Consider the following 144,179-nt stretch of genomic DNA (forward strand, 5'->3'; position numbering starts at 1 on the left):
TATGGAATGTTTATAGGATCAGTGGGTATATGGGTTGTGTATAAAGGGTCAGTGGGTATATGGGACACGTTTGTAGAATCAGTGAGTATATGGGACGTGTATATAGGATTAGTGGGTATATGGGTTATGTTTAAAGGATCAGTGGGTATAATGGTTATGTATATAGGATTAGTGGGTATATGGATTGTGTATAAAGGGTCAGTGGGTACATGGGATGTGTATATAGAATCAGTGTGTATATGGGATGAGCATATAGGATCACTGGGGAATATGGGTTGTATATAAAGGATCAGTGGGTAAATGGGACGTGTATATAGAATCAGTGTGTGTATGGGTTATGTATATAGGATCAGAGGGTATATGGGTTATGTATATAGGATCAGTGGGTATATGGGTTATGTATATGGGACCAGTGGGTATATGGGATGTGCATGTAGGATCAGTGGGTATATAGGTAATATATATAGGATCAGTGGGTATATGGGATATATAGGATCAGTGGGTATATGGGATGTGCTTATAGGATCAATGGATACAGTATATATATATATGATCAGTGGGTATATGGGTTGTGTATATAGGATCAGTGGGTATATGGGATGTGTTTATAGGATCAGTGGGTATATGGGTTGTGCATATGAGATCAGTGGATATATGGGTGTGCATATAGGATCAGTGGATATGGAATGTGCATATAGGATCAGTGGATATATGGGATGTGTATATAGGATCAGTGGATATATGGGATGTGTATATAGGAACAGTGATTATATGGTATGTGTTTATAGGATCAGTGGGTATATGAGTTATATATATAGGATCAGTGGGTATATGGGTTATGCATATAGAAACAGTGGATATATGGGATGTGCATATAGGATCAGTGGATATGGGATGTACATATAGGATCAGTGGATATGGGATGTGCATATAGGATCAGTGGATATGGGATGTGCATATAGGATCAGTGGATATGGGATGTGCATATAGGATCAGTGGATATGTGATCTGCATATAGGATCAGTGGATATGGGATGTACATATAGGATCAGTGGATATATGGGATGTGTATATAGGATCAGTAGGTATATGGTGTGTGGGGTCCTGTACTGTGAGGATATGAGGTGTCATGTGATCCCTATGTACGGGGTCTCCTGATGTGCCCGCTATTACAGATCTCGCCCCCCTCCTCTCGGTTCTCCCCCCGGTTTCCCCTCTTTCAGTACCGCGAGAGTTCGGGCTTCGGAGGCGGAGTGATCCGAGCGCATGACCGACAGCGAGCGGCGGGGCCCGGCAGGTAAGATTCCGGCACACCGGAGCCACCGAGATCCCGGAGCGGGGCCACACCCGATCCCCAATATCACCCACCTGTTATCAAGCGCCCCAAATATACCTCCCCATCAGCCTGCCACCTCACCCATCAGCCTGACACCTCACCCCTCACCCATCATCCTGACACCTCATACCTCACCCATCAGCCTGACACCTCATACCTCACCCATCATCCTGACACCTCATACCTCACCCATCAGCCTGGCACCTCACCCCTCACCCATCAGCCTGACACCTCATACCTCACCCATCAGCCTGGCACCTCACCCCTCACCCATCAGCCTGGCACCTCATACCTCACCCATCAGCCTGACACCTCACCCCTCACCCATCAGCCTGACACCTCATACCTCACCCATCATCCTGACACCTCATACCTCACCCATCAGCCTGGCACCTCATACCTCACCCATCAGCCTGACACCTCACCCCTCACCCATCAGCCTGACACCTCATACCTCACCCATCAGCCTGACACCTCATACCTCACCCATCATCCTGACACCTCATACCTCACCCATCAGCCTGACACCTCATACCTCACCCATCATCCTGACACCTCATACCTCACCCATCAGCCTGACACCTCATACCTCACCCATCAGCCTGACACCTCATACCTCACCCATCAGCCTGACACCTCACCCCTCACCCATCAGCCTGACACCTCATACCTCACCCATCAGCCTGACACCTCACCCCTCACCCATCAGCCTGGCACCTCATACCTCACCCATCAGCCTGACACCTCACCCCTCACCCATCAGCCTGGCACCTCACCCCTCACCCATCAGCCTGACACCTCATACCTCACCCATCAGCCTGGCACCTCACCCATCAGCCTGACACCTCACCCATCAGCCTGACACCTCATACCTCACCCATCAGCCTGACACCTCACCCCTCACCCATCAGCCTGGCACCTCATACCTCACCCATCAGCCTGACACCTCACCCCTCACCCATCAGCCTGGCACCTCATACCTCACCCATCAGCCTGACACCTCACCCCTCACCCATCAGCCTGGCACCTCACCCCTCACCCATCAGCCTGACACCTCATACCTCACCCATCAGCCTGACACCTCACCCCTCACCCATCAGCCTGGCACCTCACCCCTCACCCATCAGCCTGACACCTCATACCTCACCCATCAGCCTGGCACCTCACCCATCAGCCTGACACCTCACCCATCAGCCTGGCACCTCACCCCTCACCCATCAGCCTGGCACCTCATACCTCACCCATCAGCCTGACACCTCACCCCTCACCCATCAGCCTGGCACCTCACCCCTCACCCATCAGCCTGACACCTCATACCTCACCCATCAGCCTGGCACCTCACCCATCAGCCTGACACCTCACCCATCAGCCTGGCACCTCATACCTCACCCATCAGCCTGACACCTCACCCCTCACCCATCAGCCTGACACCTCATACCTCACCCATCAGCCTGACACCTCATACCTCACCCATCATCCTGACACCTCATACCTCACCCATCAGCCTGACACCTCATACCTCACCCATCATCCTGACACCTCATACCTCACCCATCAGCCTGGCACCTCATACCTCACCCATCAGCCTGGCACCTCATACCTCACCCATCAGCCTGACACCTCATACCTCACCCATCAGCCTGGCACCTCATACCTCACCCATCAGCCTGACACCTCACCCCTCACCCATCAGCCTGACACCTCATACCTCACCCATCAGCCTGGCACCTCATACCTCACCCATCAGCCTGACACCTCACCCCTCACCCATCAGCCTGGCACCTCATACCTCACCCATCAGCCTGACACCTCACCCCTCACCCATCAGCCTGACACCTCATACCTCACCCATCAGCCTGACACCTCACCCCTCACCCATCAGCCTGGCACCTCATACCTCACCCATCAGCCTGACACCTCACCCCTCACCCATCAGCCTGGCACCTCACCCCTCACCCATCAGCCTGACACCTCATACCTCACCCATCAGCCTGGCACCTCACCCATCAGCCTGACACCTCACCCATCAGCCTGACACCTCATACCTCACCCATCAGCCTGACACCTCACCCCTCACCCATCAGCCTGGCACCTCATACCTCACCCATCAGCCTGACACCTCACCCCTCACCCATCAGCCTGGCACCTCATACCTCACCCATCAGCCTGACACCTCACCCCTCACCCATCAGCCTGGCACCTCACCCCTCACCCATCAGCCTGACACCTCATACCTCACCCATCAGCCTGACACCTCACCCCTCACCCATCAGCCTGGCACCTCACCCCTCACCCATCAGCCTGACACCTCATACCTCACCCATCAGCCTGGCACCTCACCCATCAGCCTGACACCTCACCCATCAGCCTGGCACCTCACCCCTCACCCATCAGCCTGGCACCTCATACCTCACCCATCAGCCTGACACCTCACCCCTCACCCATCAGCCTGGCACCTCACCCCTCACCCATCAGCCTGACACCTCATACCTCACCCATCAGCCTGGCACCTCACCCATCAGCCTGACACCTCACCCATCAGCCTGGCACCTCATACCTCACCCATCAGCCTTGCACCTCATACCTCACCCATCAGCCTGACACCTCACCCATCAGCCTGACACCTCATACCTCACCCATCAGCCCGGCACCTCACCCCTCACCCATCAGCCTGGCACCTCATACCTCACCCATCAGCCCGGCACCTCATACCTCACCCATCAGCCCGGCACCTCATACCTCACCCATTAGCCCGGCACCTCACCCATCAGCCTGACACCTCACCCCTCACCCATCAGCCTGACACCTCATACCTCACCCATCAGCCTGGCACCTCATACCTCACCCATCAGCCTCATACCTCACCCATCAGCCTGACACCTCACCCCTCACCCATCAGCCTGACACCTCATACCTCACCCATCAGCCCGGCACCTCACCCCTCACCCATCAGCCTGGCACCTCATACCTCACCCATCAGGCTGACACCTCACCCCTCACCCATCAGCCTGGCACCTCACCCCTCACCCATCAGCCTGACACCTCATACCTCACCCATCAGCCTGGCACCTCACCCATCAGCCTGACACCTCACCCATCAGCCTGGCACCTCATACCTCACCCATCAGCCTTGCACCTCATACCTCACCCATTAGCCTGGCACCTCATACCTCACCCATCAGCCTGACACCTCACCCATCAGCCTGACACCTCATACCTCACCCATCAGCCCGGCACCTCACCCCTCACCCATCAGCCTGGCACCTCATACCTCACCCATCAGCCCGGCACCTCACCCCTCACCCATCAGCCTGGCACCTCATACCTCACCCATCAGCCTGGCACCTCATACCTCACCCATCAGCCCGGCACCTCATACCTCACCCATTAGCCCGGCACCTCACCCATCAGCCTGATACCTCACCCCTCACCCATCAGCCTGACACCTCATACCTCACCCATCAGCCTGGCACCTCATACCTCACCCATCAGCCTCATACCTCACCCATCAGCCTGACACCTCACCCCTCACCCATCAGCCTGACACCTCATACCTCACCCATCAGCCCGGCACCTCACCCCTCACCCATCAGCCTGGCACCTCATACCTCACCCATCAGCCTGGCACCTCATACCTCACCCATCAGCCCGGCACCTCATACCTCACCCATTAGCCCGGCACCTCACCCATCAGCCTGACACCTCACCCCTCACCCATCAGCCTGACACCTCATACCTCACCCATCAGCCTGGCACCTCATACCTCACCCATCAGCCTGACACCTCATACCTCACCCATCAGCCTGGCACCTCATACCTCACCCATCAGCCGGGCACCTCATACCTCACCCATCAGCCTGGCACCTCATACCTCACCCATCAGCCTGACACCTCATACCTCACCCATCACCCTGACACCTCATATCTCACCTGACATCTCATACCTCACCCATCACCATGACACCTCACCCATCAGCTTGACACCTCATACCTCACCCATCAGCCTGACACCTCACCCCTCACCCATCAGCCGGGCACCTCATACCTCACCCATCACCCTGGCACCTCATACCTCACCCATCAGCCTGACACCTCATACCTCACCCATCACCCTGGCACCTCATACCTCACCCATCACCCTGACACCTCATACCTCACCCATCAGCCTGGCACCTCATACCTCACCCATCAGCCTGGCACCTCATACCTCACCCATCAGCCCGGCACCTCATACCTCACCCATCAGCCTGACACCTCACCCCTCACCCATCAGCCTGACACCTCATACCTCACCCATCAGCCTGGCACCTCATACCTCACCCATCAGCCTCATACCTCACCCATCAGCCTGACACCTCACCCCTCACCCATCAGCCTGACACCTCATACCTCACCCATCAGCCCGGCACCTCACCCCTCACCCATCAGCCTGGCACCTCATACCTCACCCATCAGCCTGGCACCTCATACCTCACCCATCAGCCCGGCACCTCATACCTCACCCATTAGCCCGGCACCTCACCCATCAGCCTGACACCTCACCCCTAACCCATCAGCCTGACACCTCATACCTCACCCATCAGCCTGGCACCTCATACCTCACCCATCAGCCTGACACCTCATACCTCACCCATCAGCCTGGCACCTCATACCTCACCCATCAGCCGGGCACCTCATACCTCACCCATCAGCCTGGCACCTCATACCTCACCCATCAGCCTGACACCTCATACCTCACCCATCACCCTGACACCTCATATCTCACCTGACATCTCATACCTCACCCATCACCATGACACCTCACCCATCAGCCTGACACCTCATACCTCACCCATCAGCCTGACACCTCACCCCTCACCCATCAGCCGGGCACCTCATACCTCACCCATCACCCTGGCACCTCATACCTCACCCATCAGCCTGACACCTCATACCTCACCCATCACCCTGGCACCTCATACCTCACCCATCAGCCTGACACCTCATACCTCACCCATCAGCCTGGCACCTCATACCTCACCCATCAGCCGGGCACCTCATACCTCACCCATCAGCCTGGCACCTCATACCTCACCCATCAGCCTGGCACCTCACCCATCAGCCTGGCACCTCATACCTCACCCATCAGCCTGACACCTCATACCTCACCCATCACCCTGACACCTCATATCTCACCCATCACCCTGACACCTCATACCTCACCCATCACCCTGACACCTCACCTATCAGCCTGACACCTCATACCTCACCCATCAGCCTGACACCTCACCCCTCACCCATCAGCCGGGCACCTCATACCTCACCCATCACCCTGGCACCTCATACCTCACCCATCAGCCTGACACCTCATACCTCACCCATCACCCTGGCACCTCATACCTCACCCATCAGCCGGGCACCTCATACCTCACCCATCACCCTGGCACCTCATACCTCACCCATCAGCCTGACACCTCATAACTCACCCATCACCCTGGCACCTCATACCTCACCCATCACCCTGACACCTCATACCTCACCCATCAGCCTGGCACCTCATACCTCACCCATCAGCCGGGCACCTCATACCTCACCCATCACCCTGACACCTCATACCTCACCCATTACCCTGACACCTCATACCTCACCCATCAGCTGGGCACCTCATACCTCACCCATCAGCCTGACACCTCATACCTCACCCATCAGCCTGACACCTCATACCTCACCCATCAGCCTGACACCTCATACCTCACCCATCAGCCTGACACCTCATACCTCCCCCATCAGCCTGGCACCTCATACCTCACCCATCACCCTGACACCTCATACCTCACCCATCAGCCTGGCACCTCATACCTCACCCATCAGCCTGACACCTCATACCTCACCCATCAGCCTGGCACCTCATACCTCACCCATCAGCCCGGCACCTCATACCTCACCCATTAGCCCGGCACCTCACCCATCAGCCTGACACCTCACCCCTCTCCCATCAGCCTGACACCTCATACCTCACCCATCAGCCTGGCACCTCATACCTCACCCATCAGCCGGGCACCTCATACCTCACCCATCAGCCTGGCACCTCATACCTCACCCATCAGCCTGGCACCTCACCCATCAGCCTGGCACCTCATACCTCACCCATCAGCCTGACACCTCATACCTCACCCATCACCCTGACACCTCATATCTCACCCATCACCCTGACACCTCATACCTCACCCATCACCCTGACACCTCACCTATCAGCCTGACACCTCATACCTCACCCATCAGCCTGACACCTCACCCCTCACCCATCAGCCGGGCACCTCATACCTCACCCATCACCCTGGCACCTCATACCTCACCCATCAGCCTGACACCTCATACCTCACCCATCACCCTGGCACCTCATACCTCACCCATCAGCCGGGCACCTCATACCTCACCCATCACCCTGGCACCTCATACATCAGCCTGACACCTCATAACTCACCCATCACCCTGGCACCTCATACCTCACCCATCACCCTGACACCTCATACCTCACCCATCAGCCTGGCACCTCATACCTCACCCATCAGCCGGGCACCTCATACCTCACCCATCACCCTGACACCTCATACCTCACCCATTACCCTGACACCTCATACCTCACCCATCAGCTGGGCACCTCATACCTCACCCATCAGCCTGACACCTCATACCTCACCCATCAGCCTGACACCTCATACCTCACCCATCAGCCTGACACCTCATACCTCACCCATCAGCCTGACACCTCATACCTCCCCCATCAGCCTGGCACCTCATACCTCACCCATCACCCTGACACCTCATACCTCACCCATCAGCCTGGCACTTCATACCTCACCCATCAGCCTGACACCTCATACCTCACCCATCAGCCTGGCACCTAATACCTCACCCATCAGCCTGACACCTCATACCTCACCCATCAGCCTGACACCTCATACCTCACCCATCAGCCTGACACCTCATACCTCACCCATCAGCCTGACACCTCATACCTCCCCCATCAGCCTGGCACCTCATACCTCACCCATCAGCCTGACACCTCATACCTCACCCATCACCCTGACACCTCATACCTCACCCATCAGCCTGACACCTCATACCTCACCCATCAGCCTGACACCTCATACCTCACCCATCAGCCTGGCACCTCATACCTCACCCATCAGCCTGACACCTCATACCTCACCCATCAGCCTGACACCTCACCCATCACCCTGGCACCCCATACCTCACCCATGAGCCTGACACCTCATACCTCACCCATCAGCCTGACACCTCATACCTCACCCATCAGCCTTACACCTCATATCTCACCCATCAGCTGGGCGCCTCATACCTCACCCATCAGCCGGGCACCTCATACCTCACTCATCAGCTGGGTGCCTCATACCTCACCCATCAGTGTGGCTCCTCATACCTCCTGCATACCTCTATCTTGTACCTCATAGCTCACCGTACTAAACGCCATGCCTCCCTGTTCCTGCTTGGTGTCTCATAGCTTACTCTTCACCTGTCCCTTCACTATGCCTCCATACATTACTTGCCCCGCTGCCTCTCACACCACTGCTGTCTTCACACCTTATACCTCACTTTAGTGAGTACTTTGTAGCCCTGTAGAAGCGATGCCTCTCACCTCACCCTTGCTCGCTGTACCTCAGATCTAAATGTATTACTTTATGCCTCGCACCGCACCACTGCCTGCTGTACCTCACACTTCTTTAGATCTACATATTTTACTTTATGCCTCGCACCGCACCACTGTCCGCTGTACCTCACACTTCTTTAGATCTACATATATTACTTTATACCTCACACCGCACCACTGCCCGCTGTACCTCACACTTCTTTAGATCTACATATATTACTTTATACCTCGCACCGCACCACTGCCCGCTGTACCTCACACTTCTTTAGATCTACATATATTACGTTATGCCTTGCACCGCACCACTGCCCGCTGTACCTCACCCTTCTTTAGATCTACATGTATTACTTAATGCCTTGCACCGCACCACTGCCCGCTGTACCTCACCCTTCTTTAGATCTACATGTATTACTTTATGCCTCGCACCGCACCACCGCCCGCTGTACCTCACCCTTCTTTAGATCTACATGTATTACTTTATGCCTTGCACCGCACCACTGCCTGCTGTACCTCACCCTTCTTTAGATCTACATGTATTACTTTATGCCTCGCACCGCACCACTGCCTGCTGTACCTCACCCTTCTTTAGATCTACATATATTACGTTATGCCTCGCACCGCACCACTGCCTGCTGTACCTCACACTTCTTTAGATCTACATATATTACTTTATGCCTCGCACCGCACCACTGTCCGCTGTACCTCACACTTCTTTAGATCTACATGTATTACTTTATGCCTCGCACCGCACCACTGTCCGCTGTACCTCACACTTCTTTAGATCTACATGTATTACTTTATGCCTCGCACCGCACCACTGCCCGCTGTACCTCACACTTCTTTAGATCTACATATATTACTTTATACCTCGCACCGCACCACTGCCCGCTGTACCTCACACTTCTTTAGATCTACATGTATTACTTTATGCCTCGCACCGCACCACTGCCCGCTGTACCTCACACTTCTTTAGATCTACATGTATTACTTTATGCCTCGCACCGCACCACTGTCCGCTGTACCTCACACTTCTTTAGATCTACATGTATTACTTTATGCCTCGCACCGCACCACTGTCCGCTGTACCTCACACTTCTTTAGATCTACATGTATTACTTTATGCCTCGCACCGCACCACTGCCTGCTGTACCTCACACTTCTTTAGATCTACATGTATTACTTTATGCCTCGCAACTTTCCAGAATTGTGACATTTTTCGCTGCTCCTCCTCTGCCCTGCTCTGCCTTGGCTGCCATTGTGATGCCCCATCCTCTGCCCTATTTGACTGCGCCTTTTGTTTAACCTGTTCACAGCCATGGCTGACTCTCTCTCCACCGGATCCAGGAGGCAGTTTCCCAGGATCAGTAAATCCAGAGCTTCCACTCAGCTGCAGTTCTTGGCCTCAGACTCGGGTAAGTGTCCGCTCCTCCTGCTCTGCTTGGCCGCTCATGTAACTGCTACCACGGTCATATTAGCTTTGGCTGTGTCGCCTCCTACTGACATTTTGCAGTGACACTGTACAGGGCCCCGAGTAACAGTATTTGGTGGTCCCCAGTATACATGATGCTCTAGTTACACTGACAGCTGCTACACCCTGGTATATACATTTCCACTGCCAGTGAGGTATTCCCGATGATGCAGGTGGTGCAGACTTCGGTGACACATTTATTACTATTCATGATTGATTCTCCTATAGTCTTGGCGCTGTGGGCACAACACAGATCCCTCCGGTACATCTTCAAAGGGCCGTGACGTGAATGCCCAGGGCACAGCTCTGCCCAGGCTGTCTTGGATGCCGTCATGCTTTGATATTGCACCCAGGAGACCCCTTTTTCATTTCCATCGGCTGCTCAGAAATAAACCCAGCGTTGCTATAGTGCAGATTTACAGACTATTGCAGTCACTATGTCTATTAGCCATAAACCCAAGTATTTGCCAAAAGGCTACGATATTTGGGCTGCAGTCACGTCTGTCACAACCCTGACAATGGGCATTGGTAGCTTGTCTTTGCAAGAAGGAAACAAAGTAGGTGGAGCGTTCTTAATCCCATTTTAATATGAGGTTCCCCTTTAAGATCTGCAGAGATATAGGTGTCGGTGCCCTTTAAGAGTTATTTTTGATGTGTTTGTAGCGCGCTAGGTGTGATCGCTCTCCCGCAGTAGGTGATAATTCCCGCGGAGGAAGAGGGATGGTTTCCAAGCTGAGATGTATAATCAGCCAGGGAATAATGGGGGAGATGCTGGGAGTGCAGCGGCGGTGTGGTACGTCGAGTTCTGTAGGGAGTATTTGTTCGGTATTTTTTTTTCCGCAATGAAATCCTTTTTTAGGGCTGATTATTTGCAGATTTCTTCATCGTTCCTATGGGAGACCCAGACCATGGGTGTATAGCTTCTGCCTCCGGAGGACACACAAAGTACTACACTAAAAAGTGTAGCTCCTCCCTCCGAGCATATACACTCCCTGGATAACCAAATATAGCCAGTTCAATGCTTTGTGTTCAGGAGGCACACATCCACACATGCATTCTCATCTGATTTTTGATTTTAAAGAGTTTGAAGAAAAGCGGATCCAAGCCTGGACCCCCGGCATGTCCCTTCTCACCCCACTGTGTCGGCGGTGTTGTTAAGGTTGATTTCAGGGCTGGAGCCTTACATGCCGCGCTCCTTCACCATCCCTCGGGCTCTGGCTTGAAGTGGGAGCCAGCACGGTTCTCACTGCCTTGCAGGAGACCGGTCTCCATCCGCAGCCCTTTCAGGATCCTGCCAGATGGAGCACTCATCCCTCAGGGACCTGGCCCTGCGTCTCACAAGCTAAGTAGTTGAGACGTTATTGTCGGGGGGTCCCTTGCACTTTATTGTTGGAGAGAGTGTGTTATTTACCTTTTGTGACATTTCCGGCCGGTTCTCTGGTTTTCACCTGAGAACCCCGCCGAGGGTGCCTGCGCGCCGGCCGCATTGTAAAATTTAGACCCCGGCTTCGCCTGAGGCCTAGTTTCGTTTTCACTGCCCCTGCATGTCAGTCATGCAGAGGGACAGTGCGGCTCCGCCCACCGGCCGTTCGGCACAGGGGAGGACACTCCTCTCTGAGGAGATGTTTCCCTCCCCTGTATATCTCCTTGGCCCTCCGGATCCCGCTCTTTGACTAGGCCCCGCCCCCTCTCCTCGCTCCGACGCCATTTTATCAGCGTTCTCACACCGATCGGCGCTGGCTGCAGCATCTCTGCTAATCTGTCTGGGGGTCCGAGCTGTGGGATCCGGAGGGCACACAAACGGTCTGGTAAGCCACAACCTCCGGTTGTGGACCTTCTTATACACTCTTTGGGGGTCATTCTGGCTCAGAGCCCCCACCTCAGCAGCATGTCTCACACTAGGAGCAAGGCTGCAAGGCTGTACTCAATATGCACTGCATGTAAGCTCGTACTGCCTGAACCGAGCACATATCCACATTGTGATGCCTGCTCTAACATGGTGGTGCCTCAGCCTGGAGTCTCCCCAGTGGTCCCTCCGGCTGCTCCGGCCCCGGTGTCTGAACCCCCGGCTTGGGTAGAATCCTTCTCTAAGTCTATCTCCCAGTCCTTTGCCGACTCCATGGGAGAGTTGTCCCGGACTCTGCTGAGCATGCATCAGCCCCCTTCTCAGGGCGCCTCTGCTGCTACGGCTCGCTCTGCAGAGCTCACAGAGGATTCTTCATCTGCTCCCAGACCCCGTCCTCCTAAAAGGAGACGCAGCGTCCCCTCTCCTTCCTCGTCCCGCGGCTGTGATTCACGAGCTGACTCGCAGGACGAGGAGGATATCTTTTCTAGGGGCTCGGACGCTACCTCCATGTGCCCCATTGATCTGACCGAGGGTGACGCAGATGTTAGTGATTTGATTGCGTCCACTAATTCTGTACTGGACCTCAATCCGCCAGTATCAGAGGAGCAACCCTCTCTGGCAGAAAAGCACCAGTTTACCTTGCCTAAGAGAACAAGGAGTGTGTTCTTTAACCACTCCAGTTTTCAGGCCACTGTGACCAAGCCCAGGGCCTGTCCTGACAAACGCTTCCCAAAGCGTGGTTCTGATGACTGTTTTCCTTTTCCACCAGAGGTGGTCAAGGAGTGGGCTCACTCACCTAAGGTAGACCCTCCGGTGTCTAGACTCTCAGCCCGGACAGTTGGCTGATGGCACCTCACTTAAGGATCCCACTGACCGCCAGGTTGACCTTCTGGCCAAATCTGTATATGAGGCGGCAGGGGCCTCGTTCTCCCCATCTTTTGCAGCAGTGTGGGCTCTCAAGGCCATCTCTGCTTCTCTGGAGGAGATGCATTCCCTCACTAGGGACTCTATGCCTGAAATGGTTGCCTTAACTTCCCAGGCTTCAGCCTTTTCATCCTACGCCATGTCTGCCATGCTGGAGGCTTCTCAGCGCACTGCGGTGGCTTCGGCTAATTCCCTCGCTATCCGCAGGATCTTGTGGCTTCGAGAGTGGAAGGCAGACGCTTCTTCAAAGAAGTACCTGGCTGGGCTCCCATTTGTTGGGTCCAGGCTGTTCGGTGAACAACTGGATGAGATTATTAAGGAAGCTACTGGCGGGAAGAGTACTTCCTTGCCACAGACTAAAACCAGGAAACCTGTCCAGGGCAGGAACCAGTCGAGGTTTCGTTCCTTTCGTTCCTCTAACTGGTCGTCCTCTAAGCCCTCGGCCTCGTCCACTAACTCAGCCAAGGACCAGAAGCCTAACTGGCGCACGAAGCCGCGTCCTCAGAAGTCCGCAGGAGCTGCTGCCACCAAGGCAGCCTCCTCTTGACTATCTGGCCGAGCCAGCAACGTCCTTGGTCGGTGGCAGGCTCTCCCACTTTGGCGACGTGTGGTTTCAACACGTCTCCGATCAGTGGGTGCGGGATATCATCTCCCACGGCTACAGGATAGAATTCTCTTCCATCCCGCCAAACAGATTTTTTCTGTCAACTCCCCCCTGCTCCAAGGCCGCCGCCTTCTCTCAGGCTGTGGCATCCTTGCAGGCCAACGGAGTAATTGTACCGGTTCCCGCCCGGGAACGGTTCAGAGGTTTCTACTCAAATCTCTTCCTAGTCCCCAAAAAGGACGGTTCCTTCCGGCCCATCCTGGATCTCAAGCTTCTCAACAAGCATGTTCAGGTGCGGCATTTTCGCATGGAGTCTCTGCGATCAGTCATTGCCTCAATGACCCAAGGAGATTTCCTGGCATCCATCGACATCAGAGATGCCTATCTGCATGTGCCAATTGCAGTCTCACACCAGTGTTGGCTACGTTTTGCAATCGGAGAGGAACATTTCCAATTCATGGCTCTCCCCTTCGGGTTAGCCACGGCCCCTCGAGTATTCACCAAGGTCATGGCAGCAGTGGTTGCGGTTCTGCACCTCCAGGGGTTGGCAGTGATTCCTTACCTGGACGACCTTCTAGTCAAGGCTTCATCCAGTGCAGACTGTCAGCGGAGTGTCTCGCTCACTCTCGCCACTCTTGTTCAATTCGGGTGGCTTGTCAATCTGCCCAAGTCCACTCTGACTCCGACCCAGAAACTCACGTACCTAGGGATGCAATTCGAGACTCTGCCGGCACTTGTCAAGCTGCCCTTAGTCAAACAGCAGTCCCTCCATCTGGCGGTGCGCTCTCTGCTGAGGCCCCGCCGTCATTCCATCAGGCACCTAATGCAGGTGCTGGGTCAGATGGTGGCGTCAATGGAAGCAGTTCCCTTTGCCCAGTTCCATCTGCGTCCTCTGCAGCTGGACATTCTCCGCTGTTGGGACAAGCGGACTTCTTCCTTGCACAGGTTGGTGGCTCTGTCGCCACAGACCAGGAGCTCTCTTCAGTGGTGGCTTCGGCCTCTCTCTCTGTCTCAGGGACGCTCCTTCCTGGCCCCGTCCTGGGTGATCCTCACCACGGATGCCAGTCTATCCGGCTGGGGAGCAGTATATCTCCACCACCGAGCACAGGGCACTTGAACTCCGTCCGAATCAGCCCTCTCGATCAATGTGCTGGAAATCAGAGCTGTGCTCCTAGCTCTCGTAGCCTTTCACCACCTGTTGGCGGGCAAGCACATTCGAGTCCAGTCAGACAACGCGACAGCGGTTGCCTACATCAATCACCAGGGCGGGACTCGCAGCCGCCTGGCAATGTTGGAGGTTCAACGCATCCTTCAGTGGATGGAGGACTCCAAGTCCACCATATCCGCAGTCCACATCCCAGGCGTAGAAAACTGGGAGGCAGATTATCTCAGCCGTCAAACCGTGGACAGCGGCGAGTGGGCTCTGCATCCGGCAGTGTTTCGGTCAATCTGCCGCAAGTGGGGCACTCCGGAAGTGGATCTAATGGCATCCCGGCACAACAACAAGGTCCCGGTTTACGTGGCTCGCTCCCACGATCCTCAGGCCTTTGCAGCGGACGCACTGGTTCAAGATTGGTCCCAGTTTCGTCTGTCTTACGTGTTTTCCCCTCTAGCTCTCTTGCCCAGAGTCCTGCGCAAGATCAGAATGGAGGGCCGTCGGGTCATCCTCATTGCTCCAGACTGTCCCAGGCGAGCTTGGTACCCAGACCTGCTCCATCTGTCCGTAGAGGTGCCGTGGCATCTCCCGGACCGCCCAGACCTTCTCTCACAAGGTTCGTTTTTCCGCCAGAATTCTGCGGCTCTCAGATTGACGGCGTGGCTCTTGAGTCCTGAATCTTGACGACTTCTGGCATTCCTCCTGAAGTCATCTCCACTATGACTCGGGCTCGGAAGTCTTCCTCGGCCAAAATTTATCACAGGACTTGGAGAATTTTCCTATCCTGGTGTCGTTCTTCCGGCCATGCCCCTTGGCCTTTTTCCTTGCCGACCATCCTGTCCTTTCTACAGTCCGGTCTGCAGCTAGGACTATCCCTCAATTCCCTCAAGGGACAGGTCTCGGCTCTGTCAGTGTTGTTCCAGCGGCGTATCGCCCGGCTGGCTCAGGTGCGCACCTTTATGCAGGGCGCATCTCACATCATTCCGCCTTACCGGCGGCCTTTGGATCCCTGGGACCTTAATCTGGTCCTCACGGCCTTGCAGAAACCCCCCTTTGAGCCTCTTAGGGACGTTTCTTTGTTTCGTCTTTCACAGAAAGTCGTCTTTCTAGTGGCCATAACTTCCCTCAGGAGAGTCTCTGATTTAGCTGTGCTCTCTTCGGAGTCACCTTTTTTGGTTTTTCATCAAGACAAGGTGGTTCTCCGTCCGACTCCGGACTTTCTCCCTAAGGTGGTATCTCCTTTCCACCTTAACCAGGACATTTCATTGCCTTCCTTTTGTCCGGCTCCTGTTCATCGCTTTGAAAAAGCGTTGCATACTTTAGATCTGGTGCGGGCGCTCCGGATCTATGTGTCACGCACCGCTGTTCTTAGGCGGTGCACCTCTCTTTTTGTGCTGACCACAGGTCGGCATAAGGGCCTCTCGGCTTCTAAACCGACCCTGGCTCGTTGGATTAGGTCGACCATTTCTGATGCCTACCAGTGTACTCAAGTGCCTCCCCCGCCGGGGATCAAGGCACACTCGACCAGAGCTGTCGGTGCCTCTTGGGCTTTCAGGCACCAGGCTACGGCTCAGCAGGTCTGTCAGGCTGCCACTTGGTCTAGTCTGCACACCTTTTCGAAGCACTACCAAGTGCATGCTCATGCTTCGGCAGATGCGAGCTTGGGCAGATGCATCCTTCAGGCGGCTGTCGCCCATTTGTGAAGTTAGGTTTCGCCTACTTCTCAGTTTTCTGTTTTTCCCACCCATGGACTGCTTTGAGACGTCCCATGGTCTGGGTTTCCCATATGAAAAAAAAGAGAATTTTGTTTACTTACCGTAAATTCTTTTTCTTATAGTTCCGTAATGGGAGACCCAGCACCCTCCCTGTTGCCTGTTGGCAGTTTCTTGTTCCGCGTGTTATCACCGGCTGTTGTTGGTTTTTGCTCTTTCTCTACTTGTGGGTGGCTATTCTCCTTCAGCTTTTGCACTAAACTGGCTATATTTGGTTATCCAGGGGGTGTATATGCTCAGAGGGAGGAGCTACACTTTTTAGTGTAGTACTTTGTGTGTCCTCCGGAGGCAGAAGCTATATACCCATGGTCTGGGTCTCCCATTACGGAACTATAAGAAAAAGAATTTACGGTAAGTAAACAAAATTCTCTTTTTTTGCTACATTGTGACCAAGGATGGTAACATTTTCCAAATATGAAAAAACCATGAAGGTACACCAGCTCGCCACAAGCACGGAACATCACTCTGAACCGTGAAGACACTGAATGTCCTGTCTGATCGTGAATCTTCTCTCCTTGTGTATTTCCAGGAGGCTATTTCAACCGGAGGACCGTTCAGAAGAGATATGCCAGGCCCGAAAGCCGCGAGCTGCGAGGAATACCGGTAAAAGTGGGATAGCTTCCGCTCTTGTGTCCTTGGGAGAGAAGTAGGGGAGAGGCAGCCATCATCATTGTAAATTCCAGGGAGATACAGAAGCAGCTGGCTCTCCCCTCCGGGTTAGGTTATGCAAGTTTCAAAGGCAAACACAGGACCACCGATCTTACTCTAGAGGGGTTTCAGGCATCTATGCTCTTGCATGGACTTGCTTTCAATTTGAAACACAGGAAGACATTACCTCCTGTCAGCCATATTGTCTCATATTAGACTAATACGTCTGTCACTGCATCTGCAGGTAAAGGCGGACATACACTGTGGATAGCTGTTGGCTACATTTGCCCATGCACGTACATGCATGCCCAGTCCTGCTAAGCGTGCGTAGGAAGAGCAGTGACCACTATGAGCCACCTCTGTCAGTGGCCTATCTCCCAGGGAAACAATAGGATCGGACGTTGAAATGTTTAAATGCCCAAATTTTGTTTACTCTTCTGACATCACCTGTTGGGGGAGAGACGGGAGGCTCCAAAAGATTATCAGTCTGCCCCACTGAAATTGTATGTTCTGCCAGCTTTACACTTGTATTTATATGGTTTATATGTATTGTTCAGCCTTGGGGAAATTTCCAACAAGCAGCTTTCTGAATCCTATCAGTGTGTACTATGCATACTGTTGAGATTCTACTCCGCTTTCTGGTTTTATTGGCCATCACTTGACCATAAGTATGCAATTTGCCTTATCGGTTAGGTGGGCTTTACACGTTGCGACATCGCTACCGATATATCGTCGGGGTCACGTCGTTAGTGACGCACATCCGGCGTTGGTAGCGACATCGCAATGTGTAAATCCTAGGTGCGACGATGAACGAGCGCAAAAGCGTAAAAAATCACTGATCTGTTTCACGTCGTTCATTTCCATAATGTCGTTACTGCTGCAGGTACGATGTTGTTTGTCGTTCCTGCAGCACCACACATCGCTGTGTATGAAACCGCAGGAACGACAAACATCTCCTTACCTGCGTCCACCAGCAATGCGGAAGGGAGAAGGTGGGCGGGATGTTATGTTTTGCTCATCTCCGCCCCTCCGCTTCTATTGGCCGGCCGCTTAGTGACGTTGCTGTGACGCGGAACGCACCTCCCCCTTGAAGGAGGGATTGTTCGGCAGTCACAGCGACGTCGCCGACCAGGTATGTGCGTGTGAAGCCGCCGTAGTGATAATGTTCGCTACGGCAGCAAGCACCAGATATCGCATGTACGATGGGGGCGGGTGCTATCGCACTTGACATCGCTAGCAATTGCTAGCGATGTCGCAGTGTGTAAAGCCCGCCTTACTGACTAGATTCTCATCCACCTCTCTCAATGACCTGACCACTGGTGATGACCACTCAAACCATCAAGTGAAGCCAAGTCCTAACAGTATGCATATTGCACACTGTAACCCCTTCACGACTGAGGACGTACTAAATCATGAAGGGGTAATCACCGGTGGCTGCTGCGGTGAGCCGGCAGTGATCCCTGCACATGTCTGCTGATTTAAATAGCAGACATGGGCGGATGTCAGGCATGAGTCCACGATCCTCTCGCACCTGTTAACCCCTTAGATCGCGCTGTCAAAATGTGACAGCACGATTTAAATGGCCGCGGCGGGGAAATCGCCTTTCCCTGCTGCCATTTTTAGGCCCCGTGACGCGATCACAGGGAGCCAATAGTTGCCATGTAAGTGACGGGTCATGCGATGACTCCTGTCGCTATCATGATGTAGTTCCTGTTAGACAGGGGTAGCGGCTGTAACAGGAGAGCAGCATTTCTGCTGTGCAGCTCTGATCAACAGAAATAAATGAGCAATCAGACTGCTGATCCTTATAGTCCCCTAGGGGGACTTCTAAAATAAAAAAAGCTTTAAAAAAAAAAAAAGTTCAATTCATCCCCATTCGCCCTATTGAAAATTAAATGGTTAAAAAAATATATATACACATTTGGTATCACCGCGTTCAGAATTGACTGACCTATGAAAATATAAAATCAATTAATTTGATCGGTAAATGGCATAGCGGGAAAAAAATTCCAAACCCCAAAATTACAATTTTGTTTGCTGTCGTATGTTTGCACAAAATGTAATAAAAATCGATCAAAACGTAGCATCTGCGCAAAAATGGTACCATTAAAAATAGCTCGAAACGCAAAAAAATAAGCCGTCACTGAACCGTAGATCCCATATCCAGCTGGTAGTTGGGTAACGTCTCTGATGTTGACATCGTTGGATGTTACTGACTGGTGGAGATTGAGGATTCTCCCTTCATAGAAGTCAGATCTGGTCAAGAAAATGGACAAAATAGTTCTTTCTTTGTCGCTCCATTGGGAGACCCAGACAATTGGGTGTATAGCTTCTGCCTCTGGAGGCCACACAAAGTATTACACTTTTAAAAAAGTGTAACCCCTCCCCTCTGCCTATACACCCTCCCGTGGACCACGGGCTCCTCAGTTTTATGCTTTGTGTGGAAGGAGGCACACATCCACTCATAGAAAAAAAAAGAAAAAAAAAAAAAGATTTCTCATACATAGTATGACGGATGGAAGAAAAGAGGTCCCCTATGGGGTCCCCGGCATGCTCCCTTCTCACCCCACTATGTCGGCGGTGTTGTTAAGGTTGAGGTACCCATTGCGGGTACAAAGGCTGGAGCCACATGCCGTCTCCTTCACCATCCCTTATGCGGCTCTGGGAGAAGTGGGAGCCTCACCGGTCATTCACCTGCTGAGACCGTGCTCCATCCGCAGCCCCTGGTGGTACCTGCTGGACCGGAGCGTTTTCATCCCCAGGGACCGGGCCCTGCACCTTCAAGGTACTCTGTGTCCCCATGGGGGGACGGTACGGGGAGAGAGGTCACCTTTCTCCCCAGTAGCGCCGTCTGTTGTTTTTTCATCGGACTTCCGCGCCGACCGTGCCTGCTTGTCGGGCACGGCCTTAAATTTAGTCCCCTGCTTCATCGCGGCCTAGTCGCGAAAAATCCCGCCCCCGGGCCTGCTTGTCAGGGGTAAGGGCGGGATTACCGACAGAGGGCTGGAGCATCTTTGCATGTCTCCCCTCCCCTCTCATTGACCTCTATGGGGCCTCCAGATTCCCGCCTTTTGCCGGCGACGCCCATGGCTCCACTCCCCCCCTGAGAGCTCCGGCGGCCATGTTTGGCATTCTGCCGGTGTATGCTGCAGCTGCACAGCTCTACAGCTCCGGGGGACCCACGACAGGGAATCTGGAGGACACCAGCGGTTGGTAAGCCACACCGGTCACCCGGTGCTGGTTCCCCTAGGGTGCCGTGATATATATATATATATATATATTATATATATATTCGGAACGGCTGTATAACCCTTTCCCATATACCCTCAGTGGTCGCTCTCCTAAGGGACACTTATTGCTTACAGCATGTCGTCCACAAGGAGCAAAGCCCCTAAGGCACAGGGTTTTTTCGCAGCCTGTACCTCTTGTGGGGCTATGTTGCCTGCGGGATCCACCTACCCTCACTGTGATCAATGCTCGACTCCTGCCACGCTTGCTCAGCCGGAGCCTAGGGCACTTGTGGGCCCCTCGGCTCATGTAGATCCCCCTGCTCCTCCTGAGCAGGCTGCAGGGACAGAGTCACCGTCATTGGCCTCTTTCGCTGAGAAACTCTCTCAGTCACTTTCTCAATCCATTGCACAGTCTATGGACAAATGGTCATCTAAGCTCCTTGAGGCATTGCAGTCCAGACCGGGCTCTTCACAGGCCCCGGCCCCTGTTAGTTTGTCTCCTCCAGGGCCTTCTCGGTCCGCGCCGCAGCGCGATCCCAGGATAGCCCCTAGGTCCCAGGCGGAGGACTCCTGCCCGGATCGCAGTCCCAGACCGGCTAAGCGGCCTCGCTGGGACTCTTTCCCTGCCTCCTCACGCTGCTCTGGATCTCAGCTTGAGGACTCTCAGGATGACGAGGCGGACGTGGGAGCTCAGGGCTCTGACCCTGACTTCGCCCTCAACCTTGATACCCCTGAGGGGGACGCCTTAGTAAATGATCTTATTTCGTCCATCAACCAGGTGTTGGATCTCTCTGCCCCGCCTCCACCTGTAGAGGAGTCGGCTTCTCAGCAGGAGAAACACCAATTTCGATTCCCCAAACGTACGCGCAATACGTTCTTTGATCACTCTAACTTCAGGGACGCTGTCCAGAAGCCCAGAGCGGTCCCGGACAAGCGTTTTGCTAAAAGGCACTCTGACACGCGTTATCCCTTTCCACCTGAAGTCGTTAAGGGCTGGGCACACTCACCCAAGGTGGATCCGCCAGTCTCTAGATTGGCTGCTAGGTCCGTTGTGTCTGTTGCCGATGGCTCATCCCTGAAGGATGCCACTGACAGACAGATAGAGCTCTTGGTGAAGTCTATTTATGAGGCCACGGGCGCATCTTTCGCCCCGGCCTTTGCGGCCGTGTGGGCTCTCCAAGCAATCTCGGCATGTCTGTCTGAGATTAATGCTGTCACGCGGAATTCTGCTCCGCATGTTTCTTCCTTGACCTCTCAGGCATCAGCATTTTCGTCCTACGCCATGAACGTTGTCCTGGACTCCGCTAGCCGTACGGCCGTGGCATCCGCTAACTCCGTGGCTGTCCGCAGGGCCATGTGGCTGCGCGAATGGAAAGCAGACTCTGCTTCCAAAAGGTTCTTAACTGGTGTGCCTTTTTCTGGCGAACGTTTATTTGGCGAACGGCTGGATGAGATTATTAAGGAATCATCGGGAAAGGACTCCTCCTTACCACAGTCCAAACCTAAGAGACCTCAGCAGAGAAAAATCCAATCGAGGTTTCGGTCCTTTCATCCCTCCGCCAAGCCCCAAACCTCTTCGTCCAACCGGCCGGAGAAAGGCCAGAGGAACTCCTATGCGTGGCGGTCCAAGTCACGCCCCCAAAAGGCCGCAGGAGGCACTGCCTCCAAGACGGCCTCCTCATGACTCTCGGCCTCACCTACCCACATCCTCGGTCGGTGGCAGGCTCTCCCGCTTTGGCGACGCCTGGTGGCCACACGTTCAACACCGTTGGGTGAGAGACATTCTGTCTCATGGTTACAGGATAGAGTTCAGCTCTCGTCCTGCAGCTCGTTTCTTCAGAACCTCCCCACCCCCTGCACAGGCCGACGCACTTTTTCAGGCAGTGGACGCTCTGAAGATGGAAGGAGTTGTGATTCCCGTTCCCCTTCAGGAACGTGGTCGCGGATTTTACTCCAACTTGTTCGTGGTGCCAAAAAAGGATGGGTCATTCCGTCCCGTTCTGGACCTCAAGCTGCTCAACAGACATGTGAGAACCAGACGGTTTCGGATGGAATCTCTCCGCTCAGTCATCGCTTCGATGTCACAAGGAGACTTCCTAGCATCGATCGACATCAAGGATGCTTATCTCCATGTGCCGATCGCACCCGAACATCAACGTTTCCTGCGGTTCACCATCGGGGACGAACACCTCCAGTTCGTCTCATTGCCCTTCGGCCTGGCGACAGCCCCACGGGTTTTCACCAAAGTCATGGCATCCGTCGTGGCGGTCCTGCACTCTCAGGGCCACTCGGTGATCCCCTACTTGGACGATCTCCTAGTCAGGGCCCCTTCTCGGGTGGCGTGTCAACGAAGTCTTACCGTCACTCTGGCGACTCTCCAGCAGTTCGGGTGGATCGTCAATTTCCCGAAATCCAAGTTGACGCCGACCCAATCACTGACTTACCTCGGGATGGAGTTTCATACCCAGCAAGCGTTAGTCAAGCTACCGCGCAACAAACAGCTTTCTCTGCAGGCGGGGGTGCAATCACTTCTTCGGAGTCAGTCACACCCCTTAAGGCGCCTTATGCACTTCCTGGGGAAGATGGTGGCAGCTATGGAGGCAGTGCCGTTCGCGCAATTCCATCTACGGCCACTCCAATGGGAAATTCTTCGCAAATGGGACAAGAGTTCGGCTTCCCTCGACAAGAACATCTCTCTCTCCCTTGCAACCAAAACATCACTTCAGTGGTGGCTCCTACCCACATCTCTGTCTCGGGGAAAATCCTTCCTACCCCCAACCTGGGCCGTGGTCACCACGGACGCGAGCCTGTCAGGTTGGGGAGCGGTTTTTCTCCACCACAGGGCTCAAGGAACCTGGACTCCAATAGAATCGTCCCTTCAGATCAATATCCTGGAGATAAGGGCAGTATATCTAGCCCTATTGGCTTTCCATCGGTGGCTGGAGGGCAGGCAGATCCGAATCCAGTCGGACAACGCCACTGCCGTCGCCTACATCAACCACCAAGGCGGCACTCACAGTCGTCAAGCCTTCCAGGAAGTCCGGCGGATTCTGCAGTGGGTGGAAGTCACAGGCTCTACCATCTCCGCAGTTCACATCCCGGGCGTAGAAAACTGGGAAGCAGATTTTCTCAGTCGTCAGGGCATGAACGCGGGGGAATGGTCTCTTCACCCAGACGTGTTTCGAGAGATCTGTCGCCGCTGGGGAACGCCGGACGTCGATCTCATGGCGTCACGACACAACAACAAGGTCCCGGCCTTCATGGCGCGGTCTCAGGATCACAAAGCTCTGGCAGCGGACGCTTTGGTCCAGGATTGGTCTCAGTTTCGACTGCCATATGTGTTTCCCTCTCTGGCAATGCTGCCCAGGGTACTACGCAAGATCCGGTCCGACTGCCGTCGCGCCATTCTCGTCGCTCCAGACTGGCTGAAGCGGTCGTGGTACCCGGATCTGTGGCATCTCACGGTGGGTCAACCGTGGGCACTTCCAGACCACCCAGACTTGCTGTCACAAGGGCCGTTTTTCCATCTGAATTCTGTGGCCCTCAACCTGACTGTGTGGCCATTGAGTCCTGGCTCCTAGCCTCTTCAGGGTTGTCTCAGGATGTCATTGCCACCATGAGACAAGCCAGGAAGCCAACGTCCGCCAAGATCTATTACAGGTCTTGGCAAATCTTCTTATCCTGGTGCTCTGATAATGGTTTTCTTCCATGGCCGTTTGCCTTACCAACATTCCTTTCATTCCTACAATCGGGAATGGACAAGGGGTTGTCCCTCGGCTCTCTCAAGGGCCAAGTATCGGCACTCTCCGTGTTTTTTCAAAAGCGTCTAGCTAGGCTTCCGCAGGTCCGCACGTTCCTGCAGGGGGTTTGCCACATGGTCCCACCTTACAAACGTCCGTTGGAACCTTGGGATCTTAACAGGGTCCTGACGGCTCTTCAAAAGCCGCCTTTTGAGCCGCTGCGGGATGTCTCTCTCTTCCGTCTTTCTCAAAAGGTGGCCTTCCTGGTGGCAGTCACATCACTTCGGAGAGTGTCTGAGCTTGCAGCGCTGTCATGCAAAGCTCCCTTCCTGGTTTTCCACCAGGATAAGGTGGTTCTGCGTCCTGTCCCGGAATTTCTCCCTAAGGTGGTATCCCCTTTTCATCTAAATCAGGATATCTCCTTGCCTTCCTTTTGCCCTAATCCAATTCGCCAGTGTGAAAAGGATTTGCACTCTTTGGATCTTGTGAGAGCACTCCGGTTCTACGTGTCTCGCACGGCGCCCCTGCGCCGTTCAGACGCGCTCTTTGTCCTTGTCGCTGGCCAGCGTAAGGGCTCTCAGGCCTCCAAGTCTACCTTGGCTCGGTGGATCAAGGAACCGATTCTCGAGGCCTACCGTACTTCTGGGCTTCCGCTCCCTTCAGGGTTGAAAGCCCATTCTACCAGAGCCGTAGGTGCATCCTGGGCATTGCGGCACCGGGCGACGGCTCAGCAGGTGTGTCAGGCAGCTACGTGGTCTAGTCTGCACACTTTCACGAAGCACTATCAAGTGCATACCTATGCTTCGGCAGACGCCAGTCTAGGTAGGCGAGTCCTCCAGGCGGCGGTTGCCCACCTGTAAGAGGGGGCAGGTTTCGGCTCTTTTTAATGAGGTACTGTTTTACCCACCCAGGGACTGCTCTTGGACGTCCCAATTGTCTGGGTCTCCCAATGGAGCGACAAAGAAAAAGGGAATTTTGTTTACTTACCGTAAATTCCCTTTCTTCTAGCTCCTATTGGGAGACCCAGCACCCACCCCTGTGCCCTTCGGGCTGGTTGTTCTTGTGTGTACACATGTTGTTGATGTTGATTTGTTCTTTTGGTTCATGGTCTTCAGTTCTCCGAACATCCTTCGGATTGAATTTACCCTAGACCAATTTATAAGTTTTCTCCTTCCTGCTTTTGCACCAAAACTGAGGAGCCCGTGGTCCACGGGAGGGTGTATAGGCAGAGGGGAGGGGTTACACTTTTTTAAAAGTGTAATACTTTGTGTGGTCTCCAGAGGCAGAAGCTATACACCCAATTGTCTGGGTCTCCCAATAGGAGCTAGAAGAAAAGGAATTTACGGTAAGTAAACAAAATTCCCTTTGTCTAGATGGTGAGTTACGCTTTAACCACAGGAACATTCTTGTTCTCCTTTTACAGAGAACTGGGGAGGGCTTGTGCGGCAGCCATATGCCTTACAGCTACACACAGATGTGAGCGTAATGTATGTACAAGGTTTTCTTTTTACCCCTTTATATTTCAGCCCTCCCTAATCAGCGAGTGGAAAGAAATGTTTAAGACATCGTCGCATGTGAGATGTCCAACCTCGGGCTGCTGGGTGGAGTTTCCCAGCATATACGGACTCAAACAACATTATCAACGATGCCAGGGGGTGAGAATAAAGAGGGTCAGTGGTGGGCACGAAGTCTCCAACTGCATGAGAAAGTACACAAAAAGTGAGATGCTAATTTAAGGGGAAATTGACACTATATACATATAAATCAATTCTCCCTAACTATGCCAGCCTGGGGCTGCAATAAGCAGAGTGGAAAATGATGATATTGTAACTCCCTGCACTCACCACTAGGGGGAGCATACTACCTATAAAATAAAACTATCTCCTGCACTCCCCCTAGTGGTGGCTGCAAGCAGTGAGAATTATATCATGCAACTATGTCTACGGGGGTAATTGGAGCTCTGGATCAGAAGAACAGAGCTCTGACCCTTTTGTTTGCACCTCACATCTTGTCCTTTCTCATCTAGGCCCCACTCTTGTCCCGGATGGTGCTTTCCTGTCCACATTGTGAAGCCGTCTTTTCCGCCCGGCCGCAGCTGCAGAAACACCTAATGTGGAACCATTCAGAGAAGGAAGAGAGTGAAGAAAGCAAGCCAAGCCCTCACGTGGTTTCTAATGAGGCAAAAGAGAAGTGCAAGGGGTATCCCAAAAACCTAAATATGGCAAAGCAAGACCTCTCCGCTATTCCTGTACGCTGCAGCCGCCTGATAATAGGTTTGTCTTTTTTATGGTGCCCATCAGAATGATGAAAAAAGGATCCTCGCAGAACAAAGTTTCAAAGTCAGCTTCAAGGCAAACCCCACGGGAGAACGGAGACATCCCCCATGCCAAGGAGAACGACAAATGTCTATCTGATGAGGACCCAGAGAGAATGAGGCACAGTAAGGGGAAGGCTGATGGTTTATCACTCATTGCATAGCCCCAGTTGCTCTGATTTTCTCCCTCCAAAATGATTTTCATTTATTTTACTTGTTTCTGCTCTTTCATGAGTCAGGAAGGAAACAGAGAACTCCAAAGAAGTTCACAGGAGAGCAGCCGTCTATCACCACCACCTTTGGCTTGAAAGGTAATTACAGAGGGAAGTGTAAACCTCTCACGGTATAAAGAAGATGATTACTTTGTGGTTTGGATCCAGCAGGACAGTCATGGATTTCAGGCCCTTTTCCAGTTTTTCCCCATAAATAAGACCTATCCCAAAAGTAAGCCCCCTAGCATGATGTTTCAGGATTTCTGAGGATGCTGGACAAATAAGCCCTACTCCAAAAATAGGACCTAGTTTGGGCCAGCGTTAGTGGGGAGAAAAATGTGGGCAATTGCCCAGAATCTTTCATTCTCCTAGGGGCCCCAAGTATTGTAGTTTCCAAAGTTGAGACTCCTTGCTTGAGGACCTATGATGACATGATGGTGATGTCATCACAGGCTCCTGTAAGGCGGGAGAGTAGAACAGAAGACAGACTGGTAAGTATTGCAGTGTGTGTGTGTGTGTGTGTGTGTGTGTGTGTGTGTGTGTGGTGTGTGTGTGTGTGTGTGTGTGTGTGTGTGTGTGTGTGTATATATATATATGTTATGTCTGTTTGTATGTGCTCTGTGTATATGTGTATCATGACATGATTATATTTGAGACATGTTGATTTTCTTTATCGTTCCTATGGGAGACCCAGACCATGGGTGTTTAGCTTCTACCTCTGGAGGACACACAAAGTACTACACTTAAAAGTGTAGCTCCTCCCCCTGAGCTTATACACCCCCTGGTGAGCAGACCCAGCCAGTTTATCGCTTTGTGTTCAGGAGGCATACATCCACACATGCATTCTCATATAATTTTTTTCCTTTTGGAACGAGATGAAGAGTACGGGTCCACGTCTGGACCCCCGACATGTCCCTTCTCACCCCACTGTGTCGGCGGTGTTGTAAGGTTGATTCCTAGGCTGGAGCCTTACATGCCGTGCTCCTTCACCATCCCTCCTGGGCTCTGGCTTGAAGTGGGAGCCAGCACGGTCTCCATGCTTGGCAGGAGACCGGTCTCCATCCGCAGCCCTTCAGGACCCTGCTGGACCGGAGCACTCATCCCCAGGGACTTGGCCCTGCGTCTCAGAAGCTAAGTACCTGAGACGTTTATATTTAGGGGTCCCTGTACTTTATTGTTGGGGGAGAGTGTGCTTATTGTGTTTTCTGACATTTCCGGCGGGTTCTCTAGCTGTCGCCTGAGAACCGCACCGATGGTGCCTGCGCGTCGGCCGCGCCGCTCAAATTTAGGCCCCGGCTTCGCCGGAGGCCTAGTTTCTGTTTCACTGCCCTCGCATGTCACTCATGCAGAGAGACAGGCTCGGCTCCTCCCGGCGGCCGTTCTGTACAGGGGAGGGACACTCCCCACTGTAGTGTGTCCCCTCCCTTGTAGGTCTCTATGGCCCTCCAGATCCCGCTCCTCAAGCAAATCCCGCCCCCTCTCTTCGCTCCGGCGGCCATTTTTTCAGCGTTCTCTCTGCGATCAGTCATTGCAGCGCTGGTCTGCAGCATCTCTGCTGAGGTGCTGTGCTTGGGGGTCTGGGCTTCGGGATCTGGAGGCACACAACACCGCTCCAGCGGTCTGGTAAGCCACAACCGGTCTCCGGTTGTGGACCCTGTATATACTCTCTGGGGGTTATTCTCTGGCAGAGCCCCCACTCCAGCAGCATGTCTCACACGAGGAGCAAGGCCCCAAAGCTTTATTCTGTATGCGCTGCATGTAAGCTCCTGCTGCCTGAACCGAGCATCTATCCACATTGTGATGCCTGCTCTAACTTGGCGGTGCCACAGCCTGGAGTCTCACCCCCAGTGGTCTCTCAGGCTGCCCCTGCTCCTGTGGCTGAACCCCCGGCTTGGGTAGATTCCTTTTCTAGGTCTATTTCCCAGTTCTTTGCTGAGTCCATGGGACTTCTGTCCAGGACTCTGATTGATGAATATGCATCAGCCCCCTTCACAGGGTGCCTCGGCTGCTAGGGGTCTCTCAGGACTGGAGCTCACAGAGGATTCATCATCAGGGCCCAGACCCCGTCCTCCTGAGAAGAGAGGCAGGGTTCCCTCTCCCTCCTCCTCTCGTGGCTCTGATTCCAGAGCTGACTCGCAGGATGAGGAGGATGCCCTTACAGGGGGCTCGGAGGCTAACTCCATGTACCCCATTGATCTGTCCGAAAGTGACTCAGATCTTAGTGACTTGATTGCTTCTATTAATTCTGTACTGGATCTCAATCCGCCAGTATCAGAGGAGCAACCCTCTCTGGCAGAAAAGCACCAGTTTACCTTGCCTAAGAGAGCAAAGAGTGTGTTCTTTAACCACTCCAGTTTTCAGGCCGCTGTGACCAAACCCAGGGCCTGTCCTGACAAACGCTTCCCAAAGCGTGGTTCTGATGACCGTTTTCCCTTTCCACCTGAGGTGGTCAAGGAGTGGGCTCACTCCCCAAAGGTAGACCCTCCGGTGTCTAGGCTCGCAGCCCGGACCGTTGTTTCGGTGGCTGATGGCACTTCCTTTAAGGATTCCACTGACCGCCAGATTGACCTTCTGGCCAAATCCGTGTATGAAGCGGCGGGGGCCGCGTTTTCTTCGACTTTTGCAGCAGTGTGGGCTCTCAAAGCCATCTCTGCTTCTCTAGAGGGGATGCATTCCCTCACCAGGGAATCAATGCCCGAAATGGATGCCTTAACTTCCCAAGCTTCGGCCTTTTCATCCTATGCCATGTCTGCCATGCTGGAGGCTTCTCACCGCACTGTGGTGGCTTCGGCTAATTCCCTCGCTATCCGCAGAATCTTGTGGCTTCGAGAGTGGAAGGCAGATGCTTCTTCAAAGAAGTACCTTGCTGGGCTCCCTTTTGCTGGGTCCCGGCTGTTCGGAGAACAGCTGGATGAAGTTATTAAGGAAGCAACTGGCGGGAAGAGTACTTCCATGCCACAAACCAAAGCCAGGAAACCTGCCCAGGGTAGGAATCAGTCGAGGTTTCGCTCCTTTCGTTCCTCCAACTGGTCGTCCTCTAAGCCCTCGGCCTCGTCTGCTAACTCAGCCAAGGACCAGAAATCCAACTGGCGCCCAAAAGCGCGTCCACAGAAGACCGCAGGAGCTGCTGCCACTAAGGCAGCTTCCTCGTGACTATCTGCCCGCTCCACCAACGTCCTTAGTCGGTGGCAGGCTCTCCCACTTTGGCGACGCTTGGTGTCAACACGTCTCCGATGAGTGGGTGAGAGATATCATCTCCCACGGCTACAGGATAGAATTCTCTTCCAGTCCGCCAAACAGATTTTTTCTCTCAACTCCTCCCTGCTCCAAGGCCGCCGCCTTCTCACAGGCCGTGGCAGCCTTGCAGGCCAATGGAGTAATTGTACCGGTTCCCGCTCGGGAACGGTTCAGAGGTTTCTACTCAAATCTCTTCCTAGTTCCCAAAAAGGACGGTACCTTCCGGCCCATCCTGGATCTGAAGCTTCTCAACAAGCATGTTCAGGTGCGGCCCTTTCGCATGGAGTCTCTGCGATCAGTCATTGCCTCTATGTCCCAAGGGGATTTCCTGGCATCCATCGACATCAGAGATGCCTATCTGCATGTGCCAATTGCAGTGTCTCACCAGCGTTGGCTACGTTTTGCAGTAGGAGAAGATCATTTCCAATTCGTGGCTCTTCCCTTCGGGTTGGCCACCGCCCCTCGGGTATTCACCAAGGTCATGGCTGCAGTGATTGCAGTTCTGCACCTCCAGGGGTTGGCAGTGATTCCTTACCTGGACGACCTTCTAGTCAAGGCTTCATCCAGCGCAGATTGTCAGCGGAGTGTCTCGCTCACTCTCTCCACTCTAGCTCAATTCGGGTGGCTGGTCAATCTGCCCAAATCCACTCTGACTCTGACCCAGAGTCTCACGTACCTAGGGATGCAGTTCGAGACCTTGACGGCACTTGTGAAGTTGCCCTTAGTCAAACAGCAGTCCCTTCAGCTATTGGTGCGCTCTCTGCTGAGGCCCCGCCGGTATACCCTCAGGCGGTTGATGCAGGTGCTGGGTCAAATGGTGGCGTCCATGGAGGCTGTTCCCTTTGCCCAGTTCCATCTGCGCCCTCTGCAGCTGGATATTCTCCGCTGTTGGGACAAGCAGCCTTTCTCCCTACACAGGTTAGTGGCTCTGTCGCCACAAACCAGGAGCTCTCTTCAGTGGTGGCTTCGGCCTCTCTCCCTGTCCCAGAGACGCTCCTTCCTGACCCCGTCCTGGGTCATTCTCACCACGGATGCCAGTCTATCCGGCTGGGGAGCGGTATATCTCCACCACAGAGTGCAGGGCACTTGGACTCCGTCCGAGTCAGCCCTTCCAATCAATGTGCTGGAGACCAGAGCCGTGCTTCTAGCTCTCCTAGCTTTTCGCCACCTGTTGGCGGGCAGGCACATTCGAGTCCAGTCAGACAACGCGACAGCGGTTGCCTACATCAATCACCAAGGCGGGACACGCAGCCGCCTGGTAATGTTGGAGGTACAACGCATCCTTCAATGGGCGGAGGACTCCAAGTCCACCATATCCGCAGTCCACATCCCAGGCGTGGAAAACTGGGAGGCAGATTATCTCAGCCGTCAAACCGTGGACGGTGGCGAGTGGTCTCTGCACCCGGCAGTGTTTCAGTCAATCTGCCACAAATGGGGCACCCCGGACGTGGACCTAATGGCATCCCGTCACAACAACAAGGTTCCCGTTTACGTGGCTCGCTCCCACGACCCTCAGGCATTCGCCGCGGACGCACTGGTTCAAGACTGGTCCCAGTTTCGTCTGTCCTACGTGTTTCCCCCTCTAGCTCTCTTGCCCAGAGTTCTGCGCAAGATCAGAATGGAGGGCTGTCGAGTCATCCTCATTGCACCGGACTTGCCCAGGCGAGCTTGGTATCCAGACCTGCTCCATCTGTCCGTAGAGATGCCGTGGCATCTCCCGGACCTTCCAGACCTACTCTCACAAGGTTCGTTTTTCCGCCTGAATTCTGCGGCTCTCAAATTGACGGAGTGGCTCTTCAGTCCTGGATCTTGACGGCTTCTGGTATTCCTCCTGAAGTCATCTCCACTATGACTCGGGCCCGTAAGTCTTCCTCCGCTAAGATCTATCACAGGACTTGGAAAATTTTCCTGTCATGGTGTCACTCTACTGACCATCCTCCTTGGCCATTCTCCTTGCCGACCCTTCTGTCCTTTCTACAGTCCGGTCTGCAGCTAGGACTGTCCCTCAACTCTCTCAAGGGACAAGTCTCAGCTCTGTCAGTACTGTTCCAGCGGCGTCTCGCTCAGCTGGCTCAGGTCCGCACCTTCATGCAAGGCGCGTCTCACATCATTCCGCCTTACCGGCGGCCCTTGGATCCCTGGGACCTTAATTTGGTTCTCACGGTTTTGCAGAAACCCCCCTTTGAGCCTCTTAGGGAGGTCTCTTTGCATCGTCTTTCTCAGAAAGTGGTTTTTCTGGTGGCCATAACTTCCCTCAGGAGAGTCTATGATTTGGCCGTGCTCTCTTCGGAGTCACCTTTTTTAGTTTTTCATCAAGACAAGGTGGTTCTCCGTCCGACTCCGGACTTTCTTCCTAAGGTGGTCTCCCCTTTCCACCTTAACCAGGACATTACCCTACCTTCCTTTTGTCCGGCTCCTGTTCATCGCTTTGAAAAAGCGCTGCATACTCTGGATCTGGTGCGGGCGCTCCGGATCTATGTGTCTCGCACCGCTTCTATTAGGCGGTGCACCTCTCTTTTTGTGCTAACCACAGGTTGGCGCAAGGGTTTCTCTGCTTCTAAGCCGACCTTAGCCCATTGGATCAGATCGACCATTTCGGACGCTTACCAGAGTTCTCAGGTGCCTCCCCCGCCGGGGATCAAGGCACATTCGACCAGAGCTGTTGGTGCCTCTTGGGCTTTCAGGCACCAGGCTACGGCTCAACAAGTCTGTCAGGCTGCCACTTGGACTAGCCTGCATACCTTTTCGAAGCACTACCAAGTGCATGCTCATGCTTCGGCAGATGCGAGCTTGGGCAGACGCATCCTTCAGGCGGCTGTCGCCCATTTGGGAAGTTAGGTTTTGGCTACTTCTTACTTTGTTCGGTTTATTTCCCACCCAGGGACTGCTTTGGAACGTCCCATGGTCTGGGTCTCCCATAGGAACGATAAAGAAAATGAGAATTTTGTTTACTTACCGTAAATTCTTTTTCTTGTAGTTACGTAATGGGAGACCCAGCACCCTCCCTGTTGACTGTTGGCACTTTTCTTGTTCCGCGTATTATCACCGGCTGTTGTCGTAGACAGAGTTTCCGGTTGTTCCGGCTATTGCTCTGTTCTACTTGTGGGTGGATGTTCTCCTTCAGCTTTTGCACTAAACTGGCTGGGTCTGCTCACCAGGGGGTGTATAAGCTCAGGGGGAGGAGCTACACTTTTAAGTGTAGTACTTTGTGTGTCCTCCAGAGGTAGAAGCTAAACACCCATGGTCTGGGTCTCCCAATACGGAACTATAAGAAAAAGAATTTACGGTAAGTAAACAAAATTCTCTTTTTTTGGTTCAAGAATAAATGTAGATTGTTGTTCACTGTGTGCAGTAATGGGTCCTGTAGGATATGTAGCACGGCACGCTGTGCGGTCTATACAGTCCTATTTATTCAGTGACTGTATGGCAGTATTGTTTATTATAGCATGCCACATATTAATATCCCATTGTAAGAAATTGGTGAATAATGACCATTTGCGTATTCAGATGTGGTTTGTGTGAGCTCATGACCTGTCTGCTTCTCATCATTATCCCCAGAAGCAATATTCTTCCTCTTTAGTGATCATCTTCTGCCATTTTAGTATCTCTCTCTTATACAGTGCCTTGCGAAAGTATTCGTCCCCTTTGAATTTTAACAATCTTTTCCCACATTTCAGGCTTCAAACATAAAGATAAAAATGTTATTGTTATGGTGAAGAATCAACAACAAGTGGGACACAATTGTGAAGCTGAACACATTTTTTTGCTTATTTTAAACTCTTATAAAAAATAATAAACTGAAAATTGGCGCGTGCAATATTATTTGTCCCCTTTCAGTTAATATTTTGTAGCGCCACCTTTTGCTGCGATTACAGCTGCAGTCGCTTGGGGTATGTGTCTATCAGTTTTTCACATCGAGAGACTGAAATTCTTGCCCATTCTTCCTTTGCAAACAGCTGGAGCTGAGTGAGTTTGGATGGAGAGCGTTTGTGAACAGCAGTTTTCAGCTCTTTCCACAGATTCTCGATTGGATTCAGGTCTGGACTTTGACTTGGCCATTCTAACACCGATACGTTTATTTGTAAACCATTCCATTGTAGATTTTGCTTTATGTTTGGGATCATTGTCTTGTTGAAAGACAAATCTCCGTCCCAGTCTCAGGTCTTTTGCAGACAGACTGTCTTTTTCCAACAGGTTTTCTTCAAGAATGGTCCTGTATTTGGCTCCACTCATCTTCCCATCAATTTTAACCATCTTCCCTGTCCTTGCTGAAGAAAAGCAGACCCAAACCATGATCTGCTACCATCATGTTTGACAGTGGGGATGGTGTGTTCAGGGTGATGTCCTGTGTTGCTTTTACGCCAAACATATCGTTTGGCATTGTGCCCAAATAGTTTGATTTTGGTTTCATCTGATCAGAGCACCTTCTTCCACGTTTGGTGTGTCCCCCAGCTGTGGCAAACTTTAAACATCACTTTTTATGGATATCTTTGAGAAATGGCTTTCTTCTTGCCAATCTTCCATAAAGGCCAGATTTGTGCAGTGTATGACTGATTGTTATCCTATGGACAGACTCTCCCACCTCAGCTGTAGATCTCTGCAGTTCATCCAGAGTGATCATGGGCCTCTTGGCTGCATCTCTGATCAGTCTTCTCCTTGTTTGAGATGAAAGTTTGGACGGTCGGGTCTTGGTAGATTTGCAGTGGTATGATACTCCTTCCATTTCAATATGATCACTTGCACAGTACTTCTTGGGATGTTTGAAGTTTTGGAGATCTTTTTGTAACCAAATCCGGATTTAATCTTCTCCACAACAGTATCATGGACCTGCTTGTTGTGTTCCTTGGTCTTCATGATGCTCTCTGTGCTTTAAACAGAACACTGAAGCTATCACAGAGCAGGTGCATTTATACGGAGACTTCATTACACACAGGTGGCTTATATTTATCATTATCAGTCATTTAGGACAACATTGTATTATTCAGAGATCCTCAATGATCTTCTGGAGTGAGTTTGCTGCACTGAAAGGAAAGGGGATGAATAATATTGCACAAACCCAATTTTCAGTTTATTATTTTTTACAAAAGCTTAAAATAAGTAATAAATTTTGTTCAACTTCACAATTGTGTCCCACTCGTTGTTGATTCTTCACCATAACATTAAAATTTTTATCTTTATGTTTGAAGCCTGAAATGTGGGAGAAGGTTGAAAAATTCCAGGGGGCCAAATACTTTAAGAAGGCATTGTATGCAGGCAGTAGTGCTGTGATTGAAGGAATTCAAACATCTACTTTATCTTTACAGGTTTGGGAAAAACGGAGGACAAATCCAGAGGACGACAAGGACGGATAGTACAGGGTAGAGTAGAGGAACAAAAGAGGAAGATTGAAAGTGCGAATCTGAGACTGGAGCACATCATGAAGCCACATTCAGGTAAGAACCTACATTCCCCAGCTCAATATCTCCAACTCCATTATGATTAATTAGAAAACTGTCGTCGTAAAATGAAGTCACCTTAGAAATTCAATTCCGTTTTGTGTATACAGCTCCTACGCAGACTCATGTGTCGCTATGGTTACAGACTACAAACAATGCTTGTATGTAGTCTGATTCTGCAAGTTTCTGCATTCCTCCCTTTGGTCCTTTCATCTAAATTCTATAGATTGCCCCTCCAATGACTTCTCTCATTTGGTAATTAATAGTGGTTGTCCCTGGTTAGAAAAACATGGCTGCTTTTTTTTTTCTGGCAAATGGCGCCACTTTTGTCTATAAATTGTCTCTGGCATTGCAGTTTGGCGCCATCAAAGTGAATGGGGCTAAACCACAATAGCACACACAACCTGTGCCATGTCTTTATTTGTGTACAATTTTTTTTACCCTCAATCTCAATTCCTTACCTATGCTCGAAGACGTGAACCCTCCTCTAAGAAATCTTAGGGATCTCATTAATTCTCAGGGCACTGCATTGGCACATGCTGCTGATTCCGTTTCCACCAATTGGCACTTTAGAGAAACTGAATTTAAAGGGACCCGTCGGGTAAGAGGTCCGCTTGAGGACTACCTACCTGTAAATCTTGTAGTCAGAGGAAGGCAGGGGCATTCGTCATGACATCTCTGGGTTTTGTGAATACTCCGCCTTGGATGGGTACAGATCGCTTTCACATCTCTCACCTTGTACCAGGCAGTGTGGACGACAAGTGTCAACGTCTCAACAATAAGAAGGGTGAAGTGACCTGCCCCAACTGCTCATCTGTTACACGAAAAACCATGGCAGGGCTTAGAAAACACATGGATGTATGTGAGCAGGTGAGACTGTTAGAAACCAAACCCGATGGCTTTTTTCTATCTTTTTTTTTTAATAATATATATATATATATATATATATATATATATATATATATATTCATATTCAGAAAGTTTGATGGCAAGCAAAACGACCATAATTATTTCTCATACAGAGCTTGGCACTCACCTTTCCTAGACTCCTGAATGGAAAATCTGCCTTATGATGCATGATAAACCTCATGCCTTATAGCTAATTGGATTTGCCGTTGCAGACTAGGAAAGCTGAGTGATTCGGTATAATGGGAGGGAAGCTGAGTCATTGTATTACAGGGCAGTGGCCTCCAACCTGCAATGGCTTCCTCAGTGTACTGACGTGTTGAGACAGTTATGGGGGCAGTTACACATCAGCTGATGAAGCAGCCATAGTCTGACTATATCAGTCTCTTATATTTAGCTTCAAGAAGCATTGAGGTGTCGACAGTGCAGGAAGCAATTTAAGTCCAAAGCTGGCCTCAATTATCACACCATGGCCGAACATATCAATAAGGTGAGATAAACTCTGAACTCTTATTAAATACTGCACAATTACTGTGAATAACTTTAAAGTAACAATTGTATATTTGAACAATATTATACCCCAGAGCTGCACTCACTATTCTGCTGGTGGAGTCACTGTGTATATACATTGCATTACTTACCCTGTACTGATCCTGAGTTACATCCTTTATTATTCTCCAGAGCTGCACTCACTATTCTGCTGGTGGAGTCACTGTGTACATACATTACATTACTTATCCTGTACTGTTCCTGAGTTACATCCTATAGTATCCTCCAGAGCTGCATTCACTATTCTGCTCGTGGAGTCACTGTGTACATACATTACATTATTTATCCTGAGTTACATCCTGTATTTTACTCCAGAGCTGCACTCATGATTCTGCTGGTGGAGTCTCTGTATACATACATTACATTACTTATCCTGTACTGATCCTGAGTTACATCCTGTATTTCTCTGACGTCTCATTGGGGGACACAGGACCATGGGTGTTATGCTGCCTATCCATAGGAGGACACTAAGTAGATGCAAAAAGCATTAGCTCCTCCTCTGCAGTATACACCCCCTGGCCGGGCCAGGCAACCTTAGTTTTAGCTTAGTGTCTGTAGGAGGCACATCCTTTCAAGGTTTTGTTATTTTTTGAGGGCGACGGTTTCCCTTAGAGACCGATCTCCCAATACCATCAACAGGCGGGAACGCGGAGTGTCGCCTCCACGTACCCCCTCCTGCGACGCTGGATCCTGGGCTGCCTTTTACTGGACGACGGGTCCCACAGACACCGATTTTCCAGAGCCCAGGGCAGAGGCACAATTTCTCAGACTTTCTTTGCAGGCTCTGAGTTGATACATTGCACCTGTGTGGCCGGACACAGCAGGCTGACGCTGCTATTCCACTGCCTGGACTGAGGCAGTGTTAAGGTGAGATCCCCCCTGACTGGTTTCCCAGACAAAGGGAGAAAGACGGTGCAGGGAAGGCTCCCAGGACTACTGAATTTACAGTCTTTATTCCCACCATAGCTGGCTGGAGGAGGGGAAAGTCCCTTGCTGATTGCAGGGAATCCTGCAGAGATAATCTAACGGTGGCGGGGGGAGGGCTCCCAGGGCTCATAAACTCAGTGTTTACTCTCTCTAGCTGCGTGCTGGCTGGAGGAGGGCGAGTCCCTTGCTGATTGCAGGGACTCCTGCAGAGATAATCTACTAGTAGCTGTGTGCTGACTGCAGGGAGGGGGAGAAAAACTGTCACAAAAGTTCCCCTCCCGCCGTTTTTTACTGCCGACAGCAGGGGGGGCACACTGACTTCTTCTTGGCGCTCTTTTAGCACTAAGCCCCGCCCCGCCGCGGGCCGCGATAAGCCCCCCCCCCAGGAAAACGCGCGAAGATCTCCACAGAGAGTCCTTCCTGGGGACGCAGGGCCATCGGCTGATTCTAGTGAGGTACACCAAAGCAAATACAATCCTTGCTTCCCACTGCTTCACTTGTAGCTCTGCATATCATTGCTTCCCCTCCTGGCATACTCCTGTTAGGAACATGCAGAACTCTAAGGGTACTAAGAGTGCTAAGGCTCACATAGTCTATTATTCAGCCTGCACTTCCTGCCACGCTGAGCTACCACATAAACACACCTCTTCTCTCTGTGAGTCCTGTGCCCCTGTAGCCCCCCAAGACCTCCCCGCCACCACCGCCGCAACTGTCAGCCCAGAGCCTAGGGCTCCCAGCCCACCGGAATGGGCACAGTTTCTGTCCCAATCCATGGAAAAACTGTCACAGAACCTGGTGCTGGCTTTGCAATGTCGTCCTCCACACCCTTCTGGCCCCCTGGACGGAACGCAGCCTGAGGATACCCCTATGGAGGATTCCTCTGAGGTAATCTGGGCCCATGCTTCTCCGGTTGCAGGGATCAGGAAAAGAGCACACAGCCGGGTGTCTCCAGCACTCTCTCATGGCCCCCATGGCTCTCCCTCAGGAGCACACAGGGCAGGCTCTCCCACACGCTCCACGGCTTCTGAAGAGCTGGAAGAGGGAGAATGCTGTTTGTACCAGCAATCAACCAAACTCTGCATGTGGAGGATCCCCCATCCACTACCACTGATCATGTGGTCTCCTTTAAGAGGGCAAGGAAACCTCAAAAGTTTTTCGCTGATCACCCAGAGTTTCAGGATATCCTCACAAAGCAAAGGGAGAAGCCTGACAGGCGCTTCGGTAACCGTAAACTCATGGAGTCCTGGTACCCTTTTGCCTCACCTGCCCCTAAGGGCTGGGCCGATCCGCCCTCGGTCGACCCCTCGTTCTCTCGCCTTGCCACAAAAACGCTCCTGTCTTTACCCGATGGCCCCTTCGTCAAGGACCCGACAGGCTGACAGGTGGAGCACCTCGCCCGCTCTGCCTTTGAGGCTGCGGGTCCCTCCCTCTCGCCCTCCTTTGCCTCTGTGTGGGTCACAAAGGCGATCTCGGTCTGGGCAGAATCCCTTAACACTTCGCTTGAGGAATCCCAGTTCCCTCATACCGTCACAGAGGTAACAGCTCAAATTGCCGCTGCGGCGGAGTACCTCATGCAGGTCTCCATTGATGCTGCTACCTGCGTAGCTTTTGCCGCCTCAAATACCATAGCCATCCGTAGGGCTCTCTGGCTCCGACAATGGCGACCGGACTCTGCATCCAAGAAGTCTCTCACGGGCCTTCCCTTTTTCTTTTTCGCTCCTAATTGGGAGACCCAGACAGTGGGTGTATAGCTACTGCCCTCTGGAGGCCGCACAAAGAACTACACTTAAAAGTGTAAGGCCCCTCCCCTTCTGGCTATACACCCTCCCGTAGGAGTACAGATTCCTCAGTTTTAGCTTTGTGCGCAAGGAGGTCAGACACGCACGCATAGCTCCATTGTTTTTAGTCAGCAGCAGCTGCTGACTATGTCGGATGGAAGAAAAGAGGGCCCATACAGGGCTCCCAGCATGCTCCCTTCTCACCCCACTGTATGTCGGAGGTGTTTGTAAGGTTGAGGTACCCATTGCGGGTACGGCGGCAGGAGCCCACATGCTGATTCCTTCCCCATCCCTTTTTACAGGGCTCTGGGTGAAGTGGGATTTACTGGTCTCCAGGCACTGAGACCGTGCTCCATCTACAGCCCCTGGAGAAGATGCTGGATGGAGCGGAGTACATCAGGGACATGGCCCTGCTTCCTCAAGGTACTCTGTGTCCCCGTGCATTTGGCGCTCACACCGCAGCATGCTGGGTGTTGTAGTGCGCCGGGGGACATCAGCGCTACGGCGCTTGTGCCATGGCCTCATTCAGCTTCGCTGAAGCAGGCACACTTATAGGAATCGGTCGCGCCGGCCGCTGGGACTGCGGCGCGGCTGGCACTTGTGGTGCGCCGGGGACTTCAGCGCGGCCCGCGCTTTTACGGCGGCCGCGCTGATAACTCGAGTCCCCGGCTTTTGCGGCCTGCTTCCGTTCGTTCCCGCCCCCGGACCTGCCAGTCAGGAGAGGGGCGGGACGCTGGCCACGTCTAGGAATCGGTCACGCCGGCCGCTGGGACTGCGGCGCGGCTGGCACTTTTGGTGCGCCGGGGACTTCAGCGCGGCCCGCGCTTTTACGGCGGCCGCGCTGATAACTCGAGTCCCCGGCTTTTGCGGCCTGCTTCCGTTCGTTCCCGCCCCCAGACCTGCCAGTCAGGAGAGGGGCGGGACGCTGGCCACGTCTAGGAATCGGTCGCACCGGCCGCTGGGACTGCGGCGCGGCTGGCACTTGTGGTGCGCCGGGGACTTCAGCGCGGCCCGCGCTTTTACGGCGGCCGCGCTGATAACTCGAGTCCCCGGCTTTTGCGGCCTGCTTCCGTTCGTTCCCGCCCCCAGACCTGCCAGTCAGGAGAGGGGCGGGACGCTGGTCAGTGCATCAGCGCCGAGGGCTGGAGTCGTTTTTACATACTCCAGCCCTCACAATCGGCACAGAGGGGACACTGTTTCCCGCACTTTTGTTTGGGAACTCCCACGGGCCGCCCCTCTCCACAGACGCCGGCAGCCATTCCTGCTGACACGCTGAGCTGCAGAGGGGAGCCGGGGAGACCCAGACAAGGAATTCTGCAGCCTCTTACCCGCTGTTCAGCGGGCATTAAGCAGCCCTCAGGGCTCACCCCCTCTTGTGCCAGTAGTATTCTTAGTATTTTGTTTCTACAAATACTTTGTATTGCATAGCGCTGGTCGCCCTTTGGCTATAGACTCTCTCACATTGCAGAGAGCCAGCAGCATGTCGTCCGTAAAACGCAAGGGTGCCAAGGCACAGACATTATATGCTTCCTGCACCGCATGTGGGACTTTTCTACCGGCAGGCTCCACGGACCCCCATTGTGTGCAGTGCTCGGCCCCTGCGGCGCTTGCACAGTCGGGACCTCTGCTGGACGTGACCCAGGGTGTACCACCTGTGAATGCTGTCCAGGTGACAGGAACTGAGTTTGCAGCTTTTGCTGACAGAATGTCTCTCACTATGTCACAAATTCTTGACACATTGCGAGCTAGGCCTGTACTTCAGGCCACGGACACTGTGCAATCATTGCCCCCTGGTCCCCCTCAGCTCCAAGCTCCGGGACGGGCATATACACCTCAGGGTGAAGACTCTGACTCGGACGATGGCCCCGGGCAGCCTAAGCGGGCTCGCTATGACGGGCCTTCACATTCATCTCAATGGTCAGGATCCCAGCGAGATGAATCTATGGGTGATGAGGCGGACGTAACTGATCAGGATTCTGATCCTGGGACCGCTCTCAATCTAGATACACCAGATGGTGACGCCGTAGTTAATGATCTTATATTTAACATCAATAAGATGTTAAATATTTCCCCACCAGCTCCTCTTGTGGAGGAGTCAGCTTCGCAGCACGAGAGAATCCATTTCAGATACCCTAAGCGTACTTTAAGCACTTTTCTGGACCACGCTGACTTTAGAGACGCAATCCAGAAACCCCACGCTTATCCTGAAAGGCGTTTTCCTAAACGGCTTAAAGATACACGCTATCCTTTTCCCCCTGAGGTGGTCAAGGGTTGGACCCAGTGTCCAAAAGTGGATCCTCCAATTTCCAGGCTTGCAGCTAGATCCTTGGTTGCAGTTGAAGATGGAGCGGCACTTAAAGATGCCACTGACAGGCAGATGGAGCTCTGGCTGAAATCCATCTATGAAGCGATTGGAGCGTCATTAGCGCCTTCTTTTGCAGCCGTATGGGCACTCCAAGCTATCTCAGCCGGGCTTGCGCGAGTTGACTCCGTCACACGTGCATTTGCCCCGCAGGTAGCACCATTGACCTCGCAAATGGCGGCATTCGCGTCGTACGCGATTAATGCTGTTCTTGACGCTACAAGCCGCACGGCAGTGGCGTCAGCCAACTCCGTTGTTTTGCGTAGGGCCCTGTGGTTGAGACATTGGAAAGCAGATTCTCATTCCAAGAAGTGCTTAACCAATTTGCCTTTTTCTCGTGACCGATTGTTTGGAGAGCGTTTGGATGAAATCATCAAACACTCCAAGGGTAAGGACTCATCCTTACCGCAACACAGACAAAACAGACCCCAACAGAGGAAGGGTCAGTCTGGTTATCGGTCCTTTCGAGGACCGGGCAGGTCCCAATTCGCCTCGTCAAAAAAGACTCAAAAAGACCAGAGACGCTCAGATTCTTGGAGGTCTCAGTCACGCCCAAAAAGGACAGCCGGAGGAACCGTTGCCAGGACGGCGTCCTCCTGACTTGCGGTCTCCGATTCCCACACCCGCGGTCGGTGGGAGGCTTTCCCACTTTGGCGACATCTGGCTGTCACACGTCAAAGACCGTTGGGTGAGGGATATTCTGTCTCACGGGTACAGGATAGAGTTCAGTTCTCGTCCGCCAACTCGTTTCTTCAGAACTTCTCCACCACCAGACCGAGCCGATGCTCTGTTGCAGGCGGTGGCCGCTCTAAAGGCGGAAGGAGTGGTGACCTCCGTCCCTCTTCAGGAACAAGGTCACGGTTTTTACTCCAATCTGTTTGTGGTCCCAAAAAAGGACGGATCGTATCGGCCCGTCCTGGATCTAAAGTTGCTCAACAGACACGTAAAAGTCAGAAGGTTCCGGATGGAATCCCTACGCTCCGTCATAGCCTCAATGTCTCAAGGAGATTTTCTAGCATCAATAGATATCAAAGATGCGTATCTCCACGTGCCGATCGCACCAGAGCATCAGCGTTTCCTACGCTTCGTCATACACGACGAACACCTGCAGTTCGTAGCGTTACCTTTCGGTCTGGCAACAGCCCCCCGGGTCTTCACCAAAGTCATGGCAGCAGTAGTAGCTGTTCTGCACTCGCAGGGTCACTCGGTCATCCCGTATCTAGACGACCTGCTTATAAAGGCACCCTCTCAAGAGGCATGCCAACACAGTCTGAAGGTGGCACTAGACACTCTCCAGAGTTTCGGGTGGATTATCAACTTTCCAAAGTCTCATCTAACCCCGACCCAATCTCTGACTTATCTTGGCATGGAGTTTCATACTCTCTCAGCGATAGTGAAGCTTCCACTGGACAAGCAGTGCTCGCTACGGACTGGAGTGCAATCTCTCCTTCAGAGCCAGTCGCACTCACTGAGGCGCCTCATGCATTTCCTAGGAAAGATGGTAGCAGCAATGGAGGCAGTCCCGTTCGCGCAGTTTCATCTGCGCCCTCTACAATGGGAGAGCCTATTAGGGTGGGGAGCGGTGTATCTCCACCACAGGGCTCAGGGGATGTGGACTCTGAAAGAGTCCACCCTGCAGATCAATGTTCTGGAAATCAGAGCAATCTATCTTGCCCTGCGAGCCTTCCAACAATGGCTGGAAGGCAAGCAGATTCGGATTCAGTCGGACAATTCCACGGCGGTGGCGTACATCAACCACCAAGGGGGAACACGCAGTCGCCAAGCTTTTCAAGAAGTCCAACGGATTTGGACGTGGGTGGAAAGCAGAGCGTCCACCATATCCGCAGTTCACATCCCAGGCGTGGAAAACTGGGAAGCAGACTTTCTCAGTCGCCAGGGCATGGACGCAGGAGAATGGTCCCTTCACCCGGACGTTTTTCAGCAGATCTGTTGCCGCTGGGGGACGCCGGACGTCGATCTGATGGCGTCACGGCACAACAACAAGGTCCCAGTTTTCATGGCACGGTCTCACGATCACCGAGCACTGGCGGCAGACGCCTTGGTTCAGGATTGGTCGCAATTCCGACTCCCCTATGTGTTCCCACCTCTAGCATTGTTACCCAGAGTTCTCCGGAAAATCAGGTCCGACTGCCATCGAGCCATACTCGTCACTCCAGATTGGCCAAGAAGGTCGTGGTACCCGGATCTGTGGCATCTCACGGTAGGCCAACCGTGGACACTACCAGACCGTCCAGATTTGCTGTCTCAAGGGCCGTTTTTCCATCTGAATTCTGCGGCCCTGAACCTGACTGTGTGGCCATTGAGTCCTGGATCCTAGCGGCCTCAGGTTTATCTCATGAGGTTGTTGCCACAATGAGACAGGCTAGAAAACCATCCTCAGCTAAGATCTATCAGAACAAGGTTCTCATTGCTCTCCAGAAGCCGCCTTTCGAGCCTTTGAAAGAGGTTCCCCTTTCTCGGCTTTCACAAAAGGTAGTTTTTCTTGTGGCGGTCACGTCTCTTCGAAGAGTGTCCGAGCTAGCGGCGTTATCTTGCAAATCTCCCTTCCTGGTGTTTCACCAAGACAAGGTAGTACTGCGTCCAATTCCAGAGTTTTCTCCCAAGGTGGTTTCTTCCTTTCATCTCAATCAGGATATCACTTTGCCATCTTTGTGTCCGCATCCAGTTCACCAATTTGAAAAGGGTTTACATCTGTTGGACCTGGTGAGAGCACTCAGGATTTACATTTCTCGCACGGCGTCCCTACGCCGTTCTGATGCGCTCTTTGTCCTAGTCGCTGGTCAGCATAAGGGATCGCAAGCTTCCAAATCCACCCTGGCGCGGTGGATCAAGGAACCAGTTCTTCACACATACCGTTCTGCTGGGCTTCCGATTCCATCTGGACTGAAGGCCCATTCTACCAGAGCCGTGGGTGCGTCCTGGGCATTGCGGCATCAGGCTACGGCTCAGCAAGTGTGCCAGGCGGCTACCTGGTCGAGTCTGCACACGTTTACCAAACACTATCAAGTGCATACCTACGCTTCGGCAGATGCCAGCCTAGGTAGACAGGTCCTTCAGGCGGCGGTGGCCCACCTGTAGGAAGAGGCTGTCTGACAGCCCGTTCATGTGGTATCTTTTTACCCACCCAGGGACTGCTTTTGGACGTCCCACTGTCTGGGTCTCCCAATTAGGAGCGAAAAAGAAGAAGGGAATTTTGTTTACTTACCGTAAATTCCTTTTCTTCTAGCTCCAATTGGGAGACCCAGCACCCGCCCTATTTGTTCTTAGGGTTTCGTTTTTTCGGGTGCACATGTTGTTCATGTTGTTTCTTAAGTTCTCCGATCGTGTTATCGGATTGAATTTGTTTTTGAAACTGTTATTGGCTTTCCTCCTTCTTGCTTTGGTACTAAAACTGAGGAATCTGTACTCCTACGGGAGGGTGTATAGCCAGAAGGGGAGGGGCCTTACACTTTTAAGTGTAGTTCTTTGTGCGGCCTCCAGAGGGCAGTAGCTATACACCCACTGTCTGGGTCTCCCAATTGGAGCTAGAAGAAAAGGAATTTACGGTAAGTAAACAAAATTCCCTTCTTTCCAGACCGATTGTTTGGCAAACGTCTGGACAAGCTCATTTCTGACGCCACGGGAGGAAAAAGTACCTCCCTTCCCCAGCTGAAGCCCAGGACGACCTTCACCAGACGTCCACAGTCCTCGTTCCGTTCCTTTCAGAACTCATTTGGTTGGTCGACATCCCGCTCTTCCCCCGCCACTAGCCGTGGACTACGCAGGGATCGACCTTCTCAGCTCTCCCCGAAACCCACTTCGTCATGACACCGAAACAGTCCAGGACTAGGAAGACTCGTCCACGACGTTTTCCCCCCTCATGACTCCTTTGGCACCCCGGAAGACACATTCATTGTAGTAGGTCGACTGCGGCTCTTTCAACACATCTGGGCTGCCGCCTCAGACGACAAATGGGTGCAAGACCTTGTGTCTTCCGGTTGCCACATAGAATTTCGGACCAGACCCCCGAGTCGGTTCCTTCTCTCAAACTCCCCAAAGACTCGAAAACGACGCGAGGCCTTTTTCTCAGCAATCAACTCGCTCCAAACAGCAGGAGTGATAATACCCGTCCCGGACGACGAGAAGTTCAGGGGTTTTTATTCCAACCTCTTTGTGGTCCCCAAAAAGGATGGGTCAGTTCGACCCATCCTGGACCTCAAACACCTAAACAAACATGTGCACGTACGGAGATTCAGAATGGAGTCCCTAAGGTCCATTATTGCATCCATGGTCGAAGGGGAATTCCTCGCCTCCATAGATATCAAGGATGCGTACCTGCACATACCCATCGCTCCAGATCACCAAAAGTTCCTCCGCTTCGCAGTTCAGGACTCCCATTTTCAATTCGTAGCCCTACCCTTTGGCCTTGCCACCGCACCAAGGGTCTTCACCAAAGTCATGGTGGCCGCCATGAGCGTCCTTCACGCCAGGGGAGTAGTCGTTCTCCCTTACATGGACGACCTCCTCATCAAGGCCCCCTCCTTCCGCGACTGCTCAACCAGTGTACAGATCACCGTGGACACCCTATCCTGCTTAGGGTGGGTAGTGAATCTAGACAAATCATCCCCGATCCTATCATGATCCATCACCTTCCTGGGCATGTCCCTGGACACCCGTCGGGGCTTGATCTATCTCCCCCTGGACAAGGCGATCGCTCTTCAATGAGCGGTACGCTGCCTTCTACGTCCTCCGTCTCGCTCCATTCGATTCAGCATGAAGGTGCTCGGCAGGATGGTGGCGGCTATGGAAGCAGTACCCTTTGCTCAACTGCACCTTCGCCCACTGCAGCTAGCCCTTCTAGCGGCCTGGGACAAGAGCCCCTTCTCCCCGGACAGACATCTTCACCTGACGCCTTCAGTCAGATACGCACTCCGCTTGTGGCTTCGGTCCTCATCCCTATCGAAGGGGAGATCTTTTCTCCCAGTGAACTGGCTGGTCCTGACCACGGACGCCAGCCTCCTAGGCTGGGGAGCAGTGTACCGGCAGCACACTGCTCAAGGACGTTGGATGCTCCAGGAGTCTTCCCTACCCATAAACATCCTGGAAACCTGCGCGATCTTCCTTGCGCTCAGGGCGTTCTGCGCTCTGTTAGCGGGTCATCAGATTCGAGTCCAATCGGACAATGCGACCGCTGTAGCCTACGTCAATCGGCAGGGGGACACCTGCAGCAAGGCAGCTTATCTCGAGGCCCGCAGGATCCTCAGCTGGGCCGAATAGACAGGGTCAGTGATATCAGCGGTACACATACCGGAGTAGAGGACTGGGCAGCAGACTTCTAAGTCGCCAAGGCCTGGCCGCCGGAGAGTGGTCTCTCCACCCAGAAGTGTTCCTACACATCTGCACTCGCTGGGGTACACCAGACGTGGATCTAATGGCCTCAAGGTTGAACGCAAAGGTACCCGCGTTCATAGCCAGGTCACGCGATCCGCAGTCCATCAGCGCGGATGCTCTAGTCTGCTCCTGGCACCACTTCCGCCTGCCTTACATATTTCCACCTCTACCTCTGCTGCCGTGGGTAATCAGGAAAATCAAGGCAGAGGGAGTCCCGGTGATACTGATAGCACCGGACTGGCCCAGGTGCACCTGGTACGCCGAATTTGTACAAATGCTCGTAGACGTACCGTGGCGCCTTCCAGACATCCCAGACTTGCTGACCCAAGGGCCCATTTCCCATCAGAACTCCAGAGCCCTGAAGCTGACAGCATGGCCATTGAGACCTGGGTATTAACAAGAGCAGGATTCTCCCCCGCGGTTATCTCCACCATGATCAGCGCCCGAAAGCCTGCTTCATCCCGCATTTACCACCGTACGTGGAAAATCTTCCTTTCATGGTGCAGGAAAACTAACGTCCAACCTCTTCCTCTGGCCATCCCCAGAATTCTCGATTTTCTGCAGGTTGGCTCTCAATTCCCTTAAAGGGCAGGTCTCAGTGCTCTCAATCTTCTACCAATGCCGCCTGGCTCAAAAACCGCAGGTCAAGACCTTCCTCCAGGGCATTTCCCATCTAGTTCCCCCGTACAAACGGCCGCTGGACCCATGGGACCTCAATCTTTTCTTTGTCGCTCTATTGGGAGACCCAGACAATTGGGTGTATAGGCTATGCCTCCGGAGGCCGCACAAAGTATTACACTCAAAAGTGTTAAGCCCCTCCCCTTCTGCCTATACACCCCCCGTGCTCCCACGGGCTCCTCAGTTTTTTGCTTTGTGCGAAGGAGGTCAGACACGCACGCACAGCTCCACAGATTGGTCAGCAGCAGCTGCTGACCATGTCGGATGGAAGAAAAGTGGGCCCATATAGGGCCCCCAGCATGCTCCCTTCTCACCCCACTCTTGTCGGCGGTGTTGTAAGGTTGAGGTATCCATTGCGGGTACGGAGGCTGGAGCCCACATGTTGTTTTCCTTCCCCATCCCCCTCAGGGCTCTGGTGGAAGTGGGATCCTATCGGTCTCCAGGCACAGGAGACCGTGCTTCATCCACAACTCCTGTGGAGCCTGCTGGATAGGAGCCGGGTATCGTTCAGGGACATGGCCCTGCTACTTGGAGGTACTCTGTGTCCCCGTGGGGACCGCGCACAGCAACACTCCAGCTTTGCTGGGTGTGCTAGTGCACCGGGGACCGCGGCGCTGACCGGGTTAATATGTGCCATTACACACTCAGCGTTGCTGAGTGTGTTTATGTATAGGGACTGCCGCACTGACCGCCGCTGCCAACTGCGGCGCGGCTGGGACTTGTAGTGCGCCGGGGACTTTCACGCCGGCCGCGCTTTTACGACGGCCGCGTTTATTACTAGAGTCCCCGGCTTTTTGCGGCCTAGTTTCCTTTCCTCCCGCCCACAGCCCTGACAGGCAGGGGAAGGGCGGGACGCTGCACAGAACGAGCAGCACTGAGGGCTGGAGCATGCTTTGCATACTCCACTCCCCTCACTGTGCACAGTGCAGGCACCAGTTCCCGCTCTTTCTGGGTCACGCCCACGGCTCTCTCCTCTCCTCAGGACGCATTCCTGTCAGCTCCTCGGACGCTGCAGAGGGGGACAAAATCTGGGAGACCCAGGCAGGGACTCTGGTGGCCTCACAACCGCTTTAAGCGGGTGGTAAGCAGCACCTGTGGTGCTAGCCCCATTGTGCAGTAGTGTAACATTATATGTTTATTTTACACCGTATAGTGCACAGTTGATTTCTGGCTATATACCCTATTGTGTTGCTCAGGGAAGATAATAGCATGGCGCCCACGAAAGGCAGGGGTGCCAAAACACAGGCTTATTATGTTGCCTGCGCCGCATGTACGACCCCGCTACCGGCAGGTTCCACTGACCCTCATTGTAGGCACTGTTCGGCCCCTGTGGCACTTACTCAGCCAGAGCCTCTGCTAGGGGGGCCCAGGGGGAGCCACCTGCTAACACTGTTCAGGTGACAGGGACGGAGTTTGCAAAACTCTCTGAGACTATGGCTAAGATACTGGAAGCCTTGCAGTCCAGACCGGTATCTCAGCACAGGGACTCTGTTGATTATCCCTGGCCCACCTCAGCTGGACCAACAATGTCCTCCCGGGGTATCTCATGGATCCCAAGCTGAGGGTTCTGACACAGACCCCAGCCCCAGACCGACTAAGCGAGCTCGCTTAGATTTTCCCTCGACATCATCATATTGTTCAGGGTCTCAGCGAGGGGAATCGCTGGTTGATGACGCGGAAGTAGCTGATCAGGATTCTGATCCTGAGGCCGCTCTCAATCTTGATACTCCAGACGGGGACGCCATAGTGAACGACCTTATTGCGTCCATCAATCGTATGTTGGATATTTCTCCCTCAGCTCCTCCGGCGGAGGAGTCGGCTTCCCAGCAGGAGAAATTCCGTTTCAGGTTTCCCAAGCGTACATCGAGTATGTTTCTGGACCACTCTGATTTCAGAGAGGCAGTCCAGAATCACCATGCTTGTCCAGATAAGCGTTTTTCGAAGCGCCTTAAGGATACACGTTATCCCTTTCCCCCTGACGTGGTCAAGGGTTGGACTCAGTCCCAAAGTGGATCCTCCAATCTCCAGACTGGCAGCTAGATCCATACTTGCAGTGGAAGATGGGGCTTCACTCAAAGATGCCACTGACAGGCAGATGGAGCTCTGGTTGAAATCCATCTATGAAGCTATCGGCGTTTCTTTTGCCCCAGCATTCGCAGCCGTATGGGCGCTACAAGCTATCTCAGCAGGTCAAGCGCAAATTGACGCAGCCACACGCACGTCCGCGCCACAGGTGGCGTCATAACCACTCAGACGTCGGCATTTGCGTCTTACGCTATTAATGCTATCCTGGACTCTGCGAGCCGTACGGCGGTTGCAGCCGCCAATTCGGTGGTACTCCGCAGGGCCTTGTGGCTACGGGAATGGAAGGCAGATTCTGTTTCCAAAAAGCGCTTAACCAGTTTGCCAATTTCTGGCGAACGATTGTTTGGCGAGCGTTTGGATGAAATCATCAAACAATCCAAGGGAAAGGATACATCCTTACCCCAGCCCAAACCGAATATACCCCAACAGAGGAAGGGGCAGTCGAGGTTTCGGTCCTTTCGGGGCGCGGGCAGGTCCCAATTCTCCTCGTCCAAAAGGCCTCAGAAAGATCAAAGGAACTCTGATGCATGGCGGTCTAAGTCACGTCCTAAACAGACCACCGGAGGTGCCGCTACCAAAGCGGCTTCCTCATGACTTTCGGCATCCTCACTCCGCATCCTCGGTCGGTGGCAGGCTCTCCCGCTTTTGCGACACCTGGCTGCCACGGGTAAAAGACCGTTGGGTGAGAGACATTCTGTCTCACGGTTACAAGATAGAGTTCACCTCTCGTCCCCCGACTCGATTCTTCAGGTCATCCCCGCCTCCCGAACGAGCCGAGGCTCTTCTGCAGGCGCTGGGCATTCTGAAGGCACAAGGAGTGGTGGTCCCTGTTCCTCTTCAGCAACAGGGCCACGGTTTTTACTCCAACTTGTTTGTGGTCCCAAAGAAGGACGGGTCTTTCCGACCTGTCCTGGACCTGAAACTTCTCAACAAACACGTAAAGACCAGGCGGTTCCGGATGGAATCCCTCCGCTCCGTCATCGCCACAATGTCCCAGGGAGATTTCCTTGCATCGATCGATATCAAAGATGCTTATCTCCACGTACCGATTGCTCCAGAGCACCAGCGCTTCTTGCGCTTCGCCATAGGGAACGAACACCTGCAGTTCGTGGCACTGCCGTTCGGCCTGGCAACAGCCCCACGGGTTTTCACCAAGGTTATGGCTACTGTAGTAGCGGTCCTCCACTCTCAGGGTCACTCGGTGATCCCGTACTTGGACGATCTGTTGATCAAGGCACCCTCTCTAGAGGCATGCCAACACAGCCTCGATGCTACCCTGGAGACTCTCCAGAGTTTCGGGTGGATCATCAATTTTCCAAAGTCAAATCTGACACCGGCCCAATCGCTGACATACCTTGGCATGGAGTTTCATACCCTCTCAGCGATAGTGAAGCTTCCGCTGATCAAGCAGCGGTCACTACAGACAGGGGTACAATCTCTCCTTCAAGGTCGGTCACACACCTTGAGGCGCCTCATGCACTTCCTGGGGAAGATGGTGGCAGCAATGGAGGCAGTTCCTTTCGCGCAGTTTCACCTGCGTCCTCTTCAATGGGACATCCTACGCAAATGGGACAGGAAGCCGACGTCCCTCGACAGGAACGTCTCCCTCTCGCAGGCGACCAAAGCTTCCCTTCGGTGGTGGCTTCTTCCCACTTCATTATTGAAAGGGAAATCCTTCCTACCCCCATCCTGGGAGGTGGTCACGACGGACGCGAATCTGTCAGGGTGGGGAGCGGTTTTTCTCCACCACAGGGCTCAGGGTACGTGGACCCAGCAAGAGTCCTCGCTTCAGATCAATGTTCTGGAAATACGGGCAGTGTATCTTGCCCTGAAAGCGTTCCAGCAGTGGCTGGAAGGCAAGCAGATCAGAATTCAGTCAGACAATTCCACAGCGGTGGCATACATCAACCACCAAGGCGGCACACGTAGTCGGCAAGCCTTCCAGGAAGTCCGGCGGATTCTGCTGTGGGGGGAAGCCACGGCCTCCACCATCTCCGCAGTTCACATTCCAGGCGTGGAAAACTGGGAAGCAGATTATCTCAGTCGCCAGGGCATGGACGCAGGGGAATGGTCCCTTCACCCGGACGTGTTTCAGGAGATTTGTTGCCGCTGGGGGGTGCCGGACGTCGACCTCATGGCGTCCCGGCACAACAACAAGGTACCGGCGTTCATGGCACGGTCTCAAGATCCCAGATCTCTGGCGGCAGACGCCTTAGTTCAGGATTGGTCGCAGTTTCAGCTCCCTTATGTGTTTCCTCCGCTGGCACTGTTGCCCAGAGTGTTACGCAAGATCAGGGCCGACTGCCGCCGCGTCATCCTCGTCGCTCCAGACTGGCCGAGGCGGTCGTGGTACCCGGATCTGTGGCATCTCACGGTCGGCCAACCGTGGGCACTACCAGACCGACCAGACTTGCTATCTCAAGGGCCGTTTTTCCATCTGAATTCTGCGGCCCTCAACCTGACTGTGTGGCCATTGAGTCCTGGATCCTAGCGTCCTCAGGGTTATCTCAAGACGTCATTGCCACTATGAGACAAGCTAGGAAACCAACGTCCGCCAAGATCTACCACAGGACGTGGAAAATTTTCCTGTCATGGTGCTCTGCTCAGGGTATTTCTCCCTGGCCTTTTGCCTTGCCCACTTTTCTGTCCTTCCTTCAATCTGGACTGGAAAAGGGTTTGTCGCTCGGCTCCCTTAAGGGACAAGTCTCAGCGCTCTCTGTGTTTTTCCAGAAGCGCCTAGCCAGACTTCCACAGGTACGCACGTTCCTGCAGGGGGTTTGTCACATCGTCCCTCCTTACAAGCGGCCGTTAGAACCCTGGGATCTGAACAGGGTGCTGATGGTTCTTCAGAAACCACCATTCGAGCCAATGAGGAATATTTCTCTCTCACGCCTTTCGCAGAAAGTGGTTTTTCTAGTAGCAGTCACTTCACTTCGCAGAGTGTCTGAGCTAGCTGCACTGTCATGCAAAGCTCCCTTCCTGGTGTTTCACCAGGACAAGGTGGTTCTGCGTCCGGTTCCGGAATTTCTCCCTAAGGTGGTATCCCCCTTTCATCTCAATCAGGATATCTCCTTACCTTCTTTTTATCCTCATCCAGTTCACCAATGTGAAAAGGATTTGCACTTGTTAGATCTGGTGAGAGCACTCAGACTCTACATTTCTCGTACGGCGCCCCTGCGCCGCTCGGATGCACTCTTTGTCCTTGTCGCTGGCCAGCGTAAAGGGTCACAGGCTTCCAAATCAACCCTGGCTCGGTGGATCAAGGAGCCAATTATCGAAGCTTACCGTTCGGCTGGGCTTCCGGTTCCCTCAGGGCTGAAGGCCCATTCTACCAGAGCCGTGGGCGCATCCTGGGCTTTGAGGCACCAGGCTACGGCTCAGCAGGTGTGTCAGGCGGCTACCTGGTCGAGCCTGCACACTTTCACGAAGCACTATCAGGTGCATACCTATGCTTCGGCGGATGCCAGCCTAGGTAGACGAGTCCTTCAGGCGGCGGTTGCCCACCTGTAGGAAGAGGCCGTTTTACGGCTCTCTTACGAGGTATTATTTTACCCACCCAGGGACTGCTTTTGGACGTCCCAATTGTCTGGGTCTCCCAATAGAGCGACAAAGAAGAAGGGAATTTTGTTTACTTACCGTAAATTCCTTTTCTTCTAGCTCTAATTGGGAGACCCAGCACCCGCCCCTGTTTTTTTGTGTACACATGTTGTTCATGTTGAATGGTTTCAGTTCTCCGATATTCCTTCGGATTGAAGTTACTTTAAACCAGTTTATAATTCTTTTTCCTCCTTCTTGCTTTTGCACCAAAACTGAGGAGCCCGTGGGAGCACGGGGGGTGTATAGGCAGAAGGGGAGGGGCTTAACACTTTTGAGTGTAATGCTTTGTGCGGCCTCCGGAGGCATAGCCTATACACCCAATTGTCTGGGTCTCCCAATTAGAGCTAGAAGAAAAGGAATTTACGGTAAGTAAACAAAATTCCCTTCTTTCTGGACGGTCTCCAGAGGTCCCCCTTTGAACCTCTCAAGGAATCCTCACTTGCTCTTCTGTCCTGGAAGGTAACATTCCTGGTGGCAATTACGTCCATCAGACGGGTTTCGGAGCTAGCAGCACTCTCTTGCCGCGAGCCTTTTCTGATTTTTCACCAGGACAAGGTGGTTCTGCGCCCCCTTCCGGTTTTTCTACCCCGTTTCATTTGAACGAGGAGATTATTCTGCCTTCCTTTTGTCCACACCCAGTTCATAGGGTGGAAAGGTCTCTGCATTCGTTAGACCTCGTCAGAGCTCTCAGATAATACATATCTGACAGCCCCCTTTAGGAAAACGGACTCTTTGTTCGTCTTCCTGAGGGGCCTAAGAAGGGACAGGCAGCTTCAAAGGCGACTCTGGCTCGCTGGATTCGCTCTGCGATCCAGGAAGTCTACCGCTTGCAACTCAAGCCCATTCCTAGTGGGCTGCGGGCTCATTTCACGCGAGCAGTTGGCGCTTCGTGGGCCATTCGGCATCAGGCTTCAGTGGAACAGGTGTGTAAGGCTGCGACCTGGTCTAGCCTACATACGTTTTCAAAGCATTACAGAGTCCATACCCAGGTTTCAGCTGAGGCAAATCTGGGTAGGAAAATTCTGCAAACTGCAGTAGAGCACCTCTCTCAGTAGGCGCTCCAGGCTGTCTGGGACTGGTTCCTAGTCCTTGGGTTGTGTTGTCTTCTTTTATTTTTCCCACCCATGGACTGCTCTAGGACGTCCCATGGTCCTGTGTCCCCCAATGAGGCGTCAGAGAAAAACGGATTTTTGTGTACTCACCGTAAAATCGTTTACTCTTAGCCATCATTGGGGGATACAGCACCCACCCTGTTGCCCTGTTGGCCTTGGTTCTCTCAGTACCTTATTTGGTTATGACTCTTTTTTCTCATGTTTCTCCGTTGAGATAAGTTTTTACTATTTTTTTCTCCTACTGCTTGTGTACTGAAACTGAGGTTGCCTGGCCTGGCCAGGGGGTGTTTACTGCAGAGGAGGAGCTAATGCTTTTTGCATCTATTTAGTGTCCTCCTATGGATAGGCAGCATAACACCCATGGTCCTGTGTCCCCCAATGATGGCTAAGAGAAAACGATTTTACGGTGAGTACACAAAAATCCGTTTTTTACTCCAGAGCTGAACTCTCTATTCTGCTGGTGGAGTCACTGTGTACATACATTACATTACTTATCCTGTACGGATCCTGAGTTACATCCTGTATTATACTCCAGAGCTGCACTCACTATTCTGCTGGTGGAGTCACTATGTACATCTATTATATTACTTATCCTGTACTGATCCTGAGTTACACCCTGATCCTGAGTTACACTCCAGAGCTGCATTCACTATTCTGCTGGTGGAGTCTCTCTATACATACATTCCATTACATTACATATCCTGTACTTATACAGAGTTACATCCTGTATTATACTCCAGAGCTGCACTCACTATTCTGCTGGTGCAGTCACTGTGTACATACATTCCTTTTCCTGTACTGATCCTGAGATCCATCCTGTCTTATACTCCAGAACTGCAATCACAATCCTCCCAGTAATTGGAAACAGTCAGCAAGCTTGGTAATAGACACACCCTGGCAGCTTAGTTGTATAAATATTGCAAGTCTAATAATAAAACTAACCAGAGCAAGCTCCATGAAGACACTGAAATAATGGGAAATGTTGGGAGATTTAAGCTAGACAGACCTGGTGGTGTAACGTGTCTTTAGTGGTAAGGCAGGATAACTGTTGTTACATTCTTATAATTTCCGCTTTCCTTAGTCTTCCAGTCCTGATGGTAACCCACTGGAAGATCCCAGGGAGCGGGAACGCCTAAGGAAAATGTTGAAGCAGATGGGAAAATTGCGCTGTCCTAAGCTGGTATGCAGCTAACTATAATATTGTGTGATCCTGTCAGCTGCACAGAAGTAGCAGCATCACTATGTTTGTCCTTCTGTGATCCCAGAATTGTTCAGCCACGTTCTCCAGCTTGATGGGATATCAATACCACACCCAGCGTTGTGGCACACAGCAATGTGACCGGGAGAAGCTGCACTTTTCCTGCCCCCAGTGTAACAAGGCTTACCAGTCCAAAGCTGGGAGGGATTACCATGTGCGCTCTGAGCACTGCGCGGTGAGTGACAGCCCTGAAAATGACTTCCACTTGTGTGTTCTTGTCCACTGTCTGATTACTTGAGATACCCACTTAATACTTGTGACTTTATTAATATTATTACCTTATACACTAGTCCCTTTACTATGGACTCATCATGTAAAGAATGTAGTTGTCTCCACCTGGCAGCTCCCTCTCCCCTCTCACAGCGCACATTCTCATACATTGACTAATCGAGATAGTGACTGCAACTCCATCGCCTCCTGTCTACTTTCCAATATTTTCTATTATTCCAGGCAGTTTATCTGGTGACTAGGGAGTTGCCTGAAAGGCAATGAAAATGGAGAACCACAGTCTGCTACTTTCCTATAAAAAAATAAATTCTTAGTAAGCCAACAAAATGATGACCGCACCATAAAACCTAAAGGTGGTTGTCTTCCTCGACTTCCACATAAACATATTTGCTTGTCTGACCTGCAATTACCTCATCAGTAGATTTTCTGTTTATCTCCTCCGTCAGCAGAAAATTTCTCCTGTGTAAAACCAAGAATAAAAGACAGGGAGGGAGGAGGGATACGCCGCTGCAACTTTTGTACCAATGAAACACCTCGTGGGAACAGAAGGGGGGGAGTCATCTGCTCATTTCATGGCACAACACTCTGTGATGAACCCAATCATGCAGCGAATATTCAAATCTAAAGATGAGGTGTAGACGTGCGACTACATGATGTGACCAAGTACGGGAAAGGGTGTGAATAGTCATTATTTTAGTAACACAAGTTCCAATCACTGACGCTGGCAGAGGGGTGGGTATGGGAAGGGTGAATATTAATTTTGTTCATTAACGGGCGGCCCAGTCACTGAAACCACTGCAAAATATAAGACATCCCCCAAAAATAAACCCTAGACTCCTAAAGCATCTTCTGGAGCCAAAATAATATAAGCCACTGTTTCATTATAAACATGGTAATAAATGGAAGGAAATCGCAGCCCTCCAGCAGAGGTGAGATGACATGTTATGACCAGTGTCTCATATTTTCCATGCACAGTCGCCATAAGACAAAAAGGTTTGCTGCCTACAGCACAAATTACATGACCCCAATCGAGCAGTGACATCATTACATCTCCATAATAACGGTCAAATAAGTTGCAAAACGTTGCTTTCTTTATCGTTCCTTATGGGAGACCCAAACCATGGGGTGTATAGCTTCTGCCTCCGGAGGACACACAAAGTACTACACTAAAAGTGTAGCTCCTCCCTCCGAGCATATACACTCCCCGGATGACAAATCCAACCAGTTCAATGCTTTGTGTTCAGGAGGTCACACACACACATGCATCCTCTGATTTTTGATTTCAAAGATTTGGAAGAAAAGCGGGTCCAATCTGGACTCCCGGCATGTCCCTTCTCACCCCACTGTGTCGGCGGTGCTGTTAAGGTTGATTTCAGGGCTGGAGCCTTCACATGCCGCGCTCCTTCGCCATCGCTTGGGGCTCTGGTTTGAAGTGGGAGCCATCACGGTTCTCACTGCTTTGCAGGAGACCGGTCTCCATCCGCAGCCCTGTTCAGGATCCTGCCGGACGGAGCGATGACCCCCCAGGGACCTGGCACCTGCGTCTCAAGCTAAGTACTGAGACGTTATTACCACAGAAAGTGGTCTTTCTAGGGGTCCCTTGTACTTTATTTGTGGGGGAGAATGTGTTATATGTATGTTTTAACATTTCCGGCCGGTTCTCCAGTTTTCACTGGAGAACCGCGCCGATGGTGCCTGCACGCTGGCCGCATGTTTAAATCTAGGCCCCGGCTTCGCCTGAGGCCTAGTTTCGATTCTATGTCAGTCAGTGCAGTGAGACAGGGTGGCTCCGCCCACCGGCTGCTCAGCACAGGGAAGGGACACTCCTCACTGAGGAAAGCTTCCCTCCCCTGTATGCCTCATTTGCCCTCCGTCCTGCTCTCAGAGTAGGCGCCGCCCCCTCTCCTCGCTGCGGACGCCATTTTCTCAGCGTTCTAGGGCACAGAGATCAATGTCTGCAAACACATTGTGACAAATGGGGGCCTGGGACAGAGCCCCCAGTTCTGGGGGATCTGGAGGGCACAGAGATGCCCCTATGTTAAACAGTCTGGCAAGCCACAACCTCCGGTTGTGCAGCTGCTTATACACTCTGTTTATATACTCTGCTGGGGTTTTTTTTCCGAAAAGCCCCCACTTCTGGGGAATCTGGAGGGCACAGAGATGTTATGTTAAACGGTCTGGCAAGCCACAACCTCTGGTTGTGCTGCTGCTTATATACTCTGTTTATATACTCTGCTGGGGGTCTTTCTAGACAGAGCCCCCACTTCTGCAGCATGTCTTATATCAGTGCAGGGCTGCAAGGCTGTTTTTTATTATGCACCGCATGTTGACTCGTACTGTCTGTACCGAGCACATAACCACATTGTGATGCCTGCTCTGACATAGTGGTGCCTCAGCCTGGAGGCTTATCCCCAGTGGTCCCTCCGGCTGCTCCGGCTCCGGGGTAGAATCCCTCTATCCAGGGGACAGCTGTCCCGGACACTGCTGAGCATGCATCAGCCCCCTTCTCAGGGCGCTTCTGCTGCTACGGCTCGCTCAGCAAAGCTCACAGAGGATTCTTCATCTGGGAGCCCGTCCTCCTAAAATGGAGACGCAGGGTCCCCTTTCCCTCCTCGCCCCGCGGCTCTGATTCACGAGCTGACTCGCAGGACAAGGAGGATGCCTTACTGGGGGCTCGGACGCTCTCCATGTACCCCATTGATCTGTCCGAAAGTGACGCAGATGCTAATGATTTGATTGCGTCCATTATATTTGTACTGGACCTCAATCCGCATGTATCAGGGGAGCTCCCCTCTTTGGCAGAAAAGCATCAGTATACCTTGCCTAAGAGAACAAGGAGTGTGTTCCTTATCCACTCCAGCATTAAGGTCACTGTGACCAAGCCCAGAGCCTGTCCTGACAGACGCTTCCCAGAGCGTGGTTCTGATGACTGTTTCCCCCTTCCACCAGTGGTGGTCAAGGAGTGGGCTCATTCACCAAGGGTGGACCCTCCGGTGTCTAGACTTTCAGCCCGGACAGTTGTATCAGTGGCTGACGGCACCTCTCTGAGGATCCCACTGTCCGCCAGGTTGTCCTTCTGGCCAAATCTATATATGAGGCGGCAGGGGCCTCGTTCTCCCCATCTTTTGCAGCAGTGCGGGCTCTCAAAGCCATCTCTGCTTCTCGGGAGGAGATGCATTCCCTCACCAGGGCCTTTATGCCCGAATTGGTTGCCTTAACTTCCAGGCTTCAGTCTTTTCATCCTATAGCTGGAGACTGTCACCGCACTGCGGTGGCCTCGGCTACTTCCCTCGCTATCCGCAGGTTCCTGTGGCTTCGAGAGTGGAAGGCAGATGCTTCTTAAGAAGTTCCTTGCTGGACTCCCTTTTGCTGGGACCAGTCTATTCGGTGAACAACTGGATGAAATTATTAAGGAAGCTTTTGGCAGGAAGAGTACTTCCATGCCACAACCCAGGAATCCTTCCAGGGCAGGAACCAGTCGAGGTTTCGTTCCTTTCGTTTCCTCTAACTGGTCGTCCTCTAAGCCCTCGGCCTCGTCCACTAACTCAGCCAAGGTCCGTAAACCAACTGGCGCATGAAGCCGCGTCCTAAGTCGGCAGGAGCTGCTGCCACCAAGGCAGCCTCCTCTTGATTATCTGGCCGCGCCAGTAACGTCCTTGGTCGGTGGCAGGCTCTCCCTCTTGGGCGACGTGTGGTTTCAACACGTCTTCGATCAGTGGGTGTGGGTTACCATCTCCCACGGCTACAGAATAGAATTCTATTCAGCCGCCAAACAGATTTTCTTCGGCGCTCCATTGGGAGACCCAGACGATTGGGTGTATAGCACTGCCTCCGGAGGCCACACAAAGCATTACACTAAAAAGTGTAAGGCCCCTCCCCTTCTGGCTATACACCCCCAGTGGGATCACTGGCTCACCAGTTTTCTGCTTTGTGCGAAGGAGGTCAGACATCCACGCATAGCTCCACTGTTTAGTCAGCAGTAGCTGCTGACTCTATCGGATGGAAGAAAAGAGGGCCCAGATAGGGCCCCCAGCATGCTCCCTTCTCACCCCACTTGCGGTTTGTAAGGTTGAGGTACCCATTGCGGGTACGGAGGCTGGAGCCCACATGCTGCTTTCCTTCCCCATGCCCCTGAGGGGCTCTGTGGAAGTGGGATCTTACCGGCCCCCAAACCCTGAGGCCGAGCTCCATCCACAGACCCAGAGACCCTGCTGGAGGAGCTGAGTACAGTCAGGGACAAGGCCCTGCAACGTTCAGGTACTCTGTGTCCCCGCACAGACAGGCCACGCACACTCCAGGCTTGCTGGGTGTGCTAGTGCGCCGGGGGCACTAGCGCTGCGCGCTCGGGTTAGAGTCACTGCAGCTTAGCTGAGTGATTTTATGTCTTGGGAACTACCGCGCCGGCCGCTCCGGGAGCGGCGACGCCACTGGGACTTGTAGTGCGCCGGGGACTCGCGCTGCCCGCGCTTTTACGGCGGCAGCGCTCATAAATCTAGTCCCCGGCTTTTGCGGCCTAGCTCTGCTTCGTTCCCGCCCCCACCCTGTCAATCAGGGAAAGGGAGAGACGCTGTTCTATAGCCAGCGCCGAGGGCTGGAGTCTTATTTACATACTCCAGCCCTCTCACTGGGCACAGTGGGGACGCAAGTTTCACGCTCTTGGTCTCAACACGCCCAGGGCCCGCCCCTCTCCACAGGACGCCGGCAGCCATTCCTGCATGCAGTCTGGCTGGAGAACGGACACAGGCTCTGGGGGACTCAGACAAGGGACTCTGGCGACCACACACCCGCGTTTATGCGGGCGGTAAGCTGCACATAAGTGCTGGCCCCACTAGTGCCACAGTGTTATTTGGTGCATTTTTTCCCTGTACCATATATATTTATATTGCACTGTACTGTCGCTTCTTGGCTTATACCCTACATTGCTCTGAGGAGACAACAACATGTCATCCGCAAAACGCAAGGGTGCCAAGGCACAGGCGGTATGCACTGCTTGTGCCGCATGTGGGGCTAATCTACCGGCAGGTTCCAATGACCCCCATTGTGTGCAATGTTCCATCCCTGTGCCACTTCGGCAGCCAGAGTCTATGGTAGTAGTGGCCCAGGCAGAGACGCCTGTGAACCCTGCCCCGGTGACGGGGACAGAATTTGCAGTTTTTGCTGATAAGATGTCTGTGACTATGACAAAAATCCTGGAAACCTTGCAGTCCAGGCCAGTTTCTCAGACCATGGACACTGCTGTGTCTATGCTCCCTGGTCCCCCTCAGTTGGAACTAATCCGTACTTCAAGGGGGTCCCAGGCATCACAGGCTGAAGACTCTGACTCGGATGACAGTCCCAGGCAGCCTAAGCGGGCTCGCTGGGAAAGACCCTCGCCGTCATCACACTGGTCAGGGTCTCAGCGAGACGAGGCTCTGTATGAGGAAACAGAGGTGGGTGATCAGGAATCTAATCCTGACACCGCTCTCAATCTAGATACCCCTGATGGTGACGCTATGGTAAATGACCTTATAGCGGCCATCAATAGACTGTTGGATATTTCTCCCCCAGCCCCTTCAGCAGAGGAGGCAGCTGCACAGCAGGAGAAGTTCCATGTCCGGTATCCTAAGCGTAAATTGAGTACTTTTCTGGACCACTCTGACTTCAGAGAATCAGTCCAGAAACATCATGCTTATCCAGATAAGCGTTTCTCCAAACGTCTTAAGGATACACGTTATCCCTTTCCCCCTGACGTGGTCAAACGCTGGACCCAGTGTCCAAAGGTGGACCCCCCAATCTCCAGGCTTGCGGCTAGATCCATAGTTGCAGTGGAAGATGGGGCTTCACTTAAAGATGCCAATGACAGACAGATGGACCTTTGGTTAAAGTCTGTCTATGAAGCTATCGGCGCGTCGTTTGCTCCAGCATTCGCGGCCGTGTGGGCACTCCAAGCTATTTCAGCTGGCCTGGCACAGGTGGACTCTATCATACGTCCAGCAGTGCCGCGAGTAGCGTCCCTAACCTCGCAAATGTCTGCGTTTGCGACTTACGCTATCAACGCTGTCCTAGACTCTACGAGCCGTACCTCAGTGGCGTCTGCCAACTCTGTCGTTTTGCGCAGAGCCTTGTGGTTAAAGGAATGGAAAGCAGATTCTGCTTCCAAGAAATGTTTAACCAGCTTGCCACTATCTGGAGACAGACTGTTTGGTGAGCAATTGGCTGAGATCATTAAACAGTCCAAGGGTAAGGACTCCTCCTTACCCCAGCCCAGATCGAGCAAACCTCAACAGAGGAAGTGGCAGTCGAGGTTTCGGTCCTTTCGAGGCTCCAGCAAGACCCAATTCTCCTCGTCCAAAGGGACTCAGAAGGAGCAAAGGAGCTCAGATTCCTGGCGGGCTCATTCACGCCCCAAGAAAGCAACCGGAGGAACCGCTTCCAAGGCGGCTGCCTCATGACTTTCGGCCTCATCCCTCCGCATCCTCGGTCGGTGGCAGGCTCTCCCGCTTTTGCGACATTTGGCTGCCACAGGTCAAAGACCGGTGGGTAGCAGACATTTTGTCTCACGGGTACAGGATAGAATTCAGTTCTCATCCTCCGCCTCGGTTCTTCAGAACCTCCCCACATCCCGACCGAGCAAATGCCCTTCTGCAGGCGGTGTGCTCACTAAGAGCAGAAGGAGTGGTGATCCCTGTTCCTCTGCAGGAACAAGGACAAGGTTTTTACTCCAATCTCTTCGTGGTTCCAAAAAAGGACGGCTCGTTCCGTCCTGTTCTGGACCTAAAGCTGCTCAACAAGCATGTGAACGCCAGGCGGTTCCGGATGGAATCCCTCCGCTCCGTCATTGCCTCAATGTCTCAAGGAGATTTCCTTGCATCAATAGACATCAAAGATGCTTATCTCCACGTGCCGATTGCTACAGAGCACCAACGTTTTTTACGTTTCGTGATAGGAGACGACCATCTCCAGTTCGTAGCTCTGCCATTTGGTCTGGCGACAGCCCCACGGGTTTTCACCAAGGTCATGGCGGCAGTGGTAGCAGTCTTGCATTCTCAGGGACATTCGGTGATTCCTTACTTAGACGATCTACTTGTCAAAGCACCCTCTCAAGAGGCATGCCAACACAGCCTGAATGTTGCGCTGGAGACTCTCCAGACTTTCGGGTGGATCATCAACTTTTCAAAGTCAAACCTAGCACCGACTCAATCACTAACGTATCTTGGCATGGAGTTTCATACTCTCTCAGCGATAGTGAAGCTTCCGCTGGACAAGCAGCGGTCACTACAGACAGGGGTGCAGTCTCTCCTTCAGGGTCAGTCGCACCCCTTAAGGCGCCTCATGCACTTCCTAGGGAAGATGGTGGCAGCAATGGAGGCAGTCCCGTTCGCGCAGTTTCATCTGCGCCCACTTCAATGGGACATTCTCCGCCAATGGGACGGGAAGACAACTTCCCTAGACAGGACAGTCTCCCTTTCTCAGATGACCAAGGACTCTCTGCAATGGTGGCTTCTTCCCACCTCATTATCACAGGGAAGATAATTCCTGCCCCCATCCTGGGCAGTGGTCACGACAGACGCGAGTCTGTCAGGGTGGGGAGCAGTTTTTCTCCACCACAGGGCTCAAGGGACGTGGACTCAGCAGGAGTCCACCCTTCAGATCAATGTTCTGGAAATCAGGGCAGTGTATCTTGCCCTATTAGCCTTCCAGCAGTGGCTGGAAGGAAAGCAGATCCGAATTCAGTCGGACAACTCCACAGCGGTGGCATACATCAACCACCAAGGAGGGACACGCAGTCGGCAAGCCTTCCAGGAAGTCAGGCGGATTCTGATGTGGGTGGAGGAAAGAGCATCCACCATATCCGCAGTTCACATCCCGGGCGTAGAAAACTGGGAAGCAGACTTCCTCAGTCGCCAGGGCATGGACGCAGGGGAATGGTCCCTTCACCCGGACGTGTTTCAGGAAATCTGCCGCCGCTGGGGGGTGCCGGACGTCGACCTAATGGCGTCTCGGCACAACAACAAGGTCCCGACCTTCATAGCGCGGTCTCGCGATCAAAGAGCTCTAGCGGCAGACGCCTTAGTGCAAGATTGGTCGCAGTTCCGGCTCCCTTATGTGTTTCCACCTCTGGCACTCTTGCCCAGAGTGTTACGCAAGATCAGATCCGATTGCGGCCGCGTCATACTCGTCGCCCCAGACTGGCCGAGGAGGTCGTGGTACCCGGATCTGTGGCATCTCACGGTCGGCCAACCGTGGGCACTACCAGACCGACCAGACTTACTGTCCCAAGGGCCGTTTTTTCCATCGGAATTCTGCGGCCCTGAACCTGACTGTGTGGCCATTGAGTCCTGGATCCTAGCGTCTTCAGGATTATCCCAAGGGGTCGTTGCCACCATGAGACAGGCTAGGAAGCCCACGTCTGCTAAGATCTACCACAGAACGTGGAAGATATTCTTATCCTGGTGCTCTGCACAAGGAGTATCCCCCTGGCCATTCACGTTACCTGTCTTTCTTTCCTTCCTGTAATCTGGGTTGGAAAAGGGCTTGTCGCTCGGCTCCCTTAAAGGGCAAGTCTCGGCACTATCCGTGTTTTTTCAGAAGCGTCTAGCACGACTGTCTAAGGTGCGCACGTTCCTGCAGGGGGTGTGTCATATTGTACCTCCGTACAGGAGGCCGTTAGATCCGTGGGATCTAAACAAGGTCCTTGTTGCTCTCCAGAAGCCGCCTTTCGAGCCCCTGAGGGATGTGTCACTTTCTCGACTCTCACAGAAAGTGGCATTTCTGGTAGCGGTCACGTCTCTTCGGAGAGTGTCTGAACTAGCAGCACTGTCATCCAAAGCTCCCTTCCTGGTGTTCCACCAGGACAAGGTAGTGCTGCGCCCCATTCAGGAGTTTCTCCCTAAGGTGGTATCCTCTTTTCACCTTAATCAGGATATCTCCTTGCCTTCCTTTTATCCGCATGCAGTTCATCGGTATGAAAAGGATCTACATTTGTTGGATCTGGTGAGAGCACTCAGAATCTACATTTCCCGCACGGCGCCCCTGCGCCGCTCGGATGCGCTCTTTGTCCTTGTCGCTGGTAAGCGCAAAGGGTCGCAGGCTTCAAAAGCCACCCTGGCTCGATGGATCAAAGAACCAATTCTTGAAGCCTACCGTTCTGCTGGGCTTCCGGTTCCATCAGGGCTGAAGGCCCATTCTGCCAGAGCCGTGGGTGCGTCCTGGGCATTACGACACCAGGCTACGGCTCAACAGGTGTGCCAGGCAGCTACCTGGTCGAGTCTGCACACTTTCACCAAACATTATCAGGTGCATACCTATGCTTCGGCGGACGCCAGCCTAGGTAGAAGAGTCCTGCAGGCGGCAGTTGCCTCCCCGTAGGGGAGGGCTGTCTTTGCAGCTCTAACATGAGGTATTTCTTTACCCACCCAGGGACAGCTTTTGGACGTCCCAATCGTCTGGGTCTCCCAATGGAGCGCCGAAGAAGAAGGGAATTTTGTTACTTACCGTAAATTCCTTTTCTTCTAGCTCCTATTGGGAGACCCAGCACCCGCCCTGTTGTCCTTCGGGATTTTTGGTTGTTTTTCGGGTACACATGTTGTTCATGTTGAACGGTTTTCAGTTCTCCGACGTTACTTCGGAGTGAATTTGTTTAAACCAGTTCTTGGCTTTCCTCCTTCTTGCTTTTGCACTAAAACTGGTGAGCCAGTGATCCCACTGGGGGTGTATAGCCAGAAGGGGAGGGGCCTTACACTTTTTAGTGTAATGCTTTGTGTGGCCTCCGGAGGCAGTGCTATACACCCAATCGTCTGGGTCTCCCAATAGGAGCTAGAAGAAAAGGAATTTACGGTAAGTAACAAAATTCCCTTCTTTTCTGACAACTCCCCCCTGCTCCAAGGCCGCCGCCTTCTCACAGGCCGTGGCATTCTTGCAGGCCAATGGAGTAATTGTACCAGTTCCCGACTGGGAACGGTTCTGAGATTTCTACTCAAATCTCTTCCTAGTCCCCGAAAAGGACGGTGCTTTCCGACCTGGATCTCAAGCTTCTCAACAAGCATGTTCAGGTGCGGCAATTTTGCATGGAATCTCTGCGATCAGTCATTGACCCAAGGAGATTTCTTAGCATCCATCGACATCAGAGATGTCTCTCTGCATGTGCCATTCGCAGTTTCATACCAGCGTTGGCTACGTTTTGTAATCGGAGAGGAACATTTCCAATTCGTGGCTCTCCCCTTTGGGTTAGCCACGGCCCCTCGTGTATTCACCAGTTGCGGTTCTGCTCCTCCAGGGGTTGGTAGTGATTCCTTACCTGGACGCCCTTCTAGTCGGGGCTTCATCCAGTGCAGACTGTCAGCGGAGTGTCTCGCTCACTCTCGCCACGCTTGCAAGTCCACTCTGACCCCGACCCAGGAACTTACGTACCTAGGGATGCAATTAGAGACTCTGCTGGCACTTGTGAAGCTGCCCTTAGTCAAACAGCAGTCTCTTCATCTGGCGGTTCGCTCTCTGCTGAGGCTCCGCCGTCATTCCATCAGGCACCTCATGCAGGTGCTGGGTCAGATGGTGGCGTCAATAGAAGAGGTTCCCCTTGCCAGTTCCATCTGCGTCCCCTGCAGCTGGACATTTTCCGCTGTTGGGACAAGGGACTTCTTCCTTGCACAGGCTGGTGGCTCTGTCGCCACAGACCAGGAGCTCTCTTTAAGTGGTGACTTCGGCCCCTCTCTCTGTACCAGGGACGCTCCTTTCTGGCCCCGTCATGGGTGATTCTCACCACGGATGCCAGTCTATCCGGCTGGGGAGCAAAGTTTCTCCACCACCGAGCACAGGGCACTTGGACTCCGTCCGAATCAGCCCTCTCGATCAATGTGCTGGAAATCAGGGCTGTAGTCCTAGGACTCGCAGCCGCCTAGCAAGGTTGGAAGTTCAACATATCCTTCAGTGGACGGAGGACTCCAAGTCCACCATATCCGCAGTCCACATCCCAGGCGCAGAAAACTGGGAGGCAGATTATCTCAGCCGTCAAACCGTGGACAGCGGCGAGTGAGCCCTGCATCCGGCAGTGTTCCGGTCAATTTAGCAGGCGGGGCACTCCGGGAGTGGATCTAATGGCATCCCGGCACAACAACAAGGTCCCGGTTTACGTGGCTCGCTCCCACGATCCTCAGGCCTTGGCAGCGGACGCGCTGGTTCCAGATTGGTCCCAGTTCCGTCTGGCCTTCGTGTTTCCCCCTCTAGCTCTCTTGCCCAGAGTCCTGCGCAAGATCAAAATGGAGGGCCGTCGGGTCGTACTCATCGCCCCAGGCCCAGGCGAGCTTGGTTCCCAGACCTGCTCCGTCTGTTCGTAGAGGTGCTGTGGCATCTCCCGGACCGGCCAGACGTTCTCTCAGAGGGTCCGTTTTCCACAACAATTCTGCGGCTCTCAGATTGACGGCGTGGCTCTTGAGCCCTGAATCCTTACGGCTTCAGGCATTCCTTCCGAGGTCATCTTCACTATGACTCAGGCTCGGAAGTCTTCCTCGGCCAGGTTTTACCTCAGGACTTGGAGAATTTTCCTGTCCTGGTGTCGTTCTTCCGGCCATGCTCCTTGGCCGTTTTTTCCTTGCCGACCATCCTGTCCTTTCTACAGTCCGGCCTGCAGCTAGGTCTGTCCCTCATTCCCTCAAGGGACATGTCTCGGCTCTGTCAGCGGCGTATCGCCCGACTGGCCCAGGTGCGCACCTTCATGCAGGGCGCATCTCACATCATTCCGCCTTACCGGCGGTCTCTGGATCCCTGAGACCTTTCTTTGGTCCTCATGGCCTTACAGAAACCCTCCTTTGAGCCTCTTAGGGAGGTTTCGTTGTTTAGTCTTTCACAGAAAGTAGTTTTTCTGGTGGCCATAATTTCTCTCAGGAGAGTCTCTTATTTGACTGTGCTCTCTTCGGAGTCACCCTTTTTGTTTTTTTTCACCAAGACAAGGTGGTTATCCATCCAACTCCGGGCCTTGTCCCTAAGGTGGTGTCTCCGTTCCACCTTAACCAGGACATTTCATTGTCTTCCCTTTGTTCGGCCCCTGTGCATCGCTTTGAGAAAGCGTTGCATGCTTTAGATTTGGTGCGGACGCTCCGGATCTATGTGTCACGCACCGCTGTTTTTTTAGGCGGTGCACCTCTCTTTTTGTGCTGACCACAGGTCAGCGCAAGGGTCTCTCGGTTTCTAAACCGACCCTAGCTCATTGGATTAGGTCGGCCATATCCGATGCCTACCTATGTTCTCAGATGCCTCCCCCGCCAGGGATTAAGGCGCACTCGACCAGAGCTGTCGGTGCCTCTTGGGCTACGGCTCAGCAGGTCTGTCAGACTGCCACTTGGTCTAGTCTGCACACCCTTTCGAAGCACTACCAAGTGCATGCTCATGCTTCGGCAGATGCGAGCTTGGGCAGACGCATCCTTCGGATGGCTGTCGCCCATTTGTGAAGTTAGGTTTCGCCTACTTCTCAGTTTCTGTTTATTCCCACCCATGGACTGCTTTGAGACGTCCCATGGTTTGGGTCTCCCATAAGGAACGATAAAGAAAAAGAGAATTTTGTTTACTTACCGTAAATTCTTTTTCTTATAGTTCCGACATGGGAGACCCAGCACCCTCCCTGTTGCCTGTTGGCAGCTTTCTTGTTCCGTGTGTTTTCACCGGCTGTTGTTGTAGACAGAAGTTCCGGTTATTCCGGGTTTTACTCTATCTCTACTTATGGGTGGATGTCCTCCTTCAGCTTTGGCACTAAACTGGTTGGATTTGTCATCCGGGGAGTGTATATGCTCAGAGGGAGGAGCTACACTTTTAGTGTAGTACTTTGTGTGTCCTCCGGAGGCAGAAGCTATACACCCCATGGTTTGGGTCTCCCATGTCGGAACTATAAGAAAAAGAATTTACGGTAAGTAAACAAAATTCTCTTTTTTTCTCAAGAGCTTCATTGGGGACACAGGAGACCATGGGAATATGCTACTGGCATTAGGAGGCTGACACAATGCATAAAAAGCTAGCCTCTTCCCAGTAGTATACATCCACCAACTGACACTGAGATAAGCAGTTTTGTGTCAGTAGGAGGCAGACACAGGGTTGCTCTCAGCCCCGTTATTACCATAAATCCCTCTACCCCTTAACACATCAAGAGTGTTTGGGGCTTTGTGTCAGTTGGTCCTCGCCACCATTCGCTTGCCCCCCAGAGCTTAACGTGCAGGGAGAGAAGACTAATCCAGTACTTTCTGGCCGCCTGACAGACAGTGTTAGAATTGAACCAGCATCCAAGAATTCCCTCACCATTTTCTAGGGTTCCCGTCTTTTGGGATAGAAACTGGAAAAGATCATATTGGATCGCAAGTTGTTGAACAGACACATATGTGTCCACTACTTCAGTATGGAGTTTCTTCATTCAGTGATAGCCTCCATGAAGCCCAAGGAGTTTGTATGTTCAGTGGACACCCAGGATGCTTATCTGCACATACTCATATTTCCTCAAACTGAAGATTCTGGCGTTTTGCAGTTCAGGATTCCCATTTTCAGTTCACAGAACTACATTTTAATCTATCAACAGGACCCAGGGTCTTCATAAAGATGATGGCAAATGTCATGCCCATTCTTCGGACTAGTGGCATTCTTGTCGTCCCTTACCTGGACGACATCCTAATCAAAGCACCTTCTCCCTCAGCATGTTGCGAGCGTTTGCAGATCACCCTGGACACTATTTCTCGTCTCGACTGGATCATCAACAAAGCAAAGTTGTCTCTGATCCCGGCCCAATGCATAGTTTTCCTGGGAGTGCTGTTCGACACCGCATGCGTAATCGTCTTCTTGCCCTGAGACAAGTACTTTGCCCTGCATTCTCTCAGATGTACCTCCCCGTGCTCTCTCTGATCTGCATGAGTGTTCTGGGCAAAATGGTAGATGCAATGGAAGCAGTCCCATTTGCTCAATTCCACACTCACCCCCTTCAGCTTTTTCTCCTATAATGATGAGAAAAGTTTACTTACCCCCTGGATCGTCTAGCAGTGGTGCAGACAATCCCCCCTTGTTCCTTGCGGAAGATAATTTCTGTCGATTCGATGGAAGATCGTAATGACAGACGCCAATCTCCTCGGCTGGAGAGCAATTTTCTAGAACCTTAGGCGGGCTTTGCACGTTGCGACATCGCAAGCCGATGCTGCGATGTCGCACGCGATAGTCCCCGCCCCCGTCACAGGTATGATATCATGTGATAGCTGGCGTAGCGAAAATTATCACTACGCCAGCTTCACACGCACTCACCCGCCCTGCGATCGTCGCTCTGGCCGTCGCCCCGCCTCCTTCCTAAGGGGGCGGGTCGTGCGGCGTCATAGCGACGTCACACGGCAGGCGACCAATAGCGGCGGAGGGGCGGAGATGAGCAGGATGTAAACATCCTGCCCACCTCCTTCCTTCCGCATATCCTACGGAAGCCGCAGTGACGCCGGTAGGAGATGTTCCTCGCTCCTGCGGCTTCACACACAGCGATGTGTGCTGCCGCAGGAACGAGGAACCACATCGGACCGTCGTGTCAGCGTAATTATGGATTACACCGACGCTGCACCGATGATACGATTACGACGATTTTGCGCTCGTAAATCGTATCATCTAGGCTTTACACACTACGATGTCGCATGCGATGCCGGATGTGCGTCACTTTCAATTTGACCCCACCGACATCGCACCTGCGATGTCGTAGTGTGCAAAGCCGCCCTTATGGTACAAGGATGTGGGAACACACAGGAATTATCTCTTCCCATCAACATCCTGAAGCTCCGAGCAATCTTCCGGGCTCTCCCTCATTAGCAGGACCTTCTCTTCGGTTGCCTGGTCGTTCAATTCTACAACACCACGACCATGACATGCATCTACCACCAATGAGGAACTTGAAGCTGGCCAGTGATGTCAGACGTTTCTCAGATCAAGTCATGGGCTGAACGGACTCTTGCCGATGAATTTTTCAGCCGAGAGAGTCTTGCCGCGGAAGAATGGTCCCCGAATTCGTCAGTCTTCAAGATTTGCCTCAGATGGGGGATGCCGATGTCGATCTGATGGTGTTCAATTTGAACCACAAGGTTCCCTAGTTCGTTTCCAGATTTCGCGATGCCCTAGTGATAGACTCTGACACTCTGGCGATTTCTTGGTCCCAGTTCTCCCTTCCCTATCTGTTTCCTCATCTACAACTGGTCAAGAAAATCTTGTGGACTCGGATGGGCCCAGAAGACTTTGGCATCCAGAGCTAGTCCACCTCCTTGTGAATGTCCTGTGAAGACACCTATACCTTCCAGATCTCATTTCACAGGGTCCTCTCTTCCACCATGATTCTCAGTTAAGCAATTTAACCGCATGACCTACAGTTCTGGGATCCTCTGTTCTCTCTGATCAGGTCATCCAGACCATGATCAAGGCGAGGAAGCCTTCTTCCTCTTGCATATACCATTGCACATGGAAGGCCTTCTTCTGCTGGTGTGAAACCAACTAGACCACTCCCATGTTTTTCTCCTTACCTTCCCTGCTGTACATCTTGCAGTCGGGTCTTGATTCTGCCTATCCCTTAGTTTTCGCAAAGGTCAAGTCTCCGCTCTTTCCATTCTCTTTCAGAGAAGCCTTACATCTCGTCCCCAGGTCAAGACCTTCCTTCAAGGTCTCGCACATTCTACTCCTCCTTACCATTCTCTGGTAGAACCTTGGGACCTCAACCTCGATCTATATGTCCTTTAGAGGCGCTCCTTTGAACCACTACTAAAAGTTTCATTTCCTTCCGCTTCAAGACGTTTGCCTTTTTTGTAGTTATCACTTCAATCAGGCGAGTGTCTGAACTCTCGGCCCTCTTCTGCCACACCCTTTATCTAGTCTTCCATCAGGACAAGGTGGTTTTACATCTTGTGCCATCCTTCTTCCCTACGTTTGTTTGTTTCACCTAAATGAAGACATTATGTTCCCTTTGTTATGTAAGTCTCCTGCTCACCCTTAGGAATGGTCGCTGCAAAAGCTGAATCTTGTGAGAGCACTTCACCTCTCATCACCAGGACAGCACCTTTCAGGTAAATGGACTGTCTCTTTATGATTCTGGACAGTCATTGCAAAGGACTTCCCACCACCAAATCCACAATTGCCCGCTGGATTGGTCTGCCATTCTGAAAGCTTACTGGTTAAAGTACAGAGCGTGCCCACTGGAGACCAAGGCTCACTCCACTTGCATAGTGGGGGCTCCTAGGCCTTCACCAGGTCTCTGTCTCACAGCTGTGCAAAGCTGTTACCTGGTCTTTTATTCATACCTTCACAAGATTCTACAGGGTTCACACCTACGCTTTGTTGGATGCGAGCCTTAGTAGAAGGGACCTACAGGCCGCCATGGTCCAAACTCAGACTTGAGGGAGATATCCTGTGTCCACTCTTAGGGACTACGTTAGGACATCCCACTGTCTCCTGTGTCCCCCAATGAGGCGATAGAGAAAAGATTATTTTGGGTACTTATCGTAAAATGTTTCTTGGAGCCTTCATTGGGGGACACAGAACTTTTGTATTCTGATGTTATATGTTCTGCTTGTTAACTATGTTTCTTCATTATGTTCTTACTTTATTGTTGCTTCTACTGCTATCTCACTAACGGATTATCTCCGTGTAAGTTGGTGGTTGTTTTCTACTGGGGAGGCACTAACTTTCTTTGCGTAGTGTCAGCAGCATACACCCATGGTCTCCTGTGTCCCCCAATGAAGGATCCAAGAAAGAGATTTCTTTGTCGCTCCATTAGGAGACCCAGACAATTGGGTGTATAGCTTCTGCCTCCGGAGGCCACACAAAGTATTACACTTAAAAGTGTAAAGCCCCTCCCCTTCTGCCTATACACCCCCCGTGCATCACGGGCTCCTCAGTTTTTATGCTTTGTGCGAAGGAGGCTGACATCCACGCATAGCTCCACATCTTAGTCAGCAGCAGCTGCTGACTATGTCGGATGGAAGAAAAGAGGGCCCATATAGGGCCCCCAGCATGCTCCCTTCTCACCCCACTCTGGTCGGCGGTGCTGTTAAGGTTGAGGTACCCATTGCGGGTACATAGGCAGGAGCCACATGCTGTTTTCCTTCCCCATCCCTTAATGGGCTCTGGGTGAAGTGGGATCCTATTCGGTCTCCAGGCACTGAGGCCGTGCTCCCTCCGCAGCCCCTGGGGAATCTGCTGGACAGGAGCCGAGTATCGTCAGGGACAAGGCCCTGCTACTGTAAGGTACTCTGTGTCCCCCTGGGGGACCGCGCATGGAGCGCTTGTGCCATATACACTGCAGCACTGCTGGGTGTGTTAGTGCGACGGGGACGACCGCGCAAGGCCGCGCTGTGAGGTACTCTGTGTCCCCGTGGGGACCGCGCATGGAGCGCTGGTACCATATACACTTCAGCACGGCTGGGTGTGTTAGTGCGCCGGGGACTACCGCGCCGGCCGCGCTTATATGCCGGCCGCGCTTATAACTTTAGTCCCCGGCTTTTGCGGCCTAGTAGCGCAGATTCCCGCCCCCAGGCCTGTCAGTCAGGGGAAGGGCGGGACGCTCCACAGAACGTCAACGCTGAGGGCTGGAGCATACTCTGTATCCTCCTCCCCCCTCATTCAGCTCAGTGTGGCTCCAGCTTCCCGCACTTTCTAGGGCACGCCCACGGCCCCCTCCTCCCCACAGAACGCCGGCAGCCATTCCTGTCAGCTCTTCTGACGCTGGAGAGGAGAGAAAGCTCTGGGAGACCCAGGCAGGGAAGCTGGTGATCACACAACCGCTTTGAGCGGTCGGTAAGCAGCACCTGAGGTGCTGGCCCCACTGAGTGCCGGAGTGTTCATATATATATATGCTTATATGCTATACATCTACACTGTACGGTCGCACTGTTGATTTTTGGCTATATACCCTCCTGGATTGTACTCAGAGGAGACAACAGCATGTCGTTCGCAAATAGCAAGGGTGCCAAAGCACAGGCTTACTTTGCAACCTGTACCTCATGTGCGGCTATACTACCGGCAGGTTCCACTGACCCTCATTGTGTGCAATGCTCGGCCCCTGTGGCACTTACTCAGCCGGAGCCTCTGCTACTGGTGGCCCAGGTGGAACCACCTGCTACCACTGTCCAGGTGACAGGGACGGAGTTTGCAGTATTTGCTGACAAACTGTCTGAGACTATGGATAAATGGTCTGCTAGGATACTAGAAGCCTTACAGTCCAGACCGGTAACTCAGGCCCAGGGCACTGTTCAATCATTGACCCCAGGCCCCCCTCATTTGGACCTGCAAAGTGCTCCTGGGGTGAACCATGGGTCCCAGGGTGAGGTCTCTGACATGGACCGCAGTCCCAGGCCACCTAAGCGGGGGCGCTGGGAAATTCCCTCGACTTCTTCACATTGTTCAGGGTCTCAGCAGGAGGACTCTCTGGATGATGATGCGGAGGTAGCAGATCAGGATTCTGACCCTGAGACTGCGCTCAACCTGGATACACCTGATGGTGACGCCATAGTGAATGACCTTATAGCAACCATCAATCAGGTGTTGGATATTTCTCCACCAGCTCCTACAATTGAGGAGTCAGCTTCTCAGCAGGAGAAATTCCATTTCAGATCTCCCAAGCGTCCATTGAGTATGTTTCTGGATCACTCCGACTTCAGAGAGGCAGTCCAGAAACACCGAGCTTGTCCAGATAAGCGTTTTTCCAAGCGCCTTAAGGATACACGTTATCCCTTCCCCCCTGACGTTGTCAAGGGCTGGGCTCAGTGTCCTAAGGTGGATCCTCCTGTCTCCAGACTGGCGGCTAGATCCATAGTTGCAGTGGAAGATGGGGCTTCACTCAAAGATGCCACTGACAGACAGATGGAACTATGGTTGAAATCCATCTATGAAGCTATTGGCGCGTCCTTTGCTCCAGCATTCGCAGCCGTATGGGCACTCCAAGCTATCTCAGCTTGTCATGCGCAGATTAATGCAGTCACACGTACATCTGCTCCGCAAGTGGTGTCCTTAACCTCTCAGGCGTCGGCGTTTGCGTCCTACGCCATTAATGCTGTCCTGGACTCTACGAGCCATACGGCGGTAGCATCCGCCAATTCGGTGGCAGTCCGCAGGGCCATGTGGTTACGTGAATGGAAGGCAGACTCCGCTTCCAAAAAGTTCTTAACCGGTTTGCCATTTTCTGGCGACCGCCTGTTTGGTGAACGATTGGACAAAATCATTAAACAATCCAAGGGAAAGGACTCATCCTTACCCCAGTCCAAACCAAACAGACCTCAACCACGGAAGGCACAATCGAGGTTTCGGTCCTTTCGGCCCGCGGGAAGGTCTCAGTTCTCCTCGTCCAAAAGGCCTCAAAAGGATCAGAGGAACTCCGATTCATGGCGGTCTAAGTCACGTCCTAAAAAGACCGCCGGAGGAACCGCTCCCAAGGCGGCCTCCTCATGACTTTCGGCCTCCTCACACCGCATCCTCGGTCGGTGGCAGGCTTTCCCGCTTTTGCGACACCTGGCTGCCACAGGTCAAAGACCGATGGGTGAGAGACATTCTATCCCACGGTTACAGGATAGAGTTCAGCTCTCGTCCTCCGACTCGATTTTTCAGAACATCTCCGCCCCCAGAGAGAGCCGATGCTCTTCTTCAGGCGGTGTGCACTCTGAAGGCGGAAGGAGTGGTGATCCCTGTTCCTCTTCAGCAACAGGGTCACGGTTTTTACTCCAACCTGTTTGTGGTACCGAAAAAGGACGGATCCTTCCGGCCTGTTCTGGACCTAAAACTGCTCAACAAACACGTAAAAACCAGGCGGTTCCGGATGGAATCGCTCCGCTCCGTCATCGCCTCAATGTCCCAAGGAGACTTTCTGGCATCAATCGACATCAAAGATGCTTATCTCCACGTACCGATTGCACCAGAGCATCAGCGCTTCCTGCGTTTCGCCATAGGGGACGAACACCTTCAGTTCGTGGCACTGCCTTTCGGCCTGGCGACAGCACCACGGGTCTTCACCAAGGTCATGGCAGCAGTGGTAGCAGTCCTTCACTCTCAGGGACACTCGGTGATCCCTTACTTAGATGATCTGCTGGTCAAGGCACCCTCTCAAGTGGCATGCCAACGCAGCCTGGACATCGCTCTGGAGACTCTCCAGAGTTTCGGGTGGATCATCAATTTTTCAAAGTCAAATCTGACACCGGCCCAATCACTGACATATCTTGGCATGGAGTTTCATACTCTCTCAGCGATAGTGAAGCTTCCGCTGGACAAGCAGCGTTCACTACAAACAGGGGTGCAATCTCTCCTTCAAGGCCAGTCACACCCCCTGAGGCGCCTCATGCACTTCCTAGGGAAGATGGTAGCAGCAATGGAGGCAGTTCCTTTTGCGCAGTTTCATCTGCGTCCACTTCAATGGGACATTCTCCGCAAATGGGACAGGAAGTCGACGTCCCTCGACAGGAACGTCTCCCTTTCACGGGCAGCCAAGGCTTCCCTTCAGTGGTGGCTTCTCCCCACTTCTCTGTCGAAGGGGAAATCCTTCCTTCCCCCATCATGGGCTGTGGTCACGACGGACGCGAGCCTGTCAGGGTGGGGAGCGGTCTTTCTCCACCACAGGGCTCAGGGAACCTGGACTCCGACAGAGTCCTCTCTTCAGATCAATGTTCTGGAGATAAGGGCAGTGTATCTGGCCCTAAAGGCGTTCCAGCCGTGGCTGGAAGGCAAGCAGATCCGAATTCAGTCGGACAACTCCACAGCGGTGGCATACATCAACCACCAAGGGGGAACACGCAGTCGGCAAGCCTTCCAGGAAGTCCGGCGGATTCTGATGTGGGTGGAAGCCACGGCCTCCACCATATCCGCAGTTCACATCCCGGGCGTAGAAAACTGGGAAGCAGACTTTCTCAGTCGCCAGGGCATGGACGCAGGGGAATGGTCCCTTCACCCGGACGTGTTTCAGGAGATCTGTTGCCGCTGGGGGATGCCGGACGTCGACCTAATGGCGTCCCGGCACAACAACAAGGTCCCAACATTCATGGCACGGTCTCTAGATCACAGAGCTCTGGCGGCAGACGCCTTAGTTCAGGATTGGTCGCAGTTTCAACTTCCTTATGTGTTTCCTCCTCTGGCACTGTTGCCCAGAGTGTTACGCAAGATCAGGTCCGACTGCCGCCGCGCCATCCTCGTCGCGCCAGACTGGCCGAGGAGGTCGTGGTACCCGGATCTGTGGCATCTCACGGTGGGCCAACCGTGGGCACTACCAGACCGACCAGACTTGCTGTCTCAAGGGCCGTTTTTCCATCTGAATTCTGCGGCCCTCAACCTGACTGTGTGGCCATTGAGTCCTGGATCCTAGCGTCTTCAGGGTTATCTCAAGAGGTCATTGCCACTATGAGACAGGCTAGGAAACCAACGTCCGCCAAGATCTACCACAGGACGTGGAGGATATTCCTATCTTGGTGCTCTGATCAGGGTGTTTCTCCCTGGCCATTTGCCTTGCCCACTTTTCTTTCCTTCCTTCAATCCGGATTGGAAAAAGGGTTGTCGCTCGGCTCTCTTAAGGGACAAGTCTCAGCGCTCTCTGTGTTTTTTCAGAAGCGCCTAGCCAGACTTCCACAGGTACGCACGTTCCTGCAGGGGGTTTGTCACATAGTCCCTCCTTACAAGCGGCCGTTAGAACCCTGGGATCTGAACAGGGTGCTGATGGCTCTTCAGAAGCCACCTTTCGAGCCAATGAGGGATATTTCTCTCTCACGCCTTTCGCAGAAAGTGGCCTTCCTAGTGGCAGTCACTTCACTTCGGAGAGTGTCTGAGCTAGCAGCGCTGTCATGCAAAGCCCCTTTCCTGGTGTTTCACCAGGACAAGGTGGTTCTGCGTCCGGTACCGGAATTTCTCCCTAAGGTGGTATCCCCCTTTCATCTCAATCAGGATATCTCCTTACCCTCTTTTTGTCCTCATCCAGTTCATCAGTGTGAAAAGGATTTGCACTCGTTAGATCTGGTGAGAGCACTCAGACTCTACATTTCTCGTACGGCGCCCCTGCGCCGCTCGGATGCACTCTTTGTCCTTGTCGCTGGCCAGCGTAAAGGGTCACAGGCTTCCAAATCAACCCTGGCTCGGTGGATCAAGGAACCTATTCTTGAAGCTTACCGATCTTCTGGGCTTCCGGTTCCCTCAGGGCTGAAAGCCCATTCTACCAGAGCCGTGGGTGCGTCCTGGGCTTTGCGGCACCAGGCTACGGCTCAGCAGGTGTGTCAGGCGGCTACCTGGTCGAGCCTGCACACTTTCACGAAACACTATCAGGTGCATACCTATGCTTCGGCGGATGCCAGCCTAGGTAGGCAAGTCCTTCAGGCGGCGGTTGCCCACCTGTAGGAACGGGCCGTTTTACGGCTCTATTACGAGGTATTATTTTACCCACCCAGGGACTGCTTTTGGACGTCCCAATTGTCTGGGTCTCCCAATGGAGCGACAAAGAAGAAGGGAATTTTGTTTACTTACCGTAAATTCCTTTTCTTCTAGCTCCAATTGGGAGACCCAGCACCCGCCCCTGTTCCCTTCGGGCTGTTGTTCTTTGTGTACACATGTTGTTCATGTTGAATGGTTTCAGTTCTCCGAAAATTCCTTCGGATTGAATTTACTTTAAACCAATTTATAACTTTTCATCCTTCTTGCTTTTGCACCAAAACTGAGGAGCCCGTGATGCACGGGGGGTGTATAGGCAGAAGGGGAGGGGCTTTACACTTTTAAGTGTAATACTTTGTGTGGCCTCCGGAGGCAGAAGCTATACACCCAATTGTCTGGGTCTCCCAATTGGAGCTAGAAGAAAAGGAATTTACGGTAAGTAAACAAAATTCCCTTCTTTATGATGAGTAACCAAAAGCTTCTTTTTTTTTTTTTTTTTTTTTAATCAATGGAACAAAAGAAAACATCTTTACATTTATGTCCACTTGAGTGCAGTAGTTTTTTTTTGCATGGTTGCATGTAAGCAATGGCCTTTCTAGATGCAGGGACAATAGCCTGTAAGTTAGGAAGTCATTTTAGAAAGATTGAAAAATATTCCTTCCTTCTTATTCCAGGATTCTGAAGAACTGCAACCAGAGTCAAAGCAGATGGAGGAGATTGAGGATTTTGAGCGGACCCCAAGTGGCCGGGTCAGGAGGCACTCGGCGCAAGTAGCTGTCTTCCATTTGCAGGAAATAGCAGAGGACGAGCTGGCGAGGGAAGGAAGGAGGAGGAGAATGAAGGAGGATTTGGTACCTGACACCAAGAGGGTGAGAGGCAGATAATGAGCATAACGTTTACAGGTACAGTGCTTAGCAATGCGAGTGGTACTTCTAGGTAGAATATGGGAAGGTAAGTGAGCTGTCGACAAGTAATGCCTGCTGTCTTGTCACATCTGTAGAATATTTTCTGCAGCTGTCTAGTTATGTCTGAGGTCCAGTAAGGATGTCTAACCTGCATGTTGTGTGACAGCTGAACTACCTCCGTCCCGGCCTGCCGACCTTTAACCCCCAGCTCCTGGATCGCTGGAAAGCACTTGTAAAGGAGAACGGCTTCATTTGTTGCCCCAATAATGTGAGTGGATATGGGTTTGTGGAAAGGGGAAAAAAGTAACAAATATATATTTCACACCCATTGGCAAGATTTCAGCTTGCATCCGATGAATATTAATCGGTTACATCCAAATACTGAAAATCTGTACATTCCTCTGATCTCTGACAGCTGAGGGTTTGTCCCGCTTCAGAGATTATTCCCCTTTAGCCTTAATAACCCCCCAAAAATGAACAAAGTGAGCTCTTACTCTCCCTCCCCGGATCCAGTGCTACTCTTCTTTGTTGATTGGCTGCAGTGGTGACCTCAACAGCTCTGCAGCCAATCACTGAGCTCAGCAGCTTATGGTGTCTATATCTGCAGGACAGCTGAGCAGTTAGGAAGCCCTATGCCAAAGGAGGGTGAGTAAGAGCTAAATTTTTTTGGGGTGGGGGGGTTGTTTTAGTTTTTTTGTGGTTATGAGTCAGATTTCCCTGGAGAAGATAAACCGAGAAACAGCTAAATCTGGTCTTAAAACTTTTAACAGACGAGGACAAGTCAGGCCCATCTGTTTATTGGGGAATATGTCCATTAATGCCTGCCCCGTCACTCACCCCATACTTTGCCTTGGCAGTGTTGTGAAGCAATATACTCCAGCGTGTCTGGCTTGAAGGCTCATCTAGCAAATTGTATCAAGGTACTGAGTGCTTTCTTCTTACAACCAAGTTTCCAGGCTCATCAAGAGGTGTGGTCTTCATCCGACTCCTATTTCTTTACAGGGCCATCACTCTGGGGGGAAATACAGTTGTCTGCTGTGCCAGAAGGAGTTCAGCTCTGAAAGTGGCGTGAAGTATCACATCCTGAAGACGCACTCACAGGTGAGGAGCCGTGGATGCGGAGATTTATGCTTCTGATACGTTCACCAACGTAGTCACTTACTGTTGAGTTTATAGGAGAGGATGTCGGAGGCATAGCAGGTATCTTCCCACACAATGTCCCTTTTTAACTACTTTAAGGTGGTTGTGCCAAGTATATAAGTAATTCCCTATCAATATTATCCAACCCAATGATTCCCGAGAATAATGCTCTGCAGAGTCCATTCTGAATAGGGAGAACGTTCAAGCATGCGCTCCTCCATCTAATTCATTCACTATGATGTTTCCAGAAATTACCAAGCGTGGGTTTTCCAGGCGTTCCATAGCCAATGAGTGGGAATGGAGGAACGTATGTCAAGGACCTTCACTCTACAGAACTCCATTCCTAGGAACATGGGTCTCTCAGTGGTATGACCCCCAGAGATCATTTTTTTTTCCTATACTATTGTTGGCTAATAACATATATACTTGGTTACAGCAGCTTTCCATTGACAGAGCTGTATAAGAGATTAGTTTTCCTTTAAAGAACTAGCTTTTATTAGGTTTTTCTTTATCGTTCCTTTGGGAGACCCATACCATGGGTGTTTAGCTTCTGCCTCCGGAGGACACACAAAGTACTACACTTAAAAGTGTAGCTCCTCCCTCTGAGCTTATACACCCCCTGGTAGCCAGTCCTAGCCAGTTTATTGCTTTGTGTCAGGAGGCATACATCCACACATGCATTCTCATCTGATTTGTTTGACTTTTGGAAAGAGTTTGAAGAAAAGCGGGTCCATGTCTGGACTCCCGGCATGTCCCTTCTCACCCCACTGTGTCGGCGGTGTTGTTAAGGTTGATTTACAAGGCTGCAGCCTTACATGCCGCGCTCCTTCACCATCCCTTCTGGGCTCTGGCTTGAAGTGGGAGCCAGCACAGTCTCCATGCCTGGCAGGAGTCCGGTCTCCATCCACAGCCTCTTGAGGATTCTGTTGGACCGGAGCACTCATCCCCAGGGACATGGCCCTGCGTCTCAGCAGCTAAGTACCTGAGACGTTTATGTTGGGGGTCCCGGTTCTTTATTGTAAGGGGAGAGTATGCTGTATGTGATTGTTTTAACTTTTCCGGCGGATTCTCTAGCTTTTGCCTGAGAACCGCGCCGATGGTGCCTGCTTGTTGGCCTCGCCGCTTAAATTTAGGCCCCGGCTTCGCCGGAGGCCTAGTTTCATTTTCCTGCCCTCGCATGTCACTCATGCAGAGGGACAGGTTCGGCTCCTCCCGGCGGCCGTTCTACACAGGGGAGGGACACTCCCCACTGCTGGGGCGTCCCTCCTTCCCTGCAGGTCTCTATAGCCCTCCAGTTCCCGCTCTTTTATAGGAACGCCCCCTAGTCATTTCTCAGGCAGAGTTCACTCTGCTCTGGGACATCCTGCATTCTGCATCTCTGCTGAGGTGTTGCGACTGGGGGACCGGGCTTCGGGATCTGGAGGGCACACAACACCGCGCTCAGCGGTCTGGTAAGCCACAGGGTCTCCGGTTGTGGACCTCTGTATACCAGCAGCATGTCTCACACAAGGAGCAAGGCCCAGTGGTCTCTCAGGCTGCTGCTGCACCTGTGATTGAACCCCCGGCCTGGGTAGAGTCCTTTTCTAGGTCCATATCCCAGTCATTTGCTGAGTCCATGGGACTTTTGTCCAGGACTTTGATGAATATGCATCAGCCCCCCTCACAGGGTGCCTCTAATACTCTTGACAGAGGACTCCTATCCTCTGACCTCCGTCCATCAGAGCTCACGGAGGATTCATCATCTGATCCCAGACCCCGTCCTTCTAAGAGAAGGCGCAGGGTTTCCTCCCCCTCCCCATCCCACGGCTCTGTCTCAAGAGCTGACTCTCAAGATGAGGAGGATGCCCTCACTGGGGGCTCGGAGGCTATGTATCCCATCGATTTCTCTGAGGGTGACTCAGATCTTAGTGATTTGATTGCTTCTGTTAATTCTGTGCTGGATCTCAATCCGCCAGTGTCAGAGGAGCAACCCTCTCTGGCAGAAAAGCACCAGTTTACCTCGCCTAAGAGAGTGAAGAGTGTGTTCTTTAACCACTCCAGTTTTCAGACCGCTGTGACCAAACCCAGGGCCTGCCCTGACAAACGCTTTCCAAAGCGTGGTTCTGATGACCGGTTTCCATTTCCACCTGAGGTGGTCAAGGAGTGGTCTCACTCCCCAAAGGTAGACCCTCCGGTGTCTAGGCTATCAGCCCGGACCGTTGTGTCACTTATGGATTCCACTGACCGTCAGATTGACCTTCTGGCCAAATCTGTGTATGAAGCTGCGGGGGCCGCGTTTTCCCCGTCTTTTGCAGCAGTGTGGGCTCTCAAAGCCATCTCTGCTTCTCTAGAGGAGATGCATTCCCTCACCAAGGAATCTATGCCTGAGATGGTTACCTTAACTGCTCAGGCTTCAGCTTTTTCATCTTATGCCATGTCTGCCATGCTAGAGGCTGCTCACCGCACTGCGGTGGCTTCAGCTAATTCTCTTGTTATCCGCAGGATTTTGTGGCTTCGAGAGTGGAAGGCAGATGCTTCTTCCAAGAAGTTTCTTGCTGGGCTCCCTTTTGCTGGTTCACGGCTGTTTGGTGAACAGCTGGATGAAATCATTAAAGAAGCTACTGGCGGGAAGAGTACTTCCATGCCACAAACCAAGACCAGGAAACCCGCCCAGGGTAGGAATCAATCGAGGTTTCGTTCCTTTCGTTCCTCCAACTGGTCATCCTCTAAGCCTTCCGCCTCGTCCGCTAACTCAGCCAAGAATCAGAAATCCAACTGGCGCCCAAAAGCGCGTCCACAGAAGACCGCAGGAGGTTCTGCCACTAAGGCAGCTTCCTCATGACTCTTGGCCCGCTCCAGCCACGTCCTTAGTCGGTGGCAGGCTCTCCCACTTTGGCGACGCTTGGTTAAAGCAAGTCTCCGATCAGTGAGTGAGAGACATCATATCTCACGGCTACAGGATAGAATTCACTTCCAGCCCTCCAAACAGATTTTTTCTCTCAACTCCCCCCTGCTCCAAGGCCGCCGCCTTCTCGCAGGCCGTGGCATCCTTGCAGGCAAACGGAGTGATTGTCCCAGTTCCCGCTCAGGAACGGTTCAGAGGTTTTTACTCAAATCTCTTCCTAGTTCCAAAAAAGGACGGTACCTTCCGGCCCATCCTGGATCTCAAGCTTCTCAACAAGCATGTCCGGGTGCGGCATTTTCGCATGGAGTCTCTGCGATCAGTCATTGCCTCTATGACCCAAGGGGAGTTCCTGGCGTCCATTGACATCAGAGATGCCTATCTACATGTGCCAATCACAGTGTCACATCAGCGTTGGTTACGTTTTGCGATTGGAGAGGATCATTTCCAATTCGTGGCTCTCCCCTTCGGGTTAGCCACGGCCCCTCGGGTATTCACCAAGGTCATGGCGGCAGTGATTGCGGTCCTGCACCTCCAGGGGTTAGCAGTGCTTCCTTATCTGGACGACCTTCTGGTCAAGGGTACATCCAGCGCAGACTGTCAGCGGAGTGTTTCGCTCACTCTCGCCACCCTTGCCCACTTCGGGTGGATTGTCAATCTTCCCAAATCCACTCTGACTCGACTCAGAGTCTCCCGTACCTAGGGATGCAATTCGAGACTTTGCCGGCACTTGTGAAGTTGCCCTTAATCAAACAGCAGTCTCTCCGGCTAGCGGTGCGCTCTCTCCTGAGGCCCCGCCGTTATTCCCTCAGGCGCCTGATGCAGGTGCTGGGTCAAATGGTGGCTTCCATGGAGGCGGTTCCCTTTGCCCAGTTCCATCTGCGTCCTCTGCAGCTGGACATTCTCCGCTGTTGGGACAAGCGGCCTTCCTCCTTACAGAGGTTAGTGGCTCTGTCGCCACGGACCAGGACCTCTCTTCAGTGGTGGCTTCGACCCCTCTCCCTGTCCCAAGGGCACTCCTTCCTGGCTCCGTCCTGGGTGATTCTCACCACAGAGCCAGCCTATCCGGCTGGGGAGCGGTACATCTCCACCACAGAGCTCAGGGCACTTGGACTCCGTCCGAGTCAGCCCTTTCAATCAATGTGCTGGAAACCAGAGCCACGCTTCTAGCTCTCGTAGCCTTTCACCACCTGTTGGCGGGCAGGCACATTCGAGTCCAGTCAGACAACGCGACAGCGGTTGCCTACATCAATCACCAAGACGGGACACGCAGCCGCCTGGCATTGATGGAGGTCCAACGCATTCTTCAATGGGCGGAGGACTCCAAGTCCACCATATCCGCAGTCCACATCCCTGGCGTAGAAAACTGGGAGGCAGATTATCTCAGCCGTCAATCCGTGGACGGTGGCGAGTGGTCTCTGCACCCGGCAGTGTTTCAGTCAATCTGCCGCAAGTGGGGCACTCCGGACGTGGACCTAATGGCATCCCGTCACAACAACAAGGTTCCGGTTTACGTGGCTCGCTCCCACGATCCTCAGGCCTTCGCCGCGGACGCTCTGGTTCAAGACTGGTCCCAGTTTTGTCTGTCCTACGTGTTTCCCCCTCTAGCTCTCTTGCCCAGAGTCCTGCGCAAGATCAGAATGGAGGGCCGTCGAGTCATCCTCATTGCACCGGACTGGCCCAGGCGAGCTTGGTATTCGGACCTGCTCCAACTGTCCGTGGAGATGCCGTGGCATCTTCCGGACCGTCCAGACCTGCTCTCGCAAGGTCCGTTTTTCCGCCCGAATTCTGCGGCACTCAAATTGACGGCGTGGCTCTTGAGTCCTGGATTTTGACGGCTTCTGGTATTCCTCCTGAAGTCATCTCCACTATGACTCGGGCCCGTAAGTCTTCCTCCGTCAAGATCTATCACAGGACTTGGAAAATTTTCCTGTCCTGGTGTCGCTCTTCCGGCCATTCTCCTTGGCCATTTTCGTTGCCGACCCTTCTGTCTTTTTTACAGTCCGGTCTGCAGCTAGGACTGTCCCTCAACTCTCTCAAGGGACAAGTCTCAGCTCTATTAGTGCTGTTCCAGCGGCGTCTCGCCCGGCTGGCTCAGATCCGCACCTTCATGCAAGGTGCGTCTCACATCATTCCGCCTTATCGGCGGCCCTTGGATCCCTGGGATCTTAACTTGGTCCTCACGGTATTGCAGAAACCCCCCTTTGAGCCTCTTAGGGAGGTTTCTTTGTATCGTCTTTCTCAAAAGGTGGCCTTTCTAGTTGCCATAACTTCTCTCAGGAGAGTCTCTGATTTGGCTGCGCTCTCCTCGGAGTCACCTTTTTTGGTTTTTCACCAAGACAAGGTAGTTCTCCGTCCGACCCCGGACTTTCTTCCTAAGGTGGTCTCTCCCTTCCACCTTAACCAGGATATTTCCTTGCCTTCCTTCTGTCCGGCCCCTGTTCATCGCTTTGAGAAAGCGCTGCATACTTTAGATCTGTTGCGTGCTCTCCGGATTTATGTGGCTCGCACCGCTGCGCTTAGGCGGTGCACCTCTCTTTCTTCGGCGCTCCATTGGGAGACCCAGACGATTGGGTGTATAGCTACTGCCTCCGGAGGCCACACAAAGTATTACACTAAAAAGTGTAAGGCCCCTCCCCTTCTGCATATACACCCCCCGTGGATCACGGGCTGCTTCAGTTTTATGCTTTGTGCGAAGGAGGTCAGACATCCACGCATAGCTCCACTGTTTTTAGTCAGCAGCAGCTGCTGACTATGTCGGATGGAAGAAAAGAGGGCCCATACTAAGGGCCCCCAGCATGCTCCCTTCTCACCCCACTTTTGTCGGGTGTTTGTTAAGGTTGAGGTACCCATTGCGGGTACGGAGGCTGGAGCCCACATGCTGTTTTCCTTCCCCATCCCCCCTCGGGGCTCTGGGTGAAGTGGGATCTTACAGGTCTCCAGGCACTGAGACCGGGCTCCATCCACAGACCCAGAGAACCTGCTGGATATGGAGCTGAGTATCGTCAGGGACAGCTGACTGGTGGCTATTGAGTCCTGGATCCTAGCGTCTTCAGGATTATCTCAAGACGTCATTGTCACCATGAGACGGGCTAGGAAGCCGACGTCTACCGAGATCCACCACAAGACGTGGAAGATATTCTTATCTTAGTGCTCTGCTCAGGGAGTGTCTCCCTGGACATTTGCATTGCCTACTTTTCCTTCCTTCCTGCAATCTGGTTTGGGAAAAGGTTTGTCGCTCGGCTCCCTTAACGGACGAGTCCCAGCGCTGTCTGTATTCTTTCAGAAGCGCATAGGGCGACTTCCTCAGGTACGCACGTTCCTGCAGGGGGTTTGTCACATTGTCCCTCCGTACAAGAGGCCGCTAGACCCATGGGATCTGAACAGGGTACTAATTGCTCTCCAGGAGCCCCCCTTTGAGCCTCTGAGGGATGTTTCACTTTCTCGACTTTCACAGAAAGTGGCCTTTTTGGTAGCGGTCACGTCTCTTCAGAGAGTGTCCGAGCTCGCAGCGCGGTCATCCAAAGCTCCCTTCTTGGTGTTTCACCAAGACAAGGTAGCGCTGCGCCTGATTCCGGGGTTTCTCCCTAAGGTGGTATCCCCCTTTTCATCTCAGTCAGGATATCTCCTTACCTTCCTTTTGTCCTCATCCAGTTCATCGATATGAATTGGATTTGTATTTGTTGGATCTGATGAGAGCACTCAGAATCTACATTTCTTCGGCGCTCTATTGGGAGACCCAGACGATTGGGTGTATAGCTACTGCCTCCGGAGGCCACACAAAGCATTACACTAAAAAGTGTAAGGCCCCTCCCCTTCTGGCTATACACCCCCCGTGGGATCACGGGCTGCTCAGTTTTCAAGCTTTGTGCGAAGGAGGCACACATCCATGCATAAGCTCCACTGTTTAGTCAGCAGTAGCTGCTGACTATATCGGATGGAAGAAAAGAGGGCCCATACTAGGGCCCCCAGCATGCTCCCTTCTCACCCCACTTGCGGTTTGTAAGGTTGAGGTACCTATTGCTGGTACGGAGGCTGGAGCCCACATGCTGTTTTCCTTCCCCATCCCCCTGAGGGGCTCTGAGGAAGTGGGATCTTTCCGGCCACCAAGCCCTGAGGCCGGGCTCCATCCACAGACCCATAGAACCTGCTGGATGTGGAGCGGGAGTGCCGTTCAGGGACAAGGCCCTGCAACTTTCAGGTACTCTGTGTCCCCGTATGGCAGGCCACGCACACTCCAGGCTTGCTGGGTGTGCTAGTGCGCCGGGGACTGTAGCGCTGTGCGCTGGGCTTATAGTCCCTGCAGATTACTGGGGGACTTTACGTGTGGGGACCGCCGCGCCGACCGCCCCTGGAGCGGCGGCGCAGCTGCGACTTGTAGTGCGCCGGGGACGCGCCGACCGCGCTTTTACGGCGGCGGCGCTTCTAACTTTAGTCCCCGGCTTTTGCGGCCTAGCGCCGCTTCGTTCCCGCCCCCACCCTGTCACTCAGGGAAAGGGAGAGACGCTGTTCTATAGCAGCGCCGAGGGCTGGAGCCTTATTTGCATTCTCCAGCCCCCTTCACTAGACACAGTGGGCGCCGGGTTCCCGCTCTTGTCTCGGGCACGCCCTCGGCCCGCCCCTCTCCTCTGGACGCCGGCAGCCATTCCGGCACGCAGAGCGGGAAAACGGAGACAAGCGCTGAGCTACCAGCACAGGATTCCGGCGCCACACACCCGCTTTTGTGCGGGCGGTAAGCGGCAACTAAAGTGCTGACCCACTAATGCCGAAGTGTCCTGTTGTACTTTTGTACGGTCGCTCTTCAGGATGCAGACCTAGAAACAGCAGCAAAAGATCAGGGGTGCTAAAGCACAGACTCTATATGCTGCTTGTCTTGCATGTGCTGCAGTGTCATGTGTCCTTTATGCTTGTATGCTTTACATTGCACTGTAAGGGCTATTCTTGGCTGTCTACCCGCCTAGATGGCTAGACAGCGGCAGCAAACAGCAATGGTGCTAAGGCACAAGCTTTCAATGCTGCTTGGATTGCATGTACTGCAGAGTTTATTTTCATGCTTGTACATTCACTGCATGTCGCTATTCTTGGCTAATGCTCCTTGATGACTAGACAACAGCAGCAGAAAAGCAAGGGTGCTAGGGCACAAGCTTTCAATGCTGCTTGGATTGCATGTGCTGCAGTGGTTATTTTCATGCTTGTATGCTATACATTCACTGTATGTCGCTTTTCTTGGCTAATGCTCCTGAATAACTAGACAACGGCAGCAGAAAAGCAAAGGTGCCAAGGCACAGGCTTTCTATGCTCCTTGTACTGCATGTGCTGAAGTGTTTATTGTACTTCATGCTTGTATGCTATACATTGCACTGTACGGTCGCTATTCTTGGCTAATGCTCCTAGATGGCTAGACAGCAACAGAAAAAAAAAAAAAAAAGCATGGGTGCCAAGGCACAGGCTTTCTATGCTGCTTGTACTGCATGCGATACTGTTCCAGGACCCCCAGTGTGTGCAATTACTCAACGGGGTCTCTGCTACAGGTGGCCAAAAGAACCACCTGTGATCCCTGTCCAGGGACAGGGACGGAGTTACAGTTTCCGCTGATATATTGTCTGTGACTATGACTAACATCTTACAGACTTTGCAGTCCAGACAGACCTTGGGGCAATGTTGATTCAATGCCCCTGGCCACCCTGATTTCGAAACAAATCATGGCTCCAGGAAGGTCCCATGCATCCCAGGGTGCAGGCTCTGACACGGACGACAGTCCCAGACGGCCTAAGCGAGCTCCCTAAGAACGGCCCTCGACTTCATCACAGTACTCTCTGTATGATGATGCAGACGTAGCTGTTCAGGACTCTGATCCTGAGACCGCTCTCAATCCGGATACACCGGATGGTGACGCTATAGTGAATAATCTTATAGCGTCCATCAATGGAAGGTTGGGTATTTCTCCCTCAACTCCTCCAGTGGAGGGGTCAGCTTCACAGCAGAAGAAATCCCTATTTCGGTATCTCAAGCGTATATTGAGTACTTTTCTGGTCACTCTGACTCCAGAGAAGCAGTCCAGGACCACCACGCTTATCCCGATAAGCGTTTCTCCAACCGTATTGAGGATACGCGTTGTCTCTTCCCCCCTGACGTGCTCAAGCGCTCCAAGGGTGGATCCCCCAATCTCCAGGCTTGCAGCTAGATCTATAGTTGCAGTGGAAGATGGGACTTCACTTAAAGATGCCATTGACAGACAGATAGCCCTCTGGTTGCAATCTGTCTATGAAGCTATCGGCGGGTCGGTTGCCCCGGCATTCGCAGCCATAGAGGCACTCCAAGCTATTTCAGCTAGTATTGCGCAGAGGGACGCGGTCACATGTACATCTTGGCCGCAGTAGCGTCCTTCACCTCGCAATGTCGGCATTGCGACTCAAGCTGTTTATGCTGTCCTGGACTCTACGAGCCGTACGTCAGTGGCGTCCGCCAACTCCGTGTTGTTACGCTCCCAGTGTTAAGGGATTGGAGCAGATGCTGCTTCCACAAAAGTGCTTAACCAGATTGCCTTTATCTGGTGACAGACTGTTTCGTGAACGATTGGATTAAATCATTCAACTGTCCAAGGGTACGGATTCTTCCTTACCCCAGCTATCAAACAAGACCCATCAGGAGAAGGGACAGTCGAGGTTTCGGTCCTTCCCAGGCTCGGGCACGTCCCAATTGCCCTCGTCCAACAGGACTCAAAAGGCTCAGAGGGGCGCAGGTTCCTGGCGGGCTCAATCACGCCCGGAGAAGGCAGCCGGAGGAACCGCTACCAAGGCGGTTTCCTCATGACTTTCAGCCCTCTCTCTCCGCGTCCGCGGTCGGTGGCAGACTCCCCCGCTTTAGCGACATTTAACTGCCACAGGTCAATGGCCGGTGGGTGAGAGACAGTTTGTCGCAAAAACTTCCTCACCGGCCGAGCCGAGGCTCTTCTGCAGGCTGTAGGAGTCGTAATCCCGGTTCCTCCTCAGGAACGAGAGACACTTTTTACTCCGATCTGGTCGGGGTGACAAAATAGGACGACTCCTTCCGTTCCGTTCTGGACCTTAAACTGCTCAACAAGCACGTGAAAACCAGGCGGTTCCGGATGGAATCCCTCCGCTCCGTCATTGCCTCAATGTCTCAAGGAGATTTCCTAGCATCAATAGACATCAGGATGCTTATCTCCACGTGCCGATTGCTCCAGAGCACCGGCGTTTGCTACGATTCGTTATTGAAAACGAGCATCTTCGGTTCGTAGCCCTACCCTTCGGTCTGGCGACAGCCCCACGGGTTTTCACCAAGTTCATGGCAGCAGTGGGACCACTCCCGCACTCTCAGGGTCACCCTGTGATCCCTTACTTAGACCATCTACTTGTCAAGGCACTCTTTTAAGAGGCATGCCAACACAGCCTGAACATGGCGCTGGAGACTTCCCAGAGTTTCGGGTGGGTCCTCAACTTTTCAAAGTTAAACCCAATCGCTGGCATATCTTAGCTTGGGGTTTCACACTCTCTCAGCGATGGTGAAGCTTCCACTGGACAAACAGCGGTCACTACAGACGGGGGTGCAGTCTCTCCTTCAAGGAGACACCTCATCCAGAGGCAGTCCCTTTCACGCAGTTTCATCTGCGTCCACTTCAATAGAACATTCTTCGCTAATGGGAGGGGAAGTCGATGTCCCTACACAGGAACGTCCCCCTTTCTCAGACGATCAAGGACTCTCTTCAGAGGAGTCCACTCTTCAGATCAATTGTCTGGAGCTCTGGGCAGTGTATATTGCCCTGCAAGACTTCCTGCAGTGGCTGGAAGGCAAACAGATCCGAATTCAGTCGGACAATCCACAGCGGTGGCATACATCAACCACCAAGGCGGACTACGCAGTCGGCGAGCCTCCCAGGAAGTCCGCCGGATTCTGCTAGGGGTGGAAGACAGAGCATACACCATATCCGCAGTTCACATCCCGGGCGTAGAAAACTGGGAAGCAGACTTCCTCAGTCACCAGGGCGTGGACGCAGGAGAATGGTCTCGGCACCCGGACGGGTTTCACGAATCGGCACAACAGCAAGGTCCCGGTTTTCATGACGATCAAAGAGCTCTGGCGACAGGCATCTCACGGTCGGTCAACCGTGGGCACTACCAGACCGGCCAGACTTACTGTCCCAAGGGCCGTTTTTCCATCTGAATTCTACGGCCCTGAACCTACTGTGTGGCCATTGCGTCCTAGATCCTAGTGTCCTCAGGATTATCCCAAGGGGTCGTTGCCACCATGAGACAGGCTATGAAGCCCACGTCTGCTAAGATCTACCACGGAAGTGGAAGATTTTCTTTTACTGGTGCTCTGTACAAGGAGTGTCCCCCTGGCCATTGGCATTGCCTACTTTTCTTTCCTTCCTGCAATCTGGGTTGGAAAAGGGCTTGTCGCTCGGCTCCCTTAAAGGGCAAGTCTCGGCGCTATTGGTGTTTTTTCAGAAGCGTCTAGCACGACGTCCGCAGGTACGCACGTCCCTGCAGGGGGTTTGTCATATCGTCCCCCCGTACGAGCGGCCGTTGGATCCATGGGATCTGAACAGGGTACTAGTTGCTCTCCAGAAGCCGCCTTTCGAGTCTCTGACGGATGTTTCACTCTCTCGACTATCACGGAAAGTGGCCTTTCTGGTAGCGATCACGTCTCTTCGGAGAGTGTCTGAGCTAGCAGCGCTGTCATCCAAGGCTCCCTTCCTGGTGGTCCACCAGGACAAGGTAGTGCTGCGCCCCATTCAGGAGTTTCTCCCTAAGGTAGTATCCTCATTTCATATTAATCAGGATATCTCCTTACCTTCCTTTTGTCCTCATCCGGTTCACCGGTATGAAAAGGATTTACATTTGTTAGATCTGGTGAGAGCACTCAGAATCTACATTTCCCGCACGGCGCCCCTGCGCCGCTCTGATGCACTCTTTGTCCTTGTCGCTGGCCAGCGCAAGGGGTCGCAGGCTTCTAAAGCCACCCTGGCTCGATGGATCAAAGAACCAATTCTGGAAGCCTACCGTTCTGCGGGGCTTCCGGTTCCTTCAGGGCTGAAGGCCCATTCAACCAGAGCCGTGGGTGCGTCCTGGGCATTACGACACCAGGCTTCGGCTCAACAAGTGTGCCAGGCAGCCACCTGGTCGAGTTTGCACACTTTCACCAAACATTATCAGGTGCATACCTATGCTTCGGCGGACGCCAGCCTAGGTAGAAGAGTCCTGCAGGCGGCAGTGGCCTCCTCGTAGAGGAGGGCTGTCTTGCAGCTCTAACTTGAGGTATTTTGTTACCCACCCAGGGACTGCTTTTGGACGTCCCAATCGTCTGGGTCTCCCAATAGAGCGCCGAAGAAGAAGGGAATTTTGTTACTTACCGTAAATTCCTTTTCTTCTAGCTCTTATTGGGAGACCCAGCACCCGCCCTGTTGTCCTTCGGGATTTTTGGTTTGTTTGCGGGTACACATGTTGTTCATGTTGAACGGTTTTCAGTTCTCCGATGTTACTCGGAGTGAATTTGTTTAAACCAGTTATTGGCTTTCCTCCTTCTTGCTTTAGCACTAAAACTGAGCAGCCCGTGATCCCACGGGGGGTGTATAGCCAGAAGGGGAGGGGCCTTACACTTTTTAGTGTAATGCTTTGTGTGGCCTCCGGAGGCAGTAGCTATACACCCAATCGTCTGGGTCTCCCAATAAGAGCTAGAAGAAAAGGAATTTACGGTAAGTAACAAAATTCCCTTCTTCCCGCACGGCGCCCCTGCGCCGCTCGGATGCACCCTTTGTACTTGTCGCTGGTCAGCGCAAAGGGTCGCAGGCTTCCAAATCCACCCTGGCTCGATGGATCAAGGAACCAATTCTTGAAGCCTACCGTTCTGCTGGGCTTCCGGTTCCATCAGGGCCGAAGGCCCAATCTACCAGAGCCGTGGGTGCGTCCTGGACATTACGGCACCAGGCTACGGCTCAGCAGGTGTGCCAGGCGGCTACCTGGGCGAGTCTGCACACCTTCACCAAGCGTTACCAGGTGCATGCCTACGCTTAGGCGGATGCCAGCCTAAGTAGAAGAGTCCTGCAGGTGGCGGTTGCCTCCATGTAGGGAAGGGCTGTTTTTACAGTCCAAACTTGAGGTATTAATTTACCCACCCAGGGACTGCTTTTGGACGTCCCAATCGTCTGGGTCTCCCAATGGAGCGCCGAAGAAGAAGGGAATTTTGTTACTTACCGTAAATTCCTTTTCTTCTAGCTCCAATTGGGAGACCCAGCACCCGCCCCTGTTCCTTCGGGATTTTTTGGTTGTTCGGGTACACATGTTGTTCATGTTGAATGGTTTCAGTTCTCCGATGTTCCTTCGGATTGAATTGTTTAACCAGTTATTGGCTTTCCTCCTTCTTGCTTTTGCACTAAAACTGAAGCAGCCCGTGATCCACGGGGGGTGTATATGCAGAAGGGGAGGGGCCTTACACTTTTTAGTGTAATACTTTGTGTGGCCTCCGGAGGCAGTAGCTATACACCCAATCGTCTGGGTCTCCCAATTGGAGCTAGAAGAAAAGGAATTTACGGTAAGTAACAAAATTCCCTTCTTTTGTGCTAATCACAGGGCGGCGCAAGGGTCTCTCTGCTTCTAAGCCGACCTTGGCCCGCTGGATTAGATCGACCATTTCGGACGCCTACCAGAGTACTCAGGTGCCTCCCCCGCCGGGGATCAAAGCACTCTCGACCAGAGCTGTCGGTGCCTCTTGGGCTTTTAGGCACCAGGCTACGGCTCAACAAGTCTGTCAGGCTGCCACTTGGACTAGCCTGCATACCTTTTCGAAGCACTACCAAGTGCATGCTCATGCTTCGGCAGATGCGAGCTTAGGCAGACGCATCCTTCAGGCGGCTGTCGCCCACTTGTGAAGTTAGGCTCCGCCTACTTCTTAGTTTGTTCTGTTTATTTCCACCCAGGGACAGCTTTGGAACGTCCCATGGTCTGGGTCTCCCAAAGGAACGATAAAGAAAAAGAGAATTTTGTTACTTACCGTAAATTCTTTCTTTGTCGCTCCATTGGGAGACCCAGACAATTGGGTGTATAGCTTCTGCCTCTGGAGGCCACACAAAGTAATTACACTTTAAAAAGTGTAACCCCTCCCCTCTGCTATACACCCTCCCGTGCATCACGGGCCCCTCAGTTTTTTGCTTTGTGTTGAAGGAGGCACACATTCACGCAAGCTCCACATTTTAGTCAGCAGCAGCTGCTGACTTTATCGGATGGAAGAAAAGAGGGCCCCTATGGGGCCCCCGGCATGCTCCCTTCTCACCCCACTCAGGTCGGCTGTGTTGTTAAGGTTGAGGTACCCATTGCGGGTACACAGGCTGGAGCCACATGCCGTTTTCCTTCCCCATCCCTTAGGGGCTCTGGGGAAGTGGGATCCTATCCGGTCATCCAGACACTGGGACCGGTCTCCCTCCGCAGCCCCTGGGGGAATCTGCCGGACAGGAGACGGAGTATCGTCAGGGACATGGCCCTGCATCCACAGGTACTCTGTGTCCCCGTTGGGATGGCGCATAAAGCACCTTGGGCCCGGACGCTGCAGCGACTGCGGCGGGGATATGGGTCCGGGACTACCGCGCCGACCATGCACTGCCGGCCGGCCGCGGTTTTAACTTTAGTCCCCGGCTTTTGCGGCCTAGTATTGGATTCTCCCGCCCCCAGGCCTGCCAGTCAGGGAAAAGGGCGGGACGGTCGGTATGACACCGACAGTGAGGGCTGGAGTACACTGAGCTGTCCTCCGCCCCCCTCACTACTCACGCTGGGGCACCAGATTCCCACACTTTTGTGACTACGCCCACGCCTCCCTCCTCCTCAGAGAACGCCGTCAGCCATTTTTTCAGCACAGTCTGCGGTGGAGAACTTCTGGCTGCAGCTGAGGGAGACCCGGGGCAGGGAATCTGGTGGCCACACAAGCGGTTGGTAAGCCACACCGGTCTGCCGGTGCTGGACTCCCCAGAGTGCCGAACTATATATATATATCCTTTGTATATACATTGGCTGTTTCGGCTGTACTGTAACTTGGGGCTATATATATCCCTCAGTGTTCACGGTGATCCCTTACTGATCTCTCGGAGGACAACAACATGTCGTCTGCAAAGAGCAAGGGTACCAGGGCACAGGCTTTTTTTGCAACCTGTACCTCATGTGCGGCTATGCTACCTGCAGGTTCCACCTACCCTCATTGTGTGCAATGCTCGGCCCCTGTGACACTCACTCAGCCGGAGCCTCACGCACTGGTGGGACCCCCGGCTCAGGTAGAGACACCGGTTCCCACTGTCCAGGTGACAGGGACAGAGTTTGCAGTTTTGGCTGACAAACTGTCTGAGTCGCTTTCACAGTCCATGGCTCAGTCTATGGACAAATGGTCTGCTAAGATACTAGAAGCTTTGCAGTCCAGACCAACAACACAGATGCAGGGCACTGTGCGGTATTCGTCCCCAGGTCCCCCTCAGTTGGCGCAGCAATCTGCTCCTGAGGTGACACATAGGTCCCACGGTGAGGACTCCGACTCGGACCGCAGTCCCAGACCGGTGAAGCGGGCTCGCTGGGGACCTTCCTCCACTTCATCACGCTGTTCAGGGTCTCAGCATGAGGACTCTCTAGAGGATGAAGAGGAAAGCGTAGCTCAGGGCTCAGACCCTGACGGTGCTCTCAATCTAGATACACCTGAAGGGGACGCCATAGTAAATGACCTTATAGCGTCCATCAACCAGGTGCTAGAAATTTCTCCTCCAACTCCAACTGTAGAGGAGGCGGCTTCACAGCAGGAGAAACACCAGTTTCGGTTTCCCAAACGTACACGGAGTGCCTTTGTCGATCACTCTAATTTCAGGGATGCTGTCCAGAAGCACAGAGCATACCCGGACAAGCGTTTTACTAAGCGCCTTAATGACACACGTTATCCCTTCCCCCCGGAAGTAGTGAAGGGTTGGGCTCAGTGTCCAAAAGTGGATCCTCCAGTCTCTAGGCTGGCGGCCAGATCTGTGGTTTCAGTGGCAGATGGCTCATCGCTCAAGGATGCCACTGACAGGCAAATAGAGCTCATGATGAAATCCATCTATGAAGCCATAGGAGCATCTTTTGCTCCGGCATTTGCGGCAGTGTGGGCGCTCCAAGCTATCTCAGCTTGTCTGTCTGAGATTACGGCGGTCACACGCACCGCTACTCCGCAGGTTGTGTCTCTGACTTCTCAGGCGTCGGCTTTTTCGTCCTACGCCATGAACGCCGTCCTGGACTCGGTGAGCCGTTCAGCGGTAGCATCCGCCAATTCGGTGGCAGTCCGCAGAGCCATGTGGCTACGTGAATGGAAGGCAGACTCTGCCTCCAAGAAATTCTTAACCGGTTTGCCATTTTCTGGCGACCGTTTGTTTGGCGAGCAATTGGACGAAATTATTAAACAATCCAAGGGAAAGGACTCGTCCTTACCCCAGTCTAAACAAAACAAACCTCAACAGCGGAAGTTTCAATCGAGGTTTCAGTCCTTTCGGCCCTCGGCCAAGTCACGTTCCTCCACGTCAAACAGGTCGGAGAAGGGCCAGAGAAACCCTTCTGCATGGCGGTCTAAGGCACGGCCTAAAAAGACCGCCGGAGGCACCGCCACCAAGGCGGCCTCTTCATGACTCTCGGCCTCCCCAAACCGCATCCTCGGTCGGTGGCAGGCTCTCCCGCTTTTGCGACGCCTGGTGGCCACATGTCCAAGACCGATGGGTGAGAGACATTCTGTCTCACGGTTACAGGATAGAGTTCAGCTCTCGTCCTCCAACTCGATTCTTCACAACATCTCCGCCCCCAGAGCGAGCCGCTGCACTCTTTCAGGCGGTGAATGCGCTGAAGGCAGAAGGAGTGGTGATTCCCATTCCCCCTCAGGAACATGGTCACGGCTTCTACTCCAACTTGTTCGTGGTGCCAAAAAAGGACGGATCTTTCCGTCCCGTTCTAGACCTCAAACTGCTCAACAAGCATGTCAGCACCAGAAGGTTCCGGATGGAATCTCTCCGCTCGGTCATTGCCTCAATGTCACAAGGAGACTTCCTAGCATCGATAGACATCAAGGATGCTTATCTCCATGTGCCGATCGCACCCGAACATCAACGTTTCTTGCGTTTCGCCATTAGGGACGAACACCTTCAGTTCGTGGCACTGCCATTCGGCTTGGCGACAGCCCCACGGGTCTTCACCAAGATCATGGCAACAGTGGTGGCGGTCCTACACTCTCAGGGCCACTCGGTGATCCCTTACTTAGACGATCTCCTAGTCAAGGCACCCTCCTGGGTGGCTTGCCAGCACAGCCTGACCATTGCCCTGGAGACTCTCCAGAGGTTCGGGTGGATCATCAATTTCCCAAAGTCAAAATTGACACCGACCCAATCCCTGACTTACCTCGGGATGGAGTTTCATACCCTGTCAGCGATAGTGAAGCTTCCGCTGGACAAACAGCGTTCACTACAGACAGGGGTCCAATCTCTTCTTCGGGGTCAGTCACACTCTTTGAGACGCCTTATGCACTTCCTAGGGAAGATGGTGGCAGCAATGGAAGCAGTTCCCTTTGCGCAGTTTCATCTGCGTCCACTTCAGTGGGACATTCTCCGCAAATGGGACAAGAGGTCGACGTCCCTCGACAGGAACGTTTCCCTGTCAAGAGCAGCCAAAACCTCCCTTCAGTGGTGGCTTCTTCCCACTTCTTTGTCGAAGGGAAAATCCTTCCTGCCCCCATCCTGGGCTGTGGTCACGACAGACACGAGCCTGTCAGGGTGGGGAGCGGTCTTCCTCCACCACAGGGCTCAGGGAACCTGGACTCCGACAGAGTCCTCCCTGCAGATCAACGTTCTGGAGATAAGGGCAGTGTATCTAGCCCTAAAAGCGTTCCAGCGGTGGCTGGAGGGCAGGCAGATTCGAATACAGTCGGACAACGCCACGGCGGTTGCATACATCAACCACCAGGGCGGCACACGCAGTCGTCAAGCCTTTAAGAAGTTCGGCGGATTCTGCTGTGGGCGGAAGCCACAGCCTCCACCATCTCCGCAGTTCACATCCCGGGCGTAGAAAACTGGGAAGCAGACTTTCTCAGTCGCCAGGGCATGGACGCAGGGGAATGGGATCTTCACCCGGACGTGTTTCAAGAGATCTGTTGCCGCTGGGGAACGCCGGACGTCGATCTAATGGCGTCTCGGCACAACAACAAAGTCCCGGCATTCATGGCACGGTCTCAGGATCACAGGGCGCTGGCGGCAGATGCGTTAGTTCAGGACTGGTCGCAGTTTCGACTACCCTATGTATTTCCCCCTCTGGCACTTCTGCCCAGAGTGTTACGCAAGATCAGGTCCGACTGCAGGCGCGCCATCCTCGTCGCTCCAGACTGGCCGAGGAGGTCGTGGTACCCGGATCTGTGGCACCTCACGGTGGGGCAACCGTGGGCACTCCCAGACCGACCAGACTTGCTGTCTCAAGGGCCATTTTTCCATCTGAATTCTGCGGCCCTCAACCTGACTGTGTGGCCATTGAGTCTTGGCTCCTAGCCTCATCAGGTTTATCTCAAGATGTCATTGCCACCATGAGACAGGCCAGGAAATCAACATCCGCCAAGATCTACCACAGGACTTGGAAGATCTTCTTAGCCTGGTGCTCGGATAGGGGTTTTGCTCCCTGGCCGTTTGCATTGCCCACTTTTCTTTCCTTTCTTGAATCAGGATTGGACAAGGGTTTGTCTCTTGCCTCTCTCAAGGGACAAGTGTCGGCGCTTTCAGTGTTTTTTCAAAAGCGTCTAGCCAGACTATCGCAGGTCCGCACGTTCATGCAGGGAGTTTGCCACATAGTCCCACCTTACAAGCGTCCGCTAGAACCCTGGGATCTTAACAAGGTGCTGACGGCTCTCCAGAAGCCACCTTTCGAGCCGATGCGGGAGATCTCTCTATCTCGCCTTTCACAGAAAGTGGCCTTCCTAGTGGCAGTCACTTCACTTAGGAGAGTGTCTGAGCTAGCAGCGCTGTCATGCAAAGTCCCCTTCCTGGTCTTTCACCAGGATAAGGTGGTCCTGCGTCCGGTCCCGGAATTTCTCCCCAAGGTGGTATCCTCTTTTCATCTCAATCAGGATATCTCCTTGCCTTCTTTTTGCCCTCATCCAGTTCACCAATGTGAAAAGGATTTGCACTTGTTAGACCTCGTGAGAGCACTCAGAATCTACATTTCTCGCACGGCGCCCCTGTTCCGTTCGGATGCGCTCTTTGTCCTTGTCGCTCGCCAGCGTAAGGGGTCTCAGGCTTCCAAGTCAACCTTGGCTAGGTGGATCAAGGAACCGATTCTTGAAGCCTACCGTTCATCGGGGCTTCAGATTCCTTCAGGGCTTAAAGCCCATTCTACCAGGGCCGTAGGCGCGTCCTGGGCTTTGCGGCACCAGGCTACGGCTCAGCAGGTGTGTCAGGCGGCTACCTGGTCGAGTCTGCACACCTTCACTAAACACTATCAGGTGCATGCCTATGCTTCGGCAGAGGCTAGCCTAGGTAGGCAAGTCCTTCAAGCGGCAATTGCCCACCTGTAAGAGGGGGCCGGTTTCCGGCTCTTTTTATCGAGGTATTCTGTTACCCACCCAGGGATTGCTTTTGGACATCCCAATTGTCTGGGTCTCCCAATGGAGCGACAAAGAAGAAGGGAATTTTGTTTACTTACCGTAAATTCCTTTTCTTCTAGCTCCTATTGGGAGACCCAGCACCCGCCCCTGTTCCCTTCGGGCTGTTGTTTTTTTTTTGTGTACACATGTTGTTCATGTTCAATTGTTCTTTGGTTAATGGTTCAGTTCTCCGAACATCCTTCGGATTGAATTTACCTTAGACCAATTTATAAGTTTCCTCCTTCCTGCTTTGGCACCAAAACTGAGGGGCCCGTGATGCACGGGAGGGTGTATAGCAGAGGGGAGGGGTTACACTTTTTAAAGTGTAATTACTTAGTGTGGCCTCCAGAGGCAGAAGCTATACACCCAATTGTCTGGGTCTCCCAATAGGAGCTAGAAGAAAAGGAATTTACGGTAAGTAAACAAAATTCCCTTCTTTTCTTATAGTTCCGTATTTGGAGACCCAGCTCCCTCCCTGTTGCCTGTTGGCAATTTTCTTGTGCCGTGTGTTATCACCGGCTGTTGTCGTGGACAGAGTCTCCGGTTGTTCCGGTTCTTACTCGGTTCTACTTGTGGGTGGCTATTCTCCATCAGCTTTTGCACTAAACTGGCTAGGACTGGCTACCAGGGGGTGTATAAGCTCAGACGGAGGAGCTACACTTTTAAGTGTAGTACTTTGTGTGTCCTCCGGAGGCAGAAGCTAAACACCCATGGTCTGGGTCTCCCAATACGGAACTATAAGAAAAAGAATTTACGGTAAGTAACAAAATTCTCTTTTTTGTGCTAACCACAGGGCGGCGCAAGGGTCTCTCTGCTTCTAAGCCGACCTTGGCCCGTTGGATTAGATCGACCATTTCGGACGCCTACCAGAGTACTCAGGTGCCTCCCCCGCCGGGGATCAAAGCACACTCGACCAGAGCTGTCGGTGCCTCTTGGGCTTTTAGGCACCAGGCTACGGCTTAACAAGTCTGTCAGGCTGCCACTTGGACTAGCCTGCATACCTTTTCGAAGCACTACCAAGTGCATGCTCATGCTTCGGCAGATGCGAGCTTGGGCAGACGCATCCTTCAGGCGGCTGTCGCCCACTTGTGAAGTTAGGCTCCGCCTACTTCTTAGTTTTTCTGCTTATTCCCACCCAGGGACAGCTTTGGAACGTCCCATGGTATGGGTCTCCCAAAGGAACGATAAAGGAAAAGAGAATTTTGTTACTTACCGTAAATTCTTTTTCTTATAGTTCCGTATTATGAGACCCAGCTCCCTCCCTGTTGCCTGTTGGCAATTTTCTTGTTCCGTGTGTTATCACCGGCTGTTGTCGTGGACAGAGTCTCCGGTTTTTCCGGTTCTTCCTCGGTTCTACTTGTGGGTGGCTATTCTCCTTCAGCTTTTGCACTAAACTGGCTAGGACTGGCTACCAGGGGGTGTATAAGCTCAGAGGGAGGAGCTACACTTTTAAGTGTAGTACTTTGTGTGTCCTCCGGAGGCAGAAGCTAAACACCCATGGTATGGGTCTCCCAATACGGAACTATAAGAAAAAGAATTTACGGTAAGTAACAAAATTCTCTTTTTTGGGGGTACATAATATTTTTTTAAATACCATGTTTTTGGGAGACATTGTATTTTTTATATACAGATTTTATCTTGCTGATTTAATAACGTGATATCTTTACAAAAATAACAATACTACTCTTTTTCTAATCGTCATATTTTGTCGGTTGCCTCACTGGGAGGCACAGAAGACCATGGGGTATTTTTTTTACATAGTAAATAAGAAACTTTTTTCTTTGTCGCTCCATTAGGAGACCCAGACAATTGGGTGTATAGCTTCTGCCTCCGGAGGCCACACAAAGTATTACACTTTTAAAAAAGTGTAACCCCTCCCCTCTGCCTATGCACCCTCCCGTGGACCACGGGCTCCTCAGTTTTATGCTTTGTGTGGAAGGAGGCACACATCCACTCATGCATTCTCATACATAGTTATGTCGGATGGAAGAAAAGAGGTCCCCGATGGGGTCCCCGGCATGTTCCCTTCTCACCCCACTATGTCGGCGGTGTTGTTAAGGTTGAGGTACCCATTGCGGGTACGGAGGCTGGAGCCACATGCCGTCTCCTTCACCATCCCTTATGCGGCTCTGGGAGAAGTGGGATCCTATGCGGTCATCCATGTGCTGGGACCGTGCTCCATCCGCAGCCCCTGGTGGAACCTGCCGGACCGGAGCTTCTTCATCCCCAGGGACCAGGCCCTGCAACTTGAAGGTACTCTGTATCCTCATGTGGGGACTGTACAGGGGTCGCACCTTCTCCCCGGAAGCCGCAGTGGTTCCGTCCGTTGTCTTTTCGGCGGACTTCCGCGCCGACCGTGCCTGCTTGTCGGGCGCGGCCTTAAATTTAGCCCCCGGCTTCGCCGCGGCCTAGTCCGAAAAATCCCGCCCCCGAGCCTGCCTGTCAGGGGTAAGGGCGGGATTACCGACATGACGTCGGCCTTGAGGGCTGGAGCATCCTGCATGTCTCCCTCCCCCCTCATTGACCACTTGGGGACTCCAGATTCCCGCTCTCTGCTAGCGCCGCCCTCGGCTCCACTCCCCCCCCTGAGAGCTCCGGCAGCCATTTTTAGCATTCTGCCGGTGGATGCAATTCAGCAGCAAGGCTCTGCAGCTCCGGGGGATCCACGACAGGGAATCTGGAGGACACACTCCGCTCGTGAGCGGTTGGTAAGCCACACCGGTCACCCGGTGCTGGTTCCCCTAAGGTGCCGGGATATATATATATATATATATATATATATATATATATAATAGATATATATATCTGTTCGGAAAGGCGGTATACCCTTTTCCCATATACCCTCAGTGGTCACTCTCCTAAGAGACAACAGCATGTCGTCCATAAGGAGCAAAGCTACTAAGGCACAGATTTTTTTCGCGGCCTGTACCTCTTACGTTTTTTGATCACTCTAACTTCAGGGACGCTGTCCAGAAGCCCAGAGCGGTCCCGGACACACGCGTTATCCCTTTCCACCTGAAGTCGTTAAGGGCTGGGCACACTCTCCCAAGGTGGATCCTCCAGTCTCTAGATTGGCTGCTAGGTCCGTTGTGTCTGTTGCCGATGGCTCATCCCTGAAGGATGCCACTGACAGACAGATAGAGCTCTTGGTGAAGTCTATTTATGAGGCCACAGGCGCGTCTTTTGCCCCGGCCTTTGCGGCTGTGTGGGCTCTCCAAGCAATCTCTGCATGTCTGACTGAGATTAATGCTGTCACGCGGAATTCTGCTCCGCATGTGTCTTCCTTGACCTCTCAGGCATCAGCATTTTCGTCCTACGCCATGAACGCCGTCCTGGACTCCGCTAGCCGTACGGCTGTAGCATCCGCTAACTCCGTGGCAGTCCGCAGGGCCATGTGGCTGCGCGAATGGAAAGCAGACTCTGCTTCCAAAAGGTTCTTAACTGGTTTGCCTTTGTCTGGCGAACGTTTGTTTGGCGAACGGTTGGATGAGATTATTAAGGAATCCTCGGGAAAGGACTCCTCCTTACCCCAGTCCAAACCTAAGAGACCTCAGCAGAGAAAAATCCAATCGAGTTTTCGGTCCTTTCGGCCCTCCGCCAAGCCCCAATCCTCTTCGTCCAACCGGCCGGAGAAAGGCCAGAGGAACTCCTATGCGTGGCGGTCCAAGTCACGCCCCCAAAAGGCCGCAGGAGGCACTGCCTCCAAGACGGCCTCCTCATGACTCTCGGCCTCATCTAGCCACATCCTCGGTCGGTGGCAGGCTCTCCCGCTTTGGCGACGCCTGGTGGCCACACGTTCAAGACCGATGGGTGAGAGACATTCTGTCTCATGGTTACAGGATAGAGTTCAGCTCTCGACCTACGGCTTGTTTTTTCAGAACCTCCCCACCCCCCGCACAGGCCGACGCACTTTTTCAGGCAGTGGACGCTCTAAAGATAGAAGCAGTTGTGATTCCCGTTCCCCTTCAGGAACGTGGTCGCGGATTTTACTCCAACTTGTTCGTGGTGCCAAAAAAGGACGGGTCATTCCGTCCCGTTCTGGACCTCAAGCTGCTCAACAGACATGTGAGAGCCAGACGGTTTCGGATGGAATCTCTCCGCTCGGTCATCGCCTCGATGTCACAAGGAGACTTCCTAGCATCGATCGACATCAAGGATGCTTATCTCCATGTGCCGATCGCACCCGAACATCAACGTTTCCTGCGGTTCGCCATCGGGGACGAACACCTCCAGTTCGTCGCATTGCCCTTCGGCCTGGCGACAGCCCCACGGGTTTTCACCAAAGTCATGGCATCCGTCGTGGCGGTCCTGCACTCTCAGGGCCACTCGGTGATCCCCTACTTGGACGATCTCCGTGTCAGGGCCCCTTCTCGGGTGGCGTGTCAACAAAGTCTTACCGTCACTCTGGCGACTCTCCAGCAGTTTGGGTGGATCATCAATTTCCCGAAATCCAAGTTGACGCCGACCCAATCACTGACTTACCTCGGGATGGAGTTTCATACCCAGCCAGCGTTAGTCAAGCTACCGCGGGACAAACAGCTTTCTCTGCAGGCAGGGGTGCAGTCACTTCTTCGGAGTCAGTCACATCCCTTAACGCGCCTCATGCACTTCCTGGGGAAGATGGTTGCAGCTATGGAGGCAGTGCCGTTCGCGCAATTCCATCTACGGCCACTCCAATGGGACATTCTTCGCAAATGGGACAAGAGTTACGGCTTCCCTCGACAAGAACATCTCTCTTTCACTTGCAACCAAAACATCACTTCAGTGGTGGCTCCTACCCACATCTCTGTCTCGGGGAAAGTCCTTCCTCCCCCCAACCTGGGCCGTGGTCACCACGGACGCGAGCCTGTCAGGTTGGGGAGCGGTTTTTCTCCACCACAGGGCTCAAGGAACCTGGACTCCAATAGAATCGTCCCTTCAGATCAATATTCTGGAGATAAGGGCAGTATATCTAGCCCTATTGGCTTTCCATCGGTGGCTGGAGGGCAGGCAGATCCGAATCCAGTCGGACAACGCCACTGCCGTTGCCTACATCAACCACCAAGGCGGCACTCGCAGTCGTCAAGCCTTCCAGGAAGTCGGGCGGATTCTGCAGTGGGTGGAAGTCACAGGCTCTACCATCTCCGCAGTTCACATCCCGGGCGTGGAAAACTGGGAAGCAGATTTTCTCAGTCGTCAGGGCATGGACACGGGGGAATGGTCTCTTCACCCAGACGTGTTTCGAGAGATCTGTCGCCGCTGGGGAACGCCGGACGTCGATCTCATGGCGTCACACAACAACAAGGTCCCGGCCTTCATGGCACGGTCTCAGGATCACAGAGCTCTGGCAGCGGACGCTCTGGTCCAGGATTGGTCGCAGTTTCGACTGCCATATGTGTTTCCCCCTCTGGCGATGCTGCCCAGGGTACTACGCAAGATCCGGTCCGACTGCCGTCGCGCCATTCTCGTCGCTCCAGACTGGCCGAGGCGGTCGTGGTATCCGAATCTGTGGCATCTCACGGTGGGTCAACCGTGGGCACTTCCAGACCGCCCAGACTTGCTGTCACAAGGGCCGTTTTTCCATCTGAATTCTGTGGCCCTCAACCTGACTGTGTGGCCATTGAGTCCTGGCTCCTAGCGTCTTCAGGGTTATCTCAGGATGTCATTGCCACCATGAGACAAGCCAGGAAGCCAACGTCCGCCAAGATCTATTACAGGTCTTGGCAAATCTTCTTATCCTGGTGCTCTGATAACGGTTTTCCTCCATGGCCGTTTGCTTTACCCACATTTCTTTCATTCCTACAATCTGGAATGGACGAGGGTTTGTCCCTCGGCTCTCTCAAGGGCCAAGTGTCGGCGCTCTCCGTGTTTTTTCAAAAGCGTCTAGCCAGGCTTCCGCAGGTCCGCACGTTCCTGCAGGGGGTTTGCCACATGGTCCCACCTTACAAACGTCCGTTGGAACCTTGGGATCTTAACAGGGTTCTGACGGCTCTTCAAAAGGCGCCTTTTGAGCCACTGCGGGATGTCTCTCTCTCCCGTCTTTCTCAGAAGGTGGCCTTCCTGGTGGCAGTCACATCACTTCGGAGAGTGTCTGAGCTTGCAGCGCTGTCATGCAAAGCCCCCTTCCTTGTTTTCCACCAGGATAAGGTGGTTCTGCGTCCTGTCCCGGAATTTCTCCCTAAGGTGGTATCCCCTTTTCATCTAAATCAGGATATCTCCTTGCCTTCCTTTTGCCCTAATCCAATTCACCAGTGTGAAAAGGATTTGCACTCTTTGGATCTAGTGAGAGCACTCCGGTTCTACGTGTCTCACACGGCGCCCCTGCGCCATTCAGACGCGCTCTTTGTCCTTGTCGCTGGCCAGCGTAAGGGCTCTCAGGCCTCCAAGTCAACCTTGGCTCGGTGGATCAAGGAACCGATTCTCGAGGCCTACCGTACTTCTGGGCTTCCACTTCCTTCAGGGTTGAAAGCCCATTCTACCAGAGCCGTAGGTGCGTCCTGGGCATTGCGGCACCGGGCGACGGCTCAGCAGGTGTGTCAGGCAGCTACGTGGTCTAGTCTGCACACTTTCACGAAGCACTATCAAGTCCATACCTATGCTTCGGCAGACGCCAGTCTAGGTAGGCGAGTCCTCCAGGCGGCGGTTGCCCACCTGTAAGAGGGGGCCGTTTTCGGCTCTTTTTATTGAGGTATTGTCTTACCCACCCAGGGACTGCTCTTGGACGTCCCAATTGTCTGGGTCTCCCAATGGAGCGACAAAGAAAAAGGGAATTTTGTTTACTTACCGTAAATTCCTTTTCTTCTAGCTCCTATTGGGAGACCCAGCACCCGCCCCTGTGCCCTTCGGGCTGGTTGTTCTTTTGTGTACACATGTTGTTGATGTTGATTTGTTCTTATGGTTCAGTTCTCCGAACATCCTTCGGATTGAATTTACCCTAGACCAATTTATAAGATTTCTCCGTCCTGCTTTTGCACCAAAACTGAGGAGCCCGTGGTCCACGGGAGGGTGTATAGGCAGAGGGGAGGGGTTACACTTTTTTAAAAGTGTAATACTTTGTGTGGCCTCCGGAGGCAGAAGCTATACACCCAATTGTCTGGGTCTCCCAATAGGAGCTAGAAGAAAAGGAATTTACGGTAAGTAAACAAAATTCCCTTTTTTTCCCCCATTCTATAAAGTGGTTGTCCACAACTAGGACATCCCCTTTTAATACCACATGTTTTCCACTGGTAAAATAATAAAGCCTATACTCACCTTCCATACCGGCGCCATTCCAGCGGTGCTGCGGCTTGGGTGGGGTTGTGGTCACACAAGCCCTGCCTTCAATCATTGGCTTTCTTCTCTCCGCCTTCGGACCAAAAGAGTTGATCAACAGAAAGTCAGCACAGCGGCTGCAATCACTTCCTGTTGATTGTTTGTTTGGTCCGAAGATGGGAGAAAGAAGCCGTTGATTGGATGTGGGGCTCGTGTGATGTCACAACCTCACATGAGCCCTGGCACTGTTAGGGTGAACTCTTACAAAGTTCCACAAGTTGCCTACTGCCTGATTCTAATTGGTGTGAATCGAGTGCATGGTTGAAAAATGAGATCACACAGTCGGATATTCATCTTCCCTCGACCAAAGTCGGCCCAGACTCTGCTTTATTTCAACTGAAGCATGCACTGATATAACCTTGGAACGGGGCATGTCCGGATGTGTTCATTGGTCATTGGGTTGAACAATGCGTTAGTCCATGAGCTGATTGGTGGGCGTCATCGAAGACAGGTCTATGTCATCTGGGGCCATCTTGGTGATCCTCTGATGGGCGGGTCTATGATGTCATCGGGGGCCATCTTGGGTTCCTCTGAAGACTGACTGGCTTATGTATAGAGAATTATTTCATTGAACACACGTCTCACAGTGCTCTATGTCCAGAGGTTAATTAAATATTTCATCTTATGGCTCTCCTCAACAGCACCACTGGAACGCTGGTACGGGAGGTGAGTATAGGCTTTATTATTTTATGTGCTATGAGAGGTGAGTATAGGCTTTATTATTTTATGTGGTGCGGGAGGTGAGTATAGGCTTTATTATTTTATGTCGTACGGGAGGTGAGTATAGGCTTTATTATTTTATGTGGTACAGGAGGTGAGTATAGGCTTTATTATTTTACCAGTGGGAAAAAAGGGGATGTCCTAGTAGTGGACAATTCCTTTTAATATTTCTTCACCGTTCCTTTGGGAGACCCAGACCATGGGTGTTTAGCTTCTGCCTCCGGAGGACACACAAAGTACTACACTTAAAAGTGTAGCTCCTCCCTCTGAGCTTATACACCCCCTGGTAGCCAGTCCTAGCCAGTTTATCGCTTTGTGTTCAGGAGGTCATACATCCACACATGCATTCTCATCTGATTGTTTGACTTTTGGAAAGAGTTTGAAGAAAAGCGGGTCCATGTCTGGACTCCCGGCATGTCCCTTCTCACCCCACTGTGTCGGCGGTGTTGTTAAGGTTGATTTACAAGGCTGAAGCCTTACATGCCGCGCTCCTTCACCATCCCTTCTGGGCTCTGGCTTGAAGTGGGAGCCAGCACGGTCTCCATGCCTGGCAGGAGTCCGGTCTCCATCCCCAGCCCCTTGAGGATTCTGCTGGACCGGATTACTCATCCCCAGGGACATGGCCCTGCGTCTCAGCAGCTAAGTACCTGAGACGTTTATGTTGGGGGTCCCGGTTCTTTATTGTAAGGGGAGAGTATGCTGTATGTGATTGTTTTTAACTTTTCCGGCGGGTTCTCCAGCTTTTGCCTGAGAACCGCGCCGATGGTGCCTTCTTGTCGGCCTCGCCGCTTAAATTTAGGCCCCGGCTTCGCCGGAGGCCTAGTTTCGTTTTCCTGCCCTCACATGTCACTCATGCAGAGGGACAGGTTTGGCTCCTCCCGGCGGCCGTTCTACACAGGGGAGGGACACTCCCCACTGCTGGGGCGTCCCTCCTTCCCGGCAGGTCTCTATAGCCCTCCAGTTCCCGCTCTTTTATAGGAACGCCCCTAGTCCCGCCCCCTCCATTTCTCAGGCAGAGTTCACTCTGGTCTGGGACATCCTGCATTCTGCATCTCTGCTGAGGTGCTGCGCTCTGGGGGACCGGGCTTCGGGATCTGGAGGGCACACAACACCGCGCTCAGTGGTCTGGTAAGCCACAGCCGGTCCCCGGTTGTGGACCTCTGTATATTCTCCCTGGGGTTCATTCTCTGCAAACCCCCACTCCAGCAGTATGTCTCACACAAGGAGCAAGGCTCCAAAGCTTTATTCTGCATGCACTGCATGTAAGCTCCTGCTGCCTGAGCCGAGCATTTATCCACACTGTGATGGTTGCTCTAACTTGGCGGTGCCACAGCCTGGAGTCTCACCCCCAGTGGTCTCTCAGGCTGCTGCTGCACCTGTGATTGAACCCCCGGCCTGGGTAGAGTCCTTTTCTAGGTCCATATCCCAGTCATTTGCTGAGTCCATGGGAATTTTGTCCAGGACTTTGATGAATATGCATCAGCCCCCCTCTCAGGGTGCCTCTAATACTCTTGACAGAGGACTCCTATGTATCCCATCGATTTCTCTGAGAGTGACTCAGATCTTAGTGATTTGATTGCTTCTATTAATTCTGTGCTGGATCTCAATCCACCAGTATCAGAGGAGCAACTCTCTTTGGCAGAAAAACATCAGTTTACCTCGCCTAAGAGAGTGAAGAGTGTGTTCTTTAACCACTCTAGTTTTCAGACCGCTGTGACCAAACCCAGGGCCTGCCCTGACAAACGCTTTCCAAAGCGTGGTTCTGATGACCGGTTTCCATTTCCACCTGAGGTGGTCAAGGAGTGGTCTCAGTCCCCAAAGGTAGACCCTCCGGTGTCTAGGCTATCAGCCCGGACCGTTGTGTCGGTGGCTGACAGCACCTCACTTAAGGATTCCACTGACCGTCAGATTGACCTTCTGTCCAAATCTGTGTACAAAGCTGCGGGGGCCGCGCTTTCCCCGACTTTTGCAGCAGAGTGGGCTCTCAAAGCCATCTCTGCTTCTCTAGAGGAGATGCATTCCCTCACCAAGGAATCATGCCTGAGATGGTTACCTTAACTGCTCAGGCTTCAGCCTTTTCATCTTATGCCATGTCTGCCATGCTAGAGGCTGCTCACCGCACTGCGGTGACTTCAGCTAATTCTCTTGTTATCTGCAGGATTTTGTGTCTTCCAGAGTGGAAGGCAGATGCTTCGTCCAAGAAGTTTCTTGCTGGGCTCCCTTTTGCTGGTTCACGGCTGTTTGGTGAACAGCTGGATGAAATCATTAAAGAAGCTACTGGCAGGAAGAGTACTTCCATGCCACAAACTAAGACCAGGAAACCCGCCCAGGGTAGGAATCAATCAAGGTTTCGTTCCTTTCGTTCCTCCAACTGGTCATCCTCTAAGCCTTCCGCCTCGTCCGCTAACTCAGCCAAGGATCAGAAATCCAACTGGCGCCCAAAAGCGCGTCCGCAGAAGACCGCAGGAGGTTCTGCCACTAAGGCAGCTTCCTCATGACTCTCGGCCCGCTCCAGCCACGTCCTTAGTCGGTGGCAGGCTCTCCCACTTTGGCGCCGCTTGGTTAAAGCAGGTCTCCGATCAGTGGGTGAGAGACATCATATCTCACGGCTACAGGATAGAATTCTCTTCCAGCCCTCCAAACAGATTTTTTCTCTAAACTCCCCCCTGCTCCAAGGCCGCCGCCTTCTTCGCAGGCCGTGGCGTCCTTGCAGGCAAACGGAGTGATTGTCCCAGTTCCCGCTCAGGAACGGTTCAGAGGTTTTTACTCAAATCTCTTCCTAATTCCAAAAAAGGACGGTACCTTCCGGCCCATCCTGGATCTCAAGCTTCTCAACAAGCATGTCCGGATGCGGCATTTTCGCATGGAGTCTCTGCGATCAGTCATTGCCTCTATTTCCCAAGGGGAGTTCCTGGCGTCCATCGACATCAGAGATGCCTATCTACATGTGCCAATCGCAGTGTCACATCAGCGTTGGTTACGTTTTGCGATAGGAGAGGATCATTTCCAATTCGTGGCTCTCCCCTTCGGGTTAGCCACAGCCCCTCAGGTATTCACCAAGGTCATGGCGGCAGTGATTGCGGTCCTGCACCTCCAGGGGTTAGCAGTGTTTCCTTATCTGGACGACCTTCTGGTCAAGGGTCCATCCAGCGCCGACTGTCAGCGGAGTGTTTCGCTCACTCTCGCCACCCTAGCCCAATTCGGGTGGCTTGTCAATCTTCCCAAATCCACTCTGACGCCGACTCAGAGTCTCCCGTACCTAGGGATGCAGTTCGAGACTTTGCCGGCACTTGTGAAGTTGCCCTTAATCAAACAGCAGTCTCTCCGGCTAGCGGTACGCTCTCTCCTGAGGCCCCGACGTTATTCCCTCAGGCGCCTGATGCAGGTGCTGGGTCAAATGGTGGCTTCCATGGAGGCGGTTCCCTTTGCCCAGTTCCATCTGCGTCCTCTGCAGCTGGACATTCTCCGCTGTTGGGACAAGCGGCCTTCCTCCTTACAGAGGTTAGTGGCTCTGTCGCCACGGACCAGGACCTCTCTTCAGTGGTGGCTTCGACCCCTCTCCCTGTCCCAAGGACGCTCCTTCCTGGCTCTGTCCTGGGTGATTCTCACCACGGAGCCAGCCTATCCGGCTGGGGAGCGGTACATCTCCACCACAGAGCTCAGGGCACTTGGACTCCGTCCGAGTCAGCCCTTTCAATCAATGTGCTGGAAACCAGAGCCGTGCTTCTAGCTCTCCTAGCCTTTCACCACCTGTTGGCGGGCAGGCACATTCGAGTCCAGTCAGACAACGCGACAGCGGTTGCCTACATCAATCACCAAGGCGGGACACGCAGCCGCCTGGCAATGTTGGAGGTCCAACGCATTCTTCAATGGGCGGAGGACTCCAAGTCCACCATATCCGCAGTCCACATCCCTGGCGTAGAAAACTGGGAGGCAGATTATCTCAGCCGTCAATCCGTGGACAGTGGCGAGTGGTCTCTGCACCCGGCTGTGTTTCAGTCAATCTGCCGCAAGTGGGGCACTCCGGACGTGGACCTAATGGCATCCCGTCACAACAACAAGGTTCCGGTTTACGTGGCTCGCTCCCACGATCCTCAGGCCTTCGCCGCGGACGCTCTGGTTCAAGACTGGTCCCAGTTTCGTCTGTCCTACGTGTTTCCCCCTCTAGCTCTCTTGCCCAGAGTCCTGCGCAAGATCAGAATGGAGGGCCGTCGAGTCATCCTCATTGCACCGGACTGGCCCAGGCGAGCTTGGTATCCGGACCTGCTCCAACTGTCCGTGGAGATGCCGTGGCATCTTCCGGACCATCCAGACCTGCTCTCGCAAGGTCCGTTTTTCCGCCCGAATTCTGCGGCACTCAAATTGACGCCGTGGCTCTTGAGTCCTGGATTTTGACGGCTTCTGGTATTCCTCCTGAAGTCATCTCCACTATGACTTGGGCCCGTAAGTCTTCCTCCGTCAAGATCTATCACAGGACTTGGAAAATTTTCCTGTCCTGGTGTCGCTCTTCCGGCCATTCTCCTTGGCCATTTTCGTTGACGACCCTTCTGTCTTTTTTACAGTCCGGTCTGCAGCTAGGACTGTCCCTCAACTCTCTCAAGGGACAAGTCTCAGCTCTATCAGTGCTGTTCCAGCGGCGTCTCGCCCGGCTGGCTCAGATCCGCACCTTCATGCAAGGTGCGTCTCACATCATTTCGCCTTATCGGCGGCCCTTGGATCCCTGGGACCTTAACTTGGTCCTCACGGTATTGCAGAAACCCCCCTTTGAGCCTCTTAGGGAGGTTTCTTTGTATCGTCTTTCTCAAAAGGTGGCCTTTCTAGTTGCCATAACTTCTCTCAGGAGAGTCTCTGATTTGGCTGCGCTCTCCTCGGAGTCACCTTTTTTGGTTTTCCACCAAGACAAGGTAGTTCTCCGTCCAACCCCGGACTTTCTTCCTAAGGTGGTCTCCCCTTTCCACCTTAACCAGGACATTACCCTACCTTCCTTTTGTCCGGCTCCTGTTCATCGCTTTGAAAAAGCGCTGCATACTCTGGATCTGGTGCGGGCGCTCCGGATCTATGTGTCTCACACCGCTTCTATTAGGCGGTGCACCTCTCTTTTTGTGCTAACCACAGGGCGGCGCAAGGGTCTCTCTGCTTCTAAGCCGACCTTGGCCCGTTGGATTAGATCGACCATTTCGGACGCCTACCAGAGTACTCAGGTGCCTCCCCCGCCGGGGATCAAAGCACACTCGACCAGAGCTGTCGGTGCCTCTTGGGCTTTTAGGCACCAGGCTACGGCTCAACAAGTCTGTCAGGCTGCCACTTGGACTAGCCTGCATACCTTTTCGAAGCACTACCAAGTGCATGCTCATGCTTCGGCAGATGCAAGCTTGGGCAGACGCATCCTTCAGGCGGCTGTCGCCCACTTGTGAAGTTAGGCTCCGCCTACTTCTTAGTTTTTTCTGTTTATTCCCACCCAGGGACAGCTTTGGAACGTCCCATGGTCTGGGTCTCCCAAAGGAACGATGAAGAAAAAGAGAATTTTGTTACTTACCGTAAATTCTTTTTCTTATAGTTCTGTATTGGGAGACCCAGCTCCCTCCCTGATGCCTGTTGGCAATTTTCTTGTTCCGTGTGTTATCACCGGCTGTTGTCGTGGACAGAGTCTCCGGTTGTTCCGGTTCTTACTCGGTTCTACTTGTGGGTGGCTATTCTCGTTCAGCTTTTGCACTAAACTGGCTAGGACTGGCTACCAGGGGGTGTATAAGCTCAGAGGGAGGAGCTACACTTTTAAGTGTAGTACTTTGTGTGTCCTCCGGAGGCAGAAGCTAAACACCCATGGTCTGGGTCTCCCAATACGGAACTATAAGAAAAAGAATTTACGGTAAGTAATAAAATTCTCTTTTTTTTAGCACTTGAGAATTTTTTTACGACAATTTTTCTATGAATTCTATGTTGCAGTGTATTACAGTTGTTAGATTATTAGCTCGCTGCCAACCCCTTAGATGCCGTGGTCAGCCTTGAACATGCTAATTGGGGTTTCCTTATTTTCCGTAGACTGTAACGGAGGGTGACTTTCACCTCTATGTCCACCTCTCCTCCGAGGACTGGACACCCCTATGTTGTGGAGGTAGGGGGAGGGCTGTTTGGATAAATGTATTTTTAGCATGGTGACAATACATTGTAATATAATAACCCCAGTTTTACTACCGGTTGTGCATTCCCAGAACTGGTTCCGGGTGTCCGCTGTTTCATCGGCTTCTAAAAGGAATAGGAGTCCAGAACCGTCCCCTGACATCTCGGAGATAAAAGCAATAGACAAGAATAAAAAAATGAAGCTCGAGGAGAAAGCCCCATGTCTTCCTCCAGCCTCAGATCGACATCTCACAAATGAGACTCCAGTTGCACTAAAAACCCAAACAGAAAAAGCATCAAATAATTCCAGGGTTTGTATTGGAACTAAGGGGAAAGTGCAGAAGGGTGGTCCATCCAGGAGAGGGAAATGACAACCAGGCAGTGCCGCAGTTTGGATCCCACTTCAGTAGCCAACAGTAGTCGCACCAATCAATTTCCACATTCCTATGTGTGCTCACTGCTACAGCGTAACACAGGACCAAGTATACTCAGTGTATCAGCGTCTAGCTACTACTTGAAGTCAGGATAGAAAATAGTGACGTTATTATTGAATATTATTATATACTGTAAATCTATATGGAAAGGATCTCCGCTGTCTAAAATTAAAGCTATATCACTTCTAGAAAAGAAGCTAATGGAAAGGACAACTGTGGGCCAAGGGAGACGTTGGTAACATTGCATTTGGGTGCAAAGTTTGCACTAAGGAAAAGCGACCATACAGGACCTTGGATACTTAATGCAAGCTATACACAGTGCAAAGCAGGCTGGAGGCTCGATGGTGAGAAATTTGTCCTAAACTGGATACAGAGGGAATAAATATATAATCAATGGGACCCTTACAATCACTAGAACGAAGGTTCCCCCAGCCCCCTATTTACAGCACGAGCACAGTAAGGCAATTCACTTTGCTTATGCATGTGGCCAACTATGAATAGCTGATAAATGTCCCTTTAAATTTACCTAATTAAAACTTAGAGGGGAGACTAGCACCTCTCGTGTTTGGTATTGCAGCATTACATTCAAGTATATAGGGCTTAAAAGCAATACCAGTCACAGCCATGGACAACAGTGGCGCTGTTTCTGGAAAAATACCAGAACCAGTGATACATCCTCTGTAAGCACTGTATAATGAAAAGCCCTGCAGCTTTCTAATACTGTTGGGTCCAGAGGATACGGACAGGAACAGTATTTTCATTTTTTAGCCTTTGTACACAAGTGATTGGAAACAAACAAGATCAAGATGTGATTGACGTGTGTGCACTTTCAGCATTAAAGGGGTATGCCAACCACAAAGATCCGATCCCAATATATAATAAAAATATTAGCAAATATCTCCGATTACAAATGCAGTATAGTTCTGATTCGCTATGTTGCTTACCTCATGTGCAAGGCATTGCGGCTTAGGTATCTATGGTTATGACCTTGAGCAACTAACTGTCATTGTATGAGTCAGAATCATGGATGCCTAAGCTGCAATGCCCTGTACATGAGGTAAGAGACATAGCTAATTAGGAGAGTAATACTACAGGGTGGGCCATTTATATGGATGCACCTAAATAAAATGGGAATGGTTGGTGATATCAGCTTCCTGTTTGTGGCTTATTAGTAAATGGGAGGGGGGAAACGTTTCAAGATGGGTAGTGACCATGTTGGCCATTTTGAAGTCGGCCATTTTTTATCCAACTTTAATTTTTCCAATGGGAAGTGGGTCATGTAACACATCAAACTTATTGAGAATTTCACAAGAAAAACAATGGTGTGCTTGGCTTTAACATAACTTTATTCGTTCATTAGTTATTTACAATTTTATGACCACTTGTAAAATGTGTTCAAAGTGCTGCCCATTGTGTTGGATTGTCAATGCAACCCTCTTCTCCCACTCTTGACACACTGATAGTAACACCATAGAAGAAATGCTAGCACAGGCTTCCAGTATCTGTGGTCTCAGATGCTGCACATCTTCTATCTTCACAGCATAGACAATTGCCTTCAGATAACCCCAAAGATAAAAGTTTAAGGGGATCATATCGGGAGACCTTGGTGGCCATTCAACTGGCCCACGATGACTAATCCACTTTCTAGGACACTGTTCATGTAGGAATGCTCAGACCTGACAGCCATTATCTTCCTGCAATCATACTGCTGCAAATAACACTACGGAAGATGCAATGAGGGAACGTAGCCTAAAGGTCCAGTCACACTAAGCAACTTACCAGCGATCCCAACAACGATAGGGATCTCTGGTAAGTTGCTAGGAGGTTGCTGGTGAGATGTCACACTGCAACGCTCCAGCGATCCCACCAGCAACCTGACCTGGCAGGGATCGCTGGAGCGTGGCTACACAAGTTGCTGGTGAGCTCACCAGCAACCAGTGACAAGCCCCCAGCGCCGCGTGGAAGATGCTGCGCTTGGTAACTAAGGTAAATATCGGGTAACCAACCCGATATTTACCTTGGTTACCACCGCACGGAGCTACACGTGCAGAGAGCAGGGAGCAGCGCACACTGAGCGCTGGCTCCCTGCTCTCCTAGTTACAGCACACATCAGGTTAATTACACGATGTGTGCTGCAGCTACATGTGCACAGAGCAGGGAGCAGCGCACACTGCTTGGCGCTGGCTCCCTGCTCTCCTAGTTACAGCACACATGGGGTTAATTTCCCGATGTGTGCTGTAGCTACATGTGCACAGAGCAGGGAGCAGCGCACAATGCTTAGCACTGGCTCCTTGCTCTCCTAGTTACAGCACACATCGGGTTAATTAACCCGATGTGTCCTGCAGCTACATGTGCACAGAGCAGGAGCCGGCAGCACAGGCAGTGAGAGCGGAGAGGCTGGTATCAAAGGTAAATATCGGGTAACCAAGGACAGGGCTTCTTGGTTACCCGATGTTTACATTGGTTACCAGCCTCCGCAGAAGCCGGCTCCTGCTGCCTGCACATTTAGTTGTTGCTGTCTCGCTGTCACACACAGCGATCTGTGCTTCACAGCGGGACAGCAACAACTAAAAAATGGCCCAGGACATTCAGCAACAACCAACGACCTCACAGCAGGGGCCAGGTTGTTGCTGGATGTCACACACAGCAACATCGCTAGCAACGTCACAAAAGTTGTTCGTTAGCAGCGATGTTGCTAGCGATGTTGCTTAGTGTGACGGGGCCTTTATGGTCTGGAGTGACCGGTTATCTCATTTCCTGACCGATTTGGGAGATAAAAGGTCTGGAGGTGATACCAAGTGTTGAATTTGCATTTAGTAGTTTTTCATGGGAACCACTGATTTTTATTAAAAAAAAGGAGCCAATGGAAGCGAAGGAGGTCATTGTTAGGTTTGTTCTTTTTCTTTACAACCTATTGGAGAGCTGAAACAATTTAGTACATTCTTAAAATGAAGGCCTTCCCTGGTGAGCTCAGCAACACCAAAAGGCTTGGAAGAGCTCGTAAGGCAACTAAAGGGACAAATACACCAGAGCACTCTCGCAGTGGGAGTACCATTGTCAGTCTACTATCTAGAGCCGTCTTCATTAATATAAATGCAAAGGGTTTGTCTCAAGATGCAAACTACTGGTAACATTCAAGAACCGATAGACCAGATTACACTTTGTTAGAAAACCTCTAAAAGTTCTGGATCTCCATCAATGGAAATCTTCAAGCGGAAGCTGAAGATATATCTGGGATGATTTAGGAAAGCCTGCACTTGCAGGGGGTTGGACCTGATGGCCCCTGAGGTCCCTTCCAACTCTACCATTCTATGATTCTAAGTTTCTATGAAGAGATGAAAAACAAGATAAACTTGTAGAAAGATGAAGGAGGAAGAGAAAGGCCCAGCATGAGGAGTGCTATGGCAAGGGTATGTGTGTCACCAGTGATATTGGGTCACTGGCCATTACTGATGATATGATACAGATATATACTGTATGCATTCTGCCCTGATTTAGTCAAATAATACAAAACTGATACACTAATGCTCCACAGATGAAAAGCGATCAAAATATGCCATAATATCAACTCAAGTCAGACGCTCCTGACTTGCACATACCTCTTAATGAACAAGGCGTCTTGCAAAGTTTTCTGGGGTACCCACCGCTCATTATGAATCAGACCAGCTGTGGCGTTGCGCCCCCATTCCAGTCATTTTGGCAAAACTGCAAAAGTTTTAATTATTTTTTTTCATGTTGCACAAACATTTTGCAACTTTTCAAATCGATTTACCGCAGAATAGTAATTGTCGTTTTAGGTGACTATTCCGAATTAGCTGTCATGGGTGCCTACATGAGGAATACCGCTATTTCAGGCCATTACACAACTTGTATGCTGCTTTTTTTGTGTTTTCTCTGCTCTATAGGAAATACACTCCTCATCATTAAAATTGCAACTCCAAAGGACAAGCTGTAAAGTTATGCAAATCAAGGAAGGAGCAGGTGTCATTAACATCTGCAAATGACTAAATTTACAAGCACCAAGCTCCAATCTGTGGCATGTCGGAGCAATGTAAAAGCCAGATTGAAACAATCTTTTTTTAGTCACTTAAAACCTCAAAATTCGGATCAGGTCTTGTGATCTCATTGTACGGTTCTCCCTATTTGTCCACGTGCCAGTTGCAAACTGAGAGGAACAGAATCCTTGAACTAAGAGATCTTGGTTTATGGCACCGGCAGATTGCTAGACACAGGCCAAGTTGTCAGCAATGTTCAACGTTGCGTGTCCTAATGGTTGGGAGAACAACGAATAAATGGACCGCAAGAGGCGCACAAAGGCGAACATCTGCATGGATGGATTGTCAGATTGGAAGAATGACGTGGGGTGATTTATTCTGTACTGCAAGTGAAAATGAACGTCACAGACCAAACCTAGGGCATCAGACAGTCTACACCATCCATCAGAACGTGTTTGCACAATATTGAGCTATCACGATGCAGAACAAGACTGCAGTGGAGACTGGAATTGATTTTATCATCTTCAAAGCAATGTTCTTCTTTTGAGCAGTGCAGATGAGTGTGTTTTTTTGTTTTTTTTTTCTTTCTTCTCATGGACAGAATCTGTACGTGAAAAAGAACCTCAACATGCACTAGTTTCTTCCATATGTTCGATAAGTGTTGCCCATTCAAGTGTTGGGTGAGCAAAGCAAATGCATTCTATACAGAGCCACCATATACCATCCGATTCTTCTATACAGAGCCACCATATACCATCCGATTCTTCTATACAGAGCCACCATGTACCATCCGATTCTTCTATACGTAGCCACAATATAACATTCAATTCTTCTCTACATAGCCACCAGATACCATCTGATTCTTCTCTACGGAGCCACCATGTACCATCTGATTTTTCTCTACGGAGCCACAATATAACCTCCGATTCTTCTATACAGAGCCACCATATAACATCCTATTCTATACGGAGCTACCATATACCATCCTATTCTTCTATACGGAGCCACCATAAAACATTCAATTCTTCTATATGGAGCCACCATATAACATCCTATTCTTCTATATGGAGCCACCATAAAACATTCGATTCTTCTATATGGAGCCATCATATACTATCTGATTCTTCTATACAGAACCACCATATAACATACAGAGCCACCATATACCATCCAATTCTTCTCTACGGAGCCACCATATACCATCCGATTCTTCTCTACGGAGCCACCATATACCATCCGATTCTTCTCTACGGAGCCACCATATAACATCCAATTCTTCTATACGGAGCCACCATATACCATCCGATTCTTCTATACGGAGCCACCATATAACATCCGATTCTTCTATACAGAGCCACCATATACCATCCGATTCTTCTATACGGAGCCACCATATACCATCTGATTCTTCTATACAGAGCCACCATATAACATACAGAGCCACCATATACTATCCGATTCTTCTCTACGGAGCCACCATATACCATCTGATTCTTCTATACAGAGCCACCATATAACATACAGAGCCACCATATACCATCCGATTCTTCTCTACGGAGCCACCATATACCATCTGATTCTTCTATACAGAGCCACCATATAACATACAGAGCCACCATATACCATCCGATTCTTCTCTACGGAGCCACCATATACCATCCAATTCTTCTATACGGAGCCATCATATACCATCCGATTCTTCTCCACGGAGCCACTATATAACATCTGATTTTTACGGATATATTGCAATTCTTTACCAAAGGAAACTGTCTTTAGTCTTGTTACATTTTTAATAATTGCAGCTATTTAAAAATGGATTGCACACGGGCAACAAATGAGAAGAAAAATCATCCGAGTTTTCTGGTTGGAACTTGGATGATTTTTTTTTTATATATGCTCTTGTGTACCTGTCCTCTTTATCCTGGTGGAGAATGCAGACAGCCATGATGTGCCTAAAAACAATACTCTGCTCTCCATATACCATGCACTGCGCACTTAATTATGAGGTTCGTCTTTCAGTGCGTGAACCTCTCTAGATACATACGGAAGTAATATCGAGGGCAATGCCATAATGTCTCTATAATGAAGGCGTCCACCATGACTCTGAAATGTGTGGACCTGGCTTTTCTAAGTAAGGTTCATGTTTTAGAAGAATATCGAAAGCCATTGCTCTGTCACCATGAAGCCTGACATGCCCGGTATCCTGAAAGATGGGAGTATGGTCTTTTCTGCGGAGTGAGGATGACGATTGTCCACACGTTTGTGACTTCAGGCAGTAGTTACTGTAAAGTCTATGCTTCAATCACATCTTGGACATTGTTACAAATCAGGTGTACAGAGGAGAAAACTTCAAAATTCTGTCAAAGGTTAAATGCTTCTAGACAAACTGTATAGTTTACGCTTTAATTATGCTTGCTGTCAGGGAATAGAGGCACTTTTGACTATGAAAAGCTTCATGGTCATCGTTCACTTTCACAGTTGCAGGGCTTGTGTCAAGAATTCAATCTGAAACACTCAAAGAAGGTTTCAACCTCTGAATAATTTCAAGACGTCTGCTTGATTTCGGTGAATCTTGTTTATAGCCAGAGACTAGTAAATCATTATGATGGTGTCTCACTGATAAAGGTCCACAACCTGCAAGGCAGCGTTCACCATGGCGTCTATGATGATCTTATATGGTTCTGTTATAGGGAATCTGTCAGCAGGTTTTTGCTATATAATCTGATAGCTCCATAATGTGGACCCTGATTCTAGCGTTTGTCACTTATTTCACTGGGTGCAGTAGTTGGGACAGAATCCGTTTTCTCTGTCGTAGAGCTCAGAATGCTGAGCTGTTTATAACCCCGCCTACACCACACGTTTTATGTACACTGTATATTGACAGAAAGCTATTAAATGGTAGTGGAGATGGGTTTGGACTAGGAGGCATGACACCACGTAGTCCATTTAGTGATAATCTCCTGCTGATAAAACAATGATTTATTGAAATAAACAGTTTAGTAAGTGATACCCTGATTTCAGGGATGTACCTGCCTCTACATCATTCTGCTCTCAGATTACATAGCAAAAAACTGCTGGCAGATTCCGGTTAAGCTTTGAGAGATCGAGTTGTTACGACTTTATGAGTACTAACATGAGGCTGCATTTTAGCCAAATGAAAGAGGCCTCACAAGAGGTAGGGAACTGTGCTTCTATTTCAATAGTAGAGAAGTGGGACAGGCTTCCAGTCTATGAATTTCAACCAGAATATTTTCATTCACTGACAACAAGCAGAAATCTTAAACCTGGTGCAGAATTAAAGTATATTGAAAAGTAAGAACTTTAAGGCGGGCTTTGCACACTATGACATCTCAGGTGCGATGTCGGTGTGGTCAAATCGAAAGTGAAACACATCCGGCGTCGCAGTCGATATCGTAGTGTGTAAATCCTTTTTGATACGATTAACGAGCGCAAAAGCGTCGTTATCGTATCATCGGTGTAGGGTCCGACATTTCCATTATTTGGCAGCAGCGACAGATACGATGTTGTTCCTCGTTCCTGCGGCAGCACACATCGCTGTGTGTGAAGCCGCAGGAGTGAGGAACATCTCCTACCTGCGTCACCGTGTCTCACGCCAGCTATGCGGAAGGAAGGAGGTGGGCGGGATGTTTACGTCCCACTCATCTCCGCCCCTCTGCTTCTATTGGCCGCCTGCCGTGTGACGTCGCTATGACGCTGCACGACCCGCCCCCTTAATAAGGAGGCGGTTCACCGGCCAGAGTGACGTCGCAGGGCAGGTGAGTGCATGTGAAGCTGGCATAGCGATAATGTTCGCTACGCCAGCTATCACCATGATATCGCACCTGCGACGGGGGCGGGGATTATCGCGCACGACATCGCAGCATCGGCTTGCGATGTCGTAGTGTGCAAAGGGCCCCTAAGAGTTGTGTGGTGCAACTCACTTCTTCAGTGAGAGATTAACGGATCCTAGCACATTTCTGCACTTTCTGGGATGCGGGCACGATCCATTAGTGTGGTGCAAGTGACCTAATAAGATGCATGTACGATACCTGGTGATCAAGCAGGTATGTGGGGATGCAAAATCATTGGCACTGCTTACCTCCAGATCAGCAAGTACCGTATTGTACACGTGTCCCAATGACTCCTGACAATCGCTCACTCATCCTGACAGATCATTGTTGGTCGTCTCCCAATGGACCAATATGGCGCACATATCCTTATATAATGTACAGCACGTACACACTGCCGAGCAGTTTTGTGGGAATGCGTTATCTTCAGCAAAACTCAACTCCCCATGCGGAAGTGAGTGGCGCTGAACAATCCCTTTAAATTATAAGTTGAATAAGCTATATTTAGGTCTAAGTAGAAGACTCCCACCTTACGTATAACCTCGGCTCCCTTCAATACTGTCTCATTCATACAAGTTTGTAACCACTCGGTAAAAAGTTGTTCTGTTCTTTTGCATTTCATACCCAAGATCCATAGACTTGCACTACAGATAAACGCTGATTCCTAATTGGATGCTGGGCTTTTTTTACGCACCTAAATGCAATGTTCAGATGCAGGTACCGGCCCTTTAAGGAGCTCTTTAAACAGACATGGCACAAAGTGAAGGCAGCGGACAATGAGAATAGATGTGATTGTTTATCGACTCCGATAAAGTTATATTAAAACTTTAATTTATATATGTAATAAGCACTTAACCGATCCACCAGTGGTCAATGTCTGTTCTCAGGAGAATGCTAGACTTAGATACTATGTCATAGTACATACCTGGAACATTGCTTCAGAGCCGCTAGGCCGCCATGTATAGGACGTTTGATGTGCACACAATGGAGGCGGCCATATTGTCTATTAACTACCGCGTGCTGTGTCCTTAGTAAAACTGGCCCTATCTATGGTATTGTCATGAATATTGTCTCCAATATGGGCCCCTCCAGTGCGTGTACAATTAGAGATCCGTTTTTGGACACGGTCAGTACAAAATTATGAAATCCTGTTGTTGCAATGACTCGATTTTGCTCATCTTGACCTATGTCGTTTCTCCAGTTGCCTCCGAAGCTGCATTCAGATTTCTCTGTCAGCAAGCACTTGCATCTCACTGTTACCCCCTGCTGCTTCAGTGTCTGCTCGGGTGAGTATAAGAGGTGTTGTCTGTTACATTTATGCACTAAATCAGAGCAGAAGAGTGCTAAGCTTTAAAGGGGTTGTCCAGGCTTGGGGAGAAAGTTTGTAGTCACTCTATTTAACTGCATACATGTGAATCCTCAGAGCGCACAGTTGCACGCCATCAGAATTTTTCGGTGGCGAAAATTGGCAGTAATGTGACCGCAAGTATGCAATGTGAATACATCCGACCACATTCCAACTAGACGTGTCTAGCCTCACTGAATAGCATTGAGTGAGGCTGTACACATCTAGTTGGCACGTGACCATGCTCTTGCCTACTGTCGCCACTAAAGAATCCTTACAGCACGGACACTGTGCGCTGTGAGGATTCACAAGTCACAAGCCCCAAGCCTGGACCACCCCTTTAAGGATTTTCACTCTGTTCTGATGTAGTGTATAAATGTAATAGACAACACCACCTATACTCACCTGAGCAGATACTGAAGCAGCAGGAGGTAACAGTGAGATGCATGTGTTTGCTGGTGGATAAACCTGAATGCCATAAAGCTTGTGGTCACACTTGGTGCTCGGGTACATGCGGTATACTTCTGAGGTGCATCCGCTGAAAAAGCATCTTCCTAAATGTTGTAGCAGCTTTCCACTGCATCGCTAGAAATTAATTGCTATTTTCTGGCCTATTCATAAAGGCTGCACAGTTTTACAAAAATGGCATGGCCATTACCAATCGGCAAGCTGTTGACAATTTCTATCGATGCGACATTTAGGAAACGGCATTTCAGCAGACATACCGGGGAATCTGTGGGTGACCCCAGCCTTATGCAAGTCAAATTCATTGCATAGCGCTGACAGATGAAAAGCAGAATAGTAAGTGCAGCTTTTGATGTGACTGGAGTAGATGACGCAGTCCGCACAAGATGAGTATTTGCTGGAAATTATATGAAGTGTTCACTAGCAGAGCTTCACTTTTACACCGAGCTTACACTATATAAGCCGTTTGCAGCCCTGGCTCTATATATTCCAGCCCTTGGTTTCTTCTTGGTTGGCCTTAAAGCTCCCCATAACCACCCCCCCTCCTCCCTCTTTTATTTGTATCCATATATGACCAGATATTCAGCTGCAGCTTTGTAGGTGTGTAGAGCAGACACTGATTTACGCACACTAGTGAAGCTCTGTGTATGCCAGTTTTCCGTATTCCTCCCATCTATCATCTCTCCAATGTACATTATTTAGCATCCGGCTTCATATTACAATAAAATGATAATTCTTGTACCTGGCGTGGGCTCGTATCTGTCCGTGTTACTGTAAAGACACAAAAAAACTAATACAGCTGCCATTAGACTATGTTCACACGTTGCGTTTTTGGTGAAAAACACTAACATTATACAACTTGTACTAGAAACAAATTACATACTCACTCAGTATGTAGTAACTTACCCCTCCACTCACGACGTAGATTTCCAATAAGGACCCCAAGCCTAACTAAAGCTTTGAAGTGCATCATGTCTTCTACTCCAGCCACATCCAAAGCTGCATCCTCCATTTTTCCAGTTTCCTCTTAGCTCCTCCCAGTGGTGGCTCACCTTGGTGGCATTTACATCTCCTGCATTGCATTCAGCAGGGTGCTGGACGACAGGACACAAAAGGAGCTAAAATATCCGGAAAGTCTCTAAAAACATAAGATTCTTATCACAGAACACTGACTGAATTATGTTACACAGCGCCATGTGTTCTGATGACGGCGCTCATCTACCCGCTGTCAGTTAGGCCTCTGCCACACTCACGTGAATTTCACGCACGTGCCGAGAGACACGTATTTTCCCTGCGTGTTGCGTGCAGGTAAGTACGTGTCTCTGGTACGTGCGTGACACGTGTGTTCTACGTGTGCTATCCGCGATAGCACACGTAGAATCAGTAATTATTATACTCACCTGGTCCTCCCTGCTGTCCGCGCTGCTGTCCGTGGTGCTGATCCTCGGTCTCCAGCCCTCCCGTCTCCCCGCTGCTGCTGCTGCCAGGCAGTGAAGTGAATATTCTATGAGATTAATGAGCGGCGGTCGGCAGCAAGAGGCAGCAGCGGCAGAGACAGGAGGGCTGGAGAAGGTGAGTTAATGTTTTTTATTTTTTTCCCTGACATGTGTGTTTACTCCGGCGCGTGTCACACGGGACCGCATCCACACTACACCCGTGTGGTACGGGTGCGGGCCGTGTAACACCCGTGCTGCCGGAGAAAACACTGACATGTCAGCGCTTTGAAAATCGCACACACGTACAAACGCACACGGACACACGTTCCGTGTGGTTTTACGTGTGTGTGCCTGCTACCATAGGGTAGCATTGCTGTACATGTCTCCGTGCCGCCGGTACGTGTAAAAAATGCCAAACACGTGCCGGAGGCACGGATGTGTGGCAGAGGCCTTAAGGCGTGTACACGTGTCACAGGTAAGTAGCAAAATGTATTAAAGCAATTGTGAAACAAATTTGCAACTGGAGCGTATTGTTTGTACACCCCAAGCCAGGGGCGTAGTGTGGGTTGCCAGCGCCTAGGGTAAGACGGTATTTTGTGCTCCCTAACCCTTGTACGGTTCGTACCGCCTTCCACCAACCCAGTATAAAACCCCCTGTCCACCAAACACATGTATTATACACTGTGTGCAGAATTATTAGGCAAATTAGTATTTTGATCACATGATAATTTTTATACATGTTGTCCTACTCTGTATAGGCTTGAGAGCCAACTACCAATTAACTGAATCAGGTGATGTGCATCTCTGTAATGAGGAGGGGTGTGGTATAATGACATCAACACCCTATATAAGGTGTGCTTAATTATTAGGCAGCTTCCTTTCCTTTGGCAAAATGGGTCAGAAGAGAGATTTGACGGGCTCTGAAAAGTCCAAAATTGTGAGATGTCTTGCAGAGGGATGCAGCAGTCTTGAAATTGCCAAACTTTTGAAGCGTGATCACCGAACAATCAAGCATTTCATGGCAAATAGCCAACAGGGTCGCAAGAAGCGTGTTGGGCAAAAAAGGCGCACAATAACTGCCCGTGGATTGAGGAAAATCAAGCGTGAAGCTGCCAAGATGCCATTTGCCACCAGTTTGGCCATATTTCAGAGCTGCAACATTACTGGAGTATCAAAAAGCACAAGGTGTGCCATACTCGGGGACATGGCCAAGGTAAGGAAGGCTGAAAAACAACCACCTTTGAACAAGAAATCTAAGATAAAACGTCAAGACTGGGCCAAGAAATATCTTAAGACTGAGTTTTCAAAGGTTTTATGGACTGATGAAATGAGAGTGACTCTTGAGGGGCCAGATGGATGGGCCAGAGGCTGGATCAGTAAAGGGCAGAGAGCTCCACTCCGACTCAGATACCACCAAGGTGGAGGTGGGGTACTGGTATGGGCTGGTATCATCAAAGATGAACTTGTGGGACCTTTTCAGGTTGAGGATGGAGTGAAGCTCAACTCTCAGACCTACTGCCAGTTTCTGGAAGACAACTTCTTCAAGCAGTGGTACAGGAAGAAGTCAGTATCGTTCAAGAAAAACATGATTTTCATGCGGGACAATGCTCCATCACATGCACCAACTACTCCACAGCGTGGCTGGCCAGTAAAGGTCTAAAAGATGAAAAAATAATGACATGGCCCCCTTGTTCACCTGATCTGAACCCCATAGAGAACATGTGGTCCCTCATAAAATGTGAGATCTACAGGGAAGGAAAACAGTGCACCTCTCGGAACAGTGTCTGGGAGGCTGTGGTGGCTGCTGCACGCAATGTTGATCGTAAAAAGATCAAGCTACTGACAGAATCTATGGATGGTAGGCTGCTGAGTGTCATCATAAAGAAAGGTGGCTATATTGGTCACTAATTTTTGGGGTTTTGTTTTTGCATGTCAGAAATGTTTATTTCTAAATTTTGTGCAGTTATATTGGTTTACCTGAAGAAAATAAGTGAGATGGGAATATATTTGGTTTTTATTAAGTTGCCTAATAATTCTGCACAGTAATAGTTACCTGCACAAACAGATATCTTTCTAAGATAGCCAAATCTAAAAAACAAACAAACACTCCAACTTCCAAAAATATTAAGCTTTGATATTTGAGTCTTTTGGGTTGATTGAGAACATAGTTGTTGATTAATAATAAAAAAAATCCTCTAAAATACAACTTGCCTAATAATTCTGCACACGGTGTATATTTAAATAAAACTATAGTTTGCCTTTAGCCCTCTAGTTTTTTTTCCACCTTTTTACTGAAATGTGATGACATTTTAAAACTTAAAAGTGAAATATGTATTTTTTTAGTTTATTAAATTTTTTTAATGTAGTTTTTTTTATTACTCCAACGTTAGATAAAAAAAGTGTACAAAAACATACAATTTATTAGAATACCAGTATTTGCAGAGCACAGTATCCGAAACCTCATCCCACCTGCTGTGCTCTGTATCGGAACTGTCAGCAATAAGCAAAACAACAAAGCAGCCGCTGAATGTTAAGGTTATGTGCGCACTTTGCTTTTTTACCTGCTTTTTCGCTGCTTTTTCAACTGCAGCGTTTTAATGCCAAAATGCATGCGTTCTGCTTTTCAAGCATAGTCTATGGGAATTTGGGATTTCTTGTGCTCACTATGCTGTTCAAAACGCTGCGTTTTTGTGGCAGAAATTTGGGCAAAAACTCTGTTTTTTAAAGAAGCAACATGTCAATTGTTTTTGCCATTTGCGTTTTGAACTGCAAGTACCTCGATGCAAAGAGCGCACACAGCCTAAAAGCAGAGTTTTTGCCCAAATGTCTGCCACAAAAACGTAGCATTTTGAACAGCATAGTGCGCACAAGAAATCCCAAATTCCCATAGACTTTGCTTGAAAAGCAGAACGCATGCATTTTGGCATTAAAACGCTGCAGTTGAAAAAGCAGGTAAAAAAGCAAAGTGCGCACATAGCCTAAGTCCTGGGCTACACAGCAACTTTGGCCACAACATAAGATTCCTAGGTGTCCGTGAAGAAACATCGCAATACAAGTGAATGGGGACATATTGCAACCCCAAGGGTACTGGAATAGTCACAACCAAGTGTAAAAGAAACCCATTGGTATGTTTTTTGTAACGTTCTTTTGCAATCGCACTACCTTGTGACCCATTTTACTTGTAATGCGTTGCAATGCAGCAGTGGCACCAAACAATTTTTGGCCCCAGGCTCACTAATTCATCTCGCTGGCCTCTGGGTGGGCACCCACTACGCCCATGCACTTCTCAGTATATTGGGGATTACCCAGCACCAGTCCTGGATTGTTTTACTATAGAAGCGAGGGAAAATTTTTGTCCCTATCAAATTTGGCAGCCGGGGAAACCACAGTTCCGCTCTCCCCATATTCCGCCACTTGGTGAGAGTTATGTGACGCCCTGGCCAGCCAGGTAGTCACAGATAGGGCCCCGCATTACACCGTTCCCTAACAAGGTAACAGCAGTCAAACATAAAACCCTAGTCACCCCCCTCAGGGCTGGAAGGACACACCAGGGGGCGGAACCAGGCGGTTGGAAGACGCCCACCGAGGAGTCTCAGACAGCCTGGGGCAGGAAAGTTTAGTCGAGTCGAGAAGTTCAAGTCTAGAGGTCAAGAGGAGAGGTGTGTGGGCTGGAGCTGTGTGCAGCTCCAGCAAAGGAAAGACCCAAACTGAACCTGTGCCAGGGTAGGAGCCCTGGTACTACTGGCTAGGAGGCAGACGGAGGCCTCTGTCTGCAAGAGCCGGGAAGACAGCTCGGTGGAACCGTGGTGGACCGGGACAGGGTAGTGGCCCGCCGGGACCGACTCGGAAACCGGAGCACAAAGGGGGTACTCAAACCCTGAAGCTAGGTCCAGAAGCTACTGGGGGCTAGCTAATTAACTGATTGCGGCCAGGACTAGAGGACCTGTCCCACCCAAAGTCCCGACTAAAGACAACAGCCCAACGAGGGGGATAGAAAGCCACCGTCACGGGACAGAGATCCCACGGGCCAGCATATGCGGGCAAAGGGCTCCTCAGGCAACCAAAAGCCATGAGCGGACTCCTGAAGTTGCAAGCGCAGGTAGTCCATCATCAGAAACAGGTGCAGGAGAAAGGCAGAGACCACCAACCGGGTGGGGGACCAGACTGCAGCCGGCTGCGGGCACCGACCACCATCACCTTGGTTTTCCAGAGACTCGTGTGTTTACTAATAGTGAGTACATCAGTGCCCTCCTGCCGCCCATCTCCCTGCACCGCCAAACATCCCCAACGGGTCCCGGGGCCACCATCTCTGCCCATGGAGGGGTTAACAACTTGCTGCCAAACATCTGCCCCGGGCGCCCCGTAACTGCAGCGGTGGTGTCTACCTTCACCACATCCCGTGGGTGGCGTCACGAACTTAAACACGGCTCCGGCCGTACACATATGTCCCCAAACCGCAAACCCCTTTTTGATCGACGTGACCGCAGGACCCCCGGGTCCGGAGACCCTCGAGCCACCCACTGAAGGTCCGGATCCGAGCGGCCCGGCTGCCGAGCACAGGGCGGTACAGTTACAAGGTGACATTGTGATGTTGTGCTGCTAAAACACACTTATTAATGTTGATCAATGTGGTGCGCCATAATCACAGCCCGTTTATAAGGTTATGCCATTGTAGCGGTCTCATGAATGTGTGTGTAATCGTCAGTGCTCTGTATTATTTCAGAGCATCCTGTAATTCTCTACAAGAAACCTTCCGGAAGTACAGATTTACAGGTTTCTGAAGTACCTGGGAGATTAAGGTTTTATCACACATCAGTATTTTTTTGTTTTAAATGAAATTTTATTAGGCACAATATAGTAATAACAGATCATGGCATCATCAAGGTTCACAATATCTAATATATAAAGCTGTGTGTGTGTGTGTGTGTGTGTGTGTGTGTGTGTGTGTGTGTGTGTGTGTGTGTTTTTCCACTAAAGGAATCCACACGTACGCATGTACAATCACAAAATTTTGCACAGACACCCCATCTGACTCAGGGAACGTCATAGATTATGTTTTGAGGGGAAATTTTAACCCCGCACTTTACAGTTATTCGCCAAAAATTCTGCCTCTATTAAAGTTAATAGAGCTGGGAGCTACAGTGCAGCCAGAACTTCAGAAGAATGCGCAGCCACGCCCTTATATGGAATGTTTGCATGTCACAATGCAGCCAGGTAAAGAGACAGACAGGGAAAGATACAGGCAGAGACAGACAGACAAAGAAATAGACACAGACAAATGACAGACAGGGAAAGAGATAAAGAGACAGACAGAGACTGGTAGAGAAACAGAGAGACAGTTACTATCTCGAGCAACGCTGGGTGCTACAGCTAGTTCTTTATATAACTAATAACCCATTCTTTTTATCCCCTACCTGTCCCACTATCCCCTTAACTAAACCCTCCGGTGAGAAAAATATGCAATACAAATCATACCAAATACAAGATCATAAAAGCAAAGAGCAAATTGCTGGCAAGCTCATCAGAAACCACAGAAGACAACATCAGTATTTTTGATCACTATTTGAATGTCAAAACCAGGAGTGTCTCCAAAATACAGAATAGGTGTCAATTTTTCAAGTGTGTTTTTTCTTTCTACGTTCCACTCCTGGTTCTGATGCAAAAAATACTGACCAAATACTGATGTATGAATGAGTCCAAACTATTCCGAGAGTCCAGGAGGTCTGATCGTTTTCTGAGAGCCTCCCAAGTCAGTGCCAGATTGCCAATTACCATAATAAGCATCGGCCTATCGACTCCGCGTCTTTTGAGGGCCCTGTACAACGGCTGAAAAATAATATTTGATATTGAAAGAAATTTATATTCTGCGTGCTGGCCCGGCAATGGAGCTCCGATGTGAACATTACAGCAAGCAGCAGTAAAATTATGTTTCAGCTGTTGTCAGGAATATTTCAGAATTCAAGCATTGTAGAGGACGGGCATCTATTTGATCCGGGATGGCAATTCTGTGATTGGCCAGAACATGGAGTGGGAGAGCAGGAGAGGCAATTGACGTCGACAGTGATCATAACAGATCGTTCAGGAGTAGAGTCACATGGATATCTATTTACACTGGAGATCAAAATTAGAGAACACACATTTCCTAAATGTTAAGGTCATTGTGTAGTCCTAAGTGATTATATCCTAACATGAGTAAATTAGCAGTATTTTAAGCTTATTTCATAAATTGAATTTATTATAAAGCACATAATAAAAACGTAAATGAGATCAATGTAAAAGAACACCGATCAAAATTAGAGAATACTTTCAGATACATGCAAGTTATTGGTGTTAATCTGGCACCTGGCGCTAATTTCCTTAATTATCTTATAAACCCTATGTAACTGGCAGCCTAACTTTCCAGTTTGCACTGACTTTGTGACAAAATGGTGTGCCGTTCCAAAGTGACTGTGTAAGTCGTGTACAGAGTGGGCTCCCCAGTATACAGTAAAACCACGCACCAGGAAAAGGACTTTAGGCAGTTGGATTGATAAATGATTGTTTTACTTTACCAAAATAAAAAAAAACATGCATAAAACAGAAAAAATAGAACAATATATTTACAAGGCCAAAAGCCGACACTCCTGTGCTGCGCCACCCGTAATGGCGATTTATGCCGCCTTCTCACCAACCTTTGCCTAGCCAAGGGACTGTCTAAACAGTCGCCTAATACCTGGTAATCCCTCTGGGTAGCAGGAGTAACTGTGTGTGTGTGTGTGTGTGTGTGTTGTGTGCGAACACACCCTACCAGTGGTGCAGCACAAGAGCTTACAACTTATCTACCTAAACATAAACAAAACCCATTAACCCCCTGAATACCCTTAATTGCTGAAGCCTCATAGATAAGGCAGATGGTAAAAGTGGGAAGGCAAACCACACAGCTCAGCAAAACAGTCCTGGAAATCTTCTAAAGCAACAGTCAATGCAAACATGTGACGCTGTCCCTTTAAGGTTTTAAATGTAACTGACAGAGCAGAGCCAGCAAGTCTTACTGTGTATATAGTCGGCCTAAGCAGAACAGATATGTGTTTTGGTACCAAAACAAAGTGTTGCGTGCATGCAGTCCTGGGCCCAGCCTACCGTACCCGGGTACTGTGCCATCTCCAAGTCCACAGCTGAAGTCAGTTTAGCTGTTGCTATAGTAACCAGTCAAAGGCAGATTCAAAACAGCGGCCTCTTGTGGCTGGTCAGTAACAATGCATACAATGAATGGTAAATACAGTAAGCATTTTGCATTCACAGTGGATAAAGGTAAGCAATACACTCTCACCCTATCACATGCCATCCCACTTGAGGTTGACGTCCTCAGCAACCCTTCCCATACAAATTTGTCTTGCGCATAGCGCTGTGGAGGTACACCAGCATTGGACCTGGTTGTCCTATGCAGAGTTGTAGGGTTGAGGACTTTGAGTACATTCATTGGGGGAGGGGATGCCGTTTGCACATCTCCCTCCCTGGATGGCAGGTTTACCACAGACGGAACCTCAGTTGGTTCCAGGACAGGGACAACCCACCATTCCTCAACTAAAGGGGTTTCCGCTGTACTCAGAGTAGGGGTAAGCACCTCCTCTTTCACCTTGGGCTCTTCAAAGGTGCAGCGTCTCAACATGTTACGATGAAGGCTCTGCGAGGGTCCCCCAGTCCCCACTGGCTCCATCTCATAGACTGGGATGGCAGGATCTACCCTCCTTTTCACCACATATGGGATTGCCTCCCACCGCCCATCCAACTTCCCAGTTGGCTTTTTGGCCTTGACCATCACCCGGTCACCCGAAGCATACTCGTCTTTCTGCATGGAACCTGGATTGGGGTGTACCACTTGTTTGAGGCGCTACTCCACAACTTTGTGCACTGCTCTCAGCTGGCGCTGGTGCTCTTGTGCCCATGCAGTGGTATTTTTCGGAGGTGGCTCCATTGAATCAGGTATATGGAAATCCTCGATTTCTCATCCAGCTCTCCCGAACATGAGCAAATGTGGTGAGTAACCGGTGGTACTGTGTACCCTGTTGTTATAAGCCCACATCAGTTCAGGTAAGTATTCAGGCCACCGAGCCTTTTGACTATTCTCCAGAGTCCGCAGCATCTGGAGCAAGGTGCGATTGAATCGCTCGCATGCCCCGTTCCCTTGGGGGTGATATGGGGTCGTGCGGGAACTCTCTATGCCATAAAGCTGGTACAGCTTAGTCATCAGGGTGCCCTGGAAGCATGCCCACTGATCTGAATGAATCCTCTTTGGACACCCAAACACCTGTATAAAGTGTTTAAAAACTGCCTCAGCTGCTGACTCTGCTGTCTGGTCAATGGTGGGTACGGCCACTGCACATTTTGTAAAATGATCTGTCATGACCAAGCAGTATGAGTGTATTGAGGCAGAATACTCAATCTGTACATAGTCAATCATCAAGATTTCTAGGGGTGCAGACATGAAGATGGCCTGGACAGGGGCCCATTGTTCGGGACTCTTACTCAACCCGCAAGCTCGGCACTTCAGACATGCCTCAGTTACCATATCTCCCAAGTCAGGGCAATATACTAGCCGTTGGAGCCACTTGTAGGTCTTATCGCTCCCAAAATGGGCACCCCTCTCATGGGATTCTCGGGCGGCCTCTGATCCCAAAGACATTGGGATAACAATCTGTTGTCGGTACTGCAACTCACACTTTAAGTATACAGTCCGGCACAGGACTCCCTGGATAACATTTAGCTTATCCCACTGCCTCAGCAACTTCTGGCCTTCTGTGGTCAGGCAGGCCCTCTCTTCCAGCCATGGCCAGACTTTGGTCCGGACCCACACTTTCACTCTCCGTAGGTCCGGACAGCCATCCTGGACTCTCCCCCAATCATCCAAAGTCTTTCCCAACACCATTGGCATCCCAGAAGCCACCCCACTTGAATGTGCCAAGTTCTGGAATAGAGGTAATCGACCGAGATTTGATGTTTCAGTGTCCTCTAGCTCCTCATCAGCATTCTGGGGTGGCAATCCTACAGGAACTCGGGAGAGTGCATCAGCATTCCTGTTCTCCCTTCCTGACCGAAACTGGATGTGGTATTGGTACTTGGAAAGCCGAGCCATCCACCTCTGTTCAAGAGTTCCTAGTTTGGCGTTCCCTAAGTGTGCTAATGAGTTATTATAAGTCATTACAGTCACTTCGGCATCCGTCAGATACTCAGTAAACTTTTCCGTCATGGCCCATACCAGTGCCAAAAGCTCCAACTTAAAGGAACTATAGTTGTTGGGGTTGCGCTATGACTCCCTCAGAGACCTACTACCATAAGCAATTACTCTCTCATGTCCATCTTGAATTTGTGATAGTACTGCCCCCAGACCATGTAAACTCCCGTCAGTATACTGTATAACAAGGAAGGGGCATCGAACCGCGCATAGGCCAGAACCGGGGCACTCGTCAAAGCCTTTTTCAGTGCTTCTTGCTGATGTGGTCCCCACTCGATGGGCCGAGTCTTGGGTTCCCCAGCCATGCCCCTCAGCAACTCATATATCGGGCCGGCCAGATGAGCAAACTTGGGTATAAATCTTCGGTAATACCCGGCCAGACCCAGAAAGGCCCGCACCTCGTAGGTTATTTGGCCGCGGCCACTTCTGAACTGCTTCCACCTTACTTTTGGCCGGCTGCACCCCCTCTGGGGTGACCACATGTTCTAAGTACTCTATCCGATGTTGAAACAATTGACACTTCCTGGGCTTGATCTTGAGACCATGGTCTCGCAATCGCCCTAGGACATGTCGCAATTTTTGGAGGTGACCATCGAATGAAGTTCTGAACACTATCACATCTTCCAGGTATGTCAATACTGACTCAAAGTTGAGGTCACCCAGACAGTGCTCCATTAACCGCTGAAAAGTCCCCGGGGCATTGGACAGGCCAAATGGCATGCGATTAAACTCGTAGAGTCCCATAGGTAGAATGAAAGCCGTCTTTGCCTTGTCCTTCTTGGCCACCGGTACCTGCCAGTACCCACTGGCCAAATCAAGTCGAAAAAAACTTTGCATGACCTAGGGCGGACAATGATTCTTCAATCCGCGGAAGAGAGTAGGCATCCCGGACAGTATGGGCATTCAGTTTCCGGTAGTCCACACAGAACCGGAGGGATCCGTCTTTCTTCCTCACCAAGACCACTGGTGCTGCCCATGGACTTTGGCTCTCTTGGATCACCCGATTTTCCAACATGCTGGCCACCATATCTTTCACCTCATGATGTATCTTGGGTGGAATTTGCCAATAGCGGTCCCGGATTGGCACAGCATCACCGGTAGGAATTTCGTGCTCGATGGCGGAAGTACACCCGAAGTATTCATCATGTCTTGAGAACGCTTCCTGGTATTCCCATAGAGGGTCTTCGAGAAGCTTTTGTTGCCCTGGAGTGAGGGTTCGGCAGTCCACTCCCATCAGAGACATGATCACTTGGCCATTCCATTTAGCTGTCGGGGTCTCTCTTTGTTGGACACCTACGGCATAAGTCCAGGCTGACCTCCTATCTGCCTGTAGCGTGAAACCCCTTTGCCGAAGAATTTCCCCATCAAGCACATAGACTTAAGTCCGCTTTACACGCTGCGATATCGGTACCGATATCGCTAGCATGGGTACCCGCCCCCATCTGTTGTGCGACACGGGCAAATCGCTGCCCGTGCCGCACAACATCGCCCAGACCCGTCACACTACTTACCTGCCCGGCGACGTCGCTGTGACCGGCGAACCGCCTCCTTTCTAAGGGGGCGGTTCGTTCAGCGTCACAGCGTCGTCACAGCTGCGTCACTGAACCGCCGCCCAATAGAAGTGGAGGGGCGGTGATGAGCGGGACGTAACATCCCGCCCACCTCCTTCCTTCCGCATAGCGGCCGGGAGGCAGGTAAGGAGAGGTTCCTCGTTCCTGTGGTGTCACACGGAGCGATGTGTGCTGCCGCAGGAACGAGGAACAACTTCGTTACTGCTGCAGTAACGATTTTTGAAAATGGACCCCATGTCACCGATGAGGGATTTTGCACGTTTTTGCGACGATGCAAAATCGCTCATAGGTGTCACACGCAACGGCATCGCTAGTGCGGCCGGATGTGCGTCACCAATTCCATGACCCCAACGAGTTCGCATTAGCGATGTCGTAGCGTGTAAAGCCCCCGTAAGGCCAGCAGGGTATTGCCAGGAATGGTTATTTCACTGTCTACGACATTAATGCATCGTATAGGTGTTCATCCATTCTTTACAGTGACAAGAGCCTGGGCTTTCAGTGGTCGGGTCGATGCTTCCCCTTGAGCCACAGGCTCGATCAGGACCTCCAGCCAATTCAGTCATCTTCCAGCACCCAAAGGCAGCATCAATATGTTTTCCTGTCATGGTGGGATCTTCACCTGAGTCTTTATCGACACCCTCACACGTGCGATGGGCTGACTGCGCCTGGCGCTCTTTTGCAAGCTACAGCTCCTCACCATTTGCTGTAGAACTTTGTATTGGTCGATGCGTGGTGGCCCATTGCCAATACTTAGGCCCTTCCTTGGCATACATGTGGTGATCTAGATCTCTCAACACGTTCATACCCAGCGTCACGTCCAATTCTCTCTGAGACGGATGGTTCACAAGCACAACCCCCTTCTTGCCAATGCTCTGGCCGAACAATTGGATATCCATCCAGACTATCCCTTGTACATCCATCTAGTTGTTATTGGCAGCTGTCAGCCGGATGACACTTCCATCTTCTGGTTCCATCAAGTGCCCAAAATGTCTCTCAGAGAATTCCAGCGGCATAATTGTACATTCCGACCCGGGAATCGACTAGGCAGCGTACCCGTTACCCTTCTAACTCGGCTTTTATTACAGGGCTTCTGGCATACAGGTCGTGTTCCTCATACACTGACTGTTGGTGTATCGCCACAGGACGCCAAACTACTGCAGCGGCCGGTAGTTTAACGCCGACTCGACCCCCCATCTGTGCAGAGCGGTCTCTGGCGATATGGCCAAATTGTTGACAGCGCCAGCATTGGGGCCCACGGCGGGGTTGGGGGTCCCAATGTATCGTACTTCATGGGATTCCACCTCCTGGCCAGTTTTGCCATAGAGACTTGGGGTCGTGGAGCCATTGGAAGTGAGTGAAGTGGTCGGTCCCTCACCTGAGCTACCTTCAGTTGGAGTTCTTGCATTTGTTCTGTTAAAGTCTGGATTGCATCCCTCAGGACAGCTGCCTCTCCTGATCCTTTCTGACCCTCTGCAATATGGGCGCTGCTCACCCACTTCTTGATCACAGGAGTTGACTCCTCCTCCCGTTCTAAAGCTGCTAGATAGCTGTCATCAAATGTCAGAGTTGAGTTGCTCTGAGTCATCTCTCGGAGCTTATCCTGTAAAGACTTATTAGCTATCCCAGCAATGAACTGGTCCCTCAGGATCTTGTTCAGCTCCTGAAAGGCGCCCATGCCCGCTGAGTCATGTCTCCGGATCACCTGCATTACTTCTTGCAAAGCATTCGCATATTGCATAACTGTTTCTCCTTCACGCTGTGACTGATTGAAGAATTCACTCCTCAGCTGTGCCACTTACACACGGGCCCTATGGACCCTCTCCAGCAGGGTAAATACCTTCTCTATGGTATCTCTCTCGGATTCAGGGTGCACCATGAGTGTCCGTCGGGCATCACCCTCTAGGGCAGGGGTGGGCAATTAATTTTCCCATGGGGCCGCATGAGAAATTGGGATTGGTTTAGAGGGCCGGACTAATATAATTACCTCAGTTCTACCCAATATACTACATCACTACACCCCCTCCATATACTACACCTGTAATAAACTACACCACTACACCCCTATATACTACACCTGTATTATACTACACCCCCCATATACACCTGTATTATACTACACTCCCTCCATATACCTGTAATATACTACACCACTATATCATACACCTCCGATATACTACATCACTACACCCCATATACTACACCTGTAATATAGTACACCTCCATATAGCACATCTGTAATATACTACAACTCCATATAGCACACCTGTAATATACTACACCTCCATATAGCACACCTGTAATATACTACACCTCCATATAGCACACCTGTAATATACTACACCTCCATATAGCACACCTGTAATATACTACACCCCCATATAGCACACCTGTAATATACTACACCCCCATATAGTACACCTGTAATATACTACACCTCCATATAGCACACCTGTAATATACTACACCTCCATATAGCACACCTGTAATATACTACACCTCCATATAGCACACCTGTAATATACTACACCTCCATATAGCACACCTGTAATATACTACACCCCCATATAGTACACCTGTAATATACTACACCTCCATATAGCACACCTGTAATATACTACACCTCCATATAGCACACCTGTAATATACTACACCTCCATATAGCACACCTGTAATATACTACACCTCCATATAGCACACCTGTAATATACTACACCTCCATATAGCACACCTGTAATATACTACACCTCCATATAGCACACCTGTAATATACTACACCTCCATATAGCACACCTGTAATATACTACACCTCCATATAGCACACCTGTAATATACTACACCTCCATATAGCACACCTGTAATATACTACACCTCCATATAGCACACCTGTAATATACTACACCCCCATATAGCACACCTGTAATATACTACACCCCCATATAGCACACCTGTAATATACTACACCTCCATATAGCACACCTGTAATATACTACACCCCCATATAGCACACCTGTAATATACTACACCTCCATATAGCACACCTGTAATATACTACACCTCCATATAGCACACCTGTAATATACTACACCTCCATATAGCACACCTGTAATATACTACACCTCCATATAGCACACCTGTAATATACTACACCTCCATATAGCACACCTGTAATATACTACACCTCCATATAGCACACCTGTAATATACTACACCTCCATATAGCACACCTGTAATATACTACACCTCCATATAGCACACCTGTAATATACTACACCTCCATATAGCACACCTGTAATATACTACACCCCCATATAGTACACCTGTAATATACTACACCCCCATATAGTACACCTGTAATATACTACACCTCCATATAGCACACCTGTAATATACTACACCTCCATATAGCACACCTGTAATATACTACACCACCATATAGCACACCTGTAATATACTACACCTCCATATAGCACACCTGTAATATACTACACCTCCATATAGCACACCTGTAATATACTACACCTCCATATAGCACACCTGTAATATACTACACCTCCATATAGCACACCTGTAATATACTACACCTCCATATAGCACACCTGTAATATACTACACCCCCATATAGTACACCTGTAATATACTACACCTCCATATAGCACACCTGTAATATACTACACCTCCATATAGCACACCTGTAATATACTACACCCCCATATAGTACACCTGTAATATACTACACCTCCATATAGCACACCTGTAATATACTACACCTCCATATAGCACACCTGTAATATACTACACCACCATATAGCACACCTGTAATATACTACACCTCCATATAGTACACCTGTAATATACTACACCTCCATATAGCACACCTGTAATATACTACACCTCCATATAGTACACCTGTAATATACTACACCCCCATATAGTACACCTGTAATATACTACACCTCCATATAGCACACCTGTAATATACTACACCTCCATATAGCACACCTGTAATATACTACACCTCCATATAGCACACCTGTAATATACTACATCACTACACCCCAATATAGCACACCTGTAATATACTACACCTCCATATAGCACACCTGTAATATACTACACCTCCATATAGCACACCTGTAATATACACCTCCATATAGCACACCTGTAATATAGTACACCCCCATATAGTACACCTGTAATATACTACACCTCCATATAGCACACCTGTAATATACTACATCACTATACCCCCATATACTACACCACTATATACACCTCCATATAGCACACCTGTAATATACTACACCTCCATATAGCACACCTGTAATATACTACACCTCCATATAGCACACCTGTAATATACTACACCCCCATATGTCACACACCCTGCTCCCCATACAGCCTGCACCACCATATCACACACACTACACCCCATACAGCCTGCACCCCCATATCACACACACTACACCCCCATATGTCACACACCCTGCCCACATATCTCACCCTGCCTGTACCCCAACTTACCCCTCTCAAACACTCTGCACCCCTTCACATCCTTCTGTCAGTCTGCAGCCCTCATATGCACTCGCCCTGCAGCTCCATCTTCCCTCATATGCCCCTCACCCTGCAGCCCCCCTCCCCCTCATGTCCCCTCTTTTTTTATTACCAGTCATCATGTGTCCACATCTCCTTCAGGATTCAGTATCTTTGCTATCTGCCCGGCATCCTGTGTCTCCTCCCACACAGTCACATGGGCGTGACATCATCGCAGGTCCTGCAAGATGCAATATTCCGTCTGCTGTGCTGCTTCTTCTCCTGCCGGGCGGGAACTTTTGAAATGACACACGCAGCGCAGTACTGACAACGTCAGAGCGCGCGCGTGTGTCACTGACAATTAGTGCCGGCAGGGAACAGAGGAAAGACTCCTGCGTTCCGCTGCCTGCACTGACTGTGCGGACCTGCACAGGATCTCTCCCTGCTCGGCACGCTGCAGCCCGGCTCCACTGCACCGGCTGAAGACGGGCGGGCCGGTCACAGAGAGCAGGCGGGCCGGATGTGGCCCGCGGGCCGCCCCTTGCCCAGGTCTGCTCTAGGGCATTCAGAGCTACTTCTGCCTGTAACTCCGGAGTCAAGTTACACATCTTAACTGCACTCCAAACCCTCTCCATCCAATCCTGTAGGCTGATGTTGCAACCATTAAACCTAACCAAAGGAGGGAACAAAGTCCCCGCTGGAAGGTACCCTATCTGAGCTAATACCGGGGGCGTTGGCTGATCTGGCACGTGGGGCTGGACTACTAGTGCCTCTCCGTTCCCGTCCACGGCAATTGCTGTATCCTGCCGAAAGTGCCAAAAATGTAAGTCGTGTACAGGGTGGGCTCCCCAGTATACAGCAAAGCCACGCACCAGGAAAAGTACTCTAGGCAGTTGGATTGATAAATGATTGTTTTACTTTACCAAAACAATAAAAAATGCATAAAACAGAAAGAATAGAACAATATATTTACAAGGCGAAAAGCTTACACCCCTGTGCTGCGCCACCCGTAATGGCGATTTATGCTGCCTTCTCACCAACCTTTGCCTAACCAAGGGACTGTCTAAACAGTCGCCCAATACCTGGTAATCCCTCTGGGTAGAAGGAGTAAGTGTGTGTGTGTTTGTGTGTGTGTGTGTGCGCGCGCGAACACGCCCTACCAGTGGTGCAGCACAAGAGCTTACAACTTATCTACCTAAACATAAACAAAACCCATTAACCCCCCTGAATACCCTTAATTGCTGAAGCCTCACAGATAAGGCAGATGGTAGAAGTGGGAAGGCAAACCACACAGCTCAGCAACGCAGTCCTGGAAATCTTCTAAAGCAACAGTCAATGCAAACATGTGGCCCTGTTCCTTTAAGGTTTTAAATGTAACTGACAAACTGACACAGCAGAGCCAGCAAATCTAAAGGGCACTTTAGACGCAGCGATACCGCTATCGATATCGCTAGCGAGCGTACCCGCCCCTGTCGGTTGTGCGTCACAGGCAAATCACTGCCCGTGGCGCACAACATCGCTAACACCCGTCACACATACTTACCTGCCTAGCGACGTCGCTGTGGCCGGCGAACCGCTTCCTTTCTAAGGGGGTGGTACGTTCCGCGTCACAGCGGTGTCACTAAGCGGCTGCCCAATAGAAGCGGAGGGGTGGAGATGAGCGGGACGAACATCCCACCCACCTACTTCCTTCCTCATTGTGGGCGGATGCAGGTAAGGTGATGTTCCTCGTTCCTGCGGTGTCACACATAGCGATGTGTGCTGCCGCAACGACGAACAACCTGCGTCCTGCAGCAGCAACGATAATCGGGAAAGGAACGACGCGTCAACGATCAACGATTAGGTAAGTAATTTTGATCGTTAACGGTCGTTCGTGCGTTTCACAAGCAACGACGTCGCTAACGAGGCCGGATGTGAGTCAAGAATTCCGTGACCCCAACGACATCTTGTTAGCGATGTCGTTGCGTGTAAAGCGGCCTTTACTGTGTATATAGTCGGCCTAAGCAGAACAGATATGTGTTTTGGTACCAAAACAAAGTTTTGCGTGCATGCAGTCCTGGGCCCAGCCTACCGTACCCGGGTACTGTGGTGTCCAGCTGTCATAAACAGAGACTTGAAGATCCTCTCACGGTGACCAGTATAGCCAGCAACTGAAGAATGGTGAACTCCGGCACAGGATGCTGCTCTCACGCATCACAGTCCTTCCTCACTAAACTCTAACACGAGTCTTCTCACAATTTACTTAAGTGTTTCTGCGGCAGCTCCTTTCTGTTACGTGCACTTCTCGCTTTCCCTTCAGCTCACACACAGCACCTCCTCAGGTCCCCAAGTCCACAGCTGAAGTCAGTTGAGCTGTTGCCATAGTAACCAAACAGTCAAAGGCAGATGCAAAACAGTGGCCTCTTGTGGCTGGTCAGTAACAATGCATACAATGAACGGTAAATAAGCATTTTGCATTTCCAGTGGATAAAGGTCATCAATACACTCTCACCCTATCACAACTGAAACCCTCCGGCAGCAGGTTGTCCAGATGAAGGCCAAAGGGGTGACCCTATCAGCCATAGCAAGAGAAGTTGATTGTTTCAAGTCTATGATTTCGAAAATATTGCATGTTTATAACATCACAAACTCTTACAAGTCCCCCAAGAAGGCTGGTTGCCCTCGAAAGACAAATGCAAGCGAGGACAGGATAATATGGAGAATTTCCATGGGTAATTGTTTCAACACTGCAGCCGGAATTGCTCGCCAGTTCAGCACTGAACAGGGTAAGGATCTGTCTCGTCATACAGTGTCAAGACATTTAAGAGCATTTGGACTGAAAACCTACTCTACAGTGACCAAACCTCTCATTAGAAGAAAGAATCAAAA

The 144,179-nt window shown here is 51.4% G+C and overlaps 1 protein-coding gene across 1 annotated transcript; it reads left to right on the forward strand.

The window, feature by feature from the left end:
• The first annotated feature begins 1,211 nt into the window (after window positions 1–1,211).
• On the forward strand, window positions 1,212–115,059 carry ZNF512B (zinc finger protein 512B). Its single transcript, XM_075350469.1, has 17 exons — window positions 1,212–1,297; window positions 10,301–10,399; window positions 17,287–17,360; window positions 25,902–26,030; window positions 26,402–26,574; window positions 26,676–26,815; window positions 26,929–27,000; window positions 35,442–35,570; window positions 36,319–36,443; window positions 36,877–36,969; window positions 56,040–56,138; window positions 56,224–56,391; window positions 79,469–79,663; window positions 79,866–79,967; window positions 80,557–80,619; window positions 80,702–80,800; window positions 114,569–115,059. The coding sequence occupies exons 1-17, from the start codon at window positions 1,267–1,269 to the stop codon at window positions 114,845–114,847; spliced, it is 2,070 nt and encodes a 689-aa protein (XP_075206584.1). The 5' UTR covers window positions 1,212–1,266; the 3' UTR covers window positions 114,848–115,059.
• The last annotated feature ends 29,120 nt before the right edge of the window (window positions 115,060–144,179 follow it).

This window comes from Anomaloglossus baeobatrachus, chromosome 5, assembly GCF_048569485.1.
Source record: "Anomaloglossus baeobatrachus isolate aAnoBae1 chromosome 5, aAnoBae1.hap1, whole genome shotgun sequence".
In the NCBI taxonomy this organism is placed as follows: domain Eukaryota; kingdom Metazoa; phylum Chordata; class Amphibia; order Anura; family Aromobatidae; genus Anomaloglossus; species Anomaloglossus baeobatrachus.

Coding starts and splice junctions, on each gene's coding strand:
- ZNF512B (XM_075350469.1), top strand. CDS start 1,267: ATGACCGACAGCGAGCGGCGGGGCCCGGCAG. Junction 26,031..26,401: donor ATTATCAACGATGCCAGGGG/GTGAGAATAAAG, acceptor TTTCTCATCTAG/GCCCCACTCTTGTCCCGGAT. Junction 36,444..36,876: donor ACATGGATGTATGTGAGCAG/GTGAGACTGTTA, acceptor TCTTATATTTAG/CTTCAAGAAGCATTGAGGTG.